General features: G+C 38.4%; 6 protein-coding genes across 12 annotated transcripts; 3 read left to right on the top strand and 3 right to left on the bottom strand.

The window, feature by feature from the left end:
- The first annotated feature begins 3,764 nt into the window (after positions 1 to 3,764).
- On the top strand, positions 3,765 to 4,832 carry LOC143891809 (F-box protein At5g49610-like). Its single transcript, XM_077396324.1, has one exon. It carries the CDS (start codon positions 3,765 to 3,767, stop codon positions 4,830 to 4,832), a length of 1,068 nt encoding a protein of 355 aa, XP_077252439.1.
- Positions 4,833 to 44,791: 39,959 nt separating this feature from the next.
- On the top strand, positions 44,792 to 63,870 carry LOC143893074 (zeaxanthin epoxidase, chloroplastic-like). 4 transcript variants are annotated; one of them, XM_077398023.1, is made up of 11 exons: positions 44,792 to 45,321; positions 47,392 to 47,554; positions 48,152 to 48,226; positions 48,395 to 48,495; positions 48,670 to 48,785; positions 49,244 to 49,455; positions 50,282 to 50,373; positions 50,470 to 50,584; positions 52,094 to 52,197; positions 53,084 to 54,615; positions 63,544 to 63,870. In XM_077398023.1, the coding sequence occupies exons 1-10, from the start codon at positions 44,921 to 44,923 to the stop codon at positions 53,088 to 53,090; spliced, it is 1,386 nt and encodes a 461-aa protein (XP_077254138.1). In that variant the 5' UTR covers positions 44,792 to 44,920; the 3' UTR covers positions 53,091 to 54,615; positions 63,544 to 63,870. The 4 variants fall into 4 exon arrangements, with proteins under 4 accessions (XP_077254138.1, XP_077254137.1, XP_077254136.1 ...); XM_077398022.1 differs by having other exon boundaries at positions 63,529 to 63,870; XM_077398021.1 differs by having other exon boundaries at positions 53,084 to 54,631.
- A 51-nt stretch (positions 63,871 to 63,921) lies between these two features.
- LOC143893076 (protein EMSY-LIKE 3-like) lies at positions 63,922 to 106,776 on the bottom strand. Of its 2 annotated transcripts, none has more exons than XM_077398026.1 (10): positions 106,371 to 106,776; positions 90,392 to 90,597; positions 90,191 to 90,300; positions 84,524 to 84,776; positions 84,056 to 84,202; positions 83,908 to 83,976; positions 66,074 to 66,319; positions 65,914 to 65,982; positions 65,770 to 65,833; positions 63,922 to 64,430 (listed from the first exon to the last, which is right to left on the bottom strand). In XM_077398026.1, exons 1-10 carry the CDS (start codon positions 106,396 to 106,398, stop codon positions 64,303 to 64,305), a joined length of 1,320 nt encoding a protein of 439 aa, XP_077254141.1. In that variant the 5' UTR covers positions 106,399 to 106,776; the 3' UTR covers positions 63,922 to 64,302. The 2 variants fall into 2 exon arrangements, with proteins under 2 accessions (XP_077254141.1, XP_077254139.1); XM_077398024.1 differs by having other exon boundaries at positions 63,922 to 64,433; positions 106,371 to 106,773.
- Positions 106,777 to 109,690: 2,914 nt separating this feature from the next.
- Positions 109,691 to 122,259, top strand: LOC143893073 (uncharacterized). Of its 3 annotated transcripts, none has more exons than XM_077398019.1 (11): positions 109,691 to 109,915; positions 112,605 to 112,714; positions 116,057 to 116,113; positions 116,228 to 116,527; positions 117,449 to 117,699; positions 118,240 to 118,546; positions 118,630 to 118,903; positions 119,734 to 120,020; positions 120,233 to 120,350; positions 120,426 to 120,545; positions 120,903 to 122,259. In XM_077398019.1, the coding sequence occupies exons 1-8, from the start codon at positions 109,799 to 109,801 to the stop codon at positions 119,986 to 119,988; spliced, it is 1,671 nt and encodes a 556-aa protein (XP_077254134.1). In that variant the 5' UTR covers positions 109,691 to 109,798; the 3' UTR covers positions 119,989 to 120,020; positions 120,233 to 120,350; positions 120,426 to 120,545; positions 120,903 to 122,259. The 3 variants fall into 3 exon arrangements, with proteins under 3 accessions (XP_077254134.1, XP_077254133.1, XP_077254132.1); XM_077398018.1 differs by having other exon boundaries at positions 120,426 to 120,612; XM_077398017.1 differs by lacking the exon at positions 120,903 to 122,259 and having other exon boundaries at positions 120,426 to 120,738.
- Positions 122,260 to 123,739: 1,480 nt separating this feature from the next.
- LOC143845422 (uncharacterized) lies at positions 123,740 to 130,380 on the bottom strand. Its single transcript, XM_077353750.1, has 8 exons — positions 130,192 to 130,380; positions 128,960 to 129,433; positions 127,416 to 127,581; positions 127,270 to 127,320; positions 126,691 to 126,873; positions 126,440 to 126,557; positions 125,389 to 126,197; positions 123,740 to 124,397 (listed from the first exon to the last, which is right to left on the bottom strand). Exons 2-8 carry the CDS (start codon positions 129,406 to 129,408, stop codon positions 124,029 to 124,031), a joined length of 2,145 nt encoding a protein of 714 aa, XP_077209865.1. The 5' UTR covers positions 129,409 to 129,433; positions 130,192 to 130,380; the 3' UTR covers positions 123,740 to 124,028.
- Positions 130,381 to 135,201: 4,821 nt separating this feature from the next.
- On the bottom strand, positions 135,202 to 137,091 carry LOC143891808 (uncharacterized). Its single transcript, XM_077396323.1, has 3 exons — positions 136,591 to 137,091; positions 136,175 to 136,420; positions 135,202 to 135,630 (listed from the first exon to the last, which is right to left on the bottom strand). The coding sequence occupies exons 1-3, from the start codon at positions 137,089 to 137,091 to the stop codon at positions 135,202 to 135,204; spliced, it is 1,176 nt and encodes a 391-aa protein (XP_077252438.1).
- Positions 137,092 to 144,179: the final 7,088 nt, after the last annotated feature.

Below are 144,179 nucleotides of genomic sequence, written 5' to 3'. Positions count from 1 at the left end.
TTATCAGAAATTGCACCACAATAGAGACTATTAAAGATTGTATTTAGTTTATTCAGTCTCCAGGGCATAGAAGAATAGAATTTAAAGTTTTGTGTAAATTTTTTGAAAAAAACTACAAAAAATTCCTTTTGATATTAAAACTAGGTGGAATTCAACTTATAAAATGCTAAAAGCATCATTTGAGTTCAAAACTATAATTACAATATTTTGCGAAGAACATATGCTTCCACCTTCCAATTATAATTTATTTCTAGAATATTGAAACAATTGTGAAATTATTTCAGATTTATTAGAATTATTTTTAAATGCAACTAATCTTCTTTCCGGTGTTTACTATTCAATTTCACAATTAATTTTGGGTCAAATATATAAAATTACTATTTTTTATCAAAGTAATAGATCGAGATTGGGATATGGAAGTATAGTTCATAGAATGGAGGAAAAATTAAAAAATATTTTCAAGAAATTCTTCTTCTATATTGTTTAAGTACAATAATGGATCCTAAGTTTAAGTTACAAGGTTTAAAGATTCTTTTACATGGATGCAATGAAAACTCGGATATTTGATCTGGGCAAAATATAGATGAGATTACAAAATTATTACATTCTATGTATGCATTGTATGAGACAGAACATGGACATAGAAGACCGAGTTCTTCACAAAACTACCAACCTAGAAATAACCCACTTTGGTCATTAATAAATAAAAAAAACCAAAACATAGTTCAAGTACTTTTTTGATGAGCTATCATTATATTTGGGAAATGATTATTCAAGCTACCTTAATCCTGATGAATGAGAGAGTTTTGATGTTTTGACATGGTGGAAAGAACATGAAAAAAGTTATACGGTACTATCCGCCATGGCACGTGATCTACTAACCCCCCCGGTGTCCACAGTAGAATCGGAGTCCGCTTTTAGTGCAGGGAATAGGGTCTTAGATGACAGATGGAGCAAAATGTCACCAAAACATTAGTGGTATGCGTGTGCCTCAAGGACTGGTTGGATGCAAATTATAGAGCACAAGACAGAAGAGAAGACGACTCAACCTCACCTGAAGAAATATGAAGACTTCAAATTTTTAAGTTGTAATTTCTAATTTGTACTTCACAGTGTATTTGTACTTTATTTTTTTTTATTTTTTTCTTGTATGTTGGTAGGTTAGAGGCAATGTTCTATGTCATCCTCTAATAATTTTTTATATTAATAAAATTTTAAGATGCCGCCCAGATTCCTAGATAAATATTCTGGGGACGGTCGATCTTTGTTTTTAAATTACTATTGTAAAGTTAAGTGATATCTGAATGCAAGAGAGTAATGCTAGGGAGGTATCCAATAGAAGCCTTACAAAAAAGAGTAATGCTAGGGAAATTGAGAATAGGACTTACAAGGGGACCAAGCAACAAATGAAATTTTTTTTTCAACAGAAGCTTTCACGAAACTCCATGAGGATCCACAGAGTTCCGTTTGAAAAAAAAAAAAATCACGGAGTTCCGTGAAAGCTTCTATTGCAAAGTAAAATAAAATAATACGGAGTGGGCCGAAACGGGCCTGCACGACACGAGTGGGCCGCGGGCCGTGCCATGCCTAACCCCAGCGGTGGAGCAATCGTGCGTGCCGTGCTGTTCCTGGCCCATGGCCCGTGTGGGCTTACTTTTTCCGGCACGGCACAATTGCCACATTGAACTTTGAGCATCTAGGATTCAATAACAAAATAAAACTATTTTACCGTTATTCAAAAAATTTCAAAATGTACATTACTATTTAGTGCAATGAATGAGTTACTAAATATTTGTTATGAAAATTACTTAAATAGCCTAGTATTATATTAAAAAATGTTATTAAAATGGCTACTGATTTCATGGCTCAAGTGAAACACGCAAGTGATATGATGTTAAATCACAGTAATATGATGTTTCTAATTGTTTCTAAAAGAACTTTTACATGGCGGATCTGGGGAAAATCGAACCATAATCTCTCGCATAGTCACTGTAAATTCAAAAAAAAAAAACAAAACGAGTTAGCCATATAGTCAGTGCTATTACAACTTTATGTCAACTAGTGGATTTGGAACATGATAAATGCTCAATGACTTATGTCATCTGGGTAAATTTCAGACAAGAGTATGGCCAAATTGGTGCATTGTAAAGTAAGATACCATTTCAAAACCAAAGATGAAGATGAGCGCCTTGTAAAAGAGGGTTTACAGTATCTTTAAAAGATTAATCGAAGAGTTTAGTTCTTCCCCTTTTTAGGCTTCCGAGTTGCAGAGAAGCGGCGAAGCCGAGAGAGGAGGACACGAAGGTGGGTGTTGGAGACCCTGTTTGAAGGTCGTAAGATGGTGCTTAGCTGCTGCCCCTTCATCTTCTCCGATTTTACAGAAAAACCCTAATTTTCCTTTCTGCAGAAAAACCCTAATTTTTGCTCTCTCCTTTTTTGTGTTTTTTACTGATTGCAAATTTGCAATTGGGTTTGGGTGTTAATGGGGGCTAATGCTATGAAATTGACCTTGTGAATGACTGAAAATTACGAATGTACCAAGTATTGTAATAACTGGGCCCCCGTATGACATTCAATGAGAATAGATGATAGCCAAGTTTGATCAAACAAGTGGAATTTTTCCATAGAAATTAATTTTTTTAGGCATTTTGTAATTTCATTTTAGATGAAAATTATTTTCCAAAATGGAAAAGTTTACCTTTTTCAAGGAAAATTAATTGCAAACCTACTAGAGACCCCATAATATTTTCCTTGGAATATTATTTTCCATAGAATTTATTTACACTTCATGCATAACAGGGGTGGGGTGACCATTTTAGCTTATGTTTTGATGGGATGGTGGCCTACAATTTTACACCCATGGGATCCACCATTTTCAGCTAATGTTTTGATGGGGTTTAGCCCCGCCAATTTGCACATCAAGTATTGATTTTAGTGGAGCCCACCATCTCCACGACTCTACCCATACCCATACATACGGTAGGTCCCACCATTTTACACATTTTGATGGGGTATGTCCCACTATCTCCACCCAAAGGGTCCCACAATGTTACACATTTGATAGGGTAATGCAGTTATACATACAGAATGTGAGTTTCTCCTTTTGTCGTCTTTTTTTTTTCATGAAAAATTTATTAGAAATATTTCTATAAATATTTTTAGTATAAATTTTTTTCCATGTTAGTAAATGGTGCATTTAATTTTGAGTCCAATAATCAGTTTCGGACCCCTCAATTCTCAACAGGACCTTCTAAGGCAATAATAGGTTCCATGTTTAGCAATGCGAAACGCAACCATACGTAGCAAGTCTTACTAGTAAATGAATAAACTTTCCATTTTTTCCAAGAAAAAAGTTCCCTCGCCTTTCTAAAAAGAGAGAGTTTACCTCCTCCTATTTAAGAGACGATGAACATGAATGGAAACTTTCATATAGCTGTTGCTAGAATAAAAAGGAAACAATCTGTAATGTGTAAGGATACATAACACATCCCTAAACAGATAGAGAAACTAGCTAGCTTTGATTCGTACCTTTTGTTCATGGAAACTGAGATCTCATTACACAAGCAATCAACACAAAATAAACCTTAAAAAACCCTTTGCAGATCCTATTTCCCATATAAGAACCAGTCCCTCTACAGAACCCTAAAATCTCTCTTGTCCTTGAAATATTCTATCTCTTCTATACGCCAATAGATACCGAAATCTCACCCATCTTCAACCTCCGTACCGGAAAATCAGAGAGTGGATTGCTCCGTTGGATCGTCATGAAGATGAGTTTCCCTGAAGATATATTGATCGAGATCCTCGCTCGTTTGCCTGCTAAGTCTCTCTATAAATTTAAGTGCGTATCAAAGGAATGGAACAATTTGATCTCTTGGGGCACTTCATCACGAAAAATTCTACCTCCCCTCATGTCGGGCCTATTTTACCAATACATGGATCAATCAGGATATGCTTCTATGCCTAATTCTAAGGTTGCCAATGGAGGTGATATGGGTAGTCTTGATTTCTTACCATTTTGTCAGAAATTGAGGATTGACAATAGCTGTAATGGGTTGCTTCTTTGTAGCATGAAGGGAAGTGACTGGGGTCAGGAACCAAAATTTGTTCACTATATTGTCTGTAATCCAACCACTGGAAAATGGGTCTCTCTCCCCAAGGTCCATAAAATTGATAACACTATCGGGTTGGCCTATGATCCTCGCATCTCTCATCAATTCAAAGTTGTTCGCTTCTTGCATTGCGTCCAGGATGACTTATCAATTGAGCTAGAAATCTTCTCTTCTGAGACAGGGAATTGGGTTGAATCTACAGTGTACTTTGGATTCGAGGGTTATTTTTTGAGTGGAACACAAGTTGTTTATTCCAATGGAGCCCTGCATGTGTTGTTTAATCCATATCATGTGTTGAGATTTGATATCAAGGAAGAGAGTTGCCAATTGATCGAATTGCCTGAGGCCATGACCTCTTTTTTGTGGACTTATAGCTTAGGAGAGTTTGGTGGGTGTCTTCATTACGCTGAAATTAATCGTTCCAAAATGAAAATATGGACACTCAAAGATTGCAGAAGTAGTGAATGGGTGTTGAAGAATAGGATCAGAATTAGAGGTTTAGTAAAGCAACTTCCTCAACCCCGTTGTTGGAGATTCGATTTCCTAGCTTTGCACCCGGATCTAGAGGTTGTTTTTCTTGAGATGCAAGGTAAGATATTTTCTTATCACCTCAAGAGCTCAAAGTTGGAGGAGTTTTGGACCATAACCCATATGAAAACTTCAGATGAATTTGTGGTTGCATGTCCTTTCTCTTCTTGCCTGGACGCCTTTGTTCACTAGAGGAAGGAATTTCCCAAGTCTTTCTATTTTATTTTTTTGTTTCATTTGTTGTTGGGAACTGGTATTACCACCCCCGCTTGATCATTTCCACCTCATAATCTCTTTAGTTTTAGCTCTTTCATGGGTTCTGATGGGGTCCAAAATCTGCAACCAATCGGCTGTTGACACGTGGCCCTCACAGGGACCACTGCAAAGCCAACACCTGTCCCTGCTAGGTATGACGCCTGGACCAATCGGGGACTTCCACCTGCTCCTCCTAGGTATGAAACCTGGTCCATACAGGGGCTACCATCTGTCCTGGACAGGTGGCTCAGGATCACTATAAATAGCCCTCACTTGTGCTAAGGTGAGGGATCTGAGATAAAAAACCCTAAGCTCTTTGCTCTGACATTGCTCTGCACTCCTGCTCATACTGACTTGAGTGTCGAAGCGCCCGTCCGGAGCATCACTCCGGGTTAGTCTTCTGACCCTTTGTATCCTTGTCTGTGCCCTTGTGCAGCACATGACTCCATTAGCCCTTCAGCTGTGGCTTGCCAGATCAGCCCTTCCGGCCCTACCATAACCTGTTACCAATTTTAGACCTAACAAGTTCATACAGCTGATTTGGAATCAATATTAGAGAATAGAATCAAGAGGTGATTGGTAATACTAGCTCCTTTTATTTTTGTAACCGACACTATTTAATGAATACTTTTGTTTGGACTATATTAGTTTTGATTGCGGTCGAATGCTAACCCTAACCTTAGCTTGTAGTTGACAATGGTAATCAGGGCCATTGTCTTACACTCAAATTGTGCAACTCATTCTAGGGCCCAGTAAGTGTAAGAGGTATAAATGTGACTTTCCTTTTAGCATTTTCCTCATATGGAAGAATTCTAGACTGAAGGGAGCCCTTGCAAAAAAGAGGTGAAAGGCCTCTCCTATTGGCTGCACATCGCCATCATGCATTAATAACGGTTGAAAAGTCAAACATGATGGTGATGGTGATGTGCAGCCAATGGAGGAACCCTTTCACCTCTTTTTTGCAAGGGTACCCTTCAGTTTAGACTTCCTAGTATGAGAATGACTAAGCAGAAAGCCACTTTTATAAGCAATAGTAACATGCAAATTTTGGGTCCGGCTCACATGATCCTCTATCCTTTAACAGGACTATAAGGACTTACATCATATAATTTATCCTAAAGGCCACCCAAATTCAAGGTGGCAAACGGCCCGGGCCGGCACATCATGAAACTTCTCGGCCCGATGTGGCCTGCGGGCCGGCACGGCACGGAAAAGTTGAAGGTTAGGCACGGCACTGCCCACGGCCCGGGAAAATAGCCCTAAATACTCATTTTTACACTGATTTTACTGTGCCGTGCCGTGCCGGGCCGCTTGTCATGCCGTGCCGTGCCATGCCGCGGGTCTAAACCCCACAGCCCGGCACGGCCCGCAACTTCGTGCGGTGCCGGCATGGCCCGCGTCACTGTAGCTATCTGTGGCATGCCGTGCCTTGCCATGCCGCCGGCCGGCACGGCCCGTTTGCCACCTTGAATGTCCCAAATGCCATCGAGAACAGCATGATTGGATGATCCTAGAACCTTCATCAATGAGGCCTTGATCAAGATTCTTCCAAGATAAACCGTTGCTTTTTGTTGTCCTTTACCGTAAGCATGGGATGTCTGTTATTGGAGAAATTATATGGTGTAAGGAAACCTCTATAGATCGAAGGGCTATGATCATCCTTTGGAAATAATTGTTTTGGCACAACATATTTACATTGTAGCCCATCAAATGGACGGTTTGGATCATCCTATGGTGTAGGCCGTACGATACTTCTAGAAAAATACGGGACTACAAGGGCTTACATCATATAAAATCTGGCCTTTTGGTTGCCTTCGTGGGATTAACGGACCCAATAATGTAAACGAGGCAGAAGCAGGCCCAATAAGTATCTTTTAGGGATGAGTCTAAAAGTTCCTTTCTTTATGGCATTTTACATAGGGCGAGGATATTTTGCCCCCCCTGAGGATAATGCGCCCGGCTCTTCACGTGATTTGACGTCAAAATTCATTAAATCTGCCCGCAGCGCATTATTCATTTATTCTACATGGGGGTTTGAAAAAAATCATCACCCTTTTACATATATGGGCGTGTGATTCTTAAATTTTAATTAGAAGGCTTCTAATTGATACATTGCCTAACCTGGAGTTTGGAGGTGTATGTCAAAAGCGCCAGCTTCATCGAGGGAAAAGATAGGCTAATAGTGTATTTGAGATGGAAGTAAAGTCTATGTAGGGGCAGTATTTTGGATGCCATGCAAATCCTGGTAAAACCATTTGTTTTATTCTGTTTGGATGCAAGTTAATTGGAGAGGGAGACATAGAGAGAGTGAGTTAGAGAGAGAGGAGGGGAGGATTACCTAGAAATCTCTTCTTGTTTGAGATATTTCATATTTAAATGCTAGCAATTAATACACATGTTTTTTATCTGGTAATCTCTAAGGATTTGAGTGTTACTTTGGCAAACAAACACTACCAAGTAATCCAAAAGTGCATTTTTTCGCTTAGGGATTGCTTGGGGATCCCTTGCATGCTGTTTGGATTGTTGGAATCTAGAATCGGTATCGGTATCCGATTTCAATTTTGGAGATTCCATCATTTGATTTCGTGCGCAAAATGGAATGGGAAACGATGCTTAACTCCAATTGGAAAAATGCAAGTGAATATTTGACACTTTTTATTTCCCACCCAAGGGGGTGGTATTTTGGTTCCTGGAATGGAGAGAAAAGCGGAGTTAATCTCCTTCCAATTGTACTTGACCGAATCCACATTAATTCCAAATTATTCAAGTTATAAGTTTTTTGATTTACAAATTCCTTAGGGACCCGTTTGGATACCTCGTGCATTTGTATATATTTTGATTTGGATTTGAGTTTTGGATACAAAATACATCAATCATCTTCATAATCATGTTTTAAGAGAGAGAGAGGGAGGGAGGGATGTCTCGCTGCTGCTGGCACAACGTCGAAGAGCAACGACGGTGAAGGAAATTGCCACAATTATATTGATTTCCAAATAATGTCTCGCAGAACAAATTTGAAAATCGGAATTTTTTGCACAGTTGTAGCTGATTTGAACAACCTCTTTGCAAAACAGGGACAAGGCTGCGTAGTCTAGCCCTTCCCAGACCATGCAATGGCGGGAGCCTCGTGCACTGGCCGCCCTTTTTTTTTTTTTTTTATAAATTCCTTGCTCTGTTTGGTTGCCGGGTTTTTTTTGTTCCCGGGAGTTATGTGGGAGAAAAAAAATACCCTGGGAGATAGGTGGGAAAAAAAAAAGTCCTGGAAGTATCCTGATAAAATAAAAATCCCATGTTTGGTTATGTGGGAGAAAAAAATACCCTGGGAGATATGGTGGGAGAAAAAAAAACCTTTGTTTGGTTGCTTGAACTGTTGGGTAGAAAAAAATTCTTCTCAAGCTTATTTTTGGTTCCTGAGTTTATTTTGGTTCCTGGGGTTATCTTGGGATGGGATGAAAAGGCAATCATTACAAAAGTGGGATTAAAAAATTCACCCCACAAGTAATCATTACAAGAGTGGGATTAAAATAAACCTAGTGCTAAAAGGCAACCAAACATGGGATGGGACCAAAATTTAACTTACTCTCCCACAAAACTCCCAGGCACAAAAAAAACCCAACAACCAAACAGAGCAGAGGTTATTTATAAATCTAAATCCAACGTATAAAGACCAAGATATCCTTTAGGCATGGAAAATGACTAAAATACCCACAAGATATAAAAATGATCAAAACACGTCATTTTAGGTAAAAATGATGCAATGCATAGAAAGATAAAAGTACCCTCATTTCCGAGTTTAATGTTTAGAAACTGTATCATCTTTATGGCCTATTTTAGTACAATCTGGGCCGCCAGAATATATCTATACTATATGTAAATGTGAGTTTTTCCTTTTCGTTATTCTTTAAAAAAAAATTAGTGTCTCTGAGTGGTGATAGAGGGGTAGTGCAGGTCTGAGAAGGAGAGTGGTTTGTGAGGGCACGGTTGAGTTTAGGGCTACAACTCGGGTCGGGCGGGTCGGGTTTTGGAGAAGCCAACCCTACCCAAGAAATATCTCGGGTCGGGTCGGGTCGGGTTTTTTCCGGAAAACCCACGATTCCCAAACCCGGCCCTACCCATGATAAATCTCGGGTCGGGTCGGGTCGGGTCGGGTTTTTTCACGTTGACGCAATTTTTTAAGGAAAATTCTTGTTTGGCAAGGCAACTCAACTCGTAGAAGTAGAAATTACACTCACAGTACACTTGAATCAAACAATGATGTAATTACACTCACATTATACTTGAATCAAACAATGCTGTAATCAAACAATGTTGTAATTACAATCAAACAATGCTGAATCAAACACTTGAATCAACTTAACTCATAGAAGCAGAAATTACACTCACATACAATAACAGTGGGTGCATGGGTTTTCACTTTTAACTTTTAACTAACAATAGAAAAAAATGTACATACTATAACTTATGTAACTCGGGTCAGGTCAGGTCGGGCCCCTTCAAACCCGGCTCGACCCGAGATTCATGCGGGCTTTTGAATGCTCAACCCGGCTCGACCCGAAACCTATGAAATCTGAACCCAACCCAGGCTATTTTCGGGTCGGGTCGATGCGGGTCGGGTAAAACCCGGCTCGAGTTGCAGCCCTAGTTGAGATGGTGAGAAGTGGCTAAAAAGTAGGAAAAAATACCCTATTTTGACTATATCTATTTTTTTCCCGATTTTAGCTACTTCTCACCACTTGGAGACACTACTTTTATGATTTTTATTTCCTGATTTTTAGCCACTCCCTCCCCCACCATTTTCTCACCACTTGAAAAAGACACTGGTTTGTCATGAGAAACAATTCATGGTTGTTAAACGTGCTCTTTCATGCATTACGCGAGTGGGGTGACCATTTTATAGCTCATGCTTTAATGGGATGCGGCCTACCATTTTACACTCATTCTCAATGCATGGGGCCCACCATTTTATAGTTTATTATTTTTTATGGGATTTGGCCCCACAATTTTACACATCATGTTTTGATTTTGGTGGGACCACCGTTCCACCTAAACCCGTAAACAAGGTAGGGCCCACCATTTTACACCTCATTGATTGGGGGCACCCAAACCTATGCATAGGGTGGGTCTCACCATTTTAAACATTTTGATAGGGTATGCCCCCACCATCTCCACCCAAACGTTGTGCCTCGCATTTTACAACTCATGTTTGGATGATCCAAACCGTCCATTTAATGGGCCACAATCTAAATAGGTTGTGCCCCAAAAATTATTTCCAATGGATGATCCTAGCCTTCCGATCTATAGAGAAACTCCATATAATCAAAGCTCTATAGATCAGACGGCTAGGATCATTCTATGGAAATGATTTTTAGGGCACAACCTATTTACATTGTGGCCCATCAAATGGACGATTTGGATCATCCAATGGTGTGGGCTGTACAGTCTATTTTGAAAAATAGGGGGTGAATATTGTAATAGAAGGGGGTGGATTTATCGCTACTTTTAATACCTAAACAAAGAACGATACGTAACACGTCCATAGAAAACGCTTTGATCCTCATTCCCATAAAACAACCATCCCTCTAAAAAAACCCTGAAGTATCTCTTATTCTTGAAATCTTCTATCACTTCTCCACACCGATACCCATATCTCGCCCATTATCAACCTCCATACCTTCAACCAACCCTAAAAATCTGAGATAAGTTTGCTCCCTTTGATCGTGAGGACCTCGACTGAAGTGTCCAAGGTTGGAATTTCACCCTGTTGGGAAAGTTTCTCAAGACACTGAACTTCACTGTAAGTATGTTTTCCTTGCTAGAAAAGTTTCTCAAATATATTGAACGTCAAAATTGTGGAACAGGACAACAATTTTTACACATTCTCTTGTATCCATAAAGATGAATACTGGCATGTGGAATCTTCTTAGTGAAAATTGCGTTGGCTTTAATTGTTGTGTGGCCTACATTGGACCCCCACATAGGGTTGGATGCCCAAATCTTCTAGATATCTCCATTAGTGTTTTAATTATGAAATGAGTTTTAGAAGATAAATCCCATTAATAAGTTCAGATAAATAGACAAAATGGTGAGGTTAACTTAGGACTTTTAGTTATGCTCTTATAAATATCTATCTCTCCTTGATGGAGAAGAAGAGAGACAATAAGAGTTGAATTCCTGTCATAAGGGGTCACCCTTATTATAAGGGAAATTGCCTATGGTTCTATCAATTAAACCATCAAGTCTTCATCAGATCAGAAGAATGAGATCGTTGTACTTACCGGATCTGATCAGATCGTCGGAAATCACACCAAGGATCTAATTACCATGGAAAACTACATCTCGACAATCACAACTATCATCACAAAGACACCCATTTGGGTCCAACATATTGTAAGAGTCAAGCAAGGTTGCTTGAAGCATTACACCCTAGGTATCTAGTTTGGAATACCTAGTTTGCTGCCTCCAGCCCCTATATATAGAGATACACACTACACCGGTCCATTATCTTATTGAGCTTATATTAGAACATACATGGGTTATATTATATACCCAACACATAAGTCATTTGAAATGAAAACACCAGATTGAATCAGATACCTGTGTGGCCTATGGATATGGTTTAAGAGCTGTTAACCAGGAAGTGCTTTGGTATGGCCTCCAGCTAACCCTAGTTTACATTCGGTTGACAAAGAACTTTCCATACTTAAGTTCTGATAAATTGTTTTGCGGTTACAATGGTACTCAAAATCCAAAGCAAAAAAAAGGCTGTAAGTGGTCTTCAAGCTCAAATATAGTCTTTTAGTTTCTCGTATTCGGTATTTGACTTTTATATGCATGTTTTTCCTTTCTAATAAGATTGCTTTTTGAAAGACTATTGGTTTTTATATAGACACCTGAATAATCATTTTAATGAAGACTTTGTAGAATTAAGAATTAAAAAGAAATTACAAAAGTAAAGAAAGAGAATAAGAGGCTTTTCCCTTTTAATAACTTTGTACCATTGTAAAAATAAAATAACCACAAAAGCCCTTTAAATAGACTATTGCCATCCGTCCAAACTACTGTAAAAAACACTCACACGTTTCCATCTCTTTTATTCCTTGTCAAACTCTACTACATGACCCGTTCAACTTACTTTCTCTCTCACCAAAATATTAACTAACAGATAACTATTCTAGAAACAATAAGAAACCTCCATCCGTTCAACTCTAATACAAATAGGACTCATAGTTTCTAGAGTACGAGATAAGCATGGCTTTATGTGGGCCCCCACCAGGCACCACCGTTTGAATTAGACTTTCAAACACAGAATGCAGCCAAGGGAAAAGGGAGTCAACTTGGGGGAGTCCAAGATGACGCAGGGGAGTGAAATCCCAAAGGCAACCCAAGAGGGGATGAATTGGGTAATTAAAACTTTTACAAATTCAAATAAGGTTTTTCAAATCAATCTAACCCTTGTTTTAGTTTAGAATTAAGAATAAAAAAATTAAGATGTACCAATTATCACAAATGTTGAGAGAAGAGGGAAGGGCAAAAGCTAGAGATGACACCACAATGTAAGTGGTTCGGTCCTCCACCAAGAGGCCTAGTCCACTCCCCAAGTCGGTATGCTTGGGTGTTCTCCACGAAAGCTAAATCCACACAAAGCCCAGATTCGAGGGCCTATTACAGTCCACACCACATAAGGGATGAAACCCTTCTCACTACAAACTACAATCTCAAAAGAGAAGATGAAGATCACTCGGTCTCTTTGTAGGCTTGTAATACAATGAATGCTCTCAAACTCTCCAAATAGAATATTACAATTAAGCCTAAGGAGATCTCTTTTACAAATTGAATGAACAAATCAAAGCTTGAAGGAGGTAGTTGAAAAATCTTGAAAAACTCTTTAATACAAGTGTATATGTGATTTTCAAATTGTCCAAAGGTTGCAAATGAACTAATTAAGTCCATATATAGCCCTCAATCAAATATAGCCATTGGAGGGTGTTTTGGGCATTTTTGGATGCAAAAATTCCACAAAGAAGATGGCCAAATGTCCTGTGAGTGTGGCGTTGAGATTGGAAAAAATTCAAAGAAGATTCTTATGGGTTGGATCAAATGAAAAGAATGGCATTCATTTGCTCAAGTGGAATAAGGTGTGCAAACCAATTAAGGCGGGAGGCCTTGGGATTCGAAGAATTAGATAGACTAATCAAGCATTGTTAGGAAAGTGATTATGGAGGTTTGGAGAGGAAAGCTCTCAGCTTTGGGCCAAAGTGATTGATAGCAAGTATGGAGCCAAGGTAGGAAGATGGGAATTCAGGAAGAAGGGGTCCACAATGTGGTGGGAAGTGATGAAACTCAAACCGAAATTTGAAAAAGGTATCAGGTTTAGGGTGTACACAGGTGATCGCATTAGATTTTGGTTGGACGCTTGGTGTGGCGCTAAACCTTTGAAAGACCTCTTTCCTGATTTGCTTGTAGTGGCAATAGACAGAGATGTTCTAGTTAAGGAGTGTTTTGATCGAAGGTAAAGTAATGTGATTTGAGCTCCTTCTTTCAGAAGAGACTTTTTTTATAGAGAACTACACTCGGTGGATAGGCTGCTTGCAATGTTGGAGAAGGCTACATCAAACGCTCAGGTAGGGACAAAAGAGTATGAATCTGGAACACGGGAGGGGACTTCTCGGTTAAATCATTCTATCATCATATGATGCCATGTTTTGAATCCTCTAAAGTAGCCAAGGTTTGGAGCATCCATGCTCCTCCTAGAGTTCAAGCATTTGCATGGACAGCTATTCTTCAAAGAATTCAAACTGTGGATTTCCTAAGGAATTGAAATATATTGATTATTGATCATTGTCCTTTGTGCATCGAGGAGGGGGAATCGGTAGACCACTTATTATTGCAATGCGGGGTTGCTAGAGAGATTTGGAATAGATTACTATCCAGGTTCGGTGTTGCATGGGGTCTTCCTGCCAAGTTAGAGGATTTGTTTGATAATAGGGAATTGGTTCCATGGAAAGGTAAAGGGAAAATTCTTTGGAAGGTATCTTTTCTTGCCACAGTGTGGGTCCTTTGGCTAGGATGCTCAAAGGATTCTCAAGGAGGCCGCTCTTTCTTTTTAATAAGGTCATTGCTCTCATTGTTGTTTCTTGGGGTGAGAATCATTCCTAGCTTTGATTTTGTGTCAGCATACGATCTTTGGTACGGTTGGAATGTGATATGTAATGGGGCTAGAGAAGCTTCAACAGCATACGATCTTTGGTACGGTTGGAATGTGATATGTAATGGGGCTAGAGAAGCTTCAACTGTGGATTAGGTTAGAGAATATCTTGCGCAAGGAATTTGGAAATTAAACTTTGATGGTTCAAGTTTGGTAAACCCGGGACCATCCGGAATTGGAGGTGTGTTAAGAGATGATCAAGGAAGAGTAATATGGGCTTACTCGGGACCTATAGGGCTTTTGGATGCAAATGAGGCTGAGGTGCGGGCAATTCACTATGGCGTTAAGTTATTATCAAATGATGACCTCGCTAAAGTTGAAATTGAAGGAACTCGAAAAATGTGATTAGCTAGATTAGTGGAAAACACTCAATTCCATGGAAATTTGCAACGCATTTTGATGAAATTCAAGACATTATCAGTGATAAATGAATGCTATAACAGACTCTCGGAAATGAAGACTCCCTCCTAGAGTTGCATGCCATCAAGCCCTCTTCCCCAATTGATTTAGGCACAAATGAATAGCTGAGATCTAAGAGAATGGGACCTTCCTTCTGAGATTTCGATATCTAGAAACAATGCCCTTGCCTTCGCACATACAAGCCTATCATGTAAGAAGATCCACTAGTGGTGTCGCCGACAAGTTAGCCAAGGATGGAGTATCAAGAAATAGTACTCAGATGTTTGATTACCTCCCTCCTTGATTTTTCTTTCTCTGTATTGTACTGATATCCATATGTACCCGTTATAATATTTGCAGTCCCGGTCGACCTCCCGTCTCAGTCGACCACCCAACACTCGTTGTTGATTTTTTTATTTTGTCAACAGCACACGCACGCTCAACCGGCCATGTCATGGTCGACCATCTCTGTGTGTTTTGTCAAATGCTGGATTTCCAACAAGACTCTCACAGACGACCGGCCTATGCCTGGTCGACCGGCCTATGCTTGGTCGACCGGCCCTGTTGGAAATTCCATTTTTAAAATTAACTTCGGCAATCTTTGGGCTATGGGGTATGTGTTTTTCCCATGTTTTGAAATATGTTGTGGGACTTTAAATACCATTCTTTAAAAGGACTTTGTGTTCAAATTGGTTTTGAAATATTTGATTGAAAACTTTGAAATAAGAAAAACTATTTGAAAAGTGCAAAGCTTTTGAAATGTGCTATCTGAAATGAAGATCTCCAATACAATCTAATAAAATGAAAAAGTCTTCCCTGATTGCTTGGCTTCAATTGTCTTCACATGATTCATTAACTTGTGCTTGAGAACTCTTTGGACTTGACTTGTACTTGTGATTCCACCTTCTCTTTTAATGTCTTAACTTTGGTATATGAGTGGAACACCATCTTGAGTTCATCTCCAAGCATTGGCTCTCAGGCTATGGTATTGTGCAAGTTGTGATGTTCCAATTGAGATACCTATCTGTGGACCCTGATCCGAGAGAGGTGGGGGACGAGCCCCCCAGAAAGTCTCTAGATCATCCACGTGAAGGAGAGCTCCACCAAGGAACTCTCGAAAGAGTGACCCTCACAGCATGAGTGGCGATGTAAAGTGAGATACCTCTCGATTCAGGGACTAGCCCGGATTCGAGGCGTACCTTAAACAAAGAAAGAGTCGCCATCCAAGGAAGTAGGCCCTGGATCACATGCTGTGCTCTGTCGCGAGAGATAACCAGAGATACAAAAGGTCCGTGCCTGATGACGAATGGGGAAGGGGTTAGGCGCCCTCAATTTGCCCAAGTGCAAGCACCTGGTCTCTTATGCCATTTATTATTAACCTTGAAGAGCTTTGGGCGAAAATCATGTGAAATGGGAACGAATATCCCCGAGATAACGTTTATCTAATCATGCATGTCTCGGAGATGAATAATTAGCACACACAAAAAGAAATGAAAGACATGCCACCTAAGAATAGCTAGGTTATGAGTATCATGCCTAATTGCTGTCTAAGTTCTGATGGGCAAACACATGCATGCTAAAGCTAAAGGTATAGGGTCTGTACATGAAAGTAAGAAAACACAGCAAAACACACAACACGACACGACTCCACACACGACTCGACATGACAAACCCTAGACTCTAATGTGATACTTGACTTGGACCAAGATGGCCATCTATCCTGGCTGCTCTATGTATCCCGGCCTCGGAAAGAATCAGAGTCAACGTAGTTCGACGGCCTATTCTAAACTACAATGCCTGACCATTTATGACTGTTATCCTAGACTCGATCAACTAGACTCGACTAGTTTTTAAAGCTTCTTGCGTGATTTCTTAAGTTCAAGTGAATGGTAATTTTTAGGACTCCCTATATGCCTTAACTAACTACAAGTTTTAGCCTTAAACTAATGCAGGTGGGCCCTACATCTTATGTGTGACTAGACTGTGCGTCTTAAGGAAAACCATGGGTTAACTAAGCACATTTTAGTCTAGCCATCGGCTCGACTAAGTGTCTAACCGACCACGACTTGAAGCCTCCTAACTCTAGGGACACTCACATGACAAGACACAACATATCAACATAAACAGGACAAACTCCTAACTCTAAGATACCCCAAACGCCTAGGACAGACTCCTAACTCTATGGGAAGATCTTTTTGAAAATGGTTTCTAAGGTTATTTTTGAAGAATTTTTATATTTTGGGAAGGTTTGAAAGGTTTTGAAGCTTATGGAAGTTTTTGAAGTTGTGACTGAACTGAGGTTGCCAGCTACAAGCCTGAGCTGCCTACGTACCCCTCAGCTAGGGATCAAGCCATCCGTAGTTCGGATTTTTCTAAACTACGAAGCCTAGGAACACGCCAAGACTGACTCTGAAAGATGGTGTGGACCCCCGATCCGAGAGAGAGGCGGGGAACGGGCCCCACACTAAGTCTCAGGATCATCCACGTGAATGGAGAGCTCTACCAAGGAACTCTCGAAAGAAGTGCCCCTCACAGCATGAGTGGCGATACAAAAGGTGAGATACCTCTCGATTCGGGGACTAGCCCAGATTCGAGGCGTACCTTAAACAAAGAAGAGTCGCCATCCAAGGAAAAAGGCAAATGGGCCTTGGATCCCATACTATGCTCTGTTGCAACGGATAACCAGAGATATAAAATAAGGTTCGTGCCTGGTTACGAATTCGGAAGGTCTAAAGAGCACCTCATCCGCCCAAGTGCAAACACCTGGTCTCTTATGCCATTTACTTAATAATTTTGAAGAGCTTTGGGGGAAAATCATATGAAATGGGAATGAATATCTCCGAGAAGACGTCTATCTAATCATGCATGTCTCGGAGATGAAATCAAAGGCACACAAGATAAAATAAAAGAAACATGTGTCACCTAAGCATAGCTAGGTTATAAGTGACATGCCTAATGGGTGTCTAAGTTCTGATGAACAAACACATGCATGACACACCAAAAAAGTATAAGGTCTGCGCAATAAAGTAAGAAAACACTGCAAAACATAGAAAATGACTCGATACCATACAACCCTAAAACTCTAATCTATACCTAGGCCCGAGTCTTTAGATGATCTGATGTTCATCCAAAGAAGCCTACGTATCCCCGCCTCCACGAGAATCAAGGCAACGTAGTTCTTCGCACCTATTCTAAGCTATGATGCCTAAGACATCTAGACCTCTATCCTAGACTCGATCTAAAAGACCGGACTAGTTCTTAAAGCTTCTTGTGTGATTATTTAAATTCCAATGGATTGTAGATTTTAGGACACCCTATATGCCTTAACTAAATGCAGGTTAGCCTTAAGCTAATGCAGGTGGTTCCTATAATCTATGTGTAGCTAGGCTGTACGCCCTAAGGAAAACAATGGGATCACTAGCGTATCCAAGACTTAATCATCACTCGGCGATATGAATCGCCAACTGACTGGACGGAGGCGTTCCTATAACTCTAGGACAAACTCCTAACTCTAACACAAACACAAACAAACCACACAACACATCAAAGACAAACTCAAAACTCTAAAACTCTTTAACTAGGACAAACTCCTAACTCTAGAGGAAGATCTTGTTGAAAACAAGGTTTTGAAGATTTTTGGTATTTTTTCTTAAAATGGGTAAATGATTTATTTACAAAGGTTTGGCTGGACCTGAGATAAGAATCTCAAGCTGCACTACGTACCTCGTGGAAGAGGATCAAACCAACGTAGTTCGAAACAGATTTCCTAACTACTCCTAATGACTCAAGATTTTTGAGATTTTTGGTTTTTCAGATGTTTTTGTTGTTTTTAAGTGTTTTTGACTCAAGGGGGACAAATCCTATCATCATAAGGGGAGGACAGACTCCTGATACCCCGCAAAGGTTGGACAGCATCCTATGCTTTGCGGGGGAAAAGAACAGAAACACAGCTCTGCAAGGGTTGGACAACATCCTATACCTTGCAAGAGCGGATAGAAAAACACAAGATTTGATGAGAGGTTGGATAAAATCCTAACCCCTATGATGATAGGACTGACTCCTGAAAGAAAAACAGACTCTCTAGCTAAGGACAGATTCCTAGGCTAAGGACTGACTCTGAAAATAGGATTCTAAGAAGGAGGTGCTAATGAGACAAAGCCTGTCTCCTAAAAGAAAAAGAGATAAAGAAAGGTGTTAGTGAGACTATCAAGCTAAGATAAAACTCACAAGTAATAAGGGAAGACCTTGTGCATATTTAGCAAAGGTAAAACATCTAGCCGGGCCGGACAGCTACCTAGCCCTAGGGTGCAACAAATGTGCAACCCTATACCCATAGGGTAAGGGGTATGATGCCAAGCCGAGCAAGGTGTTCTCCCAAAACCAAAAGACGCACAAAAATGAGGTTTAGAAAGAAAAAAAAAAAGAGATTGAGTGAGACTCCTAAACAAAAGATGAGCTCCAAGAGAGGTGCTGACAAGACATGGCATGTCTCCTAAGGATAGACTCACTAATGAGACAAAGCTTGTCTCTAAAGGATACAACTTTCTCTGTCTTAGACATAGCCTGTCTCCCTAAATTGAGGCTTTAAATGACAAAAATTTAAGGGTATCTCAAAAGACAGGGCATGTCTTAAAAACAAACGAGGGAAGGGCTACTCGGACTAAGAGAGTCCCCTAAGGATGGGCTTAGGCTAGCGCCTTCATCGCCCTATAAGAAAAGGGGATTCTAATATCTAAAGAGAATTAACAGCAATCTATAAGACTGTGTTAGTCTATCAAAGAGAGAAGAAAAGGCTATCAGATAATCGCAAATTTTATTCTAAAAGTAAATCAATTGCCAAGCAAAGAAAAATATACAATCTAATAGCAATCATGAAATTATAAATAACATTAATTAGTCCAGACCAGCCGCTGGATAGCCTAATAAAGTAAAAACAACATCGAACACTTCAAAACCATCCACAAACCCCAATACGGGGACCCCAATGAAATCAGATGATGCCAAAGTAATCATCTGATATCATATACACATAATAACATTTCTAATCCCGCCTTGAGATCAGACAGTACTCATGTCGATAATATCGAATAGAGTAGTCATCTGATCTCCTTCTTCCTATTAACAATTTATTTAAATAAAAAAAGAATGAGTATAATGAACTTTGATATAATCTCACCTGAACAATCCATTTATTACCGTCTTCGAACCCTAAATCAAAGCTTAGTATGAAAGAGAAGTATTAAATTTATAAATACTAATTTTGGAAATCCTTATCGAAATCTTCTCAAATTTTATTTCAAAGTACTCTTTATTCAGAAAACATTATTTCATGCTATAATAAACTCAAATATGATGAAAGATCAATTAGAACCAAGGTGAAGAGATAATTTAGTGTAACTACCAGAGATGCTAATCCATCGAAAAAATAGAATAAAATAAAAATCACATATTAAACTAATACCACACTTGGATCAACTATCAACAGACGTGTTTAATAAGAAATAACATTAGGGACATATTATGAAGATAATGGATTTTTACAAGGTACAAATATAAATAAAGGTAACAGACCTGTATTAGTATTATTCCTAACTTAAAAGACCACAAAAGTGAATATGAGAGGTCTATGATCCATTTTGAACAAATCATTGCCATATGCTACAAACAAACATCAATGAGAAAATGCCAAGGGATCACAGAAATTAATCAATATTCCAAACAGAGCATTACCCAATGTCATCAAATGATAATTAAGGACTCGAACAGCCACAGATTTTGGAAGTTTTACCTCGAATCTTTAAACCACATATTATCAGACGATCACCCAAAAGGATAATTATCACTATTTTGAAAGAATTATCATAACTTCAAACAGCGTCCATCGCAAAAGGCATTTTGCGGCTGATCCGTCGCATGTCAGACTACCCACCCGTGAATGGAGACAAAAGCTGTTGTCTTCATTCACGAGGCAACAGACCAGCTGAGAAATGCCCTTTGCGATGGACCCTAGCAAATCCCTTTGTAAAATAGTATAATAAAATCGGATTTAGGACTATCCCACGACCTTTTGTTGGTTTTCTGGATACTAATTTCGGAGAATTTATATGATGGTGTAGACACCCCCATTTTGCTCCGCCTTAATCAGCAAAGAAGTTAGTGTTCTTGTTATCAGTCTTTTTTCAGTGTTTTCCATTCCCGTGTCCGTCCCTTATGCTTTCTCAATCTTTCCGATCATTTTCGCAATGTTCCGCATTTTCTTTTCGCTAAGTGTTGAGAATGGTTATTCAGAAGATTCCAGGCGAGAGAGAGTTTGTACCCACTGAGTGGGCCCACCTTGAACATGTTGATGAGCGCATTTATGTGTGAATTGTAGGTAAGAAAAGCATGTATTTTTCTCATTTAAAGCCGTACTACTAAGGGATTTTCTTTGTTTCTGGTATTTCAGGTTTATATTGGGGAATTCCGAGGAAAATATGCTAAGAGGATGAAATTTTACGAAAAAATTGCAATTTTGGAACAATCTAAGTAGAAAATTGTGTGTGGGTTCCAACTTGGATGGTCAAGATCAAAGAAGAAAATCAATTATTCCAAAAAGAAGTTAAAAAAATATAAAAAAAAAAAAAAAAAACGTGGGACCCACTTAGAATTGCAAGCTTGTTCTCTACACAACAGCAGCCCACGTGTTCTCATATGGAAAATAGTAATTTCTAATTATTATTATTACAACCATATACATGCAATATAAGTGGGACCCACCATGGAAGAAAATATATTGTTTCCAAAGTTTCCATTCATGTTCCCACACCAAAGTCAAAAAAAAATAAAAATAAAAAATAAAAAAAAATTAACCTTTTTTGGAGGCCTCTCTCTCTCTCTCTCTCCCTTCTTTCCTTGGTCATCAATGATGGCTGGTCATGGTCATCTATGGTGGTTGGTCATGGTCATCCATGGTGGCTACCAATACCACACATGTTTAAATTTTAGTCATTTGTGATGGCTATTAAAAATGTATTTTTATCTCAAATAGTATTCCTATATGTAGCTATAAATATGGCTTGTATTCTGAAAAACAAAAGGAGAAGAAGGAGGGAGAGAAAAAAAGAAGAACCAAGGTGGCTCATCTAATAAAAATTCTTCTTCCAATCACTCCCTCTATCAACAGTGAGAGAAACAAAAATAAAAAAGAAAAAAGAAAGAGAAAGCGAAAGACGGCGGAGCGGATCGGTGGCGGCGGGATTTTTTGTTTTCAGATTTGTTTTTTTGACTCTTGGATTGGGCGGAGATCTTCACCACAGGTAGGTACACTGTTCCAATTTTTTCCGAATTTTTCCGAAAATCGTGTTTTAAAAATAGAAAACTCTTCAAAAACATCTTTTTGACGAAGAAAAATAAATTATATACTAAATAGATTCCAAAATTAATGAAATTTCGTGGGAAAATAATATGGTACTGATTCATTTTACCATGAATTTGTAAAGATTTTTGGAGTTTATTTGGTATATTATTTAATGCTTTCTTCGAAAATAATCAGATTTTGTGAGAATTTGTAATAACATCAGATCACCATTAAAATTCTCCCCATTTTTGCATTATACTTAAATTTCATCTTTCTTGTTTTTGTAAAATTTTCAAATGATTTGGATCTTGTTTTATATGGGATGTAGTGTTAACTTATAATCTGGTCTGAAACTTGACAAATTCGAAATTGGTGGTAAATAATCTTTAAAATTCATGAAATTCTTACAGCATGCTATTTTTATTCATATCTTATTTCTGTAGAAATTTCATGGAATTTAAATTTCTATTTCTTGTAGTTTCTGTGTTAATTTTGAAATCTGGTCATTTAATTGTTAAATCAAGATTAAATATGAATTTAACGTAAAAATCTGCAAAACTCATCCAGTAAGCTACATACATTCCCATCTTGCTGCTGTAGAAATTTCAACTCATTTCGAATTCGTTTGCAATAATTTCACTTGTAAAATCACTCATATGCTTAAAATTGATAAAATCCATTGAAAATTCGAAATTAATTAAAAATCATTGTGAAAATTTCCAAAGAACCTTAAATTCTGTCACATGTTCACTCCTTAATCTATTGAAACAGAAATTTTAGGATCTTTAGATTTCCCTAAAAAAATAGCCAGTGCATCCATAATCGTATCCCAATTGCAACCGATTTTTGACAATTTAAATATTTAAGCTATAGCATGCTATTGGCTCCGAGGTTACTGTCCACGGAAATCCTGAGATGTGCCAGGAAATAAAATGCTATAACCTAAGTACTAAATTGCACAAGGAAAGAACGCACGATTCCCTCCCTTGGATGCCATTCTGGGCCGAAATTGGTGAACCCTAGAACCGTTGGTATTCCTTAAATGTCCAGAAAATGAAAATCCTCAAAATCTGAAATTCGTTAACTCCAAGAACTGAAATCGATTCATCTTGTGTCTCTCGGAACTGTTGGATCACGGTTTCCGTCATAAGAACCATTAGAGCCCAATTTAGGAACACCGGTGTCGTGCCGTGTCCTAGGTTTTAGGGAGTCCTAGAGTTAGGAGTCCAGCCTCATCACGGACGCTTGCTATGAATAGCAACCGTGCCATAAGTCTAGTTACACTAGTCGCCCAATCCTTCCTTAAGACAAGCCCAGTAAACTAGGATGTAGGCTAACATGCATTAGTCTAAGGAACAACTTGCATTTAGATAAGATTCATATAGCATCTTAGATGAAATCCTAGGATAATAAAATCTTCAACTTGAATTAAATAACTTCTCCTAAAACTGTTGAAACAGTCAATCCCGTCTAGGTCGGTGTCTTAGTTGAGTTAGGCATAAGTAGCTTAGCTTAGGTTCACCGAACTACGTCGACTCTGATCCCAATGAGGCTTGGGTACGTAGGCAGCTTGGATGTCTGATGGCATACCAACCGCGAGTCGGTACTACAACAAATTGTGGTGTTTTGTATATTAATTTTCTTGTAAATGCTTAATTAAATCACTTAGGATTTTTTCATGAAATTAGAATTTTAGGAGAACTTTCACTTAGATTGAATCCAGATAAATTAAGAAATCAAGATACACATTTAGGATTCACATTGAAATTAGATCATAGGATGCATGTCCCGTAGTTAGCACATTAATAGAGAGTTGAATGAGTCATTTAAAATAAATTTAAAAGAGTTAGCTTTTGGAATCGAAGACCGATTATCGGACAGGAATGGTGCATGTGGTGGATAAATCCCCATACCTTCCATTCTTGTAACCAGGTAGCGAGTCTAGATTTCTGGTTAATTATGAGTCCTAGATCCCACATTTAGGTGGCGACTCTGTCAGTCTCTTTTGTGTGGAATTCGGATTGCCTTAGTGGTCCCAAGTTCACATAAAAGATGAATTAAAATCAATAATTAAAATGCACACGCCAATCGCGTGGGTACGAGAGACCAAGAGAAGGCGTGGCGGCTCGCGCCCCACCCCTCTCGCGGGATCGGGTCCCACAGTTTGGCGACTCTGCTGGGGACCACCTAACTTCATTAAAATTTCAAAAGATAATTCATTTGAATTTAATTTAACTGGCTCATAAAAACTCTATACTTGTTAGATTAGTTTGCCTTGTTTTATTTTCTCATCACATTTTACTTGAACTTAATCTAACAAAACCTGAAGGCATCATAGATTGCGCAAACTTATTGCACACACTTACATCACTTGCATCTAAACCCTTGCATTTCACGTGCACACACGTCCTATTTTAGGAACCCGGAGTGTTATCTAGCATGGTTGACTGGGATTTCATCACCTGGTGCCTCTGTGCTAGAGAAGCATTCCACCTTTAGCCTAGTACCTTTATGGTACGTAAACGGATCTCTTGTTCACGTACTGATACGCCGGACACTGGTACAGTATATCGAACAGGGATTCGCGCTAAGGGAACTCTTGGCCTTACCCCTAGATTAACCCACACATGCATGTAGTATACGAACACATGTGTATCACGTGTGTGAGCCTAGTTTAGGATATCCTACCTATTTGTGTCTAGATTAGGCCGTAGACCATCTTCCAATGGCTACGATCGGTCCTAGGTACACGAACAAAGTCATGAGTCGAGATCATCTCTCAACTCCGCTTGATTAGGATTAGGGTTGATGCCTTCAGGTCACACTGTTAAAATGTGCGAGATTAAAAAAAAAATTTCCTTTAGGGGTTAGGATATAAATCCTATCATTTCCAAAGATCTCATAGGATTAGTCATTCTTGATCTATCCGTTGAAAGCAATCTTATGCTATCTCATCTAATCTTTCGATCGTATGCCTTTCATTCTTCTATCGTATGATTCGATCATGTATTCATACTTTCCTTGTACTGGCAGGAACTTATCCCAATCTCGTGTTCATGTAATCCTGATCATTCTTATATCCCTTCTCTTGGCTTACGGGCACTATGTCTACTCGTACAATTCTTGATTGGATCCGTGGTACATTAAGAGAATCCCATATCTACGCCATAAGTGAACAAGAGAAAAATCTCTTCGGCTACGTGGCAACCATCAAGCTCGATTGGGGATTACTCTATGCCGCATCAGAGTGTTGGGATCCCGATCATCATGTCTTCCGTTTTGGCAACCAAGAAATGTGTCCCACCTTTGAAGAATGGTGTGCCTTATTGGAATATCCTGTGGATGGCCCTCTAGTGAAGCCATCCTGTGTTTCAGATTATCGTCCTTTGTTCCTTTGCTTGATGGATAATCCAGATGAATCCATGAACTCTTTCATGAAAGGCCAAGAAGTGTCCATGCAGCGACTGATTGACATTTACCCTCCTGTTGGATACATTGGTGCTGTTGATATTCAAAAAGCTCGACGGCGCGCTTTGAGATTCTGCTCCTTTGCTAGGTTCCTCACTGTCCAGCCTTCTCGCTTTGCGTCAGCTGTTCTTCTGGACCTCGTTGATCAAATGGATCGTGGCGCCAATCCAATTCCTACTATGCTTGCAGAAACTTTCAATGGATTGGATGATATGGCTCACCTTCGTGCCAGTTCAGGTCCAAGCTCTTATATTCGCTCTTTCGTTGGGTCTTTCTCAGGATGTCCTGCTGTGGACCCCGATCCGGAGAGAGGCGCAGCGGTGAGGGACGTGCCCCCACGCGAGTCAGTCTCATATGGATCATCCACGTGAATGGAGAGCTCTACCAAGGAACTCTTGAAAGAAGTGCCCCTCACAGCATGAGTGGCGATACAAAGGTGAGATACCTCTCGATTCGGGGACTAGCCCAGATTCGAGGCGTACCTTAAACAAAGAAGAGTCGCCATCCAAGGAAAAAGGCAAATGGGCCCTGGATCCCATACTATGCTCTGTTGCAACGGATAACCAGAGATATAAAATAAGGTTCGTGCCTGGTTACGAATTCGGAAGGTCTAAAGAGCACCTCATCCGCCCAAGTGCAAACACCTGGTCTCTTATGCCATTTACTTAATAATTTTGAAGAGCTTTGGGCGAAAATCATATGGAATGGGAATGAATATCTCCGAGAAGACGTCTATCTAATCATGCATGTCTCGGAGATGAAATCAAAGGCACACAAGATAAAATAAAAGAAACATGTGTCACCTAAGCATAGCTAGGTTATAAGTGACATGCCTAATGGGTGTCTAAGTTCTGATGAACAAACACATGCACGACACACCAAAAAAGTATAAGGTCTGCGCAATAAAGTAAGAAAACACTGCAAAACATAGAAAAATGACTCGATACTATACAACCCTAAGACTCTAATCTATACCTAGGCCCGAGTCTTTAGATGATCTGATGTTCATCCAAAGAAGCCTACGTATCCCCGCCTCCACGAGAATCAAGGCAACGTAGTTCTTCGCACCTATTCTAAGCTATGATGCCTAAGACATCTAGACCTCTATCCTAGACTCGATCTAAAAGACCGGACTAGTTCTTAAAGCTTCTTGTGTGATTATTTAAATTCCAATGGATTGTAGATTTTAGGACACCCTATATGCCTTAACTAAATGCAGGTTAGCCCTGAGCTAATGCAGGTGGTTCCTATAATCTATGTGTAGCTAAGCTGTACGCCCTAAGGGAAACAGTAGGATCTATCGCATCTTAGACCTAGTCATCAATTGGCAATGTGGATCGCCAACTGACTGGACGGAGGCGCTCCTATAACTCTAGGACAAACTCCTAACTCTAACACAAACACAAACAAACCACACAACACATCAAAGACAAACTCAAAACTCTAAAACTCTTTATCTAGGACAAACTCCTAACTCTAGAGGAAGATCTTGTTGAAAACAAGGTTTTGAAGATTTTTGGTATTTTTTCTTAAAATGGGTAAATGATTTATTTACAAAGGTTTGGCTGGACCTGAGATAAGAATCTCAAGCTGCACTACGTACCTCATGGAAGAGGATCAAGCCAACGTAGTTCGAAACAGAATTCCTAACTACTCTCCTAATGACTCAAGATTTTTGAGATTTTTGGTTTTTTAGATGTTTTTGTTGTTTTTAAGTATTTTTGACTCAAGGGGAACAAATCCTATCATCATAAGGGGAGGACAGACTCCTGACATCCCGCAAAGGTTGGACAGCATCCTATGCTTTGCGGGGGAAAAGAACAGAAACACAGCTCTGCAAGGGTTGGACAGCATCCTATACCTTGCAAGAGTGGATAAAAACATGATACGATGAGAGGTAGAATAGAATCCTAACCCCTATGATGATAGAATTTGATTCCTGAACAAGAGGATTGACTCTCTAGACTAAGGACGGATTCCTGTGCTAGTGGACTAACCAAACTAAGATAAAGCTCAACAAGTAATAAGGAAAGACCTTGTGCATATTTGGCAAAGGTAAAACACCCAGCCGGGCCGGACAGCTACCTAGCCCTAAGGTGCAACAAATGTGCAACCTAATACCCATAAGGGTAAGGGGTATGTCGCCAAGCCGAGTAGGATGTTCTCCCAAAACCAAATGATGCACAAAGAAGAGGATACTAATGGAATGAGACTGGGCAAGTCTCTTAGACATATAGGTAGGATAGAGAAAAAATGCGAACAAGGAAAAAGAGACCTTGTGCATATTTGGTTTAAGTAAAACACCCAGCCGGGCCGGACAGCTACCTAGCCCTAGGGTGCAACAAATGTGCAACCCAATACCCATAGGGTAAGGGGTATGATGCCAAGCCGAGCAAGGTGTTCTTCCAAAAACCAAGAGACGCACAAAGATGAAGTTTAGAAAGAAAAAATGAGATTGTGAGAGACCCCTAAACAAAAAGATAAGCTCCAAGAAAGGTGCTGACGAGACACGGCATGTCTCCTAAGGATGGACTCACTAACGAGACAAAACTTGTCTCTAAAGGATACAACTTTCTCTGTCTGAGACATAGCCTGTCTCCCTAAATTGAGGCTTTAAATGACAAAATTTGAGGGTATCTCAAAAGACTGGGCACGTCTTAAAAAACAAACGAGGGAAGGGCTACTCTAACTAAGAAAGTCCCCTAAGGATAGGCTTAGGCTAGCGCCTTCATCGCCCTACAAGAAAAGGGGATCCTAATATCTAAAGAGAATTAACAGCAATCTATAAGACTGTGTTAGTCTATCAAAAAGAGAAGAAAATGCTACCAGATAATCGCAAATTTTGTTCTAAAAAAAACAAATCGAGTGCTAAGCAAAGAAGAATATACGATTTAATTGCAATCATAAAATGATAACTAACATTAATTAGTCCAGACCAGCCGCTGGATAGCCTAATAAAGTAAAAAAACAATATCAAACACTTCTAAACCAACCACAAACCCCAATACGGGGACTCCAATGAAATCAGATGATGCCAAAGTAATCATCTGATATCAAATACACATGATAATATTTCTAATCCCGCCTTGAGATCAGACAGTACTCATGTCGATAATATCGAATAGAGTAGTCATCTGATCTCCTTCTTTCTATTAACAATTTATTTAAATAAAAATGAATGAGTATAATGAACTTTGATATAATCTCACCTGAACAATCCATTTATCTTCAGAATCTAACTCAAAATTAAATAAGAGGAAAGAAGAGGGGAGAGGGTATTATCATAATCCAATAAATCCCTCTAAGGGTGGGCTTGGGCTATCGCCTTCATCGCCCTTTTCCAAATCTTATCAATAAACATAACCTTATCTGATTCACATTTCAACTTCTTTTTTTTTTATTGATACAAAACCAATATTACGAAGTGTAGAGATAATAATTCGGTAATAAAAGATAACTGTCATACACAACAATGGATAACAATCAATGAACCATAGTGGAAATTAGCTATGTGTTGATGAACTATTCTAATAGGTAGCAATCATACACAACGATAGACAGCAAATAGTGATCAACAATGAGCATCCGCTACATGTTGACGAACCATTCCAATAGGCAGTATTTTAGGTAGTAAACAGTAAACCAATCAGTGGACAGCAATTATATGTTTGTGAAAAGAATTAATGAGCAGCATTTTAAGCAACAGGCAGCAAACCAATCAGTGTACAACAGTTATATGTATTTGAAAAGAATTAATGAACAGCATTTTAAGCAACGGACAGCAAATCAACTAGTGGACAGCAGTTATATGTATTTAAAAAAAAACATTAATGAGCAGCATTTTAAGCAGCAAACAGCAAACCAACCAGTGGACAGCAGTTATATGTATTTAAAAAAAAGCATTAATGAGCAGCATTTTAAGCAGCAAACAGCAAATCAACTAGTGGACAGCAGTTATATGTATTTAAAAAAAAGCATTAATGAGCAGCATTTTAAGCAGCAAACAGCAAATCAACTAGTGGACAGCAGTTATATGTATTTAAAAAAAAGCATTAATGAGCAGCATTTTAAGCATCAAACAGCAAATCAACTAGTGGACAGCAGTTATATGTATTTAAAAAAAAGCATTAATGAGCAGCATTTTAAGCAGCAAACAGCAAACCAATCAGTGGACAGCAGCTATATGTTTTTGAAAAGAATTAATGAACAGCATTTTAAGCAACGGACAGCAAATCAACCAGTGGATAGAAGCTATATGTTTTGAAACAACCAATGGGCAACAATGTGCATAAAATGTGCTAAATCAGTGTCAAGACACTAGAGAAATGTGCAGAAAATGGGCTGATTTAGTGCTAACACAGTGCAAAAACGTGCGTAAAATGAATTGAACCAGTATCAAGACAATAGAGCAACAGTTTATCACAATAATATATAGCAGTTATGTGCTTGTGAACCAAACATAAAAGGTAAATGTAGAGTGGAACAACTTGTAAGGGCAACAGCTATAATCATATAATTTTATCAAAATCCCGAATTCATGACAATCAAACTTTGACAATTTCTAAGTCAATGTTCCATTTATTATTTGCATTTTTCTATTTTCCTGTTTAAATATCAAGATACCACATGGGACAGCATGCATAAGGTGCAAAAATGAAACATAATACATGTAGATCGTAAATTGTTCTCCCTAACATGTTCATTGGCAACACTATTGAAATCATAAGGGAAATCATTTTAATGAACCAGTACCTTGTAAATTTCCAAAGGGATGAAACTAAAATATTCAACATGAACCATTTGACAGTTTTTAGTGGATTACCTGACTTAGAGGGGGGATGGGCTTTGAATGAGAAAAGATCTGATTAGGGCAGTGAAATTAGGCTTGGGAGTGGGGACTATGGGGACTCCACCCAAGCCATTCCTATGGGCCTCATTGCCAAGCAGAGGAGATGCATCCCACGAGTACATTGGCACCACCTTTGATCCGTACGGAACTGGTGATGAAAAATATTCGGGGAAAGCAAGAGGGTATACAGCCAAAATAAAAGGGAAAATGAGGTCCATTCATGAGATAAAGGAAATGGAATGTGAGGAATGGAGGTGCTGATGAAAGATGTCAGCAATGGTGGCAGCAATGGGAGAAAGGAGCTGAGACTGATTCCCACTTATGATCGTCATATCACAAACCAAACAACCTAGGACCCTAAATTCCATGCTTCAACTTTAATCAATTAATAAGCAGAAAAATAAATACAAATCCATGTAGCTCAGAACCTAAAAAAAAATCATTATTCAAACATAATCATTAAGACTCACAGAAGTAAGGCTAACCTCGACTCAGTGATGAATTATCTTATTGTGCTGTCCTGCTATACATCCCAAAGCTTAACACTAAAGAAAAAAAAAATACTAAAACTAGAACCTTAATCTCTCCTTAGAAATCAAAAGAACAAAGGATTTGATAGAATTGATCATAGAATAATATTAATATCGCCATGACAACTGATTACATCCAAAATTAACATTATGGTAATTAAATGCCATTATCCCCAACAGAATGAATCATGCAAATCAAGAATAGGTATATGTCAATCAACAAGTAAGGACAACATCATCAGCCATGCTCTGCTTTTAATTAATCTAACAGATCACTCAGTACATTAGATAATCATGGCAAAATCTTCTAATTATACATAAATCCAGATTATTTTCGCAATTTTTGATGAATATACACACATATTGGTCATAAGATCTCTGAAATTCGAATAGCAACATAATCATAATAGATTTCCAAACAAATTACTCATTTAGTTCAGCAGTACAAAGAAAATCGAGCATTAAACTATTAAAATCACAGGTAATAAAGAAGCTAATTCTCATACTCATTATCTACTTTACTAAAAAATTAATCTAGTAATAAAAATAAAATAAAACTGATACGCTTACCTTTAATTTCACCAAGATCCAGATGACTTGAAGTACTGGATTGATCCCTTCTTCCAGAGACAACAAAAAATTTCAGAAACACCTTTTATGCCTTAGATCTGAACTCCAGTGATCACTAATGTCTGAATCCAAAAGCTTTTCGATATAGAGAAAGTGAGAATTAAGAAGATCATTTCTTTTTTTTTCTTTCTTTTTTTCTTTTTTTTTTTTACTCTTCTTTCATCTTTTCTATCTTCAAATTTCGATCCGCAAAGGAGAAATACTTGTAAGATCTGGTATAGGACGATGAGATTACAAATAAATCAAGCTTTGCCAGAAATGATGAACTAGCCAAAATCTGACCGGAGGATTACCGGAGAAGATGACCGGTGAAGCACAGTTAGGGTTCCGAGAAAGAAAAACGGCATAAATTTCAGATCTCTCGAAAATAAGCAAGGTGAGAGAACAAATGGATTATGACGTGAAGAGAAAGATCAAAGAAAACTAACGGCCGGATCTCAGGCGAGTTCGTCGGAAAAAATGATGAGTATGAAATTAGGATTTCTGAGAAAAAGATCGGAGATTCGGTTGATCTTCGGCTGGAGATCACAGATCTTACCGGAAAATGTGAATGGCCGGAAGAACCTACCGGAATATGGCCGGAGATCGGCTAGATCGGAGAATGAACGAGAGTTTGTGATTTTAGGGATTTCTCTCTCTCTCTCTGTGATAAAAAAAACCTAGATCTAAAAAAAAAAGCCTTGACTAATATTTATAGGAAAATTTAAAAATTGATATTCGCACTCCATTTGATAAGCGCACAAATGCGCGAATTCAATTGGATAACACACCCCCTATTTTCTGATAACTGCACAAACTCCGCTTGTCTTTTTCAAATTTTTTTGTCGGATTTTTCTGAAATTTTGCCAGGACATTTCTGAGGTCCTAAGGCTTCTAAAAATGTATTTATGGGCACTTAGGATCTTTGGATGACTGGAATTTTCCTTCAAATACACGGATTTTGGGGTAAAATAAAAAAAACCTAGTGGGCCACCCCCTATTTACACTACACACACCCTCTTAGCCCGATTGCTGGGCAAACGAGCTCGGATCTTCCTGAAATTTTGGAGGGACCTTAGTGAAACCCTAACCAGGCTTGGGGTGAAGTTTGGGACCCTATTGGTGAGATTCGGATGGATTTGGCACGAGCCGGGAGGGTTTAGGGCTTAGTCAAAATGGGGTGTCTACACCTGCATTACTTCAAGTGTGGTTATGCCACAAGCTAAAAATTGCAGCTCCTGTCCATTTTGATCATACGTTATACACCTTCAGTGAATGGCGTCATGATGTTTCTTTCGATCATAAAAGCGATTGGGTTGAATGGTTAAATTCTCGCCAAGAAGATCAGATTTATTGGCAAATTCCCGGAATCCAAGAAGCTGTTTTCAACACCGGAGAAGCTAACTACGTTCGCCTTCTTGGTCTCAAAAAGACTTCCTTTTATGTTCCTGCCAGGATTCAGCGTCAGTATGGAAGGGAGCAATCCATTGTGCCTCCCCTTCATCATTTCTATCCGCCTGAGGGTCTCAAGCCCAAGATTGCCAAAGATCTCATAGGATTAGTCATTCTTGATCTATCCGTTGAAAGCAATCTTATGCTATCTCATCTAATCTTTCGATCGTATGCCTTTCATTCTTCTATCGTATGATTCGATCATGTATTCATACTTTCCTTGTACTGGCAGGAACTTATCCCAATCTCGTGTTCATGTAATCCTGATCATTCTTATATCCCTTCTCTTGGCTTACGGGCACTATGTCTACTCGTACAATTCTTGATTGGATCCGTGGTACATTAAGAGAATCCCATATCTACGCCATAAGTGAACAAGAGAAAAATCTCTTCGGCTACGTGGCAACCATCAAGCTCGATTGGGGATTACTCTATGCCGCATCAGAGTGTTGGGATCCCGATCATCATGTCTTCCGTTTTGGCAACCAAGAAATGTGTCCCACCTTTGAAGAATGGTGTGCCTTATTGGAATATCCTGGGGATGGCCCTCTAGTGAAGCCATCCTGTGTTCCAGATTATCGTCCTTTGTTCCTTTGCTTGATGGATAATCCAGATGAATCCATGAACTCTTTCATGAAAGGCCAAGAAGTGTCCATGCAGCGACTGATTGACATTTACCCTCCTGTTGGATACATTGGTGCTGTTGATATTCAAAAAGCTCGACGGCGCGCTTTGAGATTCTGCTCCTTTGCTAGGTTCCTCACTGTCCAGCCTTCTCGCTTTGCGTCAGCTGTTCTTCTGGACCTCGTTGATCAAATGGATCGTGGCGCCAATCCAATTCCTACTATGCTTGCAGAAACTTTCAATGGATTGGATGATATGGCTCACCTTCGTGCCAGTTCAGGTCCAAGCTCTTATATTCGCTCTTTCGTTGGGTCTTTCTCAGGATGTCCTGCATTACTTCAAGTGTGGTTATGCCACAAGCTAAAAATTGCAGCTCCTGTCCATTTTGATCATACGTTATACACCTTCAGTGAATGGCGTCATGATGTTTCTTTCGATCATAAAAGCGATTGGGTTGAATGGTTAAATTCTCGCCAAGAAGATCAGATTTATTGGCAAATTCCCGGAATCCAAGAAGCTGTCTTCAACACCGGAGAAGCTAACTACGTTCGCCTTCTTGGTCTCAAAAAGACTTCCTTTTATGTTCCTGCCAGGATTCAGCGTCAGTATGGAAGGGAGCAATCCATTGTGCCTCCCCTTCATCATTTCTATCCGCCTGAGGGTCTCAAGCCCAAGATTGTCAAAGCTGTTTCATCTGCTTGGGATGCAAGAATCATCAAACCTTTAAAGGAGTCAGTTGAGGAAGATTGTCGTCCGAAGAAGAAGTCTAAAAAGAATGCTTAGTTCCATGTTTATCTTTGAAAGATTGAACCATGTACTCAAATTTTAATGATTGATCAATAAAGTCCATCCTTCTCTTTCATTATCTTTGTCTATGTGTGCATCATCGTCTATTCTTCTCTCTGATTTTAAAATATGTCTTTCGGATATTACAGGGCAATAAACATCATAGCTAACCCTAATACTCCTTGGGTTCGGGTCTCTTCGCGGTTAGAGAGGAAATCTGTTTCTCCGCCACCTTCTCTAAGAACCCCAGCATCTCCTTCTTTCCCGTCCTCATCCTCACCAATGGCAGACAACCAAGATGGTCTTCCACCCGCTGCTATTACCGATACTCTTACCTTGATTCTCCAACAGCTTCAAGAACTCAAAGAAGAAAACCGAGTTATCAAGGCTCAGCTTTCTGAAAAGTTGGAACCGTCGTTGTCCAAGGATAAAGGGCCTATGCGCCAAGCAGCTACTCCAGTAGCACCTGCCCAAACAGTGTTCATCAATATCCCTGATAAAGTCGAAGAAGACTTAGAAAAAGAGCAGTACAGCGAGAATCACAGTAGGCCTTCTCAGTCCATGGTTGATAAGTCTGTTATGGAGAAATTAGAGACTCTTACCAGGAAAGTTCAAGGCATTCAGTTTCAAGACCAGGGTGGTTTCAATCCAAGTGATCTTACTTTATTTCCCGAAATTCGCCTTCCTGCCAATTTTCAAATGCCCGATTTCGACAAATATGATGGTGTGGGTTGTCCAATCACACATTTGCAAATGTTCACCATCATGTGTCAGCCTCAAGGCTTATCTTCTGAGCAAATGGCTCAATTGTTCCCAGTTTCCCTAACCAAGGTTGCGAGGAGATGGTTCATGGTCTTGGATAAGACTCGTTACAGGACATGGAAGGATATCGGCGAGCAGTTCATCAGGCAATTCAAATATGATGATGGGACAGAAATCACCAGAAAGGATTTAGAGAGAACAAAGCAAGACTTGAGCGAATCCTTTTTGATTTTTGTGAAAAGATGGAGGAGAATAGCAGCTCAGATGATGGAGCGCCCGTCTGAGGAAGAACAAGTCCAGATAATCATGAAAAATATTTCCCCCCAGCTCCAGTATCACATGTCTTTGCAATACTATCCAGACTTCAAACACTTCATCGTGGCTGGCACCCAGATAGAGGAGGCTATGGCTCAAGGTGTATTCAACCGTAGCAACCCAAACCCTAGAGATTTCAAAAAGTCCCCTCCAGCCCAAGTCAATAGTATTTCCCGTTCCAATGCTCAATCCTCTAGGTCCCAAGAACCTTTAGTAATGGACTATGCTCAAACCGCAACCGCACCTCGGCAACAAACCCGGGTAGAATTTACCCCTCTTCCCATTCCATCTTCAGAGGTGCTTAAGCAGTGTCTTGCTTCAGGTCGCATAACCTTACCTGCCATCCGGCCTCCCCCCAATCCTCTACCTGCAAGTTGGCGAGCTGACCTACACTGTGAGTACCACAGAGGTCCTGGTCATCTTACTGACAACTGCATTGCCTTGAAATTTAGAATCCAGAAACTCATTGATGAGAAAGTCATTGCATTCCAGCCAAGACCCAATGTCACCCAAAACCCATTACCTGGTCATGCAAATCCTCCTGCTGCCGTTAATGCCATAACCATAGGAGATCCTGAGTTTGACCCTCTTACCCTCATATGTGCCTTAGAACCCATCTCTGAACCCCAAATCATATTCTGTGATGAATCACACCTAAGAGAGTCTGTACCTCCCTTGGTAATCACCTATGAGCCACAAGTCCCTCAAATTATCACTTATGATGAGCCTGAATTGGACGAAGTCAGACATGTGACAAGGGGCGGAAGAATTTTCAAACCTGTTGAATTGAGAGTCGAAAATCCAGGGGCATTGGCTCGAGGAGAGGAGCCGCAATATGTGAAAGATCCAGATGATGAAGTTGTGCAGCAGTTAAAGAAAACTCAGGCTGTTATATCTGTATGGGGATTATTGATAGCATCAAAGAAACACAGAGAGGCTGTGTTAAAAGAATTGAATACAACACAGGTATCCTCAGAGATATCTCCGGAGCAACTGGCTGAAGTTGTTGCTCTAACCCAGGCCACCAGGGCCATTAGTTTCTCAGATCAAGAGCTGCCTCCTCAAGGTCGGAATCATGCTAGAGCTCTTCATGTCACTATTGTCTGTGGAGGCAAGAAAGTACCATCTGTGTTAGTAGATAACGGATCCGCGTTGAATGTGTGTCCATTAAGAACTGCCATTACCTTGGGTTTCGGTCCCACTGATTTTGCCGAATCAACCCTTGGTATCCTCGCATATGACAACACCCGAAGAAATGTGGTCGGAGTCCTCACCACTAAGATCGTTATGGGCGGTCAAGAATTTGAGGTTGAGTTTCAAGTTATTGATATCAAAGCCTCGTTCAATATGCTTCTAGGACGTCCCTGGTTGCATAAGGAAGGTGCTGTCGCTTCAACCCTTCACCAAAAATTGAAGTTCATCAAAGATGGGAAGTTGTTCACTGTCAGAGGTGATGAAGAGCCAGAAATAGGGCAAATAACAGGAGAAACTTTGATCCTTCCAGTTGCAAAAGCAGATGACTACAACTTGAATGGTTTCGCATTCGAGGTTGCTGTTATCTCTTACAAGGATGCCTCTCGGGAGGAGTTGTGTTTGCCGTTCGCCATCAGTTCTGTGGTGGCCAAGATGATGAGAAAAATGAACTACTTCCCTGGTATGAATTTGGGCCGTGATCCAAGCAAGGCATCTCACTGGCGCCCAATCAAAGCAAACCATGGAATTTTCGGTCTTGGATATGTACCTACTGAAGAGGAGGAGGAAGCTATGGAAAAATTGTTGAAATTGAAGGAAGAAATCCGCCGCACCGGAAGGGTACTCCTAATGGCTCCATATCCCTTATCAATGAATGGTCATTTTATCAAAGAAGGTGAGACCTTTCCATACTATGGGTTTTCTGAACCATGGTATGACTCAGTGACAGGGATCATGATACCCGGTTTTGAAATATTCAGTGGCCTTGCTCTCCCAGAAACAGAACCGCCGATATATTATGTTGAGAAAACTGTTGAGGACTGGTTAGTCTACCTTGAGCCAGATGTGCTGGAATCTTTGTTTGAAGAAAATGTGCCTGATGTTGATTACTATTCTGAAGAACAAGAAGAGACAGATTGTGAAGATGTGCTAGTGGCAGTTATTCAGAGTAATGATACCTTTACTGAACCTCAGAGTCAGATTGCACCTGCAACAGAAAATCTTTCAAACTGGAGTTCTGATGTTTTTCCATCTTATTTTATTGCTAAGTCAAGTCTAGTCAAGTCGAGTGAATCAGTGTCAGTGCCTAGTCCAGGCGAGTCATTTTCTGAGTTTATTTACTATGTGAATCATGAACCTGTTCAGGATGAGTCCAATGATAATGATGTGTAGACACCCCCATTTTGCTCCGCCTTAATCAGCAAAGAAGTTAGTGTTCTTGTTATCAGTCTTTTTTCAGTGTTTTCCATTCCCGTGTCCGTCCCTTATGCTTTCTCAATCTTTCCGATCATTTTCGCAATGTTCCGCATTTTCTTTTCGCTAAGTGTTGAGAATGGTTATTCAGAAGATTCCAGGCGAGAGAGAGTTTGTACCCACTGAGTGGGCCCACCTTGAACATGTTGATGAGCGCATTTATGTGTGAATTGTAGGTAAGAAAAGCATGTATTTTTCTCATTTAAAGCCGTACTACTAAGGGATTTTCTTTGTTTCTGGTATTTCAGGTTTATATTGGGGAATTCCGAGGAAAATATGCTAAGAGGATGAAATTTTACGAAAAAATTGCAATTTTGGAACAATCTAAGTAGAAAATTGTGTGTGGGTTCCAACTTGGATGGTCAAGATCAAAGAAGAAAATCAATTATTCCAAAAAGAAGTTAAAAAAAATAAAAAAAAAAAAAAAAAAACGTGGGACCCACTTAGAATTGCAAGCTTGTTCTCTACACAACAGCAGCCCACGTGTTCTCATATGGAAAATAGTAATTTCTAATTATTATTATTACAACCATATACATGCAATATAAGTGGAACCCACCATGGAAGAAAATATATTGTTTCCAAAGTTTCCATTCATGTTCCCACACCAAAGTCAAAAAAAAATAAAAATAAAAAATAAAAAAAAATTAACCTTTTTTGGAGGCCTCTCTCTCTCTCTCTCCCTTCTTTCCTTGGTCATCAATGATGGCTGGTCATGGTCATCTATGGTGGTTGGTCATGGTCATCCATGGTGGCTACCAATACCACACATGTTTAAATTTTAGTCATTTGTGATGGCTATTAAAAATGTATTTTTATCTCAAATAGTATTCCTATATGTAGCTATAAATATGGCTTGTATTCTGAAAAACAAAATGAGAAGAAGGAGGGAGAGAAAAAAAGAAGAACCAAGGTGGCTCATCTAATAAAAATTCTTCTTCCAATCACTCCCTCTATCAACAGTGAGAGAAACAAAAATAAAAAAGAAAAAAGAAAGAGAAAGCGAAAGACGGCGGAGCGGATCGGTGGCGGCGGGATTTTTTGTTTTCAGATTTGTTTTTCTGACTCTTGGATTGGGCGGAGATCTTCACCACAGGTAGGTACACTGTTCCGATTTTTTCCGAATTTTTCCGAAAATCGTGTTTTAAAAATAGAAAACTCTTCAAAAACATCTTTTTGACGAAGAAAAATAAATTATATACTAAATAGATTCCAAAATTAATGAAATTTTGTGGGAAAATAATATGGTACTGATTCATTTTACCATGAATTTGTAAAGATTTTTGGAGTTTATTTGGTATATTATTTAATGCTTTCTTCGAAAATAATCAGATTTTGTGAGAATTTTTAATAACATCAGATCACCATTAAAATTCTCCCCATTTTTGCATTATACTTAAATTTCATCTTTCTTGTTTCTGTAAAATTTTCAAATGATTTGGATCTTGTTTTATATGGGATGTAGTGTTAACTTATAATCTGGTCTGAAACTTGACAAATTCGAAATTGGTGGTAAATAATCTTTAAAATTCATGAAATTCTTACAGCATGCTATTTTTATTCATATCTTATTTCTGTAGAAATTTCATGGAATTTAAATTTCTATTTCTTGTAGTTTCTGTGTTAATTTTGCAATCTGGTCATTTAATTGTTAAATCAAGATTAAATATGAATTTAACGTAAAAATTTGCAAAACTCATCCAGTAAGCTACATACATTCCCATCTTGCTGCTGTAGAAATTTCAACTCATTTCGAATTCGTTTGCAATAATTTCACTTGTAAAATCACTCATATGCTTAAAATTGATAAAATCCATTGAAATTTCGAAATTAATTAAAAATCATTGTGAAAATTTCCAAAAGAACCTTAAATTCTGTCACATGTTCACTCCTTAATCTATTGAAACAGAAATTTTAGGATCTTTAGATTTCCCTAAAAAAAATGGCCAGTGCATCCATAATCGTATCCCAATTGCAACCGATTTTTGACAATTTAAATATTTAAGCTATAGCATGCTATTGGCTCCGAGGTTACTGTCCACGGAAATCCTGAGATGTGCCAGGAAATAAAATGCTATAACCTAAGTACTAAATTGCACAAGGAAAGAACGCACGATTCCCTCCCTTGGATGCCATTCTGGGCCGAAATTGGTGAACCCTAGAACCGTTGGTATTCCTTAAATGTCCAGAAAATGAAAATCCTCAAAATCTGAAATTCGTTAACTCCAAGAACTGAAATCGATTCATCTTGTGTCTCTCGGAACTGTTGGATCACGGTTTCCGTCATAAGAACCATTAGAGCCCAATTTAGGAACACCGGTGTCGTGCCGTGTCCTAGGTTTTAGGGAGTCCTAGAGTTAGGAGTCCAGCCTCATCACGGACGCTTGCTATGAATAGCAACCGTGCCATAAGTCTAGTTACACTAGTCGCCCAATCCTTCCTTAAGACAAGCCCAGTAAACTAGGATGTAGGCTAACATGCATTAGTCTAAGGAACAACTTGCATTTAGATAAGATTCATATAGCATCTTAGATGAAATCCTAGGATAATAAAATCTTCAACTTGAATTAAATAACTTCTCCTAAAACTGTTGAAACAGTCAATCCCGTCTAGGTCGGTGTCTTAGTTGAGTTAGGCATAAGTAGCTTAGCTTAGGTTCACCGAACTACGTCGACTCTGATCCCAATGAGGCTTGGGTACGTAGGCAGCTTGGATGTCTGATGGCATACCAACCGCGAGTCGGCACTACAATAAATTGTGGTGTTTTGTATATTAATTTTCTTGTAAATGCTTAATTAAATCACTTAGGATTTTTTCATGAAATTAGAATTTTAGGAGAACTTTCACTTAGATTGAATCCAGATAAATTAAGAAATCAAGATACACATTTAGGATTCACATTGAAATTAGATCATAGGATGCATGTCCCGTAGTTAGCACATTAATAGAGAGTTGAATGAGTCATTTAAAATAAATTTAAAAGAGTTAGCTTTTGGAATCGAAGACCGATTATCGGACAGGAATGGTGCATGTGGTGGATAAATCCCCATACCTTCCATTCTTGTAACCAGGTAGCGAGTCTAGATTTCTGGTTAATTATGGGTCCTAGATCCCACATTTAGGTGGCGACTCTGTCAGTCTCTTTTGTGTGGAATTCGGATTGCCTTAGTGGTCCCAAGTTCACATAAAAGATGAATTAAAATCAATAATTAAAATGCACACGCCAATCGCGTGGGTACGAGAGACCAAGAGAAGGCGTGGCGGCTCGCGCCCCACCCCTCTCGCGGGATCGGGTCCCACAGATGGGTGGCCGTGAAAACACGTGAAGTCTGAAAAAAGTAGGTACGGCCCACTTTTTCCGATGATCCAAACCGTTCATTTGTTTGGGCACAACGTAAATAGGTTGTGCCCCAAAAATCATTTCCATAGGATGATCCTAACCCTCCGATCTGTAGAAGATTCCACAAATGATGTTTGGAAATCTCCATTTTCAGATCAGTTCACATTGGAGGGTTAGGATCATCCTATGGAAATATTTTTGGGGCACAACCTATTTACGTTGTGCCCAAACAGATGAACGGTTTGAATCATCGAAAAAAGTGGGTCAGACCTACTTTTTTCAGACTTCACATGTTTTCACGGCCACCCATCATATAAATTCTCCTAATTTCGAATCCTATGATAGGGTCCCGAAATGTGTCCATGGAACCTGGTAATGTGTCCATATCTTGTCCGTTAAAGTTTGGATTCGAATGGACGATCAGACTGTCTGGGTCCATGAATTGACATCCATATTTGGGTGAGAGCATTTTGCAAAGAAATAAAACAAACACATGGACGCTCTCGAACTGGGCTGGGTCGCCCGTTGCAGGTGCGGAGTCTTATGTGGAAGATAATCCCAACCCTCCAATTTATTGAGGAACTCCATATTATGAAAACCTCTGCTGATTGGAGGGTTGGAATCATCCTACGGAAATGATTTTTCGAGCACAACCTATTTATGTTGTGGCCCATGAAATGAACTATTTGGATCATCTTATGGAGCGGGCCGTACAGTACTTTCTGAAAAATACTGGACTATGCAGGCTTATTCCATATAAAAACTCCTCATACCGTATAAAGAAATCATGTGCACATGATGATCCTAGCCCTCTTATCTATAGAAGAATTGCATATTGTTGAAATCTCTATAGATCGGACGATTAATATCATCCTGTGAAAATGATTTTTGGGGCACAACCTATTCACGTAATGGCCAATAAAATGGACGGTTTGGATCATCCTACGGTGTATGGTGTGGGCCGTTCCTTACTTTTTGAAAAATACGGGACAATACTGCCACATGTAGACCTTTCCCCAGTTCAAGGAAGCGAAGCGAAGGGACTCGTAGAGTTAGCAAGCGAAGCGAAGGGAGCTTGCATTTTCAGTTTGGGTTTTCCAACTTCGTTAAGTTACTGGGGTTGATGACATAGCAACGAGATAGTTGGTTTGGCACGAAGTGAGATGCATCAACAAAATTGCCCTTCCATATAGATTGTCGTCGTCTTTTCTGTTGATGCCGTTTCTGAAGGAGCTGCTTATGTCGTCCACATCCAAGCGACTGGAGGCAGGACGATATGATCCGGTAAATGTAGAGACAGCCACACCAACTGGAAGACTCGCCTCTGTATGATCCGGTAAATGTAGAGACAGCCACACCAACTGGAAGACTCGCCTCTCTACAGACTATCTGCCTCTCCTCTACTCCTCTGGCTATACAAAGGATCTAACCTTGATATCTATATTATTGTTCGTGTCAATCTATATGGAGGGTTAGCCCGGGCCTATCACCCGATAGTCCATCGCTTCCCTTACTGAGGAAGAGCTTCCAGTCTAACTCAATCTCTTAAGTCCAACCTTGACCTCAAGGCTTTGGACTGAAAGAGGCACTTCTCCTATCATACTGCCGCCCTTAACTGATTCTGAAATCCAACCTTCTTCTAATCAACCCTCTTTTGAATCTATTTTCGACTCTCCCATCTATCTCATGCGGAAAAAAAAAAACTCATGTCTTGAAATTTAAAACCATGCACTCTTCTCTCTTTAATGAGATGTTTCCTTAACCCCATAACCCTCTCTCTCTCTCTCTCTCTCTCTCTCTCACACACACACACACACAATCGTCCCCTTAAGGCTTATTATGAGCCTAACTGCCCACACCTACCTTCAACCACCACACATCTTCAAGAGGAAGGGCAAATCCTAGGACCTCCACCGCCATTTACCCCCAAAAAACAAGAAAGGAGTGTGCAAAGGATCAAAATGGTGTGTAATAAGCTTGGTTTTAAATTTCGGTTTCGGACATCACTGAAACCGAAATTTCGGCCGAAATCCAATGAACTATTAAAAATAACATTTTATTTATTATAAAATTTGGGTAATTTCGGGAAAACAATAAAAAATTAAAAAAAATCATGAATTTTGGTCGAATGTCCTAAAATTTCAGACGAAATTTTTGAAAAAACTTCGACCGAAATTTCAAATTTTTGGTCAAAATAAAGGAAGGTTTCGGGTATGTGTGATTACAGTTTCGGTCTCCACCAAAATCCAAAATTTCGGATTTCGGTCGAAATGTAAAACCATAGTAATAACTAATAAGGAGGACTTCTAGATTGAAGGGAGCCCTTGCAAAAAAAGAGGTGAAAGGGCTCTCCTATTGGCTACACATCACCGTCATGCATTAATAACAGTTGAAAAGTCAAACATGATGGTGATGTGCAGCCAATGGGGGAGCCCTTTCACCTCTCTTTTGCAAGGGCTCCCTTCAGTCTAGACTTCCTCAATAATAAGTAGGGCTGCAACTCGAGCCGGGTTTTACCCGACCCGCATCGCCCCGACCCGAAAATAGCCTTGGTTGGGTTCAGGTTTCATGGGTTTCGGGTTGAGCATTCAAAAGCCCGCATGAATCTTGGGTCGAGCCGAGTTTGAAGGGGCCCGACCCGACCCGAGTTTCATAAGTTATAGTATGTACATTTTTTTCTATTGTTAGTTAAAAGTTAAAAGTGAAAACCCACGCACCCACTGTTATTGTATGTGAGTGTAATTTCTGCTTCTATGAGTTGAGTTGATTCAAGTGTTTGATTGTAATTACAACATTGTTTGATTACAACATTGTTTGATTCAAGTGTAATGTGAGTGTAATTACATCATTGTTTGATTCAAGTGTAATGTGAGTGTAATTTCTGCTTCTATGAGTTGAGTTGCCTTGCCAACCAAGAATTTTCCTTAAAAAATTGCGTCAACGTGAAAAAACCCGACCCGACCCGAGATTTATCATGGATAGGGCCGGGTTTGGGAATCGTGGGTTTTCCGAAAAAAAACCCGACCTGACTCGAGTTGCAGCCCTGCTAATAAGTATCCTCATTTCATTTTGGAAAATGTTATCAGCAGTACTATATTTCAATGAGGGCACTCCTCACTTTATTAAAAGTACGGTATGGCCTGCATCATAGGATGATCCAAACTGTCCATTAGATGGGCCATAGCCTAAATAGGTTTTGCCTCAAAAATTATTTCCATAGGTTTATCCTAACCCTCTGATCTATAGAGGGTTAGGATCAACCCTCTAACATTCAGATCGGAGGGTTAGGATCAGCCCATGGAAATGATTTTTGGGGCACAACCTATTTAGGCTTTGGCCCATCTAATGGACAGTTTGGATCATCCAATGGTGCAGGCCATTCCGTACTTTTAATAAAGTGAGGAGTGCCCTCATCGAAATACAGCAGTGCTGATAACATTTCCCTTCATGTTCAAACTCACTGTCTCAAACTCCCTCCATGTTATCTTTCTATGCCTGACCCTTTCTCTTAATTTTTTACCCCACGTCATGTTACCAAAAAACCCTTCACCGACTTAAGAAGAAGACACATCCCACTTCTGTTTTTTCCTGCCAAAAATGTGAGTGAAATAGCAAGAAAAAAAGGTCAGTGAAAGGATCAAAATAGGGTGTAAGTATCCATCATCCCCTTTCTAATCTTATTTTTCACCCCATTTCTCCAAAGTTTTCTTTCTAGTCTGTACATTACTCTTATTTTTGCCTCTTGGGTCTTTTCATAAGTATGGAAAATGGTTAACCGCTCACCCACTTCATAATACAAACTGAGACTAATTAATGTCATTCTCTTTGGTATAAATAGGAAGCTTATGCTGCATATATCCTCACATATCAGTAACCTTCTCTTTACTTCTTCTCTTTGACTATCCATGGCTTCTGATCAATGCAACCAATACAAATATTCTGTAAAAAATTTGAAATCGAGACTGAAAAAGTCTCTCTTTAAAGGAAATAGAAGCTCTATGAAATTGGAAAAGGATTTAGAAGGGGAGAAAAGGAGTAAGGTAAGGATTCTGATAGCTGGTGGGGGAATTGGGGGTTTGGTTTTGGCTTTAGCTGCAAAGAATAGAGGATTTGAAGTGAAGGTGTTTGAGAAGAATTTGAGTGCTGTGAGAGGGGAGGGTCGTCATAGAGGTCCAATTCAACTCCACTGCAAGGCCTTGGCAGTATTGCAATCTATGGATAAAGAGGTTGCTGATCAAATCATGAAAGCTGGATGTGTTAATGGTGATCGGATCAATGGCTTAGCTGATGGCATTTCAGGAAAGTGGTAAGCCCAAATTATTATCAAGAATATGTTAGATCCAACTGTTGGACAATCCACATATGTTTGAGTGGTGTTGAGTTGGGTGTCTTGAATTCACCAAGGTTGCTATTGAGGGGGGTTTTTCACCATATGGGGGCATATTAGAATATGTGAGATCCAACTGTTGGATTGGGTGTAGATCTCATTGTTGGATCATCTTGGTGGTAGATTAAGCAAGTTGGCTAAATGAGGTAACCTAGCTAGATTAAATTATTAATTAGGTTAATTAGGTTAGATTAGAACATTTTATTCTTATCTCTTTCTAGTTTATCGTAACATCTTTCTATGCTTATCATCTAAGTGCTCTATATAAGCACTGATTGATTCTCTTCTGAAAGTATCCAAGATTAATAGAAAAACTAGAAAATCTATGTTTTTTAATCAGAAAGTGTAGAAATCGAGGAAAAAAAAAAGAGATTTACTTGGTTTATTACCTTCTATTTTTTGTGTTCCAACTTCCAACCCTAATCCTAGTATAATAGTTTCACCCAAACATGAAAACTATGCAATTTTTACATACCTCCCTTTGGGATGAGGTAAAATTGGTACACAAATGTAACAACTTGCGTCTGTTAAGCTGCTTGTATTTCTATTTATGGGTTTGTATTATTCATAGGCTAGTACGAAGTGGCACTCTCTTGTTTCCCTAGTTAAATTGGAGAGCGGGAGAGAGAAATGAGGATTATGTTAGGTGTTTTACTAGTGTGACTAAGGCGAGAGACTGAGAGGAGACTTAGGCTTTGTCTAAGTTTATGAAAGGAGGAAAACCCACACCAAGTGCTGTTTTCAACTACCCAAGGCGTGCAGTGTGGTCAGTGTTATATAGTGTGTGCATAGGCTTGCCAATGAGTAAAATGAGTCTCCAAAATCATATTCAAGGGTAATTGATTTTTCATCTCCTAGGATTGGATTTCAGGCAATTGAGAAGAAGAGGGGAACATCACTTCTTCCTTAGGCTCTTGATGCCTTTCGAAAAAAGGACCTTTCTAAGACATGTTGCCAAAGTGATGGCTTTTGTGTTGATGGACACATAATGCAAACGACTTAATGGAGATCTACAAGAATCCCGTTAAATTCTTAATGAAAATACACGAACATGCGCCAATGCAAGTGAAATCGAATTGAAATTAAAGTGAAGTGCTAACCAGAGATGATGAATTCATTCCTTCAAATCATAGTGCGAAAAAACTAAATATAAATGTGAAGATAAATTATGACATATTTTGGATTGGTTTCGAGACCTCTTCCTTGGACACAGCCATCTCCTTATATAGATCTTCATTGTAACTGTCTACAACTGCTCCAGATATCCGGGAGTGAACCTATCATAATTGTCAACTTTCATTTTGAATTTTAAATTCCAATCCGTTGAGCATAACTGTTGTTTCTATCTTTTGGGGAAGACAACCTTTAGTGATCAACTGCTATCATCTTGATGCATAAATAATCCACCAATGATTCGGTCACGGTCTTAAATTCAAAAATGGGTGTAAACCAGTGCATGGTGAGAGGGGAGAGAAAAAGAGAGTTTCTTGGGTATTTCTCATGTGATGAGAAATTGGGAGAGGGTCTTTTGTTTTTCTTTTTTGTGTGTACGGTCTTCATTGAGAAGAAAAAGGTTCCGTTTTGCAGGTTTGAATTAATCCGTTATAATCCTTTTATTATTTTTTTCTCACAGTGGAATATCGTGTTCTCCTCCGTAGACATAATCATCTGGGCCGAACCACATATATCTCATGCTTGTGTCTTTTCATCTTTCTATTTCTTTTCGTGTGATTGGATCAGATTTTTCCCGTTGGATTTCTCTACATACTTGTCGCGGAGAGTGGTTGAAGTGAGGAACACATCCTCATGTAGACACACATGTGCCTCGTAAACTAAGGGAGAGGGCCAAAGGCACTATAATGGAAACACGAATGACCCCAACTAGATATCTCTTTTTCCAAGAACTTGAGAAAGGTCTTGTTTAATTATGGCTTGCTCTGTTTTCTCAGAATTCATCTTTCATTTCACTGGTTCATTTTTCTAATACAGGTTTGCAAAGATTGATATGTTGACTCCTGCTAAAAAGAGGGGGCTTCCGGTTAGTCTACTGATCTGCAGGATGACATTGCAAAACATTTTAGTGAATGCAGTTGGATTTGATATAGTATGTAACAGGTCTGAGGTTGTGGACTTCAAGGAAGATTCTAATAAGGTTAGGATGTCTAATTCATCTCTTTCCATTAGTTAATTGAATTCCAAGTTTGAAATGTAAGACCTTATGCGGGCAATCATTGGTCTTAGATCCACTGTCTAGATTAATGAATGAGAATAAGACATGAATGTTTGTGTGGCCTTGAGTTTAACTACATCAGGATTTGTAGTTGATTAGCTTGTTAGAGTTTTATTATGGGTAAAGCACTGTAGTTCTTTTTCGATAAATATGAAGGGATTGGTCTCTTCTACCATCGAACTGATTATTAGGAGATCTTCCCCATCAGAGATCAGGTCATAAATTTTAAGCGCATTAGAGAAGTTTCTAATCCACTTTTATATTCTAGTAATTTGCTTGGTTAGATTAGTATAATTCCTAATAGATCTAGAAAATCAATTTGGTTAGATCTGTTATGTGATCATGGCAGTCTAGAATAACAATGTAGATGATCTAGATGCCCTGATCCTAAACTTAATGGAACTGATAAGATAGGGAATAGAATTACATGGTGAAACAAACAATTAACTTATCTCCTGGTAAATTGGTATTGCATTTCTGTGCCAGTGAATTGACATTCATGTCATTTCCATGGATCAGGTCACTATCATCCTTGAAGATGGGCAGCAATATGAAGGTGATATTCTAGTAGGGGCAGATGGAATATGGTCAAAGGTGACTCAAGCCGTTTTCCCTCTCATTGTTTCCCTTGTTTTTTTTCTTTTCCCTGTTATTTGAATCAATTATATGATACACGCTCACTGTTTTCCTTGTTTTTTTTTTCTTTTCCCTGTTATTTGAATCAATTATATGATATTTTCATCTAATTCATTTGAACTCCAGGTACGTGGAAAACTATTTGGGTGGAAAGAAGCCCAATATTCAAGCTACACATGCTATAGTGGATTAGCAGATTTTGTACCATCATATATCAGCACTGTTGGGTATGTTCATTTGATTTGCAGCAGTACAAGGAAACTTGAAATGGAAAATACTTTCCAATTTTGAAAAATATTGAAGTAGTTTCACTTGGATTTATATTAATGTTAATCTCTTAATGTTCATTCCTTGTATATTCGAAGATGACTGTCATTTTCTTTTCGTGTTTTTCTGCAAAGGTTTCGGGTTTTCATGGGTTTAAATCAATATTTTGCTGCTTGTGATGTTGGGGCTGGGAAGATGCAATGGTATGCATTCCATAAGGAGCCTCGTGGAAATACTGATCCTCCTGCAGGCATGTCAATTCCTCTATCATTTTATTCACTCTTGATATAGTTTTTAAACTTTGGCTTCTTCTTTTTTATGATATTTGCTTGACCCCTCTTTATTACTCCGTGAATGCTACTAGTGGCTTGTTTATCATTATATCCCCATTCATATACAGTCTAATCCAATCATACCTAAGAAAGGACGGAGGAGATGAGTCTAAGGGGGACAGTGAATAGAACATACCGCAAGTCGTTGTACTACACAAGAAACTTCAAATTTCACTAAAATGGCTTGTAATAGAAGATACAAGGCCCAAATTATAGGCTACATTTCAAATATGATATTAACACTTCTTAAGTCTGCTTAGGTTGTTGCGATAGGTAATCACAGTTCCTAACTGGAAGCATATAATTGGATCTGACTCTCGAAAATATTTTTCCAATTGAGGATTTATATGTATGTATCATTGAAATAATAGTGCAGGTAAAAAGAGGAGGCTCCTAGAACTATATGAGAATTGGTGCTGTGAAGTGGTTACTCTAATATCTGTGACACCAGAAGACATGATTCTACGGAGGGATGTGTACGATCGAGACATGATATATGCGTGGAGCAAAGGGCACGTGACGCTACTAGGGGACTCTGTTCATGCAATGCAGCCAAACCTAGGTCAGGGAGGTTGTATGGCAATCGAGGTATATTACTTGCATTGCCCACTCATGTAAGACTGACATTATTAGGGTTGTCAACGGACCCAGATGTCCTGATGGATCCTCAGAAGCTGATCTGATTAAAATGGATCTGGAGACTAATTTAATCCAATGGATGTTTTACGTATCCATGTCTGAAGATCTAACAAGGCCCCAAATGTATAGATCTATACTCAGGATTTAAAATCATGTCTGTATCCGATTAGGGTCAGATAAATTACAAAAAAATGGCTTCACATATTCTGTAGGGTATAGTATAAATTATAAAAATATTTTAGTAATTTTTATGGTTTAATATGAGTTATGATGATATTTTAGTCTTTTTTTATGACAATATTTAAAACATACTTGTTGCACTAGGTAATAACATACTTTGCGCAGTTTTATTAATAGTTGGAAAATGTTTTTTTTTTTAATTTTGTTCTTGAATCCTGAAATGCCCGAATCCGAATGGACTTGGATTCAAACTTCACAGTCTATTAGTCATCCTGCTCCTAGAAAATCTACCAGATAGCCAGGTGCACTATCCAGTAGAAAAGCGTTTTCTTATGAAAATGAACACAATCAGTTTTTTTTTTTTAACGTAGAGTTAGAAGCATAAGAGTCTTGAACACCAAGGGTAAGATCCGAGGAATTCTCCGATTAGAATCTAAGCGGATTGTGAAATAGACACGGGTGAATCCAATTCAAATCCATACTGTTGACACCCATAGACATTATATAATCAATTTCTCTGTAGATGCTAGGATTCTTCTTTAAACTGTCAGCGCTGGTGACATTCTTATATTTTACTCTGCGAAAATACATGCAGGATTGTCAGCAACTTGTACATGAGCTTGAGAAAGCCGTTGAGAGAGGCTGTAATGGTCAAATGGCAGATGAACTTGCATTTTCTCTTAAAAGGTATTCATCTGGTTTAATGTTATTCTATCCAGATTTTTATTCTATTTTTTGGCTAAATGAGTGGTGCTTAAACTAGATTGTTGATGTCCTGAATAGATACGAGAGGAAAAGGATTATTCGAGTCAGTGTAGTGCATGGAATTGTTCGAATGGCATCAAAGATGCTCTTCACGTACCAACCCTATCTGGATTTTGGATCTGACAGGATCTCTGTAAGTTTTCTCTTCTCCTAGTACGTGTTTCAAAAGGTTGTTTATTTCATCCTTTGTTTTAATCATAAGCTTTGCTTCTTTCGACGTAAAATGGGGGTTAATTTAATCCTATATTTTACTTTGAAGGAAACAGAGCCATAGCAAAATATATGGTTAAAAAAACAGCAAGCCAAAAAGACAGGTTTAAAAACATCACTAGCTAAAAAAAAGGATAGAAAAAATGTCAAAAGAAACAAGAATTACAAAAAAAATGATGGATTAAAAAAGGGTTTAAAACGGGCATTGTTTTGCTTATTAAATGTGATGGAAAATCTTGTTTGTATCTGTGCGAAATTTTATATTACTTAGTCAATACATGTCATCAAATTCTAAAATCATATAGGGACTGTTTGGATGTATGAATTTTTTATTCAAGAAAATTTTCTTATGGAAAAATAAAATTTCAATGTATGGTAAACTTCCAAAAATAAAATTTCAATGTATGGTAAACTTGTTTTCTATGAATTTCTTTTCCAAAATAAAAAAATTTCCATGTTTTCAAGGAAAATTGCAAAAAACCTATTAGGCCCTGGAATATTATTTCGCATCAGTTTTTTCCCTAGATCCAAACACCCCCTAAGGTAAGACATATTTTACTAGTTGATTATTCACAAAAAATCATAAAATAATTTAAGATTTGTGGAAGTACTATGGAAAGTATGAACAAAAGGGTCTAACTGTCAGGGAGCTCTTCCACCTAAGTCGAATAAAGAATCCTATTTTTGTAGTTCTTATGATGCACTTGAACTTTATCAGCTTATAATCAAATTAGATCAATTCAGACAATCTACCAATGTATTTTTTACAATCAACACTAGATCTCAGTTCAACACATATTAGATTTCATCCAAGACTTCATGATTAATTTGAAAAATCCTTCCTTCCTTTGGTCTTAATGAATATCATTAACGAGAAGAAGGACAATGGAAAGAAAAAATCAGAAACATAAAGCAAAAGCGAACAATTCCATAGTGGAGAGGTTCACTTTGAAGATTTTCTAAGAAAATAAATAAAACGGAGTTTTTTTAATATGTTCAATGTTTTAAGTTCTATAAAGTCTTGTTGATAAGGAACTCAGAAATACAATTCTGGAAAAAAATGTATAAAAGGGCGGCCCAGTGCACGAAGCTCCCGTCATTGCGGGGTCTGGGGAGGGCTAGATGTACGCAGCCTTACGCCTGCTTTGCAGAGAGGCTGTTTCCGTGACTCGAACCCATGACCATGAGGTCACAATGGAGCAACCTTACCAATGCGCCAAGTCTGGAAAAAGCATGTATACTTTGAAAAGATATGAAGTTATTTAACATAGATTTTACTCTCTTATAAAAGTGAGTTTTGAAAAATGTGAAATTCTATTAGCATAGATTTAACTCTCTTTAAAAGCATGAGCTTTGTTGCTTTAGCAATATTGAGTTGTGTTAATCAAACAATGTTTTTCTTTAATAAGGGTATGCCATGTTATTGTTTCAGTTCCTGAAAAGGCTGCAGATACCAAATCCTGCTTTACTTCCACGGCGTTTATTTATTGCGCTTGTGATGCCGAGGTTGATGAATTGGATGTTAGTAGGTCATTGGTAAGCATTCTTTTAGGAATTTATTTAAATTATTGGATCATGGAAGATCTATACCTACTTTCACAACTTTATTCCAAAAACAATGATCTCAAATTTTCACTTAAATTCACCCACCACTGAAATTAAGAGAAGCTTGCAATCTTTGGTTTTGCCAAGGAATACAGAAACTTCCATCATACTAATTGACATGCCCTAGAGACAAGGGGCCACCAGTTATACAAGATGCTAAACCCACTCAACAAATAAATAAAATAGTGTGTCTAGGCAATTTTGCAAAAGTAATTTTGCGGCCTCTCTTTTTCAAGAGAGAAGTGCCACCTCATATGTATAATAAGACAAATTCAGCTCTGAGTTGGCTCCTCTCTCTTGAAAAAGAGTAGCCATGAAATGTCTTTATGTAAAATTGCCTAGACACACTCAATAAAATATTATGCACTAAAACATGAAATAATGATTGTGAGAAGGCTACAGTTTATCTCACTTCAATCTCAGTAGTCTTTGGTGAATGGTGTTGAATTCCTAGATTAATAAGCATGAACTACAATTAGAATAATATGGTTCTCTTATTTCCTGTGATTAATGCCTTCTAACCATAATAGTTGAAATTAATCACTAGAGATAATTTAACGTAGGGGGTACTTGGATGTTGACCTAAATTGCAATTTGGGTTCAAATTGGGCCTTCTTGAGAAGCATAAACTATAATTAGAAGGCCCCAAATTGCAATTTAGTTATACATCCAAAGCACCTTAATTAGATTGGATACATGCAACAATGCAATATGTGATCACAGCTCAAGATAGAAGCCTACTAGGCTCGTAATTTTTTTCTTTTACCAGAATGTCCTTGATATTTTAATAAGCTTTGTAATGTGGGTATTCTTGAAGGTTTTAATGAGAAGGAAAGGACCGACCAATGGTGCTATGAGGTTGACAACTTTATCCTTAGCTGGGAGCTCAAGTGTATGTAAAAAGCTTGGTTATATAATTTTGTAGTATATGTTTTCTTGGATATGAGGTAGGAGATATCAGTGTGAATATGCTGGTTTAGAAGGTACAAAAGACGGAGGAGAAGAAAAAAAATGCAGAAACTCTCTCTCTCTCTCTCTCTCTCTCTCTCTCTCTCTCTCTCACACACACACACACACACACACACACACAACAAGCATTTCTACAAGCAGATTGGAACAGGCAAAATCAACCTTTACACCCCCCTTCCTAATCTCAGAAATTGCTCCCTCCACTCAATCTCATGCATCTGAACCAGGTTATAGATCTTGAAGCCTCTGAAAAGAAACAATTATTGAGAGGATGCTATAGTTAGATCGAACCCGTGTAGTTGCACTTGCCACCCTCGATGTCTGATCTAACTATAGCATCCTCTAAAGTCCTATAAACTGGGCTATCGTTGGATCTAATATCAAGGGTGGCACTCTAATTATGTACAGGTAAGGGCAAGGACACACTTCTAAAACAGGATTTTGTTTAGAAAATAAAGACGAAAGTGAAAATGACCAACGATTTGGACACTGGTTTCATTATCAATAAGATTAATAGACATATGCAAAGGCAACAGATTTCATTAGAATGAAAAGAATATGAGATGGTCAATATAAGAGAGGAAGAGTCGAGCAAAAGAAAAACAAAATACAAACAAGAAGGCTTTCCTACAAGCAAGGAAAGCTCCTAGAACAACTTCGTCAAGGCGGAAGAGAATCAAACAACTCTAGTTCCTCCTTGGAAACCCCTTCTCGGGCTAGCCTATCTGCAACACCATTTTCAGACCTTCAAACGTGCTGAAAAGGGAATAGACATATGCCACGTGTCTAAGAGATAATGAAAGGTTTTGGTATACATGATACTAAATAATTAATTTCAAGGTAATACAGGCACACTTACCAAATAAAGTTGGAGCCCATCACTCACCGAGTCAACTCGGCAATTCATTTCACACTCACTTGGTTAGCATCAAAGGTGAATGGTCTTTGTCCCAAACAAAGTGGAAGAGACTGAAATTTAACAAGTCCTAAGTGGGGGGCCACCTAGGTATGGGACTGGGTGGGATCCAGCTTGGTATAGGACAGGTTTAAAGGGCTTTGCCTAACGTGTTCCATCAGCTCGGTAGCTTTTAGCGTTTCGGTAAGGTACCTAACATATCCTGCACTTACTCTCTCAAACCCAACAAGCTCAAGGACAATTTGGTCATTATCCTAGTCCATCCATTGGCCCTTCTTGGGGGTCGCCAAGCCCTTTTGAGGAGTATTGCTGTTGGGTTATCAGAGAAAGATACAGAGCAATCACCTTTGATACCAGAGGCGCAGGTAGATCTACGGGTAGACCTTCTTTGACGGGTTTTTCTGAAATTAATCACCGTTTGCAAATGGGTGTCTCAAAATTTGTCTACTGATAAGATTCTTTTGGTGGGTTCTTCTGCAGGTACTAGTTTTATCTATCCATGTATCTGCATTTTCTGGATTTTTTTTTATCTGTGTTGATTTTATGATTTTTGGATATTGATGAGTGAGTTTTGATGAAATGTTTGTGTTCTGTGTATGTTGTTGCTACGTGCCTAGATGGGTTCCACTTGGGGAATTTGTAGGATTTGCTTTGTAGTTGTTTGGTATGTGTAGGAGTCTTAGAGATAAGGGTTACGGTTTATAGATTGGCTTGGGTAGGAGTTTTAGATGAATTGGGATTTTTTTCTATAAATAACATGTAACTAGTCTTTTTCAAATTAATGAAGAATTTTATCCCAAAATTGTGTTTTGAGGGTCGAAGATCAAAGACATTGCGGACCAATTTGGGTTTGTAACAGTTGCGAAGCTATGGAAATGTTAATCACGCTAGGATAACTGTGATGAAATGGGTTTTGTATGATTTAGGGTTTTGGGGTGTAGTTTTCATGTGTTTTGGAGAGGTCTGAAGATTGTTCTTTTCTTGTTTCATGTTTGATTGGGAATTACAATGACATTATGAGTTTGATTACGTGGGTTTCTGTTTTCATGTGATCCTGCAATGTCAAATTGGGGTAAATGGAGTTCATGCTTGGACAAGTTTGATTAGTTTTTTTTTTTTTTAGGCTCTTGCAATTTAGGGTTCATCTATTGTAGAGGTTGTATATTTGAGAAGGTACGGTACAGTAATCAGGAGTTTGATGAAATGTGGGACATGGGTTTCATTTTTAAGGTTGGATGAAATGGGAAATCATTTTGTATTAGAGAGGAAGCCCTTTTGGAAGAGTTGGAAAAATCCTTTGGGGCCTCATACCATATGTTTTGATGGGGAAATCTAGAAGGAGAGGAATAACTGTATTTGTTGCAAAGGATAGTTATGGAGATAAGATTGAACTTATTGTTTGGGGTACGAAAGAACATAAATAAAACTCATACTGTTTTTGGTAATATATAAATCAGCAAGGTTGGGTTTCAAACTATACCAAGATGAATAGTAGTCGTAGAAGATGAGCAGCATCAATTGCAATTAACCATAATCTTGCATGAACTGAAGTAAACATAGAAAACAGAGATAGGATGTCACTTACCAAGTTGAGGCGCGAATCTGTATTCGCTGTCTTTTAAGGCAAATCTCGCCCCACTATGACAAATCAACGGTGCAGATCGGATGATCGATATATGCCTCCATGATACATCAACTCTCGCTCCAAGGGTGTGTAGTCACGCAGCCTGGATGCCTATCAAACTCGCTTATCTTGCCGTTTGCCTTGATCGTGAAACAAAAAAAAAACGAAGAGAAGATCTTAAAACCATAAACAAAGAGAACCATAAAGTGTATTCTACTTCTTCCTTTCGGATAACTTTCTATTATCTCAAAACTTGATTTAAAGAAAAGGAATCAACGCTTAATGTGCGAAATGTTACACATCAATCGTACATTAATCTTTTCCAAATGGTCTACTAAATCACGTGGAAAGCTGAAACCTAAATGGTAAAGAAGAAATAAACACAAGCCATTAAAGAAGCTCTTTTTCCACGGTGAAGAAATTCTTTATGGAAAAAAAAGATAAAATAAAATAAAGCAAATATAAGAGGATAAAAGAAAAAAAATATTACACGCACGCTATGTCCACAACCATGACCTGACAAGGCTCGGCTCGGCGCGTACACTTGCGCATGGTAAAGAGTGTTCCCACCAAGTCGTAATTTTCTCTCTAAAAATCTTCAACCCTAGAGATGCAACTCGTATATATATAAACCTCTTTTCCCACTCTCAACTTCCAATGTGGGATAAGATATCTCCACAAAGCTCGAAAAGTTATGGAGGGGAATTCAAATTTGGGTTTGAAATTCGCAAAAGCTTAAAAGAGCACAAGTGTGCCACAAAAGGACAAAAGACTACAAGTGGCAATTTTCAATTACATTGTGGCTTTTCTTTTAAACCTACAAAGAAAAGTACAAACTATCTTTTCTTTTAAATACTAAAGAAAAGTCAACAATTTTTTAGATGAAGAAATCTATATGGAGCGACCTGAAGGCTTTGTAATCCAAGGCCAAGAATACAAAATGTCTGAACTAATAAAGTCTATTTATGGACTAAAACAAGCTCTTAAACAATGGCATAAGAAATTTGATAGTGTGATGCTATCATATGTATTCACAATTAATGAATCGAATAAATATGCATACATCAGGTTTAGTGGAGACTGGTGTCATTGAATGCCTGTACGTAGATGATATGTTTATCATCGGAACGGACATAATAAAGGTAATCAAAGACACTAAGAAATTTCTGTAGAATAACTTTGATATGAAAGACCTAGGAAAGACACATGTAGTCCTCGATATTAAAATTAAAAGAAACCTAGAAGAAGAAATCTTAACTCAGTCTTACTACGTAGAGAAAATTCTAAAGTGGTAATCAATGTGATTGCAAACCTGTATCTTCATGATTCGAGTACAAGGTTATGTAAAAACAAAGGAAGTAGTATAAATCTACTATAATACTCTAAAGTAATTGGGAGTCTAATGTATTTAATGAACTGCACTAGGCCAGATATAGCCTACGTAGTAGGAAGACTCAATAACTACACTTGTAATCCTCGACATAATCATTGGGATGCTCTAGTTAGAGTATTGAAATATGTTAAGGGCACCATTAATTACGGGTTGCATTTTTCCAAATATCATGTTGTATTAGAGGGATATAGTGATGCTAATTGGAGTGAATGTGTTCACCCTACGTAGTATTGCAGTTTCCTGAAAGTCAACCAAGCAAACATGTACAGCTAGATCCACTATGGAACTAGAATTCATTGCTTTAGATAAAAAAAGTGAGGAAGCCGAATAGCTTAGGAATTTCTTGATTGATATTCCACTTTGGAATAAGCCAGTACCAAGTATTACAATCCATTGTGATTGTTAGGCTTCCATTAGAAGAGCAAGTGACAATGTTTATAATGGAAAATCCCGATACATTCATCGGAGGCATAACCCTATAAGATTGTTATTAAAGAACGGAGTGATAACCATTGATTATGTTAGATTGATAGACAAACTTAGTCATTAGCACATCAAGAGGGATGAGGCTGAAGCTCATTTATTAAATCACCTATAACGAGAACCCATCATAACTTAACTGGAGATCCCAAGGAGGTTAAATGGGAGCAACAAGTTCTTTCAGCGATTTGTTTTGTACCATGATGATTGTGAATTAAGTTAATTGTCAGTGGGGCGAGTAGTTATCGAGCATTCATGAAAAGAGGATACAACACATGTCCGAAAAGTGTGGGTGCGACCTATAACGTGAGGTTAGCTAATTGTCAGTGGGGCAAGTAGTTATCGAGCACTCATGATAGATAATATGCATGAAAGTGTGGCCACTTCCTATGAGAATTGGGCTAATTATCTAGAGCGCTCGTGAAAAGAGGATACAACACATGTCCGAAAAGTGTTAAACCGTATGAACTTGCTTATGTCATTATTTTTTATGTGTGTAATATGTTGTCTCAGTTTATTACTCGATGTTCTTAGTTCAAGACTTACGTTCACCAAGTACTTAATAAACTCGATATACCTACACCGAATAAAGGTTCAAGGCCAAAAGACACATGTACTATGCATAACTTATTCCTTTGCCTTGATCAATCTGTCTCTTTCTGATTTCATTATTTTCTTGAAATTTTGAATTAGTGGGGGATTGTTGACTTTTCTTTACAATTTAAAAGAAAAGACATTTGAACTTTTCTTTGTTGGTTTAAAAGAAAAGCCACATTGTAATTCAAAATTACAACTTGTGGTCTTTTATCCTTTTGTTACACATTTGTGTTCTCTTAAGCTTTTATGAATTTTAAACCCAAATTTGAATTTCCCTCCATTTCTTGTTAAGTTTTATGGAAATCTCGTATCCCACATTGGAAGTTGAGAGTGGACAAAAGGGTGTATATAGAAGTTGAATCTCTTAGGGTTCGTGATTCTTAGAGAGAAAACTATGGTTTTGTGGGAAAACTCTTTACCGTGTGTGCGCTGAGCCTAACCGTGTCGGGTCGGGTCGGGTCGGGTTTGGACGTGGCGTGTTGTGTGTAATATATTTGTGCGCTGAGCCTAACCGTGTCGGGCCGTAAAGAATTTCTTTACCCCGAAAAGAGCTTATTTAATGGCTTGTGTTTATCTCTTCTTTACCATTTGGGTTACGGTTTTTCATGTGGTTTAGTGGACCATTTGAAAACAATTAATGCGTTATTTGTGTAACATTCCGTGCATTAACCATCGTTTCGTTTTCTTTAAATCTAGTTCTGATAACATAAAGGCATATGTGCTGCGTGAGTGCACACCTCTGGAGCGAGAGTTGATGTATCCTTGAGGCATACGCTGATCATCCCATCTGCATCGTTGATTTGTCATAATGGGGGCGAGATTTGCCTTAAGAACAACGAATATAGATTCACGCTTCAATTTGATAAGTGATATCTTCTCTTTGTTCTCTTTGTTTACGGTCCAGTTCATGCAAGATTATGGTTTCTGTTATCATTCAAAAAAAAAGATTTGGTTTATGTTGATTGTGACTGTAATAGATTATGCTCATCTTCTGCAACTATTATCAATTTTGGTATAATTCAAAACCCAACCTTACCATCTTCTTTAGGAATTGGAAGAACGTAATCTGGGGAAAAAGTTGGAAAGTTAAAGCGCTTCCAAAGTGGTCTCCCCCTCCATGTGGATGGATCAAAGTAAACTTTTATAGAGGCTCCAAAAGTAAGTCAGGTCATGCAGGGGTAGGTGGCATCTTCGAGGCTCAAATGGTCGTGTTTGATTAGCATTTTCTGGAATGAGAGAGTGGCTCTAATGAGGCGGAAGCTAGAGCTCTCCTTTGTGGCTTGAGGATTTTTAGGTCCTCTCTATGTGGTCCCCTAATCATTGAAGGTGACTCATCCAATATCCTCTCGTAGCCGGGACTTGGAATTAAGTGATGTGATTGCTAAAATACTAGATCTTTTTCTCAAAATTAAACCCAAAATTCTTCATAAATTGAGACCTGAAAACAAGATAGCAGATAAATTAGCTAAAGTGGTGGAGAGGAAGGAATTAGTAATTGTAAAATCCATTCCACTTTAGATCTGGCTTATGTCCTGTCGTGGTCTTGATGATGGAGACCAAATAGCGATTTGCGGGCATTATTGTGGGGCATTGCTATTCTATGCTGTTTTGTTTAGATGCTCACGGGATTTCTTGTCCCTAAAAGCTGATTTGTTGTTGTTTGGTTTGCCATTACTTTTTGGCGATAAAGTATTGTTATTGTTCAAATAATCCTAATTCTAAATTTGTTACTAATCCTGTAGTACAAGTTAAATCTAGACAAGGTATGTGATTTTTTTATTTACTCATGTCTTGTGTCTTATCTCATAGCCTTGGATATCAATATCCATATTCTGAGTAGCATAGGTTAGAACTTGGGTTTGGGGTTTTCAGACAAAATGGATTTCCCCAGGTCCGGAACTCATTCTAATTGCTTGGGTTTTGTGAGAAATGTCACTATGAAACTCTGGGTTACTTTCTTTGTATAGATGGACAAAAACATATTAGAATTTTGAGGTCTAATGAGATGATTAGTTGTCTCAATTTTATGCTATAGTGTATATTAATAGTTAGATAACTATCTGGGGATAACGCAAGTTTTGCAATCTACACTCCAGAAATAAAATATTAGTTCATTTATTCTATGCTTTAGCTCAGGCTTTACATGGAATGCTAGATAATTTGTTTCAGCTCTACAACAGATACTTCATGACATTGTTATGTGACAGGGAATGTTGAATATCCCATGGGAGATGATAAAGAGAAGTCATGAATCTGATTATTGTGAGATACATGAGGCTGTATTCTTCTATAGCATCGAATTGTAAAACTATACATAGCTTATCGTCACAATTTAAGTAAAACTTTCTTGTGTGGCATAGGGTTGTGGATTGACTGTTTTAATTGGAATTTCTCTCATTTGCATCTTACAATAGGCTGAAACTAAAAGTATATCTACTTGGAAAATTTTGAATATGCAATCATATGCATATTACTGTTATAGTGAGGCTTACATACTTCCTAATATGGCCATGGAGAGTCAATTACATAAAATGAACACCTTCTGTTGAAATTCTTCAGCTGGGATTGTTTTGCTAGTCTCCTGTAATAGACATTTGGTTTGATGGTTTAAAAGGACAAATATATTTTCCACCTACATTCACCTATTGACATCCATGTGTTATATAGTAGTTTAATGTTTATTCTTTCCTTACTCGCCCAACAGGCTTCTTTTTGTGTTTTGGTTTTTGTTTTTTTTTTGTTTTTGTTTGGAAATGATTAGTCGCCCAACAGGCTTAAGAGCTAGTTCTTGCTGGGAATCTCTTGCCTTTTTCTGTATTTAAGCAACTAAGATTAGGAGACCTCAAACCAACCACCATCACTCTTCAATTGGCGGATAGATCAATTAAAACACCCAAAGGGATGGTTGAGGATGTGTTAGTTAAAGTAAGTGATTTTTTATTTCCCGTAGATTTTGTTGTGTTAGATACCGAGCCTGTTGCTAATATTAAGGATCAAATCCCTAATAGACATTTAGTTTGTGTTGCTGCTCAATTTAGCCGACCCCAACTAGTTTGGGACAAAGGCTTTGTTGAGTTGAGTTGAGTTGAGTTTGTGTTGCTGCTCAATTCCGGCTCTCGTGCTCCGTTGGCACCGCCCTCAGTCTCACTGAGGCAGAAGCATGGTCGGACGAATAGTAATCTGCTGGTCCTCGTGCCCTGCTCTCACAGACAAAGGTTAGGGGTGCCCGGGGTTGGAACTCCGGGGAAACCCTTCGACACTTAAGTCAAAAGAGGCAACAGAATGAGGACTGAACACAAAGGACGAGAGGCTTTAGGTGATCCAAGAGGGGCGTCAGGTGTGAGCACCTGGGGTGAATTGTCAATTACCTCTGAAATGGAGTGAAGGGTCCCCTTTTATAGATGGAGGTTCCGTGTCTGGCGAGCCGGTGATGTGATGACGGCGTGGTGCCGGTATGAGCGACAGTACAGGCGCGGTACAGTTGGCCAGGAATGTCAAGTTAACGGTATGATATGGGACGTGTCCTTTCCCTAATAGTGACAACCTAATGGTTGGTGGAGGATGGGACCCTGTACGGTCCCAGATGGTAACAAGCCAGTAGTTGGTGGGTGATGAGACCCCGTACGGTCTCTGGCAGTGATGGAACAGTAGTTGGTGGGCAAGGGGACGTTGTACGGTCTCCTGGGGCGGCGGCCTGGCGAGTTGGTAGTTGTTGGGATGCCACTATTGCTAAGGGTTCCTACTCGGCCGAGGACTGGCTCGGTCTCCTGCCGCCACGTCGTGAGCTCGACCAACCAAGGTCTCTCCTCTGGGCCGAGGTTACGGTCACTCCATGTGGCGGCTCCAGGCCGGAGGGATCCTCGGTCCCGAAATCCCTTGATTCCTGGTTCCGCAAAGCGGAGTGGTTGGCGGTGCTCGGCTTATGGCCGACCAAGTGCCTTAGTCTCGATCGGGGGCAACGATGCAGCCTTGGCGCGACATGTTCCCATAGCAGCCCCCCCCCCCCTCTCCCCGCCACGTGTCAGTGCACTATTGGTAGCCCTATTTTGACCCCAACTGTTTGTTCGTTTAAAAGGACTACAATATTTTCCACCTACATTCACGTATACACATCCATGTAATGATATTTTCCATCTATCTACGAAGGTTTCCATCAAGGAAGTCGAGCGCATCTACCTACATTCACCTGTACACATCTATAGGATGCCATCTGAAACTAGATTCTAAAATGGAAACCAGGAAAATAGAGATTCACACTGGATGGGAGTCTGGATATCACAGAGTTCGGAAAGAAGGTTTCCATCAAGGAAGCAAATATAATGCAAATCCCATGATCGTCTTTTGATCTTTCTGCTTATGAACCCAGACATGTAAATAATTCATCGGCATGCTAATTGGCGTAGCACATGATTTGAACTTGTTACCTTATATTCTGGCATGCCTTGATGTTGTTTAACCTTGTGTAGTCACTTTAGCCATCTTTCATCATTTACCACTGCTTTCTTGTATTACCATTGCATGTGCATGGGGTTTAAATTTGCAAAAGGGAAAGAATAAGATACACGAATCTAGGAAGAAAGAACCCATGAAGGTGTGATTGATTAGATAGAAAATGATTGAGAGAGGAGGAACGGGTAGTCGAAGGAGCAGACTTGGGAAGTGTAGAGCACTTTGATGCTAGAGTTGGAATTATCAAATCTGTAATACCAAGACATAACCAAATAGCTCCTATAGACTCCTCTTGCTATTCACAATTAGTTCGGCATGGCTGAGTTCAACCTCCATGTTTTGTTTATCATTCTTGATGAACATGCCTAGAAATAGCTGTCATTTATGTGTGTACATAATAAAATCAGCACAATTGAGAAACACTATTATGAGCCTCAGCTACAATTGGTTTATCGTACCATTTCTTTTTCTAGATTTTTTCTATGGGTGGAAAGGAAAAAATGTGAGTGAAAATCCCACTGAACCAAATTTAGTCAATGAATCTAAGAAATAGTGAGAATTCTTGATCTCTCTCAATTCAATGATCCATGATTCGAATTGAACTGATGCTGTTTCATTGATTCATGTTTAATTCCATCCTCTGAAGAACTTCATTTCAATTGGAATTTTGATCTCTCTCAATTCAAAGATTCAGTGTTGGAATTCATGTGGTTTCATTGATTCCAGCTATTCCTCTGAGTGGAACAATTTTTTAAGGTTTCAATTATTATCTTTAAATTCTCCTAATGTATCCATAAATCTACGGGCTTTGGTTACTTTTGTTTTCTCACGCAGGTGCCCCTATATCAGGCTCTGCAGTCGATCAAGTTGAACAATTTGTGGGTTACGTGAGTTTAGGATACCCTTTGGGTTGGACAGTTGGAGTCCATCCATCCTCTTCGGAAAGCACCACAAAGCTATTCTACAGTCCAAAAAGCCTAAGCTCTTTGTTATGGGCACCAGAGATGGGTTTACAATTGTAAAGCAGTTGGATTAATTCATACTTAGCCACAAAATCTGAGGGGGTACCCTAGATTCTGACGTAGGGCACCAATGTAGAACAATATATTTTTGTTCATTCATGCCCCATTCATAGCATTTAAAAACCCTACTAAAAGAATATTGATATTGCATTCTTATTGAGCTTCTGAATGTCATTTGTATTTAAGATATTGTACCCCCAAGAGGAAGCCTTAAATCTGTTGTTACCAAATAATCAATCCTGCACTTGCAGCATCCACAAGTAGCACGCGTAGGCATAAGAAGAAAAATCATGTAGAATAAAAAATTGGTTCCGAGGAACTAACACTTCTGCAACACCAAAAAGGCAGCCATTTTCAAGCCACTCACAGATTATTCACTAAATAATTTTACAGGGGTATCACCCAGCTTTTTCCAGTGACTTTGTACTGGATAGATACACAACTCATGCTAAGCATTTTCCCCACAACTAGAGACCAATGCAAGGAGCTGATATTTTAATCTGGCATGAGAAATAAATTAGAGAGCATGGCATTTTACAGGGAAGTGGGGTTTTCCAGTCTGAATTTAGACTGGGTTGTATACAAATCAGATGTCTTCATCACCTTCAGAAGCAACTCTGCCCTCTCCAGCCAGTTGATTTCCATCGGAGCCTTCGCCTCTCCACCCTCGTTCTAGGCCCATAGATTGCCCGTGTGAGAATTGATGCTCACCCTCTTCTGTTTCAGGTGAAAAACACAGCATCACAATCATTCATAAAAATGGGAAACTCAAAAGAAAAATGTTGTTTTTTTATGTGAAGAATAACTTTTTTATGCTTAGTTCAAAATTGCATATCTGCATTGGGTATCTGGAAATAGTGCAACAGCCTTATCAGGGCTTTTTTCCAGGGAAATATTACTTTAAAATAAAAGAAGGGAAATGATATCAGCACAACCATGTTTGTTTTGATATTTGTGCTAACCTATCTTGTCTTTTAGCATTTAAAGAGCTGTCAAAAGGTTATTACAGTTCCCAAAAAGCTATCACAAGCCAATTAAAGAAGAAAAGACAAGCTAAAACCGTGCAAATGATAAAACGGGGTTGTGCTTGGAGGAACCATCAATCAGAATGCGCCATGCGCCATGTGTACAAAAAAAATCAAATTTTTAGTGAGTTTCCTAAACCAAAGAAACCCTTATAGGCAGTAACTGATTTGTTCAGATTCCTGTTCGGTTGTGAAACCGGTTTCCCTAGCATTGCTCAATAATAAAACTAATGCACTTTCTGATGAGCTATGGTCATGCTACAGGCCTACATATCAGCCAATGCCGCAGTGTAATGGTAATTTTGCCGCTCGCCGAGACCATTGAGTACCCAGATTCTTAACAGATCAAGATACACAACAAACACAAAAATAAGGCCTTTTTTTATAAATGGTCACAAAAATAAGGCCTAATTTCCACGAATAACATTATTGTTGATCAGTGAATCAATATAAAGGGAAAATGAATAAAAATCCATCTGCGAAGTACCGTAAATTATTAAGGTTTCCACTAGCTGTAAAATATGAAAGTGTTTCAAGTTAATTATATTAAAAAAATATGGGCTATCTTCATTATTATCAGGTTATCTGGTTTTACATACAGACCAGTGTCTGGCTTACGGGTTGCATTTAAAAAGCATGACCGATATTAAAACTAACAGAAAAATCCACCCAACCAACCAATTTCAAACCATAAAAGTATAGAATTATAGAAGAAATAATATTGATCCATATTTATTTATTTGAAATGAGTGATATGATCCAATTGATAATTTATACAAAATAAAAGGACATCTTAAGCTTGAAGAAACAAAATGCAAGATATAAAAGCCGAGTTTTACAAAAGATATAAAGCCAATTTTAATACTAACAGAAAAATCTACCCCACCAACCAATTTAAAACCATAACGTACAGAATTATAGAAAAAACGACATGATTCAATTGATAGTTTATAAAAAGCAAAAAGACATCTTAAGCTGAGGAAATAAGATGCAAGATATAAAAGTAGATGGGGCCTATATATAGTTACCACTTTCACCATCGGATGCATCCGCAAGTCTCGCAATTGCATCAATCAGTGCTTGCTCATGCTCCTGCCAATACAACTAAAGCATTTAGTTTGCTGTAAAGTGGAAAATGTAAACTCGACAATTATAAGAAAAGAATTACTCACTTTCAAAACTTTCTTGGCCTTCTCAATCTCAAGCGGATCAGGATGGCTTGCACCAAAAACCCTCTCCACCTGTTCAATATCATAAAAGGGGGAAAAGGAAAACAACGATGGAATCAACATATTTGGGCTTCATAATCTGGATTTAGTATCTTGTGCATACCTCCTTAATTAAAGTATCGGTGTGAAGTATTTCAATATCATCTGAGCCTTTCTTTCCTATGCCATTTTGTGATGGAGGGAAATCTTTCTTGGACTGATTCTTTGGGACCCCTCTCCCTCTGCCTGCCCCTGGAACGGCTCCGCCACGGCCCATGGGCTTCTTAACCCCACGCACTGGCCCACCGAGGCCTGTCCGACGATTGATGCCTGGATCCTCACCTTCCCATCGGATGTCCTCAGGAGAAATCTGCCAGTTATATATAGATAAACCAAATTACAAACAAGGAGAAGAGTGCAAGGAATTCATTAGTACTGCAAGGTTGCAACATATTCGCTAGGCCAATATCAAATTTAAAGCAGTTAGCAAAATTATCTATCAATAGTTCTGTTGAAGTATAAATGATTAAATAACACCAACTCCAACAGCTTAAACTTTTGGAGTAATTGGTTGTTTCACAAGTTCAATGACCACCCAGCTATATTCTGAGATCAACAAAACAATAAAATACTCCAAGAATACCTACGAAATTCTGACAATGATATCGAGTCTTCCACCATTTTCAACACATCATCAGAAAATATTAGAAATTTTATCATCAATTAAACTACTGCCAACTTGCATGTAATGTGGCACCATAGGGTTCTGTTACTGCACCACCCACACCAAAAAGCAACTTCGTGCTTATATGGCTTGGACATGCTTCATTCTTGAATGATTCAATTGAAGAGCAAGTTCATATCCATCGTAGATAGAATTAATTTCGAAAGTCACTTTTCACCAAATTGTGGTACCCCTTTGAAGATTTCTGCTCCAATTGCAGTTGAACTAGCCAATTGGACCTGTTAAACTATGTGGAAGCGTAGCCCTTGAGTTTGATAGCCACAAACTTCACCTTCTTGGCTTCGAACATCTCCAATTTTTTAAAATCCTTTTTATTTCAGCCAACAATTGAGTAATTGCTCTGGTTGTTTTAACTCCACAAAAATCAGGTATGTCTACTTTAACATGACTGTTGATCACTTCTGTCACGGCCATTTTGCTTGAATTGTGCTCCACCATGCACAAAACCTGGATAATTCCAATCATTGATAGGTGGTCTAGGGATTCTACAGTTTCCAAAGGCACCATTGGTCCCATAAATTCGCACTGGCCGTAATTGTTGGCAAAGTTGCCCAAGTAATTGTGTCAAAGCTTGAAACTGCTCTCCAATTCAAAGTCTTGCTGGTTTGGTGGATCATTTCCTCCTCTCGGGATGGCCCATGAAAATCACCAATCAAATAGGCTCTTATACCAACTAGCATGAAGGATGTAAGATGGGTTCAAACGAGGGAAGTAGACCAAGATGAACTGTTTTTATGGGAATCTAAGGTTGAAATTTTTTTTTTTGAAGAGAATAGAATAGTCCTTCATTGCAGGGGGTGTAAATATCAATAATAATACCACTCAGAAAATTCAGAATTAAATCTAGTGATTGGAATGGGTTGAAATTGTGAGCTTTAACAGTCCACAGTTTGTAATTCTTTGAAAATCAAAATTCAAATATGAAGAATAGAAATGGTGACTTGGGAATAGAAGATCTTACTAGAAGTAAGATAGATTAAACATTAGGGCGTCACGCCAATAGCAATTCCAGGGTATCATACCAAGGATTTTATCAAGGGATCACATCTTAGATCTTGGATTGGAGAATCATTCATACACAGGTTGCAAGATTGCAAACAAAAGTTCTTATCATCCATTCATGTTCTAAAATGTTTAGAAACAAAAGTTCTTATCATCAATTCATACACAGGTTTGATGAGTCAAAGAACATGGAGATGGTGATCCAAACCATTCATTTGATAGGCCCTCACATTGATAGTGTGCCCAAAAAATCAGCTCCATAGGATCATCCCAACCCTTCAAACTGTGGAGACAAAAATGGACAGATTTGTGAAGGTTTTTACATGTCCATTTTTGCCTCCATAGATCGTAGGGTTGGGATGATCCTATGGAGCTGATTTTTGGGCACAACCTATCTATGTGAGGGCCCCTCAAATGAATGGTTTGCATCACCCAAACAATGTGGGGCCCACTGTATTTTAAGCCGTCGGTGTAGCTAAGTTAGCTACACGAGTGTGTAGCTACACTTCTCTCTCTCTCTCTCTCTCTCTCTCTCTCTCTCTCTCTCTCTCTCTCTCTCTCACACACACACACACACACACACATATAGAAGAGGAGAGAATTATTTGAATTTCTCCCAAAATTCTATGAGAATTACACATCACTTTTTTTTACTATTTTAACAAAGGCACCCATTCAACCCACATATTTTCAATCCTACCCCCTCCTTTATGCTTTTTAACAAAGGCACCCATTAAAGCCACATAATTTCAATCCTACCCCCTCCATTATGCTTTTTTAATTATGGAAATTTCTATAGATTGGAGGGCTAAGATCAGCCTATGGAAATGATTTTACGGGCACGGCCTATTGATGGTGTGTTCAATCACATGGACGGTTTGGATCAACCTATGATGAGGTCCGTACAGTTCTTTGCCGGCCCATGCATCGCACGGGGTTTTTTACTAGTGTGTGTGTGTGTGTGTGTGTGTGTGTGTGTATATATATATATAGAGAGAGAGAGAGAGAGGAAAAGGATTGTGCGCTCGAGTGCCAAATCACATGGGTCCTACATTTTTTGTGTTGATCCAAACCATTGCAAGGCCCCATCATAGATAGGGTGTGTACAAAAAATCAGGTCCATTGAATCATCCTAACCCCTCCAAAAGTGCAGGGCAAAAATGGGCAGATTTGTGGACAAACACAGCCTGTCCATTTTGACCTCCACAAATGGATGGGTTAGGATGATCCGATGGAGCTAATTTTTGGTACATACCCCATCTATGTGAGGGCCTTTCAAATGAATGCTTTGGATCATCCTAACAAAGTGGGCCCCCATGAGTTTGGGGCACTCGAGCGCACCTAAGCTTGGGGCATTCGAGCGCACCTAAGCTTGGTGCGCTCGTGTGTGTATATATATATATATATATATATATATATATAGGGTGTCGTTTCTGAGCTTTAGCTCGGGCCGAGCTAGAGCTTAGAATACACCATCTCCCATAGTAGTTTGACTCATCCAACCCATTCATTTTATACTACCTCACATAGGTAGGGTGTTCTAACAAACCAGCTCCATACCATAATCCTAACCATCCGATCTATAGGACCATAATTTGTAGCCATCCATTCTAAACCTCCACAAATCATAACCCTAACCATAACCCATAACTCATAACCCTAACCATAACCTATAAACTAAATGGGTTGGATGACTCAACCATCTTCATTTTATACTACCTCACATAGATAGGGTGTTCATAACAAACCAGCTCCATACCATAATCCTAACCATCCGATCTATAGCACCATAATTTCTAGCCATCCATTCTAAACCTCCACAGATCATAACCCTAAGCATAACCTATAAACTAAATGGGTTGGATGACTCAACCAACTATGGGAGTAGTGGTTTCTGAGCTCTAGCTCAAAAACCTTTTCCTATATATATATGAGGAATAAGATTGTGCGCTCAACCGCACCAAGCTTCGGTGCGGTCGAGGGCCCAAAACTCATGTGCGCCCACATTGTTAGGATGATTCAAAGCATTTATTTGCAAGGCCCTTACATAGATAGGGTGTGTACAAAAAATCAGCTCCATAGGATCATCCTAACCCATCCAAAAGTGAAGGGCAAAATGGACAGACACCGTTTGTCACGAATCTGCCCATTTTTGCCCTTCACTTTTGGAGGAGTTAGGATGATCCAATGGAGCTGATTTTTTGTACACACCCTATTTATGATGGGGCCTTGCAAATGAATGGTTTTGATTCGACCGCATATAACTTTATATGCGGTCGACCGCACACTCCTTATCCTCTCTCTCTCTCTCTCTTTATATATATATATATATATATATATATATATATATATATATATATATATATATATATATATATATATATATATATATATGAGAAAAGTGTAGCTACACATACATGTAGCTAACTAAGCTACACCGACGGCTTAAGATACAGTGGGCCCCACATTATTTGGGTGATGCAAACCATTCATTTGATGGGCCCTCACATAGATAGGGTGTGCTCAAAAAATCAGCTCCATAGGATCATCCCAACCCTACGATTTGTGGAGGCAAAAATGGACGTGTAAAAACCTTCACAAATCTGTCCATTTTTGCCTCGACAGTTTGAAGGGTTGGGATCATCCAATGGAGGTGAATTTTTGGGGCACACCCTATCAATGTGAGGGTCCATCAAATGAATGGTTTGGATCACCGAAACAATGTGGGCCCCCTGTATTTTAAACCGTCGGTATAGCGAAGTTAGCAACACGTATGTGTAGCTACACTTGTTTCCCTCTCTCTCTCTCTTTATATATATATATATATATATATATATATATATATATATGAGAATAGAGTTCCTAAGGTGTCACCTCATATAGCTTATATGAGGTGGCGCTCACAAAACATAAGGGGCCCACATTTTTGGGGTGATCCAAACCACTCATTTGAAAGGCCCTTAGATGGATATGGTGCCTACAAAAAATCAGGTCCATAGGATCATTCTAACCCTTCCATTTATGGAGGTTAAAAATGGGCAGATTTATGGAGGTTTATACCCATCCATTTCAACCTCCACAAATGGAAGGGTTAGGATGATCCTATGAAGTTAATTTTTTGGGCACACCCTATCTATGTGAGGGCCTATCAAATGAATGCATTGGATCATCCAAACAAAGTGGGCCCCTTATGTTTTTAAGCGCCACCTCATATAAGCTATATGAGGTGACACCTTAGGAACTCTATTCTCTCTCTCTCTCTCTCTCTCTCTCTCTCTCTCTCTCTCTCTCTATATATATATATATATATATATATATATATATATATATATATATATGAGAAAACGGTTTCTACACACTAGCTTAAAATACAGTGGAAGCCCACATTGTTTGGGTGATCCAAACCATTCATTTGATTGGCCTTCACATAGATAGGGTGTCCACAAAAAATCAGCTCCACAGGATCATCCTAACCCTTCGAACCGTCTAGGCAAAAAATGGACAGATTTGTGAAGGTTTATACACGTCCATTTTACCTCCACAAATCGTAGGGTTCGGATGATCCTTTGGAGTTGATTTTTTGTGGACACCCTATCTATGTGAGGGCCAATCAAATGAATGGTTTGGATCACCCAAACAATATGCCCTCCACTGTATTTGAAGCTAGTGTGTAGATAACTTATCTACACTTGTGTGTAGAAACCGTTCTCTCTCTCTCTCTCTCTCTCTCTCTCTCTCTCTCTCTCTCTCTCTCTCTCTCTCTCTCTCTCTCTCTCTCTCTCTCTCTTTATATATATATATATATATATATATATATACTGTTCCTGCACTCGAGCTTAGATAAGCTTATCTGTGCTCGAGTGCCGAAACAGGGTGGACCCACATTGTTGGGGAGATCCAAAGCATTCATTTGGAAGGCCCTATCATAGATAGGGTGTCCACAAAAAATCAGCTCCATTGGATCATCCTAACCCTTCCATTTGTGGAGGGGAAAAATGGGCAGATTTGTGGACAAATAATGTCTGTTCATTTTCCCCTCCACTATTGGAAGGGTTAGGATGATCCTATGGATCTGATTTTTGGTACATACCCTATCTATGGAAGGGCCTTCCGAATGAATGCTTTGGATCACGCCATAAATGTGGGCCCACATGACTTATCGGCACACGAGCGCGCTCGAGCTCATAAACCTTTTTCCGTATATATATATATGTGGAGAGAGAGAGAGAGAGAGACAGATAATAGAGTTCCTAAGGTGTCACCTCATATAGCTTATATGAGGTGGCGCTCACAAAACATAAGGGGCCCACATTTTTGGGGTGATCGAAACCACTCATTTGAAAGGCCCTTAGATGGATATAGTGCCTACAAAGAATCAGGTCCATAGGATCATCCTAACCCTTCCATTTATGGAGGTTAAAAATGGGCAGATTTATGGAGGTTTATACCCATCCATTTCAACCTCCACAAATGGAAGGGTTAGGATGACCCTACGATTGATTTTTTGGGCACACCCTATCTATGTGAGGGCCTTTCAAATGAGTGGTTTCGATCACCCCAAAAAATGTGGGCCCCTTATGTTTTGTGAGCGCCACCTCATATAAGCTATGAGGTGACACCTTAGGAACTCTATTCTCATACACACACACACACACACACACACACACACACACACACACACACACACAGAGAGAGAGAGAGAGAGAGAGAGAGAGAGAGGCTTGGAATGCTTTGGATTACTAAAATACTTAAGTGGCTAATAACTTTCGCAACAACTTTTATAGAACATAATGAACCTAAACACTTAATTAATGTAAACACTTAAGAATTTCCAGACCATAAATGGATTAACACTTGAGACTTCCAAGATCATAAATGAGTTCAACACTAAAAACTTTCAAGACTAAAAATTACTAAACTACGCATCAACCCAAAAAAGAAAATAAAGATCCGAATGCACTTTTAATGGACCCCCAATTTCATAATTGGCCCCTTTTTTTATTTTCGTGAAGGTTGACCCCCCACCATACTCCCCAGCTTCAAGAGACTCGATCCGGTAAATTGAGAAGTTGAGATAGTCTTCATAATTTTGCATTCATGGAAGCCTCACAACTAAGATTGACCCAAGATTTGTTGTTGTCAATCCGGCAATATGCGAGATGAATACATTAGTAACTCAATCGAACTAATTGTTGTTTTTAAAGCGAGGTCTCCTTAATTGAGTTCTTGCAACAGTAGGGTAAATTTTCTGTAGTCAAGAATTTTCAATTGAGGAAGCACAACCCTATACCATTCAAAAAAAAAAAAAGGAAGCACAACCCTACCTTGATGTAGGACCAACTATGAGGAATTTTCTGATAGAAAATCACATGTTCTAAACCTTTGGGAAAATTGTTCGTGGGCTATGATTTGGGCAAAACACTAGGCTCAAATCTAATAGTCTTCAAAATAGGCTCCGATACCAAACTGATGTAGGACCAATGAAAGAATAGCTAATACTTCACTCGAATGACAACTCTGTTGCAAGACGATCTATGGGAGGAGGAAGGTGATGGTCTAAGAATCGAAGTGTTCCAATGCAAATATGGCGCATATCTAGATCAGATCTGTGATCTCAGGTTTCTAGGAAAATCCAAGTGCTGGATCAAATCGACCTATGGGCATGGGTTAGGATTTGAACCTAGGAACAATTACCAAGGTCTGATGATGATCGGATCGTCGATTGGAACAAAAGAAAGAGAGAACTATAGAACTTAGTAACAAATCGGACAACTCAGTTCAATCTTCGTTTCAAATTGGACAGTCAGATTATCTTGAATTTTGGATACGCTATGCCAATGGCAGAGTAACATTTTCTCCCAAAATTTGATCACGATCAGACCATTGGATCGGGAGATATGGGATCTGCAAAAAGAAAAAAAAATTACTGTTTCTTTATCCAAGATCAGATCAAGAATTATTTTCAACAATCGATTAAGTGAATTTGTAGACTACAACGGATTGGTAAAGGAGGTGAATTTGGAAGATTACAGGAAAGTTGAAAGGGTGAGGGTGAAAGGAAAAGAGAAGTTGAAGGAGGAAAGGAAAAGGTGGGAAAGAAAATAAACAAGATGAACAAAAGATATAATAATACTAAACTTCCTTCGAAAATGGGAAATGTGGTTGGTTCATCATTGCACGTTGTGTGTGGAGAGTGAGGAATCAATAGAGCATCTGTTTGTTCATTGCAGACTTGCTAGAGAAATATGGAGTCATATTCTATCTAGGTTCGGCATTTGTTGGATTTTCCCCCTCACAATCCCTGAGTTGGTCCTTTGCTGGGAGGCAGTGCCATGGAGTAGGAAGGGTAAGATGCTTTGGAGACCATGCCTTCTTGCTACTTGGTGGGTTATTTGGAAGGAGAGAAATTCTAGAATATTTGAGGGGTCTGCCAAAACGCCATATTTTTTATATATCAAAGTGATAGCATTGACTATTACATGGGCGAATTTGTTTGCCTCAATTCCGATTTGTATCGGCTTTTGATCTATAGAGGGTTGGCAAGAGGTTTGCTTCAGTAGGGAGATCCGGCCTAGGACTGTCCAAGGTTGGGAGGCCCTGCCTGACGGTCTGCTCAAGCTTAACTTTGATGGTTCTAGTTTTGGGTAATCCAGGTCCACCTGGTATTAGGGGACTTTGTCATGACTCTAGCGGCTCTGTCATTTGGCTTATTCTGGTCCAATTGGAGTCGGTGATGCTAATGAGGCGGAAGTGACGGCGGTCTATCAGGGTATCAAACGGCTGGAGAGAGATATTCTTGGCACGGTTATTGTGGAGGGTGATTCTAAGAGTGTGGTGAGATGATTGAGTGGCTCGGTAGTCCCACCATGGAGATTTGCATCGTTTATTTTTATGAGATTCCCGATCTGATTTCTGGATCGTCTATAATATTCAGACATGTTAGGAGGTCCGCCAATAGTGAAGCGAATTCATTAGCCAGGGCTGGTGTAGGAAGAGTTGGTTTGGTGTGGTTTGGTTTTTTGCCACCTTAAATTTGTAGCTCTTGTTGTAAAGCTCTTCTAATATCTTTTGTACTTTTGGTGGACTATCTCGATCTTACTTTTTTGAATGAATCTTATTACCATCTCAAAAAAATTTATTAATCACCATCGTATCAGGAGAGGGCTAAAGGCTTTACAATTTATAGCATCCCAAATTGTAGAGAAGGTGTGCTATCCCCCCCCCCCACCCCCCACCCCCCCCAAATCAAAATTTTAAAGAAAAGAATAAATAAAAATTACCCTACAACTTAGACACCTAGATTAGGCTAGAATCCTTAGTCCTTAGCTACCAACCTTTGTACTTTTGGTAGGACACATGTTCTTTATTCTTTGTTTGATAGGATTTGAAAAAAAATCCTAGAACGGAGGAGCAACCATGCTGCTAGCCTGGTGGGCCAATGTGACACATGGCGATATATGGGAGGAGAGGGAGGTGATGATCTAAAGAATCGGAGTCTTCCAAATAGGTGCAGATCTAGATCGGATCTGTGATCTTAGGATTCTAGGAAGATCTGACAATTGGCTTAAAGTAGATCTAGGGGCATGGGTTAGGATATGAACCTAGGAGCGATCTACCACTGGTCGTGGTCAAACCACCAATTGGAACAGAAGAAAGAGAGATATGAAGAACTTGCAAATTGGGCTAGGATATGAACCTAGGAGTGATCTATCTTTCTTCTATTCCAATCAACGATCTGAATGTTGCAAATTGTGGTAGACCGCTCCTAGGTTCAAACCATAGTTACCACAGTGGTAAACGAGTGCGAGAAGCGATGCGGGAAGCGAAAGCGTGAAGGGATGGGTTTAGAAAAGAGAAATTGCAGGAAGAGAAGAGTGAAAAGCTATAAAGAAAGTAAAGAGAAAATGTGTGTGAAGCGTCATTGAAAGTCAACAAGAAGCATGTAAGAAGTGTCAGTGGAAACGGACAAGAAGTACACAGAAAGATTAGGATTGTAGTAGGTTAGGGAGGAATGGTTAATATAGATAGGTAAGGATTACGAGTAGAAAAGAAGACCTCATGAATACTCTTTTATTTTTAAATTATTTAGTTTTCGTGACTAATTAGAATTACAAGTTCTAGGAATTTACAATTTCACATGTTATATTCACGTATTTTGAATGTTAAGTTTTTGGAAAAAAGATCTGCATAATTTTCATTTGAAACTTAAGATCAATTTTCAAGTTGTATTTTTTTAAATATGCTCCTTCAGCATTATCAAAAGGAAAAATTATTCATTTAGAAAGAATTAATCACCTAAATAGGAAGCTTACTTTTAATTAAGAGGAAAACGTATGGGAAGCCTATGGGGAGCGCGCTTCCCCTAAATTTGGGAAGTGTGAAGAACTTAGCTTCCAAAGCAAGTTTCCGGAAAGCCAGCTTCCCATCCTACTAGGAAGTTTCTGGTAGCTATGGTTCTAACACTAACCGATGCCTCTAGATCTACTTGATCCAATAGTCGGATCTTCCTAGAAACCTAAGATCATGGATCTGGTCTAGATTTTCACCTGATTGGAAGACTTTGATTCTTAGATCATTGCCTTCCCTCTCCTCCCATAGATTGTCCTACACCAGATTTTGTATCAGAGCCTATTTTAAAGGCTATTAGATTTGAGCACGGTGTTGTGCCCAAATCATTGCCCATGAATAATTTTCCCAAAGGTTTAGATCTTGTGGTTTTTGTCAAAAATCCCTCTCATAGTTGGCCCTTCATCAAATTGGGTATCAAGGTAGAAGTATGTCATCCGGATGTAGTTGTGTCTCTATGAGAGGAGCTACAGAAGTTCCCAAGGGTGCGTTGTTTTCAAGAATGGCAACTCAAATAATGCAACTAGAAGCACAATTGGAGGATCAATAGTCAACTCAGAAACAACAAACATTGACACCAAGGCGACCCTAGTAGTCATCGATGCGAAAGCAGTGCAGAGATGCGGATATAGAATATTGCATCAGTATTGTGTAAGTGCAAGACGTGGTCAAGAGAGCCATTCTGCATGGAAGAAGCCATAAGATCATCTTAGAGCATTCCATGGCAGTGCGTGATTTACGAACAAGATACTCCGCAACCTGAATTATCCTTTGAAGTAGGCCAGCAAGGGGACCCATCAAGAATAGATCTTTTCAAGCCGCGGAGAATGATGGAGGTCCATCTTAAAGCCGATGAAATCCTCCACATACCAGGGCTATTCTCTTTCAAGTGGGGCCCACATGGGGCACTTTCCTACGAGAAAACCCAAGGAAAAGCAGCCACAAGGGGAGGAGGGTAAAATTGTCATTTGGACCTGGCCAAGTTTTCGATACAAAAGGGAGTTTTCCCCTAGCCTTCCATTCTAGGGATTTTAGTTTATTGTTTTTCAATCCTTAGTTTACAAACCCTCCTAACTGCTTCTTGAAAATCATTCTTCACCCGATCATGGACCAAGAAACATTCTGAAAAATCAATTTTACAACAAACCACATATCTTCCGATCCAACACTCCAATCGTAACCAAAATTTGGGAGAAAATCTTGCTCTACATATCCAGTTAGGAGAAAATTTGGGTTTGTCATAACATATCCAAAATTCATGATAATCTGATGGTAAGATATGAATCTGAGATGAGATCTAAGCCGCCTGATTCGCAAGTTCTGCAAATCTATCTTTCTTCTATTCCAAATAACGATCCACCGATCCGATCGTCGCCAAACTGTGGTAGATCACTCATAGGTTCAAATTCTAACCCATACTCCTATATCTAGTTGATCCAACGATCGGATCTTCCTAAAAACCTAAGGTCACATATATGATTTAGATCTGTACTTGATTAGAACACTAATTATTCGAACATCACCTTTCCTCTCCTCTCATAGATCGTCCTACGTCATATGTAGTAATTGATGGGTACAGATTAGAAGTGTGCTCACAGTCGCACTTGTTGGCGTGTGACCTAAGCCACTTGAACAAACTTTGGCATCGTCCTAAGTCCTTCATAAACCTTAGCACAAGCAAGATGAAATTAGTATATGCTTCATATCTCCTGTAAGTCTCTTGGCCGATGTTGAAATATCCATGCCAAATCGTCTTTATTAAAGGTTGCACAGTGGGCTGCAGAATAGCACTGCAATGATCACCATGTACATGACTTTTGTCAGCTACTGCTCTTGAGGCATTGATCTCCCTAGTCAATCATGTGCTTTAATCCTGTTGGAGTTCTCAGTCCCCCCTTTGAAGTAAGTTCGAACTGAGAGTAGACATCAATTAAAAAATCCGGTGCCTTCCCTACAAGGAGTCAATAATCGAATATGTATTCGGTCCGACTCTCTTCTTATGATGGGATTAGTTATCCCAGGACCCTGCCCAGACGTCTTTATATAAGCTTTTATGTTGCCTACGGTCACCTCCTCCACAAAGTCGCCATTTTGCCTAGACCTTTGCCTAAATTCCGAATCCACTAGGAGTCAACCTAGTTTTGGGTCTTGGCTACATGGATCGCGAACTCTCTCATCCTCCTGAAAGAGCTTGAGTTGGGTCTCTATATTTTGTATTTCCCCCTGGTCCTGACTCAGAACTTCCTCCCACTTTCTCATCTTAGTTCCTAGTGGCCAGGTTTCGTAGTCGAGCAAGTGCTCGCTTTTTAACAGGCGGATGCGCCGTCCGGGAAAATTCGAATTTCTTCAATGCTTTCGTGAGCATTCTGAAGATCGGACCAAAAGCTTAAGGATTTGATTTGCACCTCAAGAGAATCCATTTTGCATCATTTTGATCATGAGTCTATGCCATTGCACATCTGATAATCCCTCCATCGAGATCCTACTTCATGAAGACAACTCACCTAAGAGTTGATACCAAACTAACGTAGTACAGAGAAGGAAACAACAAGGTGGATTGTTTTTATGAGGATCAAAGGTTGAAAAGGATTTTCAAGAAAAACTTTAACCAAAACTGTAAAATAGAATAGCAATTGATTGCAGCGGTGCCAATATCAATAATAATATTGCCCAGGCAATTTGACATTAAATCGAACGCTTGTATTTGCATGGAAAATGCAAGGTTTTATTCCTGAGATAGGAAAGATTATGCGCACAAAATTTTAATTCAATAGAGCGATTCTAGAAATATGAAAGATCAATTGAAAATAAAAGCAAGGCTTGAACAGTTCATAATTTGTAACTTCTTAAAAATGAAATTCAAAGATAAAGAATGCAGATGAAATGAAGACTTTGGGAATCGAAGTTTTTATTAGAATTAAGATGGGATAAGATAATAAGCAGTAGAGCATCACACAACTAGCAATTCCCAGGCATCCCACAAAGGATTTGATCAAGGCATCACACCTTTGCATCTTGGGTTGGAGAATTACTCATCCAACCCCATAGTACCAAACAATGGATCCAAGAAGAAGATCAAGTAAGAGAAATATAGTAGACCCTAATAGCCTCAACAGAAAATAATACAATAGCAAAGAGAAGTATTTTTTTCTCTCTTTTCTTTCTCTCATATATAAAACCCTATGTTTGATCCCCCGCTCCACCAATGTAAATTTTTGTGCAAATAAAAAAGCTATAATTAATAAAGTGCAACCCGTAAATTATTTGCAGGAAAATGACAAATCTGCCCCTATTTGCAGTATTTAATAACCCAGTACATTTCCAGCCAACAAAACCTTAGCAAATGTGATCAGTTTCGCACCAAATTTGAACCATGGGTACTTGACTTGATGATGATTCTCTATGCCAGTTTTTAACTCATATGCTTCAACGTGGAGCATACAGTAGTAATTTGAATTTAGGCCAAATTTTGGGACTTTGCACACAAAGTAACCCTTGTTTCTTCTTGCCTTGATCTTTATTCTTCTTATACTTTTCCTTCTTCTTTGATTTCTTTGACGCATTGGATATTACATTTGCATCAATATGGCTTTCTGCAAGCATGTGAATTTTGGCACATGTATTGTAATGCATAAACATCCATTTTGATGATCAAGTAAAAGAGGAAGAGAGATAGGGTAAAGCCTAATAGTTTCCATAAAAAAGAAAACAATACAAAAGAGAAATCCCTTTTCTATCCCTTTCTTTCTCTTCTATATAAATCCCTAGGTTTGACGGACCCCACTCCCATAAATTACTGAAGTACACCCGGATGTTATTTAAAGAAAAACATGTTATTTAAAGACAATTGAAAAATCTGTCCCCATTTGCAATAATTAACAACTCAAATGTGATCCGTTTCGTATCAAATTTAGACCATAGGTAGTTTCCTTGATGATGATTCTCTATGCCAAGTGCCAACTCATATCATATGCTGTAACCTGGGTTCTATAGTATTAATCAGAATTTACACCAGATTTTGGGACTGTGCACAAAAAGAAAAATGAAGAGTTCAAGACTTGTTAGTTAAACACGGATTATACAAGAAGTTTGAAAAAAGTAAGAAGCGGACAACAAAGAAAGGCAAAGAGTGAGAGGAGCTTGAAATGAAGGCAGTGAGTGCTATGCTCGCAGATTAGGTAATGTACAATGTCCATAGTATTAGTACTCCACCTAAATTGTAAAAGCAATAGAAAGTTTATACATGGCTAAATCTTTAACAAAAAATTTCTTAAGAAACAGTAATATAGACTTCAAATGGAAGAAGGGACTACTCTTTTGTTCAAATTAATACCTTCAACAAAAACTTAACTCAAATGTTGAGTTTTGAGGTGAAGATTGAAGAAGAAATAAGACTTTATTTCTTCTTGCTTCCCTTCATATAATAACCTTGTTACTATTACTATTTGGAAAGGATACTTTGGTTACAGAGAATGTCAAAATAGTGCTATTAGAAAATGATATACTTACAAAAAAACAAAAAAAAAAGGGGGATGATTTCAAAGGTGAAAACTTGATAGCGAGAGGAAAGAGTAATAATCAGGGGAGAGAGAAGTCTAAAGATAAGAGTTCTTTCAGGAAGGGATCTTGATCGAAGTCGAGAAAAAAGAGCAGTAAATTCGAACATTTTCAGTCACAAGGACATATGAAAAAGGACGGTAGGGAGTACAAGAACTGGAGGAAAAGCAGCAGGATATAACTTTCGATCAGAGTGTTGCAGCTAAGAGGTCAAAAGATGATGGAGATGTACTATCAGTTTTCACGCAAATAAATCACTTAGCTGAGACTTAGATCTTAGATTCAAGGTCTTCTTATCACATATACCCATATTGGGATTTATTTTGATTTGACACAATACCAACCCTAAACTAAAGGAACAGTTCTAATGTACAATGATGCAGCGTGCAATATATATATATATATATATATATATATATATATATATATATATAGGGAAATGTTATCAGCACTACAGTATTTTGATGAGAGCACTCCTCACTTTATTAAAAGTACGGTATGGCCCACACCATAGGATGATCCAACCGTCCATTAGATGGGCCACAGCCTAAGTATGTTGTGCCCCAAAAATCATTTCCATAGGTTGATCCTAACCCTCCGATCTTTAGAGGGTTAGGATCAACCCTCTAACATTCAGATCGGAGGGTTAGGATAAATCTATGGAGATGATTTTTGGGGCACAACCTATTTAGGCTATGGCCCATCTAATGGACGGTTTGGATCATCCTATGGTTCGGGCCATACCATACTTTGAATAAAGTGAGGAGTGAGGAGTGCCCGCATCAAAATACAGTAGAGCTGATAACATATATATATATATATATATATATAGAGAGAGAGAGAGAGAGAGAGAGAAAACGGTTCCTACACATATGTGTAGAGAGTTCTCTACACACTAGCTTAAAATACAGTGGGGGCCCACATTGTTTGGGTGATCCAAGCCATCCATTTTAAAGGCCCTCACATAGATAGGGTGTCTACAAAAAATCAGATCCATAGGATCATCCCAACCCTACGATTTGTGGAGGTAAAATGGATGTCTTTAAACCTTTACAAATTAGTCCTTTTTTTGCCTCCACAGTTCGAATGGTTAGGATGATCCTATGGATCTGATTTTTTGTGGACACCCTATCTATGTGAGGGCCTTAAAAATGAATGGTTTGGGTCACCCAAATAATGTGGCCCCCACTGTATTTTAAGCTAGTGTGTAGATAACTTATCTACACATGTGTAGGAACCGTTTTCTCATATATATATATATATATATATATATATATATATATATATATATATATATATATATATATATATATATATATAGAGAGAGAGAGAGAGAGAGAGAAAAGAGAAGGTACTCCCTGGAGTAGATAACTTATCTACTCCCTACCTTAAAATAACAGTTGGGGCCACATGGTTTGGGTGATCCAAAGCATTCATTTGATGGGCCCTCACATAGATAGAATGTGCCCAAAAAATCAGCTCGATAGGATCATCCTAACCCTATGAACTGTGGAGGCAAAAATGGACGTGTATAAACCTGCACAAATCTGTCCATTTTTTGCCCCCACAGTTCATAGGGTTAGGATGATCCTATCGAGCTGATTTTTTGGGCACACCCTATCTATGTGAGGGCGCATCAAATGAATGCTTCGGATCACCCAAACCATGTGGCCCCAACTGTTATTTTAAGGTAGGGAGTACATAAGTTATCTACTCCAGGAAGTACCTTCTCTTTTCTCATATATATATATATATATATATATATATATATATATATATATATATATATATATATATATGAGGAAAGTGAAGCTACACCACCGGTGTAGCTAACTTAGCTACACCGCCCGCTTAAAATACAATGGGCCCACATTGTTTTGGTGATCCAAACCATTCATTTGATTGGCCCTCACATAGATAGGGTGTCCACCAAAAATCAGCTCCATAGGATCATCCTAACCCTTCAAACTATGGAGGCAAAAATGGACAAAAATTGTGAAGGTTTTTACACGTTCATTTTTGCCTCCACAAATCGTAGGGTTGGGATGATGCTATGGAGCTGATTTTTGGTGGACACCCTATCTATGTGAGGGCCAATCAAATGAATTCTTTGGATCACCAAAACAATGTGGGCCCATTGTATTTTAAGCGGGCGGTGTAGCTAAGTTAGCTACACCGGTGGTGTAGCTTCACTTTCCTCTATATATATATATATATATATATATATATATATATATATATATATATATATATATATATATATATATATATATATATGCGTGTGTGTGTGTGTATGCACTACTAGAATCACTACATTTGATGGGATGGTGAGAAACCATCTGATATGAGGCACGTCCTGAATTTGAAGAAAAATTTAGTTTCCTTGAGGATGTTAGATACAAACAGGGCTGCTTCATGGCAACGGAAGAGAGCCTTGAAAGTAAAAATAGGGACAATGATCTTTATGAAGGAAAAGAAAAAAAGACAATTTGTATAGGTTGTTAGGGAGTACGGTGACTCATGTGCAGATAATACAACTCTATGGCACATACATCTATGCCATATAAGTGAGAAAGGTGTGTAGGTTCTTTCCTCTCTTTTTTTTTAATTGAAGAGGCGGGTAGGTTCTTTATGAGAAGAATTGCTTAAGGTGGTGAGAATATTCACCACTAGGGCTTTCTACAAGCACATGAATTTACACAAGTGCATTGTAATGCATAAGCATCCATTTTGATGATTATTCTGAAGCATTCTAGAAAATCATTGTCAACTCCATGTTTTGAAAATTCATCTCTTCTGTTCTGCAGACATGGAAATCCATAAGCAAGCAAATGAGTTCTTCTTTCTAAATTTTGAGACCTTTACGCTCTTCTTCTAAATGTCTTTCAAAATTGCCCTTCACAAACCCTTGAAAAAGGATTTAATTTCCAAATGCAGAAACATTATATTCCACCAAAATTTGGCTAACTAGCCATGCTCCAATTTGACGGTAGTTAGGTGATGCAACAAATGTAACAGCACAGATGGAATATGCTTTGATATCCATGGCTAAGAAGTAAGGAAAACATAGTGAGTGCAAAAGAAATTATAAATGTCACATGACACACATCAACGCATGGATTCAGACAAATGGAAAATGAGACAAGATGAGTTTGTGCAATCATAAAAACATGGTTGTGCTGATAACATTTCCCTTTAAAATATTGAATCCTACACTTGTCGATAGCAGCAGAACAAGATTATAATCAAGATCAAGAAAATTGTGAAAGAAATTATTTATGTTAAGTGAAAGAGTGTATAAACTTTACCTCTTTGAGATTGACCCACTCCCATGTCTCATTTGTTGTATTTATATCATAAACCAGAGCATGCAGGCCCTGACAGTGATTTGAAAAGGCTAAGATAAGCTACATAACACTGGAATTGACATCATGAGCAGTCACTATTCCAACAAACCTCTTCGGGATTGTAGTCAGTTATAACAGCTTCATAGAAGTTGTTATCTTCAGGCCAGCGTGTCATCACTTTCCGCCCAACTAATGGATCATAAGTTGCAGCTTCAGCAGGCCTTCCAGTTGGACCCATGGAAGGACATTGTACAGCCTTCATCGAAGATACACCAGGCAATGTGTAAAAGAAAAAGGAAGCAAAAAGAAAAGAAAACCAAAATTACTCTCTAGTTTTGAGATAGAGGAGTTCTAAAATGAAGGGCACCCTTGCAAATAAGAGATGAAAGGGCGCCCCCATTGGTTGTAATTTGTAAAGCACCAAATGCATTTAATTGGGATGAAAAAGTCAAAGAACATTAAATGCACTTCGGTGTTTACAACCAATGGGGGCGCCATTTCACCCCTTTTTTGCAAGGGCGCCCTTCATTTTAGAACTCCTCTTTGAGATTATATCTTCATTTTAAGATCAACTTACTGATTTAGGCTTCTTCCCCCTGGCTCCTACAATAGCTCCTCGTTTTGCAACAGAGGATGACGGCTGCATGGAAGCAGCATTTGTTTGCTGGTGTAAAGAAGAAGATGGTACACCGAGGGACAGAGAAGGCACAGACTGAGCCGTCTTCTGCTTTTTGCGAGATGCTGAGACCGTAGGACTGGGTATTGCATCATGAACAGGCTGTGACGTACTTAGCAAGCCAGGTTGGGCCCCACCTGCCTTTCTCCACTCCCTAATAGATCATTATTGGATATAGTTTCTGACTAAAAAGTAGAAGAGTGAAGCACTTGATATAGCAGAACATTTATGAGGAATTTGTGAAACAACCAATTACTCCGAAAGCTTAAGCTGTTGGAGATAGGGGTGCAACTCGGCCCGATTTCCAACCCGATGAGGTTCAACCCGACCGACACAAGGAACACCATTTTTCCAACCCGAACCCGACCTGAGTTCAACCCGACTCAACCCAAGTTTTTAAGCTTAAAAAAAAATTAATATGAAATGTCGGGTTTCACTCAGGTTGGGCTGCCCAAACCCTCAATACGAACTCAAACTCAACCCGGGTTGGGAAAACTCAACCCGAACCCGACCCCAACACTTATTTTCGGGTTGAACCCAACCCGAGTTGCACCCATAGTTGGAGATATATTTAATATTTTATGGGATTTGCTAGCGTCCATCGCAAAAGGCATTTCGTGGAACGTCTGTTGCATGTGAGAGCAGCCACATAGGCTCAATTTCCAACAGATTTTGTCATTATTCATGAAGTGACTGCTCTCACATGCAACAGGCGTTCCGCAAAATGCCTTCTGCGATGGACGCTAGCAAATCCCATCTTTTATACTTTAACACTCCCCCTCACGCGTCGCCCCTCTTTTTAGGCTTGGCCTACACGTGGCACATGTGGTCCCTCTTTTGGGTTGGCCATTATTACATGTGGATTTTTAATATCAAGGAGTTTTGAACCCAGTACCTTTGCGCTCATACCATGTGAAACAACCAATTACCCCAAAAACTTAAGCTGTTGGCAGTGGCGGAACTACGTATTGCATTGGGGGGGCCACGGCCCCCCCAAAGATTTGCAAAAAAATTAAATATCTATTATTTTATAGTTTCTCAAGGGGTGAAAATATCAATTCCCCCATCTAAGCCATCTCCTTATCCTTATGTTACAAAAAGTAAAAAACTACCGTATAAACTTCCATTTTAGCCTTTTAGGAGAGTTCAGGGAAGTGAATAAGTGATCAAGTGAATATTCACCCCATTATTTTAAGGGGACCTCCATCCATATACTCTCTATTTCTAAACCCCCTACAGCAAAAATGGTAATCGAATCGATCTCTAAATCTTTCATTTCAATTGCTTTCTTTATTTTAGGTTTTAGGGTTTTGTCTTTGCCTCATATGGTTTTCCTTTTCTACATTTGCATTTTCTAATCTAGAGTCTTAGTTCTTCTAAGTTTTTTGGGTTTCTATGAATGTCATCTCTTCATGGATTCCTCATGTTCTGTTAGAATGTCAAAAGCTTGTGATGAAATTAAGTTACTTTTCATATGAAGAAATCAGAGTGCAGCATGTATTTGTTGAGCCAAAAAAAAAGGAAAACCATATACTCTCTATGGATGTTGGATATCATTAGATATTTGTTTCCTAAGCTTTTTTGAGCCTTTTATTTACAAAGATGGAGAAAGGTGAAAGAAGAGTAAGGCCCTGTTTGGATTTCCAGGAAAAACATTTCTGATGGTAATTTTTAGGTGTTATGGTTATTTCTATGATGCCATCAAAAAAATAAAAATAAAAATTGATTGGGGGTTATCAGTTATGGTTATTTCTATGATGTTCTAAGAAGTGATTTTTCAATTCTGTTTTATCAATAAAAAAAGTGATTTGTCAATTCTGTTTCGATCACAACTAGGGGTGAGTTGGGACAGTTCTCTTTTAAAGCTGTCATATGTGAGAGTCAAATATTATTTTGCTCTTATTTTTAAGAATTCTAGCGTCACCAGGTATGAGGGTTGGTTAGTATAAAGTTTTTGTCTCTTGCCACTTTCAATGTTTAGTAGTTTGCTGATGCAGCACAAAACCCTTGATCCTTCAAATATGGATTGAAGACACTTAGGGTCTCGATGGCTCCGATTATCCTCATTTATGACAATTGTAGTAAATCTTGGTACTGTAAAATGGAGCATTTTTCTCCGTATTTTTTTTATTTTTTTAATACTACAAACTGGCATTATAGCCATAGCATATACAGGTTACATGGTTCACGATCATTCAAGAACTTTCACAGCATGGTAGTCATCAATTTCCTTTTGATTTCTTTTGTTTGGTTTCTAATTCTATTAATTTGATCCTGGTTGGGTGAATATCCAATGAAATGAGCAGATTGTGCAAAGTTAGCTCATCATTTACATTGATTCCACTATCTATATTTCTATCTCTACTTCTCACAATCTTGACTCTTGAGGTGTGCCTCCTCTATGTTATCATTACTTCTTTATATATTTATGCATGCCCAGATGTCCTATTATCAATCTTCTTATTTATAATATTAGTCATTAGTGGTTTATAAAATCCTTGAAAAATATTATACTAATTGATAGATAAAATTTTCAGGTTGTTTATTAATCCAGATTCACTCCTCAAAATTATAAGTTGAATCATGGGCAAACCAAAAACTATCGATGCATTCTTCAAAAAAAAGAATGTTAATGATTCAGAAGTCAGCACACCTTCTCCATTAAATTCTGACATGTCAAATGTTGAGCAACGTCCTTCTAAGTTACCAAGAACCCATCTTGAAGAGGTTGATACCACTTCCTTAGAACGTGATCCAGGATTGCGTCATCAAATGTGGGAATATCCTGTTAATCAAAGAGATGAAATTCGTCGTGCATATCTTATTGCTGGAACATATCAATATCAACTTTCAGAGTATCCTCTTTCTGGAGCAGAGAATCATCTTCGCCGATTTCAATCTTCTTGGTTCAAAAAATTTTGTTGGTTAGAATACTCCCCTTCAAAGGATGCTGCATTTTGTCTTCCATGCTATCTTTTTTGTAAGGAACCAACAGGACGCCCGGGATTAGGCGCGTTTACAAGTGAAGGGTTTCGAAATTGGAAAAAAGTGAATGATGGATTGAATTGTGCATTTTTAGGTCATGTTGGAAAAGACCATAATTCACCACATAAAATTGCTGAGAAGGCTTGTCATGATCTATTGAATCAATCGCAGCATATTGAAAAGCTGATAGAAAAACAAACATCACAAGAGATTGAGAATAACCGGTTGCGACTCAAGACTTCCATAGACACCGTTCGTTGGTTAACATTTCAAGCATGTGCTTTTAGAGGTCATGATGAGAGCTTAAGTTCAAAAAATCGAGGTAATTTTATTGAAATGATAAAGATTTTGGCAGATTATAATGAAAAAGTTTCCGGGGTTGTCTTAGAAAATGCTCCAAAGAATGCCAAATACACATCGCCTAAAATTCAAAAGGAAATATTGCATATTTTCTCAAGTAAAGTGCGTAGTGCAATTCGTGAAGAAATTGGGGATGAAAAATTTTGCATTATTGTTGATGAAGCTCGAGATGAGTCTATGAGAGAGCAAATGGTTCTTATTTTGAGATTTGTTGATAATGATGGTTTTATTAGAGAACGATTTTTTGATCTAGTGCATGTTAGAGATACTACTGCATTGACTCTTAAAAAGGAGATATGTGATGTTCTCTCTCGTCACAGTCTCAACATTCAAAACATTCGAGGTCAAGGATATGATGGTGCTAGTAATATGCGTGGTGAGTGGAATGGTTTAAAAGCCTTATTTCTTAAAGATTGCCCGTATGCATATTATGTGCATTGCCTAGCTCACCAATTACAATTAGCATTGGTTGGAGCATCCAGAGAAGTAATGTCTATTCATCATTTTTTCTCAAAGTTGTCTTCCATTGTTAATATTATCGGTGCCTCTTGCAAACGTCATGATGAATTGCAGTCTAACCAAGCGGATGATATTGCATATTTGATTTCTATCGATGAGATTGAGTCTGGTAGAGGGGCTAATCAAATCGGCACTTTGCAACGAGCTAGGGATACTCGATGAGGCTCCCATTATAGATCTATTTGCATCTTACTAAAGATGTTTTCTGCTACTTGCACAGTGCTTATAAATATCATTAATGGAGGAGGAGCCACTTCTTCTCAACGTGGTAATGCAGATACCGCTTATGATGTGATGACATCTTTTGAATTTGTTTTTTTATTACATTTGATGAAAGAAATCATGGGAATCACTGATGTTCTCTGCCATGCTTTGCAAAATCGTTCGCAAGACATTTTGAATGCTCTGCACTTAGTCTCAACTACAAAATTACTCATTCAAAAGTTGAGGGAAGATGGCTGGAATAGTTTACTCGAGAATGCGAAATTATTTTGCGAAAGACGTGGGATTGAGATTCCTGATATGAGTGCCCCTTACACAGCAGGTCGTGGTCGGTCACGTGAATCACAGGATCCCATTACGATGGAGCACCATTATCGGGTTGACACATTTAATGCTGCAATAGACTCTCAATTGCAAGAGCTAAATAGCAGATTCAATGAGCAAGCAACAGAGGTCCTTATTCTTAGTTCTGCTCTTGATCCTAAGGAGGCTTATAAATCTTTTAAAATTGAAGATATTCGTAATCTTGTGGAGAAATTTTATCCTCAAGATTTCTCAGAGCACGAAAAAATGCATTTGAGATTTCAACTGCAGCATTATGAGCTTGATATACTTCAGCATCCAGATTTTCAAAATATTTCCACAATTTCTGAACTTTGCCAGAGATTAAGTGCAACAGGAAAGTCAGCGATCTATTATCTGATTGATAGATTGATACGTCTTGTGTTGACTCTTCCGGTTTCAACTGCAACTACAGAACGTGCATTTTCAGCTATGAAGCTTGTTAAAACAAGACTTCGTAACAAGATGGAAGATGAATTTCTTGCAGATTGCTTGGTGGTCTACATCGAAAAAGAAATCGCTGAGAGTTTCAGTACAGATATGATCGTAGATGAATTTTATGATATGAAAAGTCGACGGGCACAACTTAAATAGAAAGATTTAGGTTTACTTTTTTTGTTTTCTTTTGTCGGCTTCAATCAAAGTTGGCTAACACGTTCGCATATTCATGGAGTTTAGCATACTCTTCGTGTATTGAAAGTCCTATCATAGTTTTAATTCATTAGTTTAAATTTATTGTTTAACTTTTTTATTCTATGAAAGTGTGTGTGTGTGTGTATCATGCATTTTTTTTACAACTAGTCCGGCCCCCCCAGGTGTAAATTCCTGGTTCCGCCCCTGGCTGTTGGAGAAGGCATTATTTAATCTTTTAAACTTTAGTTTAAAATTCCCCTTCACGTGTGGCCCCTCTTTCTAGGGCTGGACTACACGAGGCGCATGTGGCCCCTCTTTTTTTATGTTGGCCATTACATGTGGACTTTTAATATCAAGGAGGTTTAAACCCAGGCCAATGGCTCTGATACCATGTGAAACAACCAATTACTCCAAAAGCTTAAGCTGTTGGAGATATATTTAATCTTTTAAACTTTAACATAATGGATCAAAGAGAGAAAAAATATGTTTTATGTCACAACATCAAACCTTATTCGACGAAGGACGTCATCTGCCTTAACCCTGCTGAGAAGATCTCTGTGTTCTTCATCAGATACTCTCAACTCCTTCCTAAGTTCAGTTATCAAACCTTCCTTTTCCTGAAGAAAATATATTTCAGAGAGGCTGTTTGAGATATCCATCAGAAAATGCCAAGAATTTAGGCAGTGGAAATGTGCAAATGATGCATACCCAAGAAAGGGAATCTGATTGAGCTTTAAAGGCCCGCAGAACTGAACTGTATGCTTCTTGCTCAAGCCGGTGGATCTGAGTCTCCATATCGCTATGCATCCTAGAAAATGGGAGGGCACCAACAACTGCAGTTCTTCCATTCCCGGTGATGTGGCTTCCTCTTGTAACTCTGTTTTGATGTGATGGGGGAAGATCATCATCTGTTCCTGGAATCAATTTGGAAAGGAAAACATCATAATAAAACCATTAGAAAGAGGTCGTCAACCAACCTATAATTTTCTGATAATCGCAGATTAATGGTAATTTTATTTTTCAAGAATGTGGATGATTCAATTGAAAGCACTTAGTAAGCCATAACCAGTGTCAAAAGTTTCCCAGGTTCAGGATAAGTGAGCTGATCAGCCCCGTGAACGGAAAGAGAAAGGACACCAAACACACATCATGTACATGACATCAACATTCAATGCAATATAGTTGCACTAATGCATAATACCAGTGATTCAGGATTTAATATTCAAACAGTAAAACTAGATGTGAATATATTAAACAATGTACTAATATTGTGAGAGAATCAAAATAAGTGCAAAACAACAACTAATTTTATATGTACACCAAAATTGGAAATGCAGAAAAGATGGTTTAGATGCACCATTGTGCACAATTTCTTGTACATTTTCGACAATTTTACAGCATCACATTGAAAAGTGCTAACATCAATTTGAACAGATTACAAGTACAAAAATAAATTGTTCATTTCAAAAAAAAAAGTAAAAAACAGATTTTAAAAAAAAAATTAAAAAGCAGATGAAAAGACAGGGTCGGACCCTCAAATGATATGACAATAAAATAATAAGTTAAAAACTTATTAAAGTAGTAAGTGTCACATGAATAAAATGGTACCAATAAGTTTTCAGTTTTCACATTAATTTTAGGGAAATGATAAATGCGCCCCTTTTCATTACTTGGGACACCCAGCTACAGTGTATCTATGACTGCAAAGGGGCTTATGTACTTCACATTTGAAGGAATGAAGTGACCTGATTGCCACGTACAATGCAGCTGGGTGTCCCGAGTGATGGAAAGGGGCGCATTTATCATTTCCCTAATTTTATTAGGGAAGAAACATTTCTTCGTGAACCCAAACCAAACCGATTCATGTTTGGTTCAGTGGGCTTTTGCAGGTCCCATTGAGGTTGCCGATTCGAATAAGGTAGAAGTCTGTGTTGTCCTCCAAGGGTTGAGACTCGTGGCGGAAGAAAATTTGGATATGGTAGTAGTTGAAGGGGACTCCCTTAATGCAATTCGATGATTGAGGGGGTCTCATATTTGCCACTGGCGATTTGCCTCTTTCTTTGATGAAATCCAAGACCTCGTCGAATCCTCGTCAATTTACTACATTCACGTTAGAAGATCCGCCAACGGGGATGCAGACAAATTAGCTAGGCAGGGCGTTTTTTTTTAGGCTCTAGAGCAATATGATTTCCTCCCTCCTTAATATTCTGTTGGTTCTCTTTTTTATCTTTCTTGTTTTTCTTGTTTTTGCTTCTGTGCTTTGTTGTACTGGACCATCTCGGTCTTTCAATCAATGACGCTTCCAACCATTCAAAAAACCAACAAAAACAAAGAAACAGAAAGTATTCACATTAAATTGACCATAATAAGAATTGCAGTCATAATTGCACAGCATAATAGCTGTTCACTCAGAAAAATTGTTTCCTTTTTTATGTATAGCGACAAGAGGGTTAGGATTTGGTGCACATCCGGGGAATTCAGTGTCAAGTCGTTTTACTAACGGCTCACACCTTACACGGGATCTTTGCAGGCGGCCAAAGTTAGGATCATTCCAGCTCGTCCTAGGGTATCTGAGTTGGACGGCAATTCTGGATAAGATTCTCACCGTCAATCATCTTAGGAGTAAGAACATGTTGATTGTGGATCATTGCGCTCTTTGCTAGAGGCAGGAGGGACAGTTGATCATCTCCTTCTGCATTGTAAAATGCTCCGCTGGTTTGGAGCAGGATCCTCCAAAGATTTGAAATTCAATGGGTGTTTCCCGCTCATTTACCGGATGTTGTAAATAGTTGGGGTCTTTCCCCTTGGCGAAAAAAAGGTAAGTTACTCAGGAAGATTTCTCCGTTGGCTACAATCAGGTCGTTAAGGAAGAAAAGAAATGCTCGAGTAAGGGGGCCGAAAAAAGCCCTCATCACACTTCCACTATGGCAATCGCATTGAATATTTCTTCGGCTAGATCTCTCCCTCGTTTTAAGTTTGTTTCAGCTCATGATCTACGGTATGGCTGGGGGGAGGTGTGCCTTAGTAGTGAGTATGTTAAGCAGGGCGGCCCCCAACGGGCTCCACCGTCCCCAGGTTTTTTCAAGATGAATTTTGAAGGATCAAGCTTCGGTAACCCAGGACTATTTGGGGTTGGTGGTCTCCTTAGAGACGAGGCGGGCGCCACGTGGTGGGCTTTCTCAAGCCCCATCGGTTTTGCGGATTCTAATTATGCGGAAATCAGGGCAGTTTTGCAGGGCTTCAGGCTATCAGAGTGCATTGACTTGGATAAGCTTATTGTGGAGGGAGACTCTCTTAACGTCATCGGGTGGCTGAAAGGAAATAAGTCCGTCATCGGGTGGCTGAAAGGAAATAAGTCAGTCCCCCTGGAGGCTTGCGAGTTGAATGGATGAAATCAGGGATCGTATTGGAGGGGTGAACGTGATTTTCCAGCACCAAGAACACAAACAGGGCAGAGAAAAGTCTTTGGCATCTGCCTGCAAAGAGATTTAGAGAAATTAATTTTTTTATTTTTATTTTTGATAGGTAAGCAGGGATCGAACCCCCGACCTCAGGGTGAAAGAACAGTCTTTACCAACTGAGCTAGAGGCTCAACCCCGATTTAGAGACATTAATGCTCCACAACAATAGAATTTTGGGCAGGAAATCCACATCTAGCAATAAGTTATTAGACTTGACAACTCATTTGGATGTACAAGTATATACATCACCAGGAGAGTGCATTAATCATTTCAAATGTGCCTCTTGGATTAGTTGTTTTAAATTACATTCTTAGTGAACATATAGGTCTTAATTTGTCTTTTTAGAGTTCATGGCTGTTGGTTTTTTATCAAACTTAATGAGACTTGCTAGTCAAATAATATGTTTAATCGTCACAAGCTCCTTCAAAACCTGCATTTAGTACTGTTTTGAGAATCTCATACCACAGGCAATAGTGAAGCTCAATATTAGCCCTCCCAGCTAAATTAATGTCCTGTGATTCTCTTTCTTTTGATTCAAATCAGTTATGCTTAATTCTGGTAATCCCTAATTCCCTTGAAATCTTCAAAGTAGAGACATTTTTATCTGATAACGCAGTCGACCCCATGGTTAATTGTTGCCACACTGCCTCAAGTGTAATCTGTTGATTACACTGCCTCAAGTGTATAGATTGTTTGTTCAGCAGAATCGGACATAGGCATTCAAAGTAAGAAGCAATGGGATCATGTCACAAATTTTGGCATATGTTCCTAAATTCACGACAATTACAAACACAGTGGATCTTTCTGGAAGCTAAGCAAGTGCCACTTTTAAAAGAACTACAGGAATGCCCAGGACCTAACAAATTAAAATGGCCAGTATTCTCTAAAGAAGCTATGAAAATGCCCTTGACATGCATATAGACAAAGTTGGCTACTGGTGTAAATCATAGTTGCAAGCATGGATTTAAATTTCTGTTTCGGTCCCTACCGAAACAAAAAAAAAGATCAAATTTCAGAATTTCGGCCGAAATTTTTACAATTCGGTCAAAATGACCAGATTTCGGATCCAACTGAAATCCGAAATATTTCGAACGAAGTTTAAAACAATGGTTGTAAGCATCTTTCACTCCATGACAAGTTCTGTGACAATCTCAAATTGCAAATTAGAAGAACAGCTAAATTATGTATACATAATTGTAAGAATAAACGATAGGGGCAACAAAATAAAGTGCGTCCTATATTATTAACATCTCCTACAGGACATCTTTCCATTACATGATAAGTTTATAAACAAGCACCGCTAAGAAAATAAAAGTGTTCAACAAGAAAAACTAAATAATTACACCTAATTGTCACAAGGCCGAACAAAAAGTGGATGCAACATTATAAGACACTGTTTAAAAACTCCCTGAAACATTGAGTCACCCAAGTCAACTCAGTTCTGGCCTTACTGGGCCAATAAAAACTACTTTAACACACTCAAGTCAATAAAAAACAAAAGGAATATTTCAATTGTTAATGAATTATAGGCAAATTATTCTAAATTAATCAAAAATGAAATTTCAATATATCAAAAAGGGGTGAAGGAATGGAAAGAGAGAAATGGAGGCCTGGTTTGAACACCAGGTACAATAACAAATTTGACACCTGAGGATGGTATTTCATGAGGTGTTTTCATGCACACCCATATATTAATAGGTGGTGGAGATCTCGACCAGTTGAATGATTAGTATTCGAATCAATCCATCGGCAAATCGCTACGGATTTTTTTGCTGCAACTCTCGCTATGTGGAGGTAATGACGGACAGGAAGGCCGCCCCCTCTGCGCAGAACAAATATGGGCCGGGTTTGACATATTTCAATATTTTTCCTTTTCGAGCTGATAGTCTCCATGCGGAAAAATGTTCTTCACATCTAGTTGTTCTACGGGCCATTTCTTGCAACCGTCTCATTTGGCCACGATCATCTTCCTGCAGAGCCGGTCTAAAGGCCGTATATCCGGAATGAAGATAAATACATCAAAACAAGTCAGAACTCTCAATTGGGCTTGGGTTTTCATTTCATTGGCCAGTGATTGTTGAGAATGAGATGGATGCCATATACAAAAAATGATTTGGGAATTGGGACCAATTCACATCATAATCCCTGAAGCTCTCATAAGTTTCTATTAATATATGAATTTTTCATGAATTATGAATCCCAAAAAAAAATTCTTCACATAAAACGTACATGCAAAAATCCCTGCAACTGCCTTTTGGAGATTTGGTGCCAACACACCCACACACCCAAACACACACACAAAAAAAAAACCACCCACGCACAAAATGTCTTGAAGCTTAATGTTGTTAGTTGCTCTCTCGGCAACCCATGCAAGGCTAGCAGGCTTACTACTTTAGTGTCATATCATTGGGTAAAAATATTGGTGATGGCATATGGAGATTAGCTAAGTACAATAACGATGTTAGATTAGAGATATGATTAGAGACATGACCATTTCTTTTGTTCTCGTCCCTAAGAATGCTAATGATTTGGCATACCGTTTGGCCAAATCAGGTGGACTTAGAGTCTTTGTATTATGAGCCATAGTTTCAAAATGCAAATGCAGGTCAAAATGCGGGCAAGGAAAATCCTAGTTGACCAGTGCAACCTAGTACGTAGTTGACGAGGCCTAGTACGGAGTTGAGTTGACATACAATTCCTTTGATAATGGCACTCCTCTTGTTATTTTGTAGTTTTCTAATATTAGGATCATTCGATCATGGTGATCGCACACCCATAGTTTTAGAACTCCCCCGTGTCATCGTGGACTCCCCCCGAGTTGACTCGATTTTACCAACCTTGGCCGTGATCCTCGTTTTATCGTCGTTTTTCATGTTTTGCCCTAGAGAATCCACACAAAAAACTCCTGTGACTCTCCCGGTGATACAGCACCGTGAGAAATTTTGAGAAAAGGGGAGAAATAGACGAAAGGGGATAGAATTAGAAGAGGAGATGAAGAGAAGAAAGGGAAGAATAGACGAAGAGATGAAGAAGAATAGGAGAAGAAGAGAATAGAAGAAGAAGCATAGGAGGAAATTAGAGGGGAGAATCTCAATTCAATTCAATAATCATCAAAGTTACAACATAAGTTGTAAAGAGGCCTATATATAGGCAAATAAACAACCTAAAAGATAGAAACCTACTAAAATAAGAATTCCTAAAAATAACATGGAAAATAAAATCCTAGACACTACTAACATGGAAATAAAAATACTAGAAACTAAATAATGCGGAAATAAATCCTAATATCTGCATCACCCGGGATTATGACCGCATCAATCGAGTACTCAACCATTTTGTGCCGAGTCGACAAGGATTTTCTTCAGCCGTGTTCCGCGCCGCATCTGTGTTTTTAAACACTGCTCACACCATTTTGACAACCTTATGATGTCGTTCGAATCGACGAATCCAATCACGTAAAAAGGTAAAAGTGGTGGGAAATAAGCGTCTTTTAGTTGGAAAATGCTAAAAATGTCATTTGGGTGGTCCTTCGTAAAAGACACTTATTGGAACCAACTTCTACCTCATTTACGTGATTGGATCCATTGATCTGAACGACAGCCATAAGACTGGCTAAATGGAGGTGAGATCGCCATGATTGGATGATCCTAGCCCCTTTATCCATCACATGGTTTTAAATTTCTCTGAAATGACATCCTTCCTTGATCCATCACAAGGTTTTAAATTTCACCGAAATGACATCCTCGCCAAAACGAAATCTACATGATTTCTTTTTACGTCATCATTTCCCCAAAATTTTGACCGAAATTGTCGGAATGACAAAAAATGGAAAGATGTTATTATTTGCATTTCATTTCATTTCATTAATGTAGAGAATGATATTTGGCAAGCAAACATTACTGAATTGCATAGCAAACTAGTTGTATCTTATACATAAGATGTGAGATCGGCATGGGACCAATAATGCCACATAACTCTATGCGGTATTGACATTGGATTGGGATCCTTAGAGGGGAGACAGATCCTTGTAATCTCTTATACTTAATTACATTGTACTTCTTTATTGATTTTATTGTTCCAAACATAGTTGTCAAACTAGTACGAGTCAACTCGTATGAGTCGTACAAGTCAACTCGCGAGTCGAGTCGCATAGTTGACTCGCCTCTGTTGAAGACTCGTTTGAGTCGAGTCACAAGTCGTCCGAGTCGAGTCACAAGTCGTCTGTTAAATTAATAAAAGGTAATGAAAAAAATAAGATTGATGATGGTTATGCGATTGAGTTCTTTGATGTTAAGATAATTGGTGAACGACAGGATAAACAAATTCATAGGCCTCTTCATGCGACAACTCTTCTTTTTTTTAATGCTAACAGATTTCATTACAGAAAAGGGGAAGATTGAGGAAGTCCGCCCGGAAGGTACATAGAAAAATGCAAAAACAAACAATCCATATAAAACAGCCCACCAATACTGGGAAAACCAATCACGGGGGCAAGAAATCAAACAAATCTAAATCCTGCTTATGAACTCCATCCCTAGCAAGCTTGTCAGCAATTCCATTTACAGATCTCTGCACATGCACAAAAACGGAGGAGCCTGCTAATTTGTCCTTTATCTAGTCAAAAAAATGCGCAAATCTCCAAGGAGGGACCAAGGAGCCCTAAAGCCACCTAATGAAGTTAAGAGAGTCTCCTTCCACAAAAGTTAGGTTCATTCTTACCTTGTCCAAAAGCATAAGTCCTCGATGCACCGCCCTCACCTCAGCTTCACTAGCATCAGCTGATCCAATAAGACCAGAGAAGGCCCATAAAACCTCCCCTGACGAATCCCTTAAAACACCTCCAATACCAACGGGCCCCGGATTGCCAAAGCTAGAACCATCGAAATTTAACTTCAAAAGCCCAACGGGAGGAGGTTGCCAATGTTGTACAACCAAAGGACGGATTTCCTTGCTATTACAAATCACTCTCCATCCCTCCCACAACTCAAAGGCCGAGACAAAGCAGAATAGAGGGAGTGACTTTGCCAAAGAAATAGTTAGAACTAATACTTTAATGAATAGCCAGCAGGGTGATTTGGCTACCCCTTCAAAAACTATGTCATTTATTTCTTTCCATAATACCCACAAGGTAGCCAACAAAGATAACGACCACAGCACCCTTCCCTTTTTCCTCCATGGAACCAACAACCAACCTTCGAATAAATCTTGAAGGCTAGAAGGGAAGACCCAATCAATACCAAACCTGGAAAATAAACCGCCCCATACCTCCCTAGCGACTCTGCAATGTATGAAGATATGATCCACAGATTCTCCTGCCTCGATGCACAGGGCACAGTGATTAACAATTAACATTTTTCTCTCCCTGAGAAAGTCCATTGTCTGAATTCAGCCATGAAGTACTGCCCAACTGAAAGTGCATACCCTTGGAGGTGCTTGGATCTTCCATACTTTTCCTTCAATTGGAGGTGCGGGACAAGGAACCAGTTTATTATAAAAAGACTTAACCGTAAAAACCCCAGTAGAATTTCAGATCCACACTCTTTTATCAATCCCAGAATAGCTAATGTAAGTATTGATAGATTTTGAATCATTAATGATTAGTTTATTATGATGAGGGCCTTGACTTTGGAGATTATTAAGTTCTCCTTTTTCATTTTATTTTTTTGGAATTTAGATGGTTTGAATTTTACTTGTTTTGATGGTTGAAATCTTGGAAGCTGGAACATAGAACTTAATTATTTTTGTGCATACAAGTTACAAGCATATAGTTATTTGAGATTTTATAAGATGAGTGGACGTGCGCATACACTTGCGGGGCATCCACCCTTGATATTTGATCCAACAGCAGCCCGCTTTTTCAACTTTTTAAGAGGCTAACAGATCAAATATCAAGGGTGGATGCCCCGTAAGTGTACGTGCACGCCCACTCATCATATAAATTCTCATAGTTATTTACATTTTTGGCTTAGTGCTTTATTTATGTGCTATTGGGTTATATTTTTTACATGCTTCATCTTTTGATATATAATTATAATTTTTTAACTAAATTTATATTTTTGTCAAAAACTCTTATGAGTCATGAGTCGAGTCGAGTCACGAGTCATAAAATTAAGAAATCGAGTCACGAGTCGAGTCACGAGTTGACAACTATGGCTCCAAATATGAATGACAATGCATGTCACTAGGTGTTCGATGTGATTAAGCCATTTTTTTTTTAATATTAATGTGTTTAAGCCATTATGGATGGCTTTCTTCCTTATGTGATTGTTTTTAATTTTTCTTTTTGGAATGTTATGATGATGATTTCTAAGTACGTACTTGTGCTTATTCTAGCATTCCCCAAAGCTTCATCTTAAAATTTCATCATGTGCATATTTTTATTAAAAGATTAAAAAATTTCATATGTTTTTTTTTTGTTTTTTGAACGATCTCATTTTCATATGTTTCCATACATTTCCTTGATTTTACAAGATTTTAACCAAAATTTCCACCTAAACCGAAATATTTTTGTTTCTGTGCCGACTGAAACCGACACCGAAACCAAAGCTTAAAACCTTGATCCATCAAGCCCCATTTCAAGTTCTACCAAGATCAAGAAATTGTCGATTTTACTCAAGCATTGATCTTATATGGGATGTTTGTTAGAGATGGAATCAAGCATACGAGTCCCCTCACAATTCTCTACAATATAAATGGTCTGAATCTTAAATACAAGGTTGGAATGTCACCAATCAAAAACCAAAGCATCACACCAAGGGTTTCCTTGGCATCTCACCTTAGGGAAGATCAAGGCATCACACCTATGCAAGGAGTAAGCATCACATCCACACAAGAGAATAAGCTTTCAAATCATGGCTAAAAGAAAAGTGCACTGAAGCTTACTATATATATATGTGTGTGTGTGTGTGTATGTGTGAGAGAGAGAGAGAGAGGAAAGTGAAGCTACACACTCGTGTAGCTAACTTAGCTACACCGACGGCTTAAAATACAGTGTGCCCACATTGTTTGCATGATCCAAACCATTCATTTGATAGGCCCTCACATTGATAGGGTGTGCCCAAAAAATCAGCTCCATAGGATCATCCCAACCCTTCAAACTGTGGAGGCAAAAAATGGACAGATTTGTGAAGGTTTTTACACGTCCATTTTTGCCTCCACAAATCGTAGGGTTGGGATGATCCTGGAGCTGATTTTTTGGGCAAAACCTATCTATGTGAAGGCCCCTCAAATGAATGGTTTGCATCACCCAAACAATGTGGGGTCCACTGTATTTTAAGCACGAGTGTGTAGCTAAGTTAGCTACACGAGTGTGTAGCTAAGTTAGCTACACGAGTGTGTAGCTACACGAGAGAGAGAGAGAGAGAGAGAGAGAGAGAGAGAGAGAGAGAGAGGAGTTCCTACACCCTAGTGTAGATAAGCTATCTACACCCTAGGCTTAAAATACAGTGGGGGCCACATTGTTTGGGTGATCCAAAGCATTCATTTGATGGACCCTCACATAGATAGGGCGTGCCCAAAAAACCAGCCCCATAGGATCACCCTAACCCTTCGAACTATGGAGGCAAAAAATGGACAGATTTGTGAAGGTTTATACAAGTCCATTTTTACCTCCACAAATCATTGGGTTGGGATGACCCTATACTCAACTCAACTCAACAAAGCCTTTGTCTGAAACTAGTTGGGGTCGGCTAAATAAATCCTTTAGAAAAATTTCATGAAGAAGAATCTACCTGGCTCTAATCATGTCTCTAGTTGGGTTCTTCTACGCGGATCATTTTCTTCCATTCTATCCTATCCAAGGTCATGTTCTCTATTATGTTCCTAGCTATCAAGTCTTTCCTCATTGTTTCTACCCAAATTGTTTTCGGTCTGCCCCTTCCACTTTTTACTCTAACAATTTGGCACGAGTCGCCTCTTCTCACCGGAGCATCCAAAGGCCTACGTTGGATATGTCCAAACCATCTTAAGCGGTGCTCTCTCATCTTCTCCTCAATTGGTGCCACCCCCACATTTTTACGAATGTCTTCATTTTTACTTCTACCTAACCTTGAGTGGCCGCACATCCATCTAAGCAGTCGCATCCCCGCTACACTCATCTTATGCACATGCTGCTTCTTGGTAGCCCAACATTCTGAGCCGTACAGCATGGCTGGCCTCACAGCTGTCTTATAAAACTTTCCCTTCAACTTGATAGGGATTTTACGGTCGCATAGAACTCCTGAGGCAAGCTTCCATTTCAACCAACCTACTCTTATTTTATGGTTAACATCCTCTTCAATCTCTCCTTCCCTATGTAGAATTGAACCAAGATAGCGAAAGATATCCCTCTTAGGTACCTCATATCCAGTTATATTTACTACATCCTCGTCCCTCCTCCTTACATTACTAAAGTTGCATTCCATATATTATGTCTTAGTCTTACTCAGTCTAAACCTTTGGATTCCAAAGTAGTTCTCCATAACTCTAACTTTGCATTTACTCCTGCTTTCGTTTCGTCGATTAATACTCTGTCGTCTGCAAATAACATACACCATGGCACCTCATCATGGATACCCACTAGACGTGCCATCCATAACTAGCGTAAAAATATAAGGGCTTAGAGCTTATCCTTGATGCAGTCCTATTGTAATTGGAAACTCACTAGACGTGCCATCTGCAGTTCTGACACTAGTTACTGCTCCATCGTACATATCCTTAATCACATCAACAGATTTAGTAGGCACTTTTTTTCCTTTCGAGGACCCACCACATAACACTACGGGAACCCTATCATACGCTTTCTCCAAATCAATGAAAACCATATGAAGGTCCTTTTTATTTTCTCTAAATCTCTCCATTAACCTCCTAATCAAGAAGATAGCTTCCATAGTCGATCGTTCGGTCATGAAGCGAAATTGATTTTCTGATACCTTAGTCTCTTTTCTTAGTCTATGCTCAATTACACTCTCCCAAAGTTTCATGGTGTGACTCATTAGCTTAATTCCACAGTAATTGGTGCAACTCTGAATGTCCCTTTATTCTTATAGATAGGTACTAATGTACTCTTCCTCCAGTCATCCGGCATCTTCTTAGTCTTCAAAATATTGTTAAATAATATAGTTGGGATGACCCTATGGAGCTGATTTTTTGGGCACACCCTATCTATGTGAGGGCCCATCAAAAGAATGCTTTGGATCACCCAAAAAATGTAGCCCCACAGTATTTTAAGCCTAGGGTGTAGATAGCTTATCCACACAAGGGTATAGGAACTCTTTTCTCATATATATATATATATATATATATATATATATATATATATATATATATAGGAAAGTGTTGGGGAGCTTAAGCGCCCTAATCACATGGGTCCCACATTTTCTGTGGTGATCCAAACCATTCATTTGCAAGGCCCTATCATAGATACGGTGTGTAACAAAAATCAGCTCCATAGGATCATCCTAACCCCTCCATTTGTGGAGGACAAAAATGGGCAGATTTGTGGACAAATAATGTCTGTCCATTTTGACCTCCACAAATGGATGGGTTAGGATGATCATATGGAGCTGATTTTTGGTACACACCCCATCTATGTAAGGGCCTTTCAAATGAAGGGGTTAGGATGATCACATAGATAGGGCCTTGCAAATGAATGGTTTGGATCACCACAAAAAATGTGGGACCCATGTGATTGGGGCGCTTAAGCTCACCAACACTTTCCTCTATATATATATATATATATATATATATATATATATATATATATATATATATATATATACATATATATATATATATATGAGAAAACGGTTTCTACACACATGTGTAGATAAGTTATCTACACACTAGCTTAAAATACAGTGGAGGGCATATTGTTTGGGTGATCCAAACCATTCATTTGATTGGCCCTCACATAGATAGGGTGTCCATAAAAAATCAGCTACATAGGATCATCCCAACCCTACGATTTGTGGAGGTAAAATGGACGTGAATGCAAATCTGTCCATTTTTTGCCTCCACGGTTCGAAGGGTTAAGGATGATCCTATGGAGCTGATTTTTTGTGGACACCCTATCTATGTGAGGGCCAATCAAATGAATGGTTTGGATCACCCAAACAATGTGGGCCTCCACTGTATTTTAAACTAGTGTGTAGATAACTTCTCTACACATGTGTAGAAACCGTTCTCTCTCTCTCTCTCTCTCTCTCTCTCTCTCTCTCTCTCTCTCTCTCTCTCTCTCTCTCTCTATATATATATATATATATATATATATATATATAAAGAAGAGAACAAGAAAGTCCTAAACAAAAATGAACACTTTTGGACTAAAATACCCTCTATGACTTAAAAACTTGCTCCCCACTTAAAATTCCTGTAATACATGTTTGAGGCCTATTTAAAACACTCATAACTCAAAAACTTAAGCGATTTTGATGGGAAAAGCCTATGATACTCCTACTATAACTTAAGGGACTTAAAAGACCTAAAAATTAAAATTTGGACCTTAGGACGATCCTCATTTTTACGTTTTTCTCTTATTTTCTTCTAACTTTTTTTATTTTTCTGCTCGACCTGGAGAAGAAGTCTTTTTGCTTTTTTCTTTTTTTCAATGTTTTTTCTCTTCTTTTCTTCTCCTTTTATTTTTCTGCCCGGCCTACAAAAGAAGGCAAAAGTTTTACATCTTTTTACTTTTCGGTTTTTTTTTTTTTTTGTACCTTTTATGGTTTTTCTCTTCTTTTCGTTATTTTCTATTTTTTGCCCGCTTGTCCAAGAAGAAAAAGACTAAGGTATGTCAATTTGGCCAAGTCCTTCAATGGTTTTAAATTTCCACCGAAATAGACATGAAATGACCAAAATATTTGTGTTTCCATTCCAACCGAAACTGAAACGACCGAAATGCTTAGATCAGAATCGTAAGTGTAATCATAGTATAGTTATACTACTGACGTACATGAATTTTATGCAAAATATGGTGCCTCATGTATTATGTTAAATATTTATATGAATTATGTACATGTTACAACATTCAGATTGTTTTTAAACCATTATATATGGTTGTCTTGCATATGTGATGATTTCTAAGTGTGTAATTGTAAATATTTTAGCATTTCATGAAGTTTCATCTTTAAATTGTATCATTTGTATATGTTTCTATATGTTTCCTTGATTTTGTAGGATTTCCACCAAATTTCCAACCGAAACCGAAACTGAAATTTAAAACCTCGAGTCCTGGTCATCCAAGACACAAAATGTGGCCATCCCATTTATGCGTCAACATGGCCAAGTTCCGAGCCAAGTAGACAAGTTTTTGAAACACTGTTCTAAGCAGCTTATGCCCTCTGATGTGCACATGTAGCCTCGTTTTCTCTCTTACTTTACCCGTGAATTTATTCAAAAAAAAAAAACCCTACTTCGGGCTGGAAAAATAGAAAATCTAAATCGACATGTTATTATGATTTACAAGCAATCAACTCACAAAAAACTTACTCCCAGATTCGCGGGCTGGTCGGCATTGATATTGCCCTCCAGCCCAATAAAACTGCAAATGACCCGTCACAGATCTAGCGAATATTTACACATATAATCTTTACATCACAATAATCTTTCATCACAATATATTGAAATGTTTTAGTTTTTCCTCTGTTGTTTATCTCTAGTTTCCTCTTTGTAATTTCACCATCTCGGTCTTTTTATGCTGAATATATTTTTGGCTATTATTCAAAAAAAATTATCTATACATCACAATATAATATCATTACATAGTGCTATATACCCATAGATAGACCTAGAACAACATTACAATTAATGAGTGCCAATTAAAATTTTTGAAAAGTTCGAAATGGAATGAAGGTTTAAGAGGATATTCTGAGAGAAGAGAAGGCCCAGCTTGGTTTACGAGTTGAAGAAAAATTAGCAGATGAGCTTCCTATATGAAATGCATTGAACAAGGTCAAAATTAAAACTCAACAACCATGTTACGAGTAGAAAAAAATACTAGAAGAACACAAAAAAATGATGAAGCATGATACACAAGAACATCCATATAACAGTTTCAGTATCGTAGTTATCCGTTTGAGATGAGATATGGAACAAAAAATGAATCAAACGACTTGACCTAAAGTTACTAGCTATCAAGCAGGCATTAATATACATTATCAAGCCACTTTTGTCGTATGAAAGGTGATGATGAGTTGATGAACTATGACAAACTCGCTCCCTAAGTTATTTTTTTTTTCCAGGTATTGTATTATACTATTTTGCATTCTCGAGGTTACTTAACACATAACAAAACTGCAATTTTCATTTTATTTGTCTTCATTAATATATGTTACTATGTTACTTCTTTCATCTGAAAGTAAATGATGGGTTCATAAACTATGAGAATTTGGCTCTCTAAAGTTTTATTTGTTCCAACTTCAAAGTACTAGAATCATTGTGCATTATTGAGTTTGCTCAAAACATGATGAAATTACAATTTTAATTGTATTCACATTGCTCCAATCTCTTTTCCTTCTTTTTCTGTATTGTATTCACATTACTCCATAATCTCAGATGAGTATCCCTCACGTTATTAGCTTGCTCTACATTTGGTTTGTTATATCAAAACCATCAGACCTGCATTCGAATTCATACAGGCCGTATGCTATGAGACTGCATCCATGTTCACCTAACAACAGAGTCCATGTGCGGCTTGATTCAATCTACATAAAACCAAAATATGTACTTTTGAAGATTTTAGCTCTTCTGGTCGATGCACCATCTAAACAGGGATGTGGTAAAAATAAAAAATAAAAGAGCTTTTTTCCCTGGATTTTTTTCCCCTGAAACCATCAATCCATCCAAATTCCCTTCAATTTGTGAAGCAGTCCAAAAGAAAGAAGAAAACCTAACCCTTCTCTATTCTTGAAGCCGATTACATCTCAACTAGATAAAAAAAACTACCCTAGACTATGACAAAAGAGAAATTTAGAATATTCCCCATAACGCTACCTCCAGTTCAAAACCCTAAAAATCCCAGCTGTTTAAACTCCAAACCCTAATTCTCCACTCTAAAAACCCTAATTCGTCCACTCTCGCTCCACACACTAGCCAACTAACCTCATCAGACAGTTACAGTTATGGAATCTTTCTGTAAATTAAAATCCCAGAAAAAAAAATCTCGAAACCCTAACCCTAATCCAAGAACTAAAAAGCAAAAAAAAGCCCTACAGAAATCACAAACTTTATAAAAAGAGGTCAAAGTAACTCACCGCTACTATCTGATAGATCGTACTCCATGGCCAGGGTTTCCCCCAAAAAGACCTTCGTTCAATCCAAAACCCTAAAACTCACTTCAAATGTAGAAGAAAACTGAGAAAAAGGAGAATTCTTTTTCAGAAGGCGAAACGGAGATTAACCAAGGACAATAGACAAGCAGTTTTGCTTCGAATCTCTTCTAAAAATCATCAAGTGAACAGATGAGGAGCTTCGTAATGTGGATTTAAGCGAGATTTGAAGCGCGAAATTGGGATTTTTTGGCGCAGTTTCGAAGACTAGTTGAGAGAGGAGAGTGGAGAAAGAAGAGAGTTACCGACCGGAGAGAGTAAGGACCCTTTTTCATATTTAATAAATAAATCGTGTTTGAGCCTTTGAGGTTTTGCTCTCTCTCTCTCTCTCTAGAAAAAGGGGTGGAACGACTATAAATTGGGGGTGGGAATATTATTTCTTTATATTAAAAATAGGAATTTGCTAGACAATTTTGCTAAAAGCCATTTTGAGGCTGACTTTTGCATGAGAGCACAGCCACACAAGCTCATATATTGTCTTATTCATTCAATTCATCTGAGGTTGCCTAGCAAATCCCTTAAAATTAAGGGAAATGACATGAGCACAACCATGTTTTTATAATTGCACTAACTCATCTTGTCCTTTTATTTAAAGAGCTGTCAAGGTTATTCTGGTTCCAAAAAAGCTCTTGAAGACCAATTCAAAAATGAAAAGACAAGCTGCCTTTGTGCAATTATTAAGGAATGGTTGTCCTGATTATGGTTTCAAATTTGGGTTTCGGAATGCGTTTTGGTCGTCACCGAAACCGAAAACCGAAATTTCGACCAAAATCTGATGAAATAAAAAAATTAATATTTTATTTCTTACCAAATTTCAGCCGAAATTACTGAAATTTTGGGAAAATATTAAATAATAAATTAAATCCAGTTTTTTCGGTGAAATTCCTTAAATTTCGGACCGAGATTTTGAGAAAAAGAAATTTTGAAATTTCAGTCGAAATAAAGTAGGTTTCAGGTATTACCGATTTTGATTTTGGCATTGATATGAAATCTTCGGATTTCGGTTGAAATTTAAAACCATGCCCTGATATCATTTCCCAAAATTAATAGTTAGGGATTTGCTAGGCAGTTTCATGGAGATCCAGTTTGCGGCTGGCTTTTGCATGTGTGAACAATCCACATAGGTTGACTCTTTGCCGGATGTTGTCTACTCATTTACTCATCCCCCAGGTCGGTGGATGCTCTCACATGAAGAAAAAATGGCTTTCCGTGAAATTGCCTAATAGATAAAATTCCAATTCACACATCAATCTTTTGAATGTGGGATAAAAGATAAAATTGTTTTGATAATTGATCGGATGAAGTGACTTTCAAACCATGACAATTTGAAAGTTATATGACTGTCCTCCATGGGTAGAACTGTCTTCACCACCTCCTGTTCTACCGTTTGTTCTGACTCCAAGGGAAAATTTTCGGTGAGCAAGGCTGAGTTGCTCCACCAGATTCTCTTTTGCCCATTTCGCACTATGTAAATAACCAGAATGATAAGATTTGAAGCACACAACCTTAACTTTTTTTTGGCGGAAGGCTCCATTATTTTGCCATAGAAATAGTGTTTGACCGGGAAAGGAAAGTAAATTCATGTCATTTTCTCTACAAGGAATTTTTCAAATAATAGCATCATAAGTTTCCTCCCCAATCACGAGGAAAGGAAAAGTAAATGGAATTTTTACTCTTATTTTTAGGAACTACCAATGGTGGACAAAAACTATGCGGAATTATCAACAGGCCATGCTTTTCTTAAATTATCAACGAGGGACAAAAGAGGTCTTGTCAGTAAAAACTGGACAAAAATGCTCTTTTCTTAAGCAACACATTTTGCTTTTCCACTTTCCCATCTTCTCTCTTCTCTCTTCTTTCCCTCCTTTTTTACTTTTCCATTTTCAACTTTGTTTTTTTTTACCATCCCAGTCATCTTCTTCATCGTTTAGCGACCATTGGAGGCGGAAAACTCGAAAACTTGAAACGTGAGGTCATTCCCATCTATCTCTCTGTATCAAGGTTTTGTTTTCATTTGTTTGAGGGTTTTGTATTTCTCCTTCTCCCTTTGAATGGTGGATGAGGAAGATGAATCGTAGGGTAGAAAGGAAAACAAATGGTGAAATGAGCAAGTGAAAAAAACATGAAGTAAAAACGTGTCCGTAAGGGACTTGATAAGCCCATTTTGATACTAGATAACCCCAATCCCAAAGACTTGAAAACCCCCTTCCAAAACTCCAGTACCCTCGGCCAATTTGCAAGGACTTGATAACCCCATTCGGAAATTGGTAATCCCATTTTTACACTAGATAAGCCCAATCCCAGAGACTTGAAAACTCCCTTGCAAAACTCCAATACCTTCGGCCAATTTTCAAGCACTTGATAAGCCCGTTCGGAAATTAGTAACCCTACTTTTAAGAGTTGCTAACCCCCTTCCAGAGAGTTGATAAACCCCTTTTGCTACAAAACCCCCTGCCTATATCAACTCTCTAATGGCATTACAATTCTGCTCTCGTGGTAGAAATAACAAAAGAAATGGATGTTGTTTTCATTAAGTGTGCTTCATGTATTACATCCCAATTTGTATATTACAAAAAAAATTAAGTATATTAAAAAATGTGTAGCCATCCATTCATGTATTACATCAAAATTTTCTTATACAACCGCTTGTCTTCCAAAAAGTGAGTGAAGCCATCCATGCATTATTTCCATAAACACACCCTAAAATACAAACCGCTTAAACCCTAAACAAGATAAATTAGAAATAGAGGAATGAAAAATAGTGTAAAACCCTTAAAAAATATAAAAAACAAAACCTAGATACGGAGAGACAGATGGTAAGAACTCAACATTCAAAATTTCAAAACTTGCCAGCAACAATGGTAGCTGAACAAGGAGGAAGATGACTAGTAGGGGTAAAATATCAAAAAGTAAAAATGGAAAAGTAAAAGAACAGGGAAGAAGGAAAAAACAAGATGAAAATGTATTATAAATGTCAAAGGGCATTTTCGTCCAGCTTTTAATGACAGAAGACCTCTTTTGTCCCTCCTTGATAATTTCTGAAAAGCATGGGTCCTATACTCCTATTGATAATTTTGACTAATTTTTGTCCCCCATCGGTGATTGTTCCTTATTCTTACTTAAAGATGACATCATTTTCCTAAGGGGGGGGGGTGCGAATTATCCTGCAGGGGGTGCGAATTTATCATCGCCCTAAATCTTCAACTATGTACATTACTAGAATGTCTTTGACCGACCACGGAGAGTACAAAATTCTTTCTCCCCTCGTATTTTTCTACAGAGAGAGAGAGAGAGAGAGAGAGAGAGAGAGAGAGATTTTGAGCATTTGTACTGATTTTTCTCCAAATCCAGCTATGGATCCAGATTTAGGCAAGGAAGGAGTTCGATTGAAGCTGGAGGATCTGAAGTGGGACCATTCCTTCGTCCGAGACTTGCCGGGAGATCCGAGAACAGATTCAATTCCACGAGAGGTTTTTTTTTCTTATTTTCTTGTCAAATCTAGATCCTTTTGGTTTTTTGTTCTAATTTCTGGAGATGCTTTTGTTTGATTCTATGCAAAGGATTAGGTTATCAACTATTTGGAAATATATTAATTATCGTTTAAATATTTCTTTTTGGTTTTTTTTTCTTCTGTTTTTAATGTTGTTTTGATGATTTAATACCATAGGTGTATGAAGATAATTAGAATGATCTGAGCACATATAAGGCAGAGTGAAGAATCTATTTTGATTTCAATGACTAAACTTGGACCTTAGATTCTACATTGTAATAGTATAAATCTGTTGAAGTATACATGATTAAATAACGCCATCTTTAAGAGCTTATGCTTATGGAGTAATTGGTTGTTTTGACATGGTATCAGGGCCATTGCTTCGCGACAGGTACTGGGTTAAAACCCAACAACTCCTTGATATTAAAAATCCGACAGGTACTGGGTTAAAACCCAACAACTCATTGATATTAAAAATCCACGTGTACGGCCAACTCAAAAAAAGAAAATGAAAAAAGAGGGGCCACGCACGAGGGGGGAGTGTTGTGAAGTATAAATGATTGAATAACACCATCTCTAATAGCTTAAGCTTTTGCAATAATTGGTTTCACAAGATCTTCTACCAAAGGTTCAACTGTTACATTGGAATCGTTCCTTCTTTTGAACCTCCTCTTACACCTACCACGTGTTAAATCCACTATAACAAACACTATTGCCTCAACCAGTCTTGTATAATTTTTTGCCTTTTCTTTTTTGCTCCAGATGTTCCAAGACTCCACATAACAATATAACATAAATGCTAAAAAATTTCATTTTTATATTTTGTTAAATGCAAATACAATTTCACCTATGATTTGGCTGACACTTTGAATTTATTGCCGACATTTTGAATTTATTGCCGACACACGTCGTGTCGTGTCCGACACGACACCCGTGTCCACCCGTGTTGACACTCCTTTAGACACTTTTACATGTACTGCTAGCAGTGCTAATAACTTTACATCCATGTACGTGTATGTGCGTGCTAGGATTTCTATATTTTTAGGGGTTTCCATGTCAGATACCCTGTATCCGTGTTAAAATTCGGCACACGAATCCGTGTCCACCAATCACAATTATATGTGCTTTCTATTTTAGCAGTGTCCCCGTTTCTAAATTTTGGGAGTTTGCCTTGTCCGACACTCCGTTCCCGTGTCGACATGTGACACTCGTGTCCGTGTCCACAAATCATAGAATTTCACATTGATGGTAGCTTAATACTGTTTTGTATAGATCTTCCTAGATGATTTCACATTATTTTGGAAATATCCGCTTCCCTTCTTCTGCATCTGAACGTGCTCCGTTATGAGCATCTGAGTTCTACATTAGTCCTGGCGGTTCAAGTAGCTGGGTTTGTTCTTTATAGCACACTTTCTACTTTGTGGTTGATGAAACTGAGATGAAAATTTCCCTAGCTTGCAATAACATGCTTATGGATTCACTCACACCAGCTCACATTTCACAGGGGTCCATCAAACGGAATTTGCTTAGTTGAGAACCTGTAGTTGCTAGTAAAATTCTGAAAGTTTGAGTTTGCGATGTGTCTTCTATTTCTCCTGCTGTAGATTTGCTATGATGCATTTCAAATGGGTTGAACTGCTTGTACAAGTGATTCATGTATGTGCGAGATGGTTAGGGTTAGAGAAGCACATGCTAGTGTTAGGGACGTATTTCTATCATTTTTTCAAAGTGCATATGTCCATTGCAGATGTTATGGGTAAATATCATTAGCAGCAGTGTAGAAAATAATCCAAGATTCAAATGGTTTGGTGCCTCCAACAGTAAAGGAGACTTGCACTGAGCTGGTTAGTTTGTCCTCGGCACTGAAGTAATTTGATTAGGAAAAAGCTGGGTGAAGCTTGTGATGGGCTTTGGAATTGAGCCTTGATAATAATAAAAATTTTAGATTCCAAGTTCCATCTTAAGACCAGTAATATTCTTCTTTTGACATGGATGAACACTAGATTTGTTTGACCCTACACATTCTCCTTTGTAATTGCATTTGCCAATTCAGTTATTTTATTCTTCCAATCTAGCATTATATTTTAGTCATAATTGTGTAAATTTTGTAGGCAATTATATGGAGAAGCCACAACTTTCTTCTATTAAGATTTATGGTTGCATCCTTGAACTATCTGAGGTTGTTTTTAGAGATTTGCAATCTCTATGAGCCTTGAATAATAGATGTGTTGACTTGTCCATCATTCCTAGGAACACATGGCGGACAAGTCAAAACGCTTACTGAATTATTCGAACCCCTCTTCCTTGATCTAGCCTTTTTAGATTGTGTTTGCTGTTGCCTTATGGCTTATCTTGTTACTAGTTTTGTTCTGTTAATGAGATTTTGTGTTTGTATCAATTAAAAGGATCTGTAAAACATGGTTTCTCATAAACTTAGCTTGATGTTATCTTCAAAGATAAATACTAGTCTAGTAAGTGATCAGACCTGTTGGATTGTCATTTTTGGTGTGGTATTTGTCGGCATGGTCACCCCCGAACATGGGTCAGGGTTTACTTTTTTTTTAAACTGATCCAGGATCAGTGAAAGATAGGTTACTCTAACAGTCAAACTCGTTATTTTTTATGTGGGAAATAAAATTTGTTTTCATGTTTTTTATTTTGATTTGCAGGTTCTACATGCTTGTTATACAAAAGTATCCCCTTCTGCTGAAGTGGAGAACCCTGAACTAGTAGCGTGGTCGGAGTTGGTTGCTGAGTTGCTCGATTTGGATCCTAAAGAGTAAGTGATGCTGTCTGTACTTTTAAGAAGTTCAAGTATTGTCGGTTTTACTGATCTCTTAATAAAGAATTTAAATTACTGAAATTTTCCTTAGTGGCCAATTTGATTAGAATCTCTATGCATAATTATTTGCATAAAATACATGGTATCTCGTATTCTCCAGACTAGAACTACTCTACAATTAATATCACTTAAACTTTATATAGGTCCACTTTTGTGTAAATATGAGTTGTTGAAACATGCATTTTCTGGAAGGTTTTATTCAATCCAAACATTGATGATATAGAATGGTATCTTGTATTCTTGTCTCCATTTGTTATTCCACGATTAGAAAGATTTGTGCTTCCCTGGCTTTGAGATTCTCCAGACATTTTGATAATTTGATTTGTGCTATAAATGGTCTTGATGTTTCACCGACATGGACAACTTGAAACCTATGATTTGGCTGACACTTTGAATATATTGCCGACACGCGTGTCGTGTCGTGTCCGACACGACACCCGTGTCCACATATGTCGACACTCCTTTATACACTTTTAAGTGTATTGCTAGAAGTGTCATTAACTTTATATGTATGTACGTGTATGAGTGTGACACTAATTCTAGATTTTTAGGGGTTTCCATGTTAGATACCTCATATCCTCGTTGAAACTCAGCACACGAATCCATGTCAACAAATCATGATCATATGTACTTTCTATTTTAGGCGTGTCCCCGTTTCTATATTTTCGGATTTCCCCGTGTCCGAGACTTGGTGCCCGTGTCAACACGCGACACTCGTGTCCGTGTCCACAAATCATAGCTTGAAATGCATCATAATGGTGCGAGATGTATCTCTTTGTACTTAAATCCATTGATGCAAACACATAAAAACTATGCAATGTTTTGTGGGAAATGTAAAATCTTTTTGTGCTATAATGTTGATATATACCAATATTGTTGTGATTCTTGTGAAGTAGCACATAAGATAGGGGACGAGATGGCCCGTACATAAACATAACAAAAACAACTCAAAGACATACGCGTAATACTAAAGCACTGTATTAGTGGAATCATCCCCAACTTGAATTTTAGTCCAGTCAGCATTCTTTCTAGATATTGAATACACTCCATGAATGGCACTCGTCGATACTTACTTGGGAGAAGGCAAAATCACTCCTAAATTCAGTACTTCCAATACCATTTCAAAAAAAAAAAAAATGTCTAGTACTTCCAATATTATATCTGCTAATAGCCATTCAAAAAAAATTATTTCTGCTAATCGCCAAGGGCCAATAAACTATCTTCAAGCCGATGAAATCACGTTAAAAGAATCACTCGTCACCCATATGGAACCACAACCTCCTCCTTATAGAACCATACCCTAGCAAGAACAACACGTACTGCTGCTTCATCGAATTTTTAACACTTACTTGAGCCGAGAGACCTTGAACAGCTTTCCCAAAGGATAGAGACTCCCCAGTAATGTATGGGCTCATATTACCTCGAGATATATCATCAAAGTTTAACTTGTGAGCACCATGAGGCAGCGATTGGACTCGTATTAGATCTACTAAAGACAATATCTCTCCACTCTTGCATAATGTCCTCAAGTGAGATGCCCCAAAGTCCTTTTCTCACATTACCCCTATTTAGCAGTTGAGAATTTGATCTCACTAATCAAACTACCACTACATATCATTCGACGAGTAAAGAATGCATGAGTTACAATCTTTGAAAATTCTTTCATTCTTGTCATCTCAAATGCTCATCAAATTGTAATTGGAGCTATACTCCAAAGAATCACCTTTGATGCTTAATGATCCCCAGGACCATTCCTTGAATAGCTCTGTGACCTTATTTGGAATGACTCAAGCAACACTAAAGCATTTAAATATACATGGACAAATCTTTGCTACCACCTTACAATAAAAAAGAGGTGGTCCGAAGTTTTGTCTACACGATATACATATTAGCCATTATAAAAATCTCTGTCTTGCCATAAACTTACCTTGGATTCTCAAGACTGTTGCTCTGTCCCACTGGCCCAGAGAACCCTTCGTTGTCTTAGTTGCACTGTCAGAGACTCTGGGAAAGTCAAAATAGGAGAGGCTTTTAACGTGCTAGAAGTATTAAATTTGCTCACAATCTCCTTTCAAAAAGCTGCTATATGAGGGGAACTGAAACTTTTGAAGCACAAGACAAGGGAACACGTGCCATCACAGGTTGGCAAAGATGAGATAAAGACGTCCAAAAAGCAACCTTGGGGGTAATGAGTCCAAGTTCTTTTATTGCTTTTAAAAGGCCATGCGCATTGTGGGAATTTCTTCCCACACAAAAATCACTGAACCAAGTAGTTCAAATTTTTAAACAACAAACACTTTTAGCCTCAGCGTCTACGGATGCCTAAGTTTTGCATGTTTAAGCAACTTGCGGTCTCAGCCATCATTGCCAATTTTCTATAATTGGCAGCTATATGAGGAAAGCAGATGCAACCAAACACACACAATGCAGAAGAATCTTTGGATTCTCGTGAAACAGCCGATGTACAGGTACAAGTGTCGGAATCCGACACAGGTACGGAGTGTCGAATTCAGTAAACCCCAAGAAAAAAGGTTGGTGGATTCGGCAATATATTTTGGTCGATTCCTAATTTGAAACTTATACATAATGTTTTTTTTTCTTTTTGTATTATAACTTTTACATAACGATATGGTTATAACTTGTAACATCTAATATATTAAGAATTTTAATAAGTTTAGTAAATTTTATGTTTTATTTTCATTTAAAGAGCCTGCTACTATGATGGATAAAAACTGAAAACACGTGGTAACTTTAAATTTGTAATAGTATTATTCAGAAAAATCTAGAAGTGTCCAGTCGAATCCATAGTGTCAGAATCCGAAATATGTCTGACATGGGTAATTCGTCCACTTTATTTGTTGCCATCGTCCACCGGCGTGATGCGCTAGAGCCGGTAACAAATTTATTACAACTTTTAAAAGATGGAGTTGACTGATTCATCTGCTACCGTAAAAAAAAGAAAAAAAAGAAGAGTTGACTAATATTTCCTACGCATTTCTGGATTCCATCTCTTGCGAATCTTGGCGTGCGGCTAAAATTTTATGGCGTGCGACTAAAAAAAGAGTTGAATTGGCGTGCGATTAAAATTTTATGCACTTTCTGGATGCTATCTCTTGCGAATCTTGATATTGGATTTTCAAACAAATATTTGTAGAAATGCTGTCATGTTTATTTTTCCGTATATATTTTTTAAAAGGTTTAATTTTTTGTGTCATACAGAATGGGCTATCAACTATAGTTCCAATTGTTGCTTATGTCCAAACTTATGTTCGGTTTCAGATTTGAAAGGCCAGATTTCCCACTTATATTTTCTGGAGCATCACTTTTGGTAGGAGGGTGAGTGATTGTACCTTATTACCCTTTTATGTGAATTATTAGAGCATATATCTGATTAGATGGTTGATTTTTCTAATGATAGAATCATCTTTCCCGGATTCTCTCTTTTGACAGATTACCCTATGCCCAGTGCTATGGAGGGCACCAATTCGGCACTTGGGCGGGTCAGTTGGGTGATGGTCGTGCAATAACTCTTGGAGAAGTTCTAAATTCTCGAGGTGAAAGATGGGAATTGCAGCTTAAAGGTGCTGGGAGGACTCCTTACAGCCGATTTGCTGATGGCCTTGCAGTTCTACGTAGTAGCATCCGGGAATTCCTGTGTAGCGAAGCAATGCATAGTTTGGGAATTCCCACTACTCGTGCTCTTTGTCTTGTCACGACAGGCAAAACTGTCACTCGCGACATGTTTTACGAGTACGTCTTACTTATCAAAATAATTAAGAATAGGTTGCTTGTGGGTGTGAAACAACCTATTACTCCAAAAGCTTAAGCTATTGGAGATGGCATTATTTAATCTTTTATATTTTAACACTCCCCCTCACGTGTGGCCCCTCTTTTTTAGGGTTGGCTACACGTAGCACATGGGCCCCTCTTTTGGGTTGGCCGTTACATGTGAATTTTTAACATGAAGGAGTTTTGAACTCGGGACCTTTGCCCTGATGCCATGTGAAACAACAAGTACTCCAAAAGCTTAAGCTATTGGAGATAGCATTATTTAATCTTTTATACTTTAACAGCGTGAAATGCCTGCATGTTACTAGTCTCTGTCATCATTTCGCATTTGCACCTTTTTATTTCCCGTAAAGTTTTCAAAAGACAATGAAATTACCATGATTTCCCCAAGAATGGCTCAAAATGTTCTCGATTAATAAATTCCACCTCTCATCCAAAGGAGAAAAAAAAGAGGAATAGGGACTTGAATGTTCTGAAATTTTAAATGTGCGAGGTTGCCATTTTTTCCATATTTAGATGTAAAAATGAAATGAATTCACAGGAAATTATTGACAGGTTCATGTGTTTCTTAGTGTGGGATCCAGAGTAGGATTTATTTAAAGCCTTCATTTATTTGTAATTTATAAAATATGAATTCTTTTTTATGTTTGAAACAAATCCTTTCTGATGTATCAAATCATCGGCTGGTCCGTGAACCTTCAGGGTGGCCTAGTGCCCTTTTTAGAGGAAGTGGCATGTGCCACATAATTATTCGAGGCTGAAACAAATGGCTCCTATGTTGTTTGTATGAGCAATGCATATTCAAAGTTGTTGATTAGAGGTTACAATTTGTATCCTCAACTGGCAAAACTCTATTTTTTAATTGGGATATTCTTCCTGCAGCGGCAATCCAAAAGAAGAACCTGGGTCAATTGTTTGTCGAGTTGCTCAATCCTTTTTGCGCTTTGGTTCATTCCAAATACATTCCTCTAGAGCTAAAGAAGATATGGACATCGTTCGCGTTTTGGCAGACTACACTATCCGGCATCATTTTCCTCATTTTGAGAATATGAGTAAGAGTGAGACCTTATCATTTAAGGCAGAAGGTCAGGATGGCCCTTCCGCAGTGGATTTGACATCCAACAAATATGCAGGTAAAAATCAGCTTTATACATTTCACTCTCTCTCTTAACTGCTCTCTCTCTCTCTATGTCACAAATATGATTCACTTGAATTTCTCGGCAAGGGTAAAATCCCGGGATATAATAAAAAATTTTATTTTTCAGGTTTATATTGGAAAAAATGATAAAAATAAAATTATCTAAAAATATATATAAAAATATAAAATCTAAGAAAAAAGATAAAATAAAAATATCGTAAAAATATCGGGATAATATATTATTGAGATATTTTATGATAAAATGAAAATATTGCTATATTTTTAAAATCTCGGGAGGATTTTGCCTTTTTATCAAAATGTTGCGATAAAAACGTGATATTTTGAAAATATCGAAGATATTTGTGACATAGCTCTCTCTCTCTCTCTCTCTCTCTCTCTCACACACACACACACACACACACACATGCACACACCGCTAGAGACACAGAGGCAAAGCATTAACCAAAAAAAAAAAAAAAACGGCGTGAACAAACCATGTTAACATTTTTGTGTTTTAATTGTTGGGTCGCATCAGCTTGGTCAGTTGAGGTTGCCGAACGTACTGCTTCTTTGGTTGCAAGATGGCAGGGGGTTGGTTTCACTCATGGCGTTTTGAACACAGATAACATGAGTGTGTTAGGTCTCACCATTGATTATGGTCCCTTTGGGTTTTTGGATGCTTTTGATCCAAGTTATACTCCAAATACGACGGACCTTCCGGGGAGAAGGTACTGTTTTGCAAACCAACCTGATATTGGCTTATGGAATATTGCACAGTTCACTGCAACTTTATCATCTGCGAAATTGATCAGTAGTGAGGAGGCGAACTATGCTATGGAAAGGTATGGTAGACTATTCTATCTGAGATGATGTATACACAATTTGCTTCATGATTAATGACTTTTTTGCCGCTGACCTGTAACAGATACGGTACTAAATTTATGGATGAGTATCAGTCTATAATGACAAGAAAACTTGGTCTGTCGAAGTACAATAAACAACTGATCAGTAAGCTTCTCAACAACATGGCTGTTGACAAGGTTGACTACACAAATTTCTTTCGGTTGCTTTCTAATATTAAGGCGGACCCTAGCATCTTAGAAGATCAGCTGCTTGTTCCTCTTAAGGCTGTTTTACTAGATATGGGTAAGGAGCGGAAAGTAGCATGGATCAGCTGGGTGCAGACTTATGTACAGGAGGTATGATATTTTAGTTGTTGTGATTGTAAACTGAATAGTGGCTGTCTTGTTCTCTTTTTTCTTTTGAATGATTTCTTATTGTCTTTTTCTTTATCTTTTCTTCTCTTTTACCTGAATTTACTTAAGAGCTTGAGGACTAGTCTGTTTTTCCCTTTCGGGTTTTTAATTCAGAACGTGAGGATTTGACTCAGTTTCTAGCGTTTGATTTTGTTAAAAGAAAGGTACCTTTTTACTTCTTTTTTTTCCTATACTCTTATATGCAAATAGTTTTGAAGTAAAATTATGGTTATATTAGTTTTAGAAACTAGTAGCTAGTTACTATTCAAAAAAATGATGTAGTTAATCTTCCAAAGAGGTCTTGGTGTCCCATTTGTACATAAAATAACTTAACAATATATGAAAATAGGGACTGATGTTGGTAGTATCCAAAGAGGCCGTAGCCTACTGGATTAGTTCTCCGGGAGTTGGGCTCATTTGTTCTTAGAAAGTGAAATTGCGCGAGGAGAAATTGCTCATTGATCTTGTATAGAATATATAACACCTTTGTTTTATTGAAACCAAACACCACTTTCCACATCACATATTCATAATTTTATACAGATTTTGTTTGTGCGGTTGAGTTTTTTACCTTTTGGACATATCTGCATGCTTTTGTGGATTGAGAACTTGTGTGATATTTGCATCTTCTCAATTTTAGCTATTCTCATTGACGACTAAAACCATTTAATCTGATCTAAAAATTACTAAGTTATTCTTTTCCCCCGTGAGATGTATATTTTTTCAGAAACTCCATTTTCGCACTTACTGTTCTTTTTCTTCTGTTCACAAAGCTGGCTTCAAGCGGCACTTCAGATCAGCAGAGGAAGGCTGCAATGGATTCTATAAACCCTAAGTTTGTTCTTCGGAATTATCTGTGCCAAAGTGCCATTGACGCTGCTGAACAAGGTGAATATGGAGAAGTTCGAAGGCTACTTAAAGTTATGGAATGCCCATATGATGAACAACCAGGAATGGAGAGATATGCACGCTTGCCTCCTGCGTGGGCTTATCGGCCGGGTGTGTGCATGCTCTCTTGCTCTTCCTGAAGTCTATATACTCACAACATTATACTGGAAATGTAAGTCTGGTTATAAAGTTGTTACTTCTCTACTATAAAATACAGAGGAAGTTATATTCTGTTGTTTCTCATGGAGTCCGAAGCCCTGCTACTAGTTTTCATAGCTGGTGATATTTTAGTATTTATAATTTATCGTGGGGAAGGACTGCGACTTGTCTTTGTTTCTTTGGTGAACCACAAAATATTGATACCAACCTTCTGGGGTGGTTCAGAATTTCAGTAAGAAGGTGAATATGGCATATGGAATTGAGAAAGGGAAGCACTGAGTATATTCCCATCAATTAGTGGGCCATCAACCTCCTATCTGGCGAAAGTTGCATATGTGTGGAGGTAGGCCCTTTGCTCTTGAACTTTTTCTTCTAAAAAATTGAATCAATCTTAACCGGCAAATGTCTTTGATGACAGGGAACAAATATATGAAGGTACTTCCGGGGTTAGACTCGAAATATACTAACAGAGCTCGTAGCGGTTTCCCAGTGGATATGGATGCTCAATCCCTTGATAAGAGAGAGAGCTTGACACTTTGTAAGTCGATTTGAGAAAGACTTGCAATTCATGAATCGACCTGGTTCTTATGCCTGGTGATGTGATGGTAAATGGTCTGCTAGAAACTTGGTTTCGTTTTGTGTTTAGAAGCAAAATATGAAAGGATGCATGTAGACTTGGGGCTCTAATAATTAATGCTACATAAATATATTATCTCTTATATCTTCTTGCTCATACGGAACCAACACCATTACTATGCTGATAATTCATACTCTTGTTTCTAATACTTGATAGAAATAGCCATTTATATAAGATATAAGATAGTACCTTCTAAGAAAATTTAGTTCAATTTACAAATAGATGAACATTAATGATGTAAGTATATATTGTTTGTAGGTATATAGGAAACGTTCTTTAGTTTTTTCGGCGGAATTCGTTGTGGTGGTTGTAGTAGCCATGGACTTTACCGTGACGGTGACAGCGACACCAATAGCAGATTAGGCACGGAGGTACGGAGGCTCCTGCTTGAATATGGCAGTAGGAGATCACCATGTTTTCTTCTTTCTACACAGACATGTATAAAACTTGGTGCACCAGAAACATGGGCAAGACAATGACAAAGAGTTGGATGAAAGAAGTGCCACGTAGCTAGGGTGTAAAGGGTGGAGGTGATGGACAACATCTATTTGATAATTAATACTTTCTAATATCTTATATAAAATGTGGCCACCATCAATATTGATTATTAGAGCGTCAACTGTGTGTGCAGTGTATATGTATATGTATATATTTCTATTTCAGTTACAATCTACTTTGAGTTTTAGGCTAGTTTGTGAAATTCATATTAGAGTTTAAGAGTATCTTTAATAAATATTTGTCTCTCTCAATGATCACTTTTGTTTGCATCATATAGGGCTCCTGGTAGTTGTTTTGCAATCAATGGTACCAACTTGAGTGCTATGTTACTGCTATTAGGGTGATTTAATCTTTTTTGTGCATGAAGCATCTGCTTCTTAGCATGAAAAAAATTCGTGACCAAAGAATCTTCTTTTTCTTTTTTTTTTCTTTTAGCCCGTATTTGGATTGCATGAAAAACATTTCTTGCATAAATTTTCCCCTTGGAAAACTTTTTAATTTCCACAATTTGGAGGTGTGGTTGGGGCTCCAATAATATATTGATGGGGATGTATTTTATATAAAATGTTAGAGACGGTAATTATCGGATAGGTGTTGTCCATCACGCCCTTCTCTTACCCCTAATCACATGGTACTTCCTTCATCTAACTCTTTGTCATTGTCATACCTACGTTTTTGGTGCACCAAGTTTTATACATGTCTGTCTTAAAAGAAGAAAACCTAGTGAGCTCTTACTACCAGTGCCAGGCAGGAGTTTTCCTATCTACGTCTATCATTGGTGTTGCTACCAATCCCTCACTATTGTGTCAGTGGAAAGTATACATGAACAAGGTATACTTTGTACTTACATACCATATTTATTTACACAGTATCTACTTTGAACAACATCAATGTTTATCTTAATGTAATTTGAACGTTTCCCATTAAAGTACTTTCTTGTATCGTTCGTCACTGGATTGTGGCAAGTCTTATAAATAAGAGTGTGAATTATCAGTATTGAAACAATGCTCGTTCCTGGTATGAGCAAGAAGATAGGAGAGATTATAAATTTATGGAGTATTAATTAATAGACCCACAGTTGTAAATGATATAGTTATAAATTAAAGGTCCCTATAAATAAACTTCAATGGCGGTGGTTCAAGTTACTTTTTTTTGTGTATTTTTCTGTCATGTGTAATCAGATGATGGTCGGATTGGGCCTATAGCTCAATTTGTTGAAGCTTTGTATATCAACTCTGAGGTGGTAGGTTCAATCCCAGCTTACGTACCAAAACAAACAATGGAAAAGCTGGGAATTCTAAAAAAGTTTTAACATGACTCGATCTTTGAAAGTGAGATCTTTGTTCAGCGTGGAACCTGGACCCACTGGGTCGCATATATTATCAAAAATTCAATTTGGATCTGCATACCTATTATGTAAAGCAATGATTAAGGTAAAACCCCTACGAAAGCTGAGACTGAGCAGTAACTAGTAGTGTTTGGTTGTCAACCTTATAGAGTAGTGGTAGGGAAGGGGATCATTGCAGCATCTATCCCAAGATAATCCTGGTTGAATTTTGTTAAGAGTTTGCTTTCATGCCTCGGAGGAGACATCCCTGGTGCTCTCCAAGGATTTTTCATTCCAAGCATGTGATTTTAGCCAACAAATAAAACGCCTATGAATTGCAACCAGGCGGATTAAATTTTTGAACTTAGCAGGGCATATTTAAATGATCCAAACCATTAATTTGCTTGACCCAATAATGGGCCAAGGCATAAGACTTCCCATTTGGATGGACCTAACCTTTGATGTGTGGCTTGTAAATAGATATCTTAAAGTAACACAAACTTAAGGCTTACTATTATCATCTGACGGAGTTACGCTCGATAATGGCAAGTTTCAATAGATGAAGGTCTAGATCATTGAATGCATTAGTCCCACAACTAGTGTTTTTCCAAAGAGAATAATTCATCACTTTGATCCGAAGCAACACCATCTGATGGATAAAATACTAAGATTCTGGCTTTTTAAGTGTCGGGAGCTGTGGATTGATTAGTTTACTCAGGTCTGAAATTTTTAAAATGACAGGAGCAAAGTTCTAAGAAGCCCAGCGTCATCTCTTTGGCCCATGCAATCGCCAGTTTAGAATCCCTTCTTTTAGCCCAAGCAATCACTATCTCAGAATCCCCTTCATAGTGGTACTGATGAAAGACTAGTCCCAATTAAGTAATTTGAAAACGCTAAGAGAGGACAGCGTCCCCCTATTTGAGGGCAAGAAAACCTACTTGTCTAATGCATGAAAAAGATAACTTGAGCCACCCTATTCAACTTTTACTTTGGAGGGACCTTTAAGTTACGATGATATCCCTCTAAATTATTTAAAAAGTTCCCAAGAAAATGTTCTCCAGCAGAAACATTTTTCTTGCAATCAAAATAGGTCCTATCTGCCTCACATTTCCCATCAACACCCACATTGCAAGCATATCACCACTGCTTGAGCTTTCAGTGCAGGGTTGCATGGAACCGAGAACACCAATAGTAGAGAGGAAATAGAGTGAGAACACCAATAGTAGAGAGGAAATAGAATAAGAATAGCAAAACAAAGAAGCTTCAATACTGCAGTTTAAGGATAAAATAATTATTAGATGCGTGCAAGAACTATACACTTTCTTTGGTCCGGGGTTCTCTCTCAAGGCTTCTATAAAAATGTCCCGTCCTCTGTTTCTAATAATTTGGGAACTACACATCACAGAAATACCAGACAACAAAACAAGGTGCAAAGCCAAACATTTCTTCTTATGTAAAAAAAAAGAGAGGCACCAGAGTAAGATTCTGTTACTATCACCATATATTTACTCACCAAATAAAAGCTTAAAGATGGATTACCTTTTGTTAAACTGTGGGGCTTAGAAACCAGCCCATCCTGAAGGCTGAGAAGCCTTCTTGCTTTCTACCTTTTTAGGGTCACTGATTCGCTGAGAATTATTCACTTGAACGGACGTTCTGGATATTTGAGAGCTAGCAGGGACCGCCGAAAAGCTATCCTGGCCAAAACCCCAAGTGTTGTTGTTGGTACCTGAACTCATGGCACCTTGCTTGTGCTGGTGGCCATTTGTTGTCCTCACTGATTTAGGGTGGCCATTCTTTGATGGAGGCTGTGGTTTTGGCCCACCAGTGAAAGCTTGCCATGACTCGGAATCTGAGCCAGGTGTAGAACTATTTGCAAGCATCCCTTGCTCGAGTTCCCATACGGATCCTTCAATTTTTTCCCTTTGCTGTGACAGAAAGAAGGATAGATCAGATTAGAAATATACTGAGAATCAGCCTTTTCTTTCAAGAAGTAATAGATACAATCGCAATTAAGCATTCTTTTTTTTTGTTTTGGTAACAGTTAAAATAGAAGAGATGGCCCCAAAGAAACTACAAAGAGAAAAAGCGGGGAGGAGATGGCCCCAAACAAAGGAAAAGGAGGCAAAAAGCAATGCAGACATTTGTCGAATGTGTAGCTCTAAGGGGTTAGACTCCTCAAACTGTGTGCAAACAATGTAGACGCATCCCTACTAAGATCAAGGATTTCCATAAGAGCACTGGATAATCTCTATGGATCCATGGCCAGATCTCGTTGTCCAAGAATTAAGATTGTGTTTGGCTGCCCATGATATTGCAATTACCCAGACGCAGAATAAAGCAGGACTTGGAATTTCCAATCATTGATTTTAAATCAATACTGAAGAGAAGGTTATATAACTCACAATTCAACTTGGAATCAGTAAGTACTGGAGTTGGAATTCACAGTTACTGATTTAAGGCAATACTGAAGACAAGGTTATATAACTCACAATTCAACTTGGAATCGGTAAGTACTGGATCTTAATTGACTTGAGACAGTCACATACTTGACTGAGATTTTTTCCCGTATCTAATTGAGTTTTAAATGCCGTTGTGCTCTGATTTTTAGAGTTATGGGAGCTTCGTGCTGTGAGAAAACTGGGTCACTCAACTCAATGCAAGTTTTGACTGAGCTAGTTAACTTCGGTGAATTCGAGGTATTCAACTGGGTTTCTTAAATGATTAGAGAACACTATTGTAAAGAAAGCATCTCGTTTTTCGTCTAATAAAGTGAAATGATGTTGCACGTCCTTCTGTTTAATGTAGTAATCATTTTTAGAAAAACTAAGTGAAAATGTAAACTATAATTAATCATTTGGATTGATCAGCACCGGAAAAGGAAAAGAAAGAGAAGATATGCAGGGACAAAAGCAATACCTGACTGCCAGATAGCCTACTTTCAGGAGAGTTCTGGATCTTTGAACCATTTTTTATTGGAGAAGGGGTTCGGGCCGCAAGGGCATGCTTTAGCTCCTGAATCTCTTGCCGCTGAGAACGGCAAATGGCAGACAGCTTTTCATATTTGGATGTTATTTCAGCTTTCTCCAAATTAGCTTGCTTAAGCTGTTCCTTCAGCCTCTCCACTTCGGCTTCTAACTCTTCCTTTCCTTGTTTATTATTCCCAGAGTTGAGCTTACTGCTATCAAATTCAGCAACAAAAGTATTGAAAGCCTCGTTCTGAAATGTTCCTATATTCTCCGAAATTGATGTTTTTGTTTTCTCAGAACCACGGTGGTCACCATCCTCGGAGAAGAATCTAATTTCAAAACCCTCGGTAGGGCCTTCATCATATCCCTTCTGGGAGTTTCCGTGAGCACCACTCTTGGATTGATGCCCAGCTCGAACATGGTGGCTTTTTGGAGGGCTAGCATTATCCTGATGACGGTCGGTTTCTGGGCTTCGACGATTGTGCTTCAACGTGCTTTCACCAATCAATTCTTCGTCAAATTGAGGACCTTTGTCCTCTGCAACCACTGATTCCTTCGCATGCTCGGTGGACCAAAAAGCACCTAAGGCCCCCCCACTTCCACTTGACTTTGAAGTAGGGTGAGATGGTTTTGGGTGCGATGTTTCCTTTACAGATAGGGAGGGTGGGGAAACATGTTTAACTTGTTCCCCGGATGCCGGTATGGGTGGGGGAGTTCTCCTAGGCATCACAGAAGTCCTCCTTTCATGTGCAGGAATACCTGCAAAACCCATCTTCAATGTGTCGGAAGACTTGGAATATTGTGGGGATACACAGAGTCAAGGAAACCATTCGAGCGGTTTCACAGCCAATTTCATGACGTGAAACAAGGAAATTTTTAATTTTCAAAACTTACACAAATAGGAATATTGTGGGCATATGCATAATTAAGTACCTACTCCAAAACTTATACAAACAGGAAGCATCAGATGCTCAAAGCGTAGTGATCTTCTGAATACTCACCTTCATCATGCACATCCTCATTTGGTCGATTAAAATCAGTTGCTATCATGGACATTGGCCTGTCAGGGAGGTGCTTCTGCAGCTCTGCAGGCAATTGTCCATTGACACGAAACCAGACCTGCAACGGGAAGACATTTGGCAAAAATGAGTAAAAAACAAATTTCTTAGGATCTAAGATTGTTGTGGATACAAACAATCTAAAACAAACCTAGATTCATGGAGATGAATGGCCAATCAAGCAAAGCCCTTGCCTGCGTAATGTCTGGTCTGGCGTTCGGAGAGGCCTCAAGCATGTCTCTGATCAAGTCTGTTACGAAGGCACTATATCTTGGTAACTCCGGGATGCGATAATTTCCATTCAGGATTTGTAGCTTTGATTCACCATCGAATGCAGATTTGAGGTAGCAGATCCTATATAAAAGGCATCCAAGAGCCTGAAAAAAAGACAAAGTAACTTGAGCTCTAGATTATTGAAGGACTTCATTTAGAAGGGGTATCAGCATCATTGGTTAATCAAAACCAGTGACTTTACATCGTACCCTATATGCTACAACTTGATCCAATTGAATCAGTAAGAATTCAGGCAGGCTATTTCTCTCTTGATTTCATAGAGCAAGCAAATCTCAAACCTTAAAAGAACAAAACCATGGGGTAGATTACAAAGGGAGGTAATTATGGTAACATTCTAGCTGGGCAGAGTAAAAACTCATTATTTGTTTTACCTATGTTGACCAAGTCAGCCTAACAGTGCACAAATACCCACTTTTCTAGTTCAAGGGAGAGTAGGTAAGAAGCATCGTCTGAGATAAACCGAATGACAATCTACTTACCCAGATGTCAACCTTCTCGCTTATTATTTCTCTTCTGAAAAGGTCCCACATCTGAGCTCAAGCAAAAACAGGATGAGATGAGTCATCATTTTTGGCACCATACATAAATATTACACTATCAACAGCAGATTAGTTCTTCATTCAACCTCGGGAGCTCTGTAGGCAGGTGTTGTATGCTTCCTGATATTGTCTTCTTCAATACCCATCTCTTCAGGCCTTTCGAAGCGCTTGTGATTGGTGGAAGTGCTACCAAAATCACACAATTTCCAGACACCATCAGGCCCCAGTAGAACATTCTCAGCTTTCAGGTCTCTGCACAATGCGACAATGAGGGAGACCCATAATCACAATAGAGTTTCTATGCAGAACAAGTAAGAGGCAGACATATTGCAGCTTATTTTCAGATTAAGGGAGAAAACGCCCGCTTATGAAAATCATGTATCTGCTTAATCTTATTTGAATTTCTACTCTCTTTTACTTTACATAGAAGTGACGAAAAGGGTGAAAAGGCCACTTGCCAAGATATTGAAAACATAAAATCTGCTATCTATAATGACACTTGAACTCACTGAGTATTGGATAAGTTTGATTTCTTTCAGCTTATCTTCCTCAGAGAAAAATAACCAAGACAAAAATCTCACAGCTCCGTAATACTATTCAGCATTGTTTCCTAACCTGGGTAAATATTAGAAGCCGGTACTTATTGCATATGATGTGACTGCCAGAAGATTAATACCAGTTAATAAATAAATATGACTCTGATGGAACAAATAACCAAGACAACAGCTACTTATTGCATATAATGTGATTGCCATAAGATTAATACTAGTTAATAAATAAATATGACTCTGATGGAACAAATAACCAAGACAACAGCTACTTATTGCATATAATGTGACTGCCATAAGATTAATACTAGTTATTGCATATAATATGACTCTGATGGAACAAATAACCAAGACAACAGCTACTTATTGCATATAATGTTACTGCCATTAGATTAATACTAGTTAATAAATAAATATGACTAGTGGAACCCTGCCCATAGATGCAGGCGCATGGGGCCACACACACAACCCTTTTTTTGGTAGGTAAGCTGGGATTGAACATGCGACACCTCAAGGTTGAGAAACAAAGCCTCAACCATTGAGCTACAGGCTCAATCCCGCGGGCGCGCACACACACTTACAGCTGCACCCGCATAGAATAAGAAATGAAAAGTACCACCAAGAATACAAACTTAAGACTAAAATGGGTCGTGCTAATCACAGTGCAAAACAAAACTGGAAGTTAACTTTTTTTTTCGAAGGTAACTGGAAGTTACTTCTCCACATGAATAAGAATCAGCATCAAGCATTTTGTGGATATTTGCAGCAGAGAAACCATGATTTGATTGCTGAATGTAACCACATATCAAGAAAGTATCAAGGATATCTAAAAATCCAAACACAAACAGAACATTGAGAACAATATATGTTAAGGACAAAAATCCCTCAGGTACTCACAAAACATATTCAAATTCATGCACATGCTAAAAGAAATGTAATGGAACGATCATCAAATTTGATATTGAAATAGGTTCAGCTGGACCCATGTATAGGCTATAGCATCCAAATCCAAATAATACATACTAGAGAACATAGAGAGCACATATGATACAAACACTACTCCAAGAATCCAAGAGCCTTACCTATGAGCAATTGGCGGTGACTGGCAATGCATTGCAAAAACTGCATTGCACACATCCCTGAAGATCGAAAGGATTTGTTTCTCCTCTCTGTTCTCCAGCACATTAACCAGTGATTTCTCGCAAAATTCCATAACAATCAGCGCTTCCTTTGTTCGTCCCATATCAAAAATATGTTGTGCATGAAGCGTCACAACATTTGGGTGACCTTTAAGCATTTTCAAAACTGAAATCTCCTTCTTGACAAGATCCAGTGATTCCTCATCATTACATATAATGTGCTTCAAAGCATATTGCTTGGATGCATGAACAGCATCACGAGCAATATAAACACAAGAGAATCCTCCCTCAGCAATGGCATTCCGGACATGGACCTTTAGATTGCCGATATCGATTGTCCGGCCTTCCAAGCCGGTCTGTTCTTTCGGCATGAATTGTTTGAGCCTCCACATGGTCGAAAGGATAAAAGACAAAGCCCTACGTTTTTAAGCAGCAAATTGTAAGGATCTATAGTCTTATAGGACAACAAAATAATATCTAAATATCGACAAGTAGAGCTTAAATCCTTGTTATAGAGCTGATATAAGTCTTCAAGTTTTTTCAACATTGTGTTTATAATAATAATAATAAATGATTTATACATCTAAAGATCTACACCAGAGGAAGAGCCGATTTTTTTGGAAAAGAACTAAAATCTGCGAATCTGCAATTAGAGCTTAGATCAGAACCTAATTCCATAATCTACAGATCTTCCTCTCGTAAATCGTGCATTTACAGATCAGCGGCATTCGAAAACCTAAAAGTTGATAAAAATGAAGTATAGATCAGCGATCAGCAGTCGTAACCTTGTTACAGAACCGAGATCCAATCTTCTAAAATCTGCAATTAGAGTTTAAATCAAAGTTCCAGAATTACGATCAGAACCTAATTCCATAATCTTCTAGATCCGCAGATCATTGAGAGACATTAGAAAACCTAAAAGTTGATTAAAATGAACTATAGATCACAATCAGTTACAGAACCGAGATCCGATCTTTCCCTAACATATAAATCAATTTTCCGGGCCCGATTTGAAAGAAAACGATAAAAATCAAGTAAAGGCAGATCTGGAAGATGCATAAACATATAATTTTATATAAAAAAAATAAAAACCGGCTAACGAAGCTGAAATCCTAGATTCAGAACGCAGATTCTAACAGAAAAAAGGTGAAAAGAAAAATCAAAGAGGCACATACCTGCAAGATCTGAAGAATCTAGAAGCGTGATAGAAGAAAAATAGGAGATTAGAGGCACGCCATTAAAGCTCGGATGCTTGTTGCAGAGGCTAGATCTGAGACTTTTCGTGATGAAAAATACATATCTTTTCAGCTTCCGACAGGTAAAGAGGACCAAAAAAAAAATAGAGAAAGGAAGGAGAGGAGGAGTGGTTTTAGTGGGTCGGCAAATGACGCGAGTATTTATAGCTGTCCAGAGAAAAAAAAAAAAAAAAGTCCAAGAACAAAACGCGGGTTTTACGTTCATTACAATAGGGAAAGTCGGCAATACAAAGATGCTGGCCCCATTATCAGGTCAGGTGGGTCCCATTAGTTATGAAAATTAAGCCGGTTGATTGGAATTTCCCTTGTCTTTCATCAGATAAATTTACTAGATGCTTTTCTTTACCTTATTACGTCAGATTGCTAGGCCCACTCTCCCGTATAAACTTCTTACGCATATGGTGATTAGGGAGATTACATAGTGGGGCCCTCCTTTTTTCACCTGGGCCTTACATAGATAGGGTGTGTGCAAAAAATCAGCTCCATAGGATTATCCTAACTCATCCAAAAGTGGAGGGCAAAATGGACAGACACCGTTTGCCATAAATCTGCCCATTTTTGCCCTCCGCTTTTGGAGGGGTTAGAATGATCCAATGGAGCTGATTTTTGGTACACACCCTATCTATGATGGGGCCTTGCAAATGAATAGTTTGGATCACCACAAAAAATGTGGGACCCATGTGTTTGGGCCCTCAAGCTCATATAAGCTATATGAGCTTCAAGCTCACAATCATTTTCCTCATGTTCAAAATTTGTTAGGTCATACTCATAGACGACCCCTCAAGGGTCACCCAACTTTTCCCATTGCAATAGGTATGGATATCTATCTATAGGGATTGTTAGGGACCATTATAGAAAAGATTTCACGGGCCTAGCATTCTTGATTAGTTTGGTGTTTACTCTTATGGACCAATGAAATACCTATGGTTTGATACATGATAGACTGACCATTCCATTTTATAGAGAGATGAGTCGGTTCAATAATAAATATTCCCCTTTTAATAGTTCTATAATGGTGAGATCATTGTTAATCAACATTACATTCATGAGCATTTCTTCTCTTTGAATGGAGAACATAGCAATTTCCTCTGGCTTTATCAGTCTAAGCAGGAGACGATATACCTTGATATTATTAATCATTCTATGATCAAAGAAACACGTACCATCTCAATTGAAAAAATAAATTTCTTTTCAAGGAAGAAATTTAGTTCTGCTTTGCATGAGAGAGCAGCCACCTCATATTAATACAAAATCTGTTGAAAGGTGAGCCTATCTGAGTGCCCTCTCATGCAACAGCTGCCTGCGAAATGCATTTTGGGATGGTCCCTAGCAAATTCCCTATCTATAATATATGGGATTTGCTAGGCAATTTTGCGAAAAGCCATTTTCACAACTCACTTTTGCATCAGAGAATGGCCATGCAGGCTTACTTTTTAACAAATTTTGTCTTATACTAAACGTTTTTTTTTTCCTTTGTCATTTGTTTTCATTTCATGGAATTTTTTTGAAAAACTTTTCCATGGATTTTTTTACTTTTTTTTTTTGGGAATGGCAGAAGACTAGTCAATTTCCATGGAATAATTTTCTTAGAATCTTTTCTATAGTGAATTTTTGTACATCTCATGCATGACGGCCATCATTTTACAACACATGTTTTGATGAGGTGGGGTCCATCATTTTACACTTCATGTTTTCATATAGTAGGGCCCACCACCCATAAAATCTCACCATTGATCCAAAATTTCAAAGAGAAAACGGTTTCTACACGCTAGTGTAGATACACTAGCTTAAAATACAGTGGAGGGCATATTGTTTGGATGATCCAAACCATTCATTGTAATGGCCCTACATTGATAGGGTGTCCACAAAAAATCAGCTCCATAGGATCATCCCAAACCTACGATTTGTGTAAAAAATGGATAGATTTGTGAAGGTTTATACACGTCCATTTTACCTCCACAAATCGTAGGGTTGGGATGATCCTATGGAGCTGATTTTTTGTGGATATCCTATCTATGGGAGGGCCAATACAATGAATGGTTTGGATCACACAAACAATATGCCCTCCGCTGTATTTTAAGCTAGTGTGTAGATAACTTATCTACACTTGTGTATAAACCGTTTTCTCAATTTAAAAATCTCCAAAGGACTTTTAAAAGTTTATGACAAGCATTATAATCATGATGTTCCAATAAATCATAGAACTTGAATGTGGATTGTTGCTTTCTTTTATCAATCATCAATTTGAAGACCATCGATCAGAATTAGGATCATCTGATAAGTTCAATTTTATGATCATGTGATCTCCATGATATCACGTACAAAGTGAAGGGTCTTGATCACTCTAATATCATGTGGGTTGGCTCAATCAAGCTTTACATAAGGCTTCTCCTAGTATCATTTTTTTAATGTTTACTTAGCTGAGATTTAACCTCCCAACCCAAAAGATAAAGGAGAGCTGTTAGGAAGATCAGAACCTTTTATTTTTTGGTATGACGGGGACCTGAAATAGTGACATATACATGTAAGAGGACAGTAAAGAGCACGATGATAGTCTAGGTGGAATTTGGCTTTCTACAATTGATCAACGTAAGAGGGAAATTTATTGAAATAACAGCTATCGATCTATCGGGCTGAATTCATCAACGTGATCGAAGTCTCTCTGCCTGAACAAATAATATATTTATACCGTCTTATTCTTCGTTCATACAATATTGTGAAATCTCAAATCTCTGCTTCAAATTCATGCCCATTTCTCGGTTTTGGGCTTGGACATAGATGGCCGGCGTGACTTGTTTATGGTACACTTACACAGATATTTTTGCCAAACTTTCTGAATCTTCTGGCAAGTGGATAGTTTTACTGTCAGAGCTTTGGCTTTCTCTTCTCGAATTATTCAATCTAAGTAATTTTAAGAGCACCCAAATCATTAATTCATACTCATTATTTCATAAATTGGACTTCACTCGCAATTTTTCTTAACTTGTGCTCCTACGTTGGTTGTTTTATGGCACTCTGTGATTAGAGGTTGTTCATGAACATGAAATATAGAAAAACACTTAAATTATACCAATGAAATGTTAAAACATGAGGTAGAACCAGATAAATGTACTAATTCTCTTGCAAATGTGTGGACTGGAGTTACATACTAGGAAGAGTGTTAACATGTTGATCCTGTTAAGAGAATTGAGTCACTGTATTTGAGCCAGTGTCAGCTCCTTGAACAGATTTGGAAAGAACAGAGTCTTGAATGAAGAAGAGATTAAGAAGAAGAAGAAGAGAGAAGAATTTGGGAGATGACAAGAAAACTAGAAGATTATCATTACACAATACCATTCGGAATTACAAGGTCCCCTTTATATAGGCTTCCTACTTTTGTTAACAAACTACCCAACTGAATTGTACTCTGCTAACTGACTTACCTACCGTCACAACCACTTTATTATAGCTGGTAATCTTTAACCCACACCGGTCTCTCCCTTGCCCTGTTACTTGCACGAATTGGAGTTGAATACTTCATTGTAGCCTCCCCTTGGATCAGCTCTTTATCATTTTCCTGCCCTCCAAAACACACCTTGTCCTCAAGGTGGAAATGGGGAAATAAGGCCTGCATATCCGATAGAAATCCCCAGGATGTGTCTTCTACAGCCAATCCTTGCCACTGTACTAAGACTTGGGGTTCCAACTTTCCCATTCATTAGAATGCTTCGAGTACCTAGAACAGCAACTGGGGCTATTAGTAGATGTTCATCAGTGTTTGATACTAGTAATTTGGCAGCAGAGTCAGGTATAGGTCCTTTGAATGGCTAAGGGCAGAGACATGGAATACTGGATGTATTATGCTAGTAGGGGTAATTGCAATTTATATGCCACTTCTCCAATGCGTTGTCATATCTGAAAAGGACCAAAATATCTTTGGCTGAGCTTGGAACTCAACCTAGTAGCTAAGGAAGTCTGTTGATAGGGTTGTAAGCGCACCATCACCCAAGTGCCCACTGGAAGAGTCTTATCAGTTCGATACTGGTCAGCCAATGTTTTCATTTGTTGCTGAGCTTTTTGTAAATTAGAGTGCAACTACTCAATGAGGGCTGTTCTTGTAACCAATTCCTGATCCACAGCTTCATTTTTTGAAGAGCCGCTGAGATAATGTGGAATGTTGGGGGATTTTCTGCCATATACAACTTGAAAAGGAGTCATAGATATGGCTGATTGGAAACTGGTATTATACTAGAGTTCATCCCTGGGTAAGTATTTGTGCCACCCCGTTGGTTGATCTGAAGTGAATTAACGGAGGTACTGTTCCAAGCATCTGTTTAATACCTCGGATTGCCCATCTGTTTGTGGCGGGGGTGGCTGAACTCATTGTTAGAGTAGTGCCACTCAATTTGAAAAGGTGAGTCCAAAATTGTCTAATGAAGATGGGGTCTCTATCTGAAACAATGGTCCTTGGAAACCCATGGAGTTTAATGACTATGTCAGTGAAAAGTTGGGCCACTTTTACTGCATTGTAGTGGGTGGGCAAGGCTCCAAAATGGGCAAATTTGGTCAATCTATCTACTACCACCAAGATGACAGAATACCCTTGTGACACAGGCAATCCAGTGATGAAGTCCATAGCCATATCTTCCCATACCCTTTGTGGAATAGGTAAGGGTTGAAGAAGTCCAGCTGGCGCTTTAGTAGGGTGTTTAACTTGTTGACAGACTAGGCAATTACCAACAAAATCTTTGACATCAGCCCTCATTTTAGGCCAAAAGAAATTAGTTGACAATCTAATAAATGTCCTTAGAATACCTGAATGCCCTCCTACTGGGGAGGAATGAAATTCTTTATCAATCGTTCTTTGATCGAGTTATTGCCCCCCACTCTGATTTTGCCTCTGTAATACAAAATTCTGTCCCGAACTGTATAATCCTTATCTATCAATGTTCATTCTTGTAACCTTTTATGTAATTGTAACAACTCTGGATCGGTAGTGCTTGCAAGTCTGAAATCATCCAAAATAGAAAAAACTAGTGCAGAATATGCCATAAGGATATCTGCAGGAGTAGCATTTGAATGATCTAGGTTGCTGACTTCGACACTAGAAACTCTTGAAAGGGGGTCTGCCGCCTTATTCTCCTTCCCTGGTTTATACATGATGGTGTAAGTAAATTCCAACAATTTGCTGAGATATTGTTGTTGTTCAGGGGTTTGGATTACTTGACTCATCAGTTCTTTGAGGCTTCGATGGTCAGTTCTGATGATAAAAGGTCTTCTTCCCAGGAGGTATTGCGTCCATTTTTTAACAGCTTGAGTTATGGCATGAAGCTCTCTAGCATAGGTAGAAGCAACCAACATCTTAGCACTCGTTTCTTGCTGAAGAATGCAATTGGATGTCCATCTTGGGCAAGGACAGCCCCAATTCCACTCCCGGAAGAATTTGTCTCTACTTCGAAAGTTTTTTTGAAATCTGCTAGAGCTAATACTGGTAAATGTTGCATTTTTTCTTCAAGTTATCAAATGCCACTTGAGCTTCGGTGTTCCATTGGAAAGCTTCCTTTTTTAACAGATTTGTTAAAGGGGTAGCTATTGATGCATATCCTTGTACAAACCGTCTATAGTAACCAGTCAGTCCGAGAAAAGCTCTTATTTGCTTAAGGTTCTTTGGTTCTGGCCAGTCATTCATAGCTTCAATTTTTTTTTGGGTCAGGTCTAACTCCATCAGCAGACACAATGTGTCCCAAATACTCCACTGAATGTTGACAAAACATAAATTTGCTATGCTTGGCATGTAACTGATTAGAAACCAGACATTGCAGAACTAGCTCAAGGTGTTTATGTGATCATGGATGGAACTGCTATATACTAATATGTCATCAAAGAAAACTGTGACAAACTTTCGGAGAAAAGGCTGAAATACCTGATTCATAATAGATTGGAATGTGGAAGGGGCATTTGTAAGACCAAAGGGCATGACCAAGAACTCATAATGGCCTTGATGAGTGCGAAATGTAGTTTTGGCTATGTCCTCTTCAGCAATTCTGATTTGATGATATCCAGCCCTCAAATCTAGTTTAGAGAACAGTGTTTCCCCATGTAATTCATCCATCAGCTCATCAATGGTAGGAATAGGGAATCTATCTTTAATTGTGATCGCATTCAAAGCCTTATATTCCACACAAAATCGCCAACTACCATCTTTTTTTTAACCAATAGCACTAGTGATGAGAATGGGCTGTGACTGGGTCTGATAGTTCCTGCTTCCAACATTTCTTAGACCAACATTTCCATTTCAGTCTTTTGAAAATGAGGGTATCTATAAGGCTAGACATTCACTGGCTTAGCACCGGGTATGAGATGGATATGATGATCCTCTATTCTTGTTGGTGGTAGCCATGTAGGCACTTCGAAGGTAACTTCGAATTTCTGCAGTAGCTCTTGAATACCCTCTGGTAAATTTGATGTTTCTGATATATTTTCACTCATTTCTACAGCTTTCAAGTGAAAGTAAGAAGCAATATTGTTACTGTGAAACAATTTTTGCAGTTTTGTAAGTGAGATGGGATCTTCTTTCAGATTGGTTTCTCCCACCAAACAAACTGATTTACCATCCTTACAAAAGTCCATTGTGAGATTCTTGTAATCAATAAGTATAGGACCCAATACTTCCAGCCATTGAACTCCTAATACAATCTCAGCTCCTTGAATGGGTAAAACAAACAAATCCACTTCAAACTCATGGTGATGTAAAGTTAATGAAACCCCTTTACATTTCTGATCACAAATTAGATAATCTCCATTGCCGACATACACTTTGAATGGATTAGAAGGTATCATAGGCCTGTAGACACCCCATTTTGACCGGACCCAAGTTCGCTATGCTTGGGCGAAATCCCGTTCAATCATTTCCGCCATGTTTCGCACTTTTCCGTTAAATGTTGAGAGAGATTATTCCCAAGAATCCGAACAAGAGAGAATTTGGATCCGATTGATGGGCCCGTCTTGAGTATTTGTTTAGATTTGGATCAAACAGGGTGGCCCGCACATTGTTTTAGTGAAAAATGAGTTTTGAACCTACTTCGATCCAGCACCTAAAGATGATCATCAAGAGAACGGTCAAGATCTCAGAGAAGTCGTTTTAACAACCAATTTTGTTACGATCATCAGGTTGAGTTACTCGGATCAGCCCATTGAAATGATTTAGGAGGACACAACCTACTTAGGTAGGGGACCCATCAATTGGATGGTCTGGATCGTCATAGAGGAATGATTTAAGGGGGCACAACCAATTTACATTGCGACCCACCATTTGAACGGTCAAGATCATCAATTGTCGCCCATCAAATGGACGGTTCGGATCATCAAATGGGAGTGATTTAAAAATGGGGTAACATATTCACATTTTGATCTATTGGATGGCTTGGATCAGCCCATAGGATTGATTAGCGGAGCACAAATTAAATCACATTGTCGCCCATCAAATGAACGGTTCCGATCATACTTTGGAGTGGGGCATATGATTTTATGCACAATTGGGAATTTGGTCACATATGGGACCCATTTGGATTATCTTTTACCTACTCAAAAGGACTTTAAAAAAACATGCATGGGGCCACACACATGTCAAAATTCAATGTCCACAATGGTGGCCACCTACCATGGAATATGTCCACAATGGTGGCCACCTACCATGGAATAAGTCCACAATGGTGGCCACCACCCTCCCATTCCTTTGCTATAAATGGTTCAATGAGGGTGAGTAAGAGAGGGAGAACTCATTTCTCTTCTATCATGTGTTCTAACAAAGTTGCTATGAGGGGTTGAAAAGAAAAAAAAAAGAAAAGAAACAAGAAAAGAAGAAAAATAAACAAAAAAGAAGCAAAAAGAGAAAGAAAGCGGAAGCGATCGCACGGAGGCGGAATTTTTGAGTTTTTCGGCTCTCGGATTCGGCGAGGATTTCGATCACAGGTAGGTACACCGTTCTCGGAATTGTTTAGAATTATTTGGTATATTTTCGGATTTTTGTATGATTTTTAACGAAGAAAACTAAAAGATATACTAAACAGATTCCAAAAATAATGAAATTTCGTGGGAAAATAATATGATAATGATACATTCTACCATGAATTTGTGAGCATTTTTGGATTTTGTTTGGTATATTATTTTACGCATTCTTTGAAAATTATCAGATTTTGGGAGAATTGTTACTGATGTCAAATCACAGATACAATTCTCCAAATTTTTACAGTAGTCCTAAATTCTATACTTCTTGCTTCTGTAAAAGTTTCAAGTGATTTGGATCTTGTTTCATATGAGCTGTAGTGTTAATTCATAATCTGGTTTGAAATTTGAAAAATCCGAAACTGATAGTAAATAGTTTTCTAAATTCATGGAAATCTCACAGCATGCTATTTTCACTTATCTCTTACTACTGTAGAAATTTCATGGAATTTAGATATCTATTTCTAGTAGTTTATGTGTTATTTTTGCAATCTGGTTAATTAATTTTTAAATCCATATTAAATATGAGTTTAATGTAAAAATCTGTAAAAATCTTCCAGTAAATTACATCTCATCATATCCTGTTGCTGGAGAATTTTCAACTCATTTCGAGTTCGTTTGCAACAGCTTCACTTGTAAAATCACTCATATGGTTAAAAATTGGTAAAATCCATTAAAAAAATAAAAATTAAGTGAAAATCATCTTAAAATCTCTAAAGCACCTTCATCTTTGTGTGTGTTTGGGAGACCCGCCCGGTCTCATTCTCTCGTTAGTCCTCTTTGTGCGCCGTTTGGTTTTGGGAGAACACCCTACTCGGCTTGGCTTCATACCCCTACCCTTATGGGTATTGGGTTGCACATTTGTTGCACCCTAGGGCTAGGTAGCTGTCCGGCCCGGCTTGGTGTTTTACCTCTGCCAAATGTGCAAATTCGTGTTTCCTTTTCTTTTAGAGAGTCTTTGACTCATCTATCCTTTAGTTGGTGTTATTGGAGTCTTTGACTCATGTTTCCATTTCTTTTAGAGAGTCTTTGACTCATTCGTTCTTTTGTTGTATTACTAGGAAGTCTTTGACTCATTGGTTCTTCTGTTGGCGTTATTTGGGAGTCTTTGACTCATTCCTCCTCTAAGTTGTAGTATTAGAGAGTCTCTGACTCATTTGTTCCCCTCTTTAATGTTGTTAGTTCGGAGTTTCTCCTTTAGAGTTGTTGATTACTTCGCTTTTGATTAGAGGCTAACTCAGTCTTATTAGAGCTTTGCTTGCTTGGGATCTTGGATCGTTTTCTCTCTTCTTGGGACGCTATCTTTCTTGTTGTGGTTTGTCTCTTTGAGACGCTAATTGCTTATTCGGGGTTTCCCCTTTTTGCTTTAGGGCTTTGCCCTAGTTTGTGGTATTACTTGCGTGTTCCCTTTAAGATTAAAAATATTTTAAGGTCCTGGCATTGGAAAAGCTTTAAAATCCAAAAACATTAGAAATTTAAAACTCAAAAAACATTTGAAAACATCAAAAACCTTAAAAAAATCTAAAGTGTTGAGTGTTTCTTTTAGAAGCGTATTAGGCGAGTTCGATTTTCGAACTACGTTGGCTTGATCCTCTTCCGAGGTACGTAGTGCAGCTTGGGATTTATATCCCAAGTCCAGCCAAACCTTTTTTGTAAATAATATCTTAAACTTTCTTCAAAAACCTTTAAAATCTTATTTTCAAAAGATCTTCCTCTAGAGTTAGGAGTTTCTCCTAGATAGAGAGTTTTAGAGTTAGGGTTTTTTCTTTTGATAGGTTGTTTGATTGTTTGTTTGTTGTGTGCTTGTTTTTAGAGTTAGGGGTCTGTCCTAGAGTTATAGGAGCGCCTCCGTCCGGTCAGTCGGCGATCCATATCGCCGAGTGATGACTAGAGTAGGATACGCTAGTCCACCCTTGGTTTTCCTTAGGAAATACAGCCTAGTCACACATAGGTTGTAAGAACCACCTGCATTAGCTTAGGGCTAATCTGCATTTAGTTAGGGCATATAGGGTGTCATAAAATCCACAATTCACTGAAATTTAAATAATCGTACAAGAAACTTTAATAACCGGTTCGGTCTTTTAGATCGAGTCTAGGATAGAAGTCTAGGTGTCTTAGGCATCCTAGCTTAGAATAGGCGCGAAGAACTACGTTGCCTTGATTCTCGTGGAGGCGGGGATACGTAGGCTTCTTTGGATGAATACCAGATCATCTGAGGACTCGGGCTAATCACTTTTAAAACTGTTGAAACAATCAAATCACTTAGGATTTTCCATGAAATTAGAATTTTAGGAGAACTTTCACTTAGATTGAATCCAAACCAATTAAGAAATCAAGATACACATTTAGGATTCACATTGAAATTAGATCATAGGATGCATGTCACATAGATAGCACATTAACAGAGAGTTGAATGAGCCATTAAAAATGAATTTAAAAGAGTTAACTTTTGGAATTGAAGACCGATTATCGGGCAGGAATGGTGCATGTGGTGGATAAATCCCCATACCTTCCATTCTTGTAACCAGGTAGCGAGTCTAGATTTCTGGTTAATTATGGGTCCTAGATCCCACATCTAGGTGGCGACTCTGTCAGTCTCTTTTGTGTGGAATTCGGATTGCCTTAGTGATCCCAAGTTCACATAAAAGATGAATTAAAATCAATAATGAAAGGCACACGCCAATCGCGTGGGTACGAGAGACCAAGAGATAGTGCGTGGCGGCTCGCGCCACCACCCCTCTCGCGGGATCGGGTCCCACAGACTGGCGACTCTGCTGGGGATAACCTAACTTCATTACAATTCCAAAGGATTACTCATTTGAATCTATTTCAACTGGCTCATGAAAACTCTATCTCTTTTATGCTTGTTAGATTAGTTTGTATGCTTTATTTTCTCATCACATTTACTCAAACTTAATCTAACAAAACCTGAAGGCATCATAGATTGCGCGAACTTATTGCACACACTTACATCACTTTCATCTAAACCCCTGCATCTCACATGCACACACGTCCTATTTTAGGAACCCGGAGTGTTATCTAGCATGGTTGACTGGGATTTCATCACCTGGTGCCTCTGTGCTAGAGAAGCATTCCACCCTTAGCCTAGTACCTTTATGGTACGTAAACGGATCTCTTGTTCACGTACTGATACGCCGGACACTGGTACAGTATATCGAACATGGATTCGCGCTAAGGGAACTCTTGGCCTTACCCCTAGATTAACCCACACATGCATGTAGTATACGAACACATGTGCATCACGTGTGTGAGCCTAGTTTAGGATATCTTACCCATTTGTGTCTAGATTAGGCCGTAGTCCATCTTTCAATGGCTACGATCGGTCCTAGGTACACAAACAAAGTCATGAGTCGAGATCCTCTCTCCACTCCGCTAGATTAGGGTTAGGATTGATGCCTTCAGGTAACACTGATAAAATGTGCGAAGATTAAAAAAAACTTTTCCTTTGGGGTTAGGATGTAAATCCCATTCATTTCCAAAGATCTCATAGGATTAGTCATTCATGATCCATCCGTTGAAAGCAATCTTATGCTATCTCATCTCATCTTGATCTAATCATATTGGTCTACAGTTGTTGATATCCATCATTCAGATTTTAGATCTGGCCCTGGACTCTACTTTTGTCATTCTTATGGCCATGGTCTATTATCTGAGCCATTGATTTTTCATTGATCAATGTTTACCTATCATATATCTTTTACCCTTGGATCATATCGAAATCATTGATGGAGAAGTTTGATCTTACCTGTATTATTTGAGTGCATGATCGTTGCTGAGATCGAAACTTATTTTGATTAGGGATGTTTATCGTTCCTGACTCTTTCATTCCCAAAAGAAGAACGGTTATATCCAAAGAACACCTTAAGGAATAGATTGAGGATTCTTTCCAAATTAACATACCCGTTGATGTATTTCAAGATTACTCTTTTCTCTATTTGTTTAGAATTTTTATCCCATGACTATTGAGATAGTGTGATCGCTTCTAAGTCAAAAGTCTGTGTTCAACAAAAAGCCCCTCTTCCAAAAGACTGACCATTTCTGAATTTATTCGATACATCAGTCTATTGCTTTACCCACATTGTCAGCATAAGCCTTTTGTTGCCCCATTTAACCTAGACCTTGTGGAGTTGCCTTTTCTGGGATTCCTACTTCGGGATCGAACTTTGTAATTATCATTATCATGAAGAAAGGTGTATCACCTATAAACTTTCAGTGCCGGTTCACTACCTTTGAAGAAGTGTCCTGTGTCTTTAGATTTGTCTTTCATTGAGTGTACATCAACTTTCTTCTCTCGAAGTTGGAAAAGTTCAGTTATGTTGATGTTAAAAAAAGAAAAGAAAATGTGTCATGTCAATCAGTCTTTCTCGTTCAGAGTCGGTGTTTAGCTTTTTGATTAAATTCAATGTAGAGCCTACTGAGGCGCGTTCAAAGTCATCTATGTACTTCAAAGTATTTCAATTCAATAAAGCATTTGAGTCTGTATCTTCAATTTTTTATGATTCACTCTTGGATTAAATGTTTAAAACAACTACAAGACCCCCTTCTCGGATGAGAATGCAGACGAAATTCCCCTCGAGATTTGAAAGATGGTCAAACGAGAGGAAGAGCGTCGAGCATAGCCACTTGAAGAAGAAATCGAAGCCATTGATAGTGGTATCGAAATTCGAAACTCGGGAGAAATGGATTGGAAAAACTTTATCTCCTAAGGAACGCAAAGAATTGATAAACCTGTTTAGAGGGATTTGAGGTAGTCTTGCTTGATCCTATAAGGATAAACCAGGGGAATGCCCTGTCGTTGAGCAAAGCAAGACTTCATCTGCTTTAGACATCCAGTTGAAGAGTAAAATTTTAAAGAGATAAGCATCAGACATCCTGTGGAGCTGATGAAATACTGAGAGAAGATTTTCGGACAAGGAGTGGTGGAATCTTGAGCATAAATCCAAGATCTTTGAGATGAGAGTGGAGCACAGTGGTTGAAGTTTTGCCTGACATGCCGTCAGACTCCTAGAAAATTTTTTAAGCCTTTGAACCTTAAGCAAAAGAGCTTATACATCAAATACATCAGGAGGCCATCCTTGGGCGTTTGAACTTTTATAGCCAAAATCGTAACGTTTTAAAATCCTTTTGAGAACCCTTTGGGCCAACAATTTAAAGCCAATGTTTCTTTTCAAACACATTATAAACCCGGGGCATTTATGCACCCGAACTATGTCGGACCTGATCCTCATTTCTTCAGGGGTACGTAGGCAACTTGATTAATTCAAGTTCGGTCAAACCTTGGGATAAAATCCCTTTTCAAAATTTTGAAGCTAAATGCTAAACCATTCTTTGAAAAATCCTTAAGCGAACTACGCGGACCTGATCCTCCATTTTTGGGGTACGTAGGTAATCTGGCTAGACCAGATTCGGTCCAAATCCTTAGAACCTTAGGTATTCAACCCTTTTGAACCCGAGCCCACCTAAAAAAAAATCCTTCTGGTGAAACAAGCAAAGGTTCGAGGCGAAGGAAAAGAAAAACAGAAAGAAAAGAATGAGAGTCTGAAGACCCGCTAGGTTGAAAACCCGAAAGGGCGGCCTAGAGAAAGGTGAAAGTCGTTTTTCTTACTAAGTCAACAAGCAAAATGATTGACTTATCAGAAGGTAAGGGTAGTGGTATGCTGGATTGAAAACTTGAAGAGACAATCTAGTCAGAGGCAAATACTTCCCATGAAAAGTTGAGTTGAATAGAAGCAGAAGGAGGTCCTCAGTTACGTAGAATTCCCAAGTTTGAGTACAAGCAAAAATTGAGATAAGTAGTCTTTTAGACTGAAACCTTGGAAAGCAAAAGTTGAGATAAGTGGTCTTTTAGACTGAAAACTTGGAAGACATTAATTTTGACTTCTTCCGAAAAGACAAATCAAGGA

The sequence above is a fragment of the Tasmannia lanceolata genome, unplaced genomic scaffold, assembly GCF_043159265.1.
Source record: "Tasmannia lanceolata isolate RefF3 unplaced genomic scaffold, GAP_Taslan_0.1 ptg000015l, whole genome shotgun sequence".
Lineage (NCBI taxonomy): Eukaryota > Viridiplantae > Streptophyta > Magnoliopsida > Canellales > Winteraceae > Tasmannia > Tasmannia lanceolata.
Note: the sequence above shows the minus strand (reverse complement) of the source record. Positions and strands in the feature narration are given on the sequence as shown.

Excerpts from the sequence above, each read along its gene's own strand:
- LOC143891809 (XM_077396324.1), top strand. The coding sequence starts at position 3,765 with ATGAAGATGAGTTTCCCTGAAGATATATTGATCGAGATCCTCGCTCGT.
- LOC143893074 (XM_077398023.1), top strand. The coding sequence starts at position 44,921 with ATGGCTTCTGATCAATGCAACCAATACAAATATTCTGTAAAAAATTTG. Across the intron at positions 47,555-48,151 it reads TCAAGGAAGATTCTAATAAG|GTCACTATCATCCTTGAAGA; the intron begins GTTAGGATGTCT and ends TCCATGGATCAG. Across the intron at positions 50,585-52,093 it reads TTGGATCTGACAGGATCTCT|TTCCTGAAAAGGCTGCAGAT; the intron begins GTAAGTTTTCTC and ends TTATTGTTTCAG.
- LOC143893076 (XM_077398024.1), bottom strand. The coding sequence starts at position 106,398 with ATGGAGTACGATCTATCAGATAGTAGCG. Across the intron at positions 84,777-90,190 it reads GACGTCCTTCGTCGAATAAG|GGAGTGGAGAAAGGCAGGTG; the intron begins GTTTGATGTTGT and ends ATGATCTATTAG. Across the intron at positions 65,983-66,073 it reads CCGATACTTTAATTAAGGAG|GTGGAGAGGGTTTTTGGTGC; the intron begins GTATGCACAAGA and ends GATATTGAACAG.
- LOC143893073 (XM_077398019.1), top strand. The coding sequence starts at position 109,799 with ATGGATCCAGATTTAGGCAAGGAAGGAGTTCGATTGAAGCTGGAGGAT. Across the intron at positions 109,916-112,604 it reads CAGATTCAATTCCACGAGAG|GTTCTACATGCTTGTTATAC; the intron begins GTTTTTTTTTCT and ends TTTGATTTGCAG. Across the intron at positions 118,904-119,733 it reads TGCAGACTTATGTACAGGAG|CTGGCTTCAAGCGGCACTTC; the intron begins GTATGATATTTT and ends CTGTTCACAAAG.
- LOC143845422 (XM_077353750.1), bottom strand. The coding sequence starts at position 129,408 with ATGTGGAGGCTCAAACAATTCATGCCGAAAGAACAGACCGGCTTGGAA. Across the intron at positions 126,874-127,269 it reads GCGAGAAGGTTGACATCTGG|GCTCTTGGATGCCTTTTATA; the intron begins GTAAGTAGATTG and ends TCTTTTTTTCAG. Across the intron at positions 126,198-126,439 it reads TGAGGATGTGCATGATGAAG|GTATTCCTGCACATGAAAGG; the intron begins GTGAGTATTCAG and ends TGGGTTTTGCAG.
- LOC143891808 (XM_077396323.1), bottom strand. The coding sequence starts at position 137,091 with ATGATACCTTCTAATCCATTCAAAGTGTATGTCGGCAATGGAGATTAT. Across the intron at positions 136,421-136,590 it reads TCATACCCGGTGCTAAGCCA|GCTTTGAATGCGATCACAAT; the intron begins GTGAATGTCTAG and ends GTGGAATATAAG. Across the intron at positions 135,631-136,174 it reads TCCAATCTATTATGAATCAG|CAAGAAACGAGTGCTAAGAT; the intron begins GTATTTCAGCCT and ends TGCATTCTTCAG.